Source organism: Rhinatrema bivittatum, chromosome 4 (genome assembly GCF_901001135.1).
Source record: "Rhinatrema bivittatum chromosome 4, aRhiBiv1.1, whole genome shotgun sequence".
Lineage (NCBI taxonomy): Eukaryota > Metazoa > Chordata > Amphibia > Gymnophiona > Rhinatrematidae > Rhinatrema > Rhinatrema bivittatum.
In genome coordinates, this window is record NC_042618.1 from 100,184,324 (window position 1) to 100,324,370 (window position 140,047).

The 140,047-nt window shown below is 45.6% G+C and overlaps 2 protein-coding genes across 4 annotated transcripts; one reads left to right on the plus strand and one right to left on the minus strand.

The window, feature by feature from the left end:
• The first annotated feature begins 2,864 nt into the window (after positions 1-2,864).
• Positions 2,865-106,531, plus strand: PAK6 (p21 (RAC1) activated kinase 6). 3 transcript variants are annotated; one of them, XM_029598513.1, is made up of 11 exons: positions 2,865-3,156; positions 10,240-10,329; positions 11,528-11,605; positions 62,905-63,120; positions 67,408-68,031; positions 85,888-86,361; positions 90,555-90,688; positions 90,864-90,990; positions 102,923-103,048; positions 103,696-103,830; positions 105,461-106,531. In XM_029598513.1, the coding sequence occupies exons 2-11, from the start codon at positions 10,324-10,326 to the stop codon at positions 105,626-105,628; spliced, it is 2,088 nt and encodes a 695-aa protein (XP_029454373.1). In that variant the 5' UTR covers positions 2,865-3,156; positions 10,240-10,323; the 3' UTR covers positions 105,629-106,531. The 3 variants fall into 3 exon arrangements, with proteins under 3 accessions (XP_029454373.1, XP_029454374.1, XP_029454372.1); XM_029598514.1 differs by lacking the exon at positions 2,865-3,156 and adding an exon at positions 4,478-4,692; XM_029598512.1 differs by lacking the exon at positions 2,865-3,156 and adding an exon at positions 7,642-7,775.
• Positions 106,532-107,957: 1,426 nt separating this feature from the next.
• ANKRD63 (ankyrin repeat domain 63) lies at positions 107,958-110,198 on the minus strand. Its single transcript, XM_029598515.1, has one exon. The coding sequence runs from the start codon at positions 110,179-110,181 to the stop codon at positions 108,976-108,978; it is 1,206 nt and encodes a 401-aa protein (XP_029454375.1). The 5' UTR covers positions 110,182-110,198; the 3' UTR covers positions 107,958-108,975.
• Between the last annotated feature and the right edge of the window lie 29,849 nt (positions 110,199-140,047).

The following is a 140,047-nucleotide window of genomic DNA, read 5'->3' on the forward strand; positions in this document are numbered from 1 at the left end:
GTTACCCCCTTATACTGTAAGGGGTTTAGCGAGTCTCAAATACGCAGCCAACCCCCCTGGAACCCAATAGCGCTCATCACATGCAAATGCATGTTGATGAGGCTATTAGTTAGGTACCTGTGATACTGAAAGTAAAAGGTGCAGCCAATCCGTCCATTTTACGGTCAGAAATTAAGGCCTGCCTGAGGGCAGGCGTTAATTTATGAGCAGCCCAAAAAAGTGTACAGAAAAGTAGAAAAGTTTTTCTGTACACCTTCCCCCTTAATATCCTACTGTTCTTAAGGCAGAGGAACCAAAAATGTTTAAAAAAAAAAAAGTGTCATCTGGTTTGGAGAATGGATGCTCAATTTTAACAGTGTCCATTTTCCTAACTGATGGCTGACAATGCATTTTGGAAAACCAAGGCTGGTAAAATTGAGTGTCGGTTGTCTGAACCCGCTGCCTGAGCCACCTCTCCTGGGCCAAGGAGATGCTAGGCCCGCATAATCATCCTAGCGCCTCCTTTTAGCGTGACCCCCTCACTTAAATACAGGATTGGGTGTCCAGGAGAGGTGGCTGGCTGCATGTTGGGAGAGTGGCCGCTCAACATGGAGTGCATGTTCTCCCACTCTTCTTACTGAATTGCCTGTCAGTGAGGAAGGGATACAGAGGGCATGGCTGCAGAGATCTGTGCACCCACTGGGCGCTGAGGGCTGTGCTGTGGCCCGCCTCCTCTCCTCTCCCCATCCCATCCCATCCCAACACAGGAAAGGAGGCAAGAGCGTGGGGGCCACAGCATAGCTCTGGCTCTGTCTTTCCCTGTAACCTGGAAGCAGTGGGAAAGAGGATCCTCCTGCAAAAAACGGATTTTCAGTGTCTGTCCGGTCAGCACTTCTGAAAACCTGGCTGTCTGCTCTAAAACTGGACCGTTGGCAATCCTATGTAGTAGCCTAATTCAACATTTGGCTTGGAATGAAATGAACAGCTCTATCCCATGCGTTGACCAGGCAGAACATAATGTATATCAACAATATATTGAAAGCAGGGTTGAATTTAAGAGTTTGATATCCAGAGGCAGGGTTGGATAGTGGGAGATAGGAGACCATTGAGACTGGAAAGAGGTGGATGTGTCCCCCCCCCTATCCCCCTCAAGTCCCAGAGTGCCACACCAGTGCATCTTTGAAGTGGACTATTGGAGCAGGCTCCTGCTTTTTGGGTTGGATATTTGTAGCCTTTAAAATTGGTGCCCCAGGCAATTGCCTATGTTGCCCAGGCATGCCTAAATCTGGGCATAATTGAAAGATACGCTTGGATTTATATCCTTGCTGGGCACAACAGTGATATCTGAACTCAGTTTTATGTGTGCACTCCACAACCTTCTCAGAGTGTGTAGCAGAGAACTATTATTGCCCCTCTGATTTACAGGCCCATGCAATATAGCGTGCTCAGCCTCGCGCACAGTTTGATGTGCAGTTGGGCGCTCGTTTTGGATGCGTCAGAATAACTCCCGATTCAACAATGGATTTAGCACATCCAAACCAGCGCTCATCACATGTAAATTCCATGTAGATGAGGCTATTAGCTAGTACCCCCAATGCAAAAAATTACCATGCATCCCACGTGCATGTTTTGACCCAAAAAATTAAGGCCAGCCCCACCACTGGCGTTAAGTCTGACTGCTCCCCAAGCCTCAACAAAACAGCAAACAATACTGCTTTTCTGTGTTTCCTCTAACTTAATATCGTTGTGATACTAAATAGGAGGAACTACAATAGTAGCATCATGAAAAAAAAAAGTCTTGACGGGGGTCACATTAGGGAAAAGGACACTCAAATTTGCCAGCATCTGCTTTCCTAACCTGTGGCTGTGTGTGGGTTAGGAAAATGGAGGCTTGGAAAGTGAGCATCTGTTTTCCTAACCCCCAAAGCCATGGCTCCTGGGAACCCATTTCCAAAGATGTGCTAGGGAGGCAAAATGTATGCGTAGAGCGTCCTTTTTAGCACAGCATCTCATTAATATATGGGGTGGTCAGGAGCGGTGCATGGGTGCGCATTAGGAAACGGGTGCTCAATGCGAGTACCTGTTTTCTACCTGCTTTTATTGCATCAGCCCCTTAGTGGGGCAGTGATAGAAGTTAACAACTGAAGGAAAGTCATTCAGGCTGAATCACAGTCACCTCGATTTTCAGGCTCGAAACAGACCCCCCCCCCCCCCTTTACTGAAATTGGGTGGAACCAGAGCATGCATTTTATAACAGGATGGATCAGTTCTGTTTCTATTTTAATATTTATTACTCTGCTGCAATAAGCACCATTTGTATGACACAAGTAAGATTTAAATTTGCATTATAATTGCAGTCCATACCAGTGGGGACCAACCCAGTTCCAGCTGAGGCTGGGAGTCTCCCCATGTTCGACGTTCACTGGCCTACTTTCTGGGTGCGACTAGTTAAAGAGACAGTACTACCTTTTACTAGGGAACACGTCAGGTGTCCCTCCCGGGGTGACCTGAATGACCCTTCCCTGGGCCACCTAGGCCCAGAGCTGGGGACAAGGAGGGGGCCGTGCACCCGATCCTCCCAGATCGTTCAGATCCCAGGAGGAGAATCACATCAGATCCAGGTGCGAGGAGCGGGCGGTTGCGTGGATCTCCGTTCTTCAGAGGAAGGAAAGAAAGAAAAAAAAAAAAAGACAAAAGAGCCAGCCAGCGCCAGCGGTTCAAATTTATGGAGCGTGGATGAGGAAACGCAAAATTTGGAATAAAAAAAAAAAGGGACAAGCGACGCTGCTATTCCTGTCCTGCCTTCCCTGCGAAGTGACAGCGCTTCTTCCCTGCTAATGACGTCATCGCGCTCCCCATGGCAACTCAGCACGATCCGAGCATTGCCAGGCAACATTTGAGTCAGTCGGCGCTAAAAAGGACAGCTTGGATCACTTTCATTTTAACGGGGCTTTCCCCCCCCCCCCCCTCCCTTCTGTCCTAAAATAATAAGAATAAATGAAAAGCAGGTGAGGGGAAGACTAAGAGTGAGCGGTAAGGCCGGGGTGGCCGCTGGAAGCGCTCCTCCGCCCGCCTCTGTCTGACTTCCCCCCCCCCCCCCTCGGGGGTCTGGGGGCGCCTCCCGTGCTCCGGATGGTCCCGGGGAGATGCGCCTGAGGTCAGAGGGGGCGCCCGCAGGTAAAAGCCAGCCCGAGCCTTCCGGCTCCTTCCTTCCTTCCCTCCCGCGGGACGGTGGACTGGGGAACGGGGGAGGGAGTCTGCGCCGCGGTAATGCTCTGTATGGACTGGAGGAGGGGTGACCGATACGGGTGTAATACTCTATATAGACTGGGGGTAAAACTCTATGTACTGGAGGAGGGGTGTCCGATACGGGTGAAATACGCTGTATAGACTGGGGGTAAAACTCTATGTACTGGAGGAGGGGTGTCCGATACGGGTGTAATACGCTGTATAGACTGGAGGAGGGGTTTCGATACGAGTGTAATACTCTGTATGGACTGGAGGAGGGGTGTCCGATATGGCTGTAATTCTCTGTAAGGACTGGAGGAGGGGTGTCCGATACGGGTGTAATACTCTACGAGTGTAATGCTCTGTATAGACTGGGGATAAAACTCTACGTACTGGAGGAGGGGTGTCCGATACGAGTGTAATGCTCTGTATAGACTGGGGGTAAAACTATATGTACTGGAGGAGGGGTGTCCGATACGAGTGTAATGTTCTGTATAGACTGGGGGTAAAACTCTATGTACTGGAGGAGGGGTGTCCGATACGGGTGTAATACTCTGTATAGACTGGGAGTAAAACTCTATGTACTGGAGGAGGGGTGTTCGATACGGGTGTAATACTCTGTATGGACTGGAGGAGGGGTGTCCGATACGGGTGTAATACTCTGTATAGACTGGAGGAGGGGTTTCGATACGAGTGTAATGCTCTGTATAGACTGGGGTAAAACTCTATGTACTGGAGGAGGGGTGTTCGATACGGTGTAATATTCTGTATGGACTGGAGGAGGAGTGTCCGATATGATTGTAATACTCTGTATGGACTGGAGGAGGGGTGTCCGATACGGGTGTATGGACTGGAGGAGGGGTGTCCGATACGGGCGTAAATACTCTGTATGGACTGGAGGAGGAGTGTCCGATACGGGTGTAATGCTCTGTATAGACTGTGGGTAAAACTCTATGTACTGGAGAAGGGGTGTCCGATACGGGTGTACTACTCTGTATAGACTGGAGGAGGGGTGTCGATACGAATGTAATGCTCTGTATGGACTAAAGGAGGGGTGTCCGATACGGGTGTAATACTATGTATGAGCTAAAGGAGGAGTGTCCGATACGGTTGTAATACTCTATGGACTGGAGGAGGGGTGGCAGATGGGTGTAATACGCTGTAGGGACTAAAGGAGGAGTAGCTGATACCATGTAATGATTTGTATGAATTAGAGGAGAGGTGGCTGATATGGGTGAAATACTCTGTATGGACTGGATGAGGGGGGTGTCTGATACGGGTGAAATACTCGGTCTGTATGGACTAAAGGAGGGGGAGCGGTTACCATGCAATGATTTGTATGTATTGGAGGTGGCTGATAAGGGTGTAATGCGCTGTATGTACTGGAGGAGGGGTGACTGATACCGTGTAATGATTTGTTTGTACTGGAGGAGGAGTGTCTGATACGGGTGTGAAGCTCGGTATGGCCTGGAGACGAGGTGGCAGGTACTGGTGCTTACTTACCGGGGTTTATGCTATGACCGGGGGCTGTTAATGGCAGTGGGGTTGGGAATGAGGCTTCACTGCGCCTCTTTTGCTGAATTTTGCCTGGTTTAGCTGTGGTCATAGAGTGAGCATTAAGGGAGACTGCAGGGCTAGGACTGGTGGAAGGAAACGTCTCTGTAGTACCCTCAGAAAAAACCAAAACCAAATACAACGCTTCTTAGGCTACGAACACCCCAGCTTGCCAGTGCTAACAGTACGATTTGTATTTTAGATATAGTCTCCTTCTTTGTTTGTTCATTGTTAGCAAGAGCATCTTTGTATGGAGAATATATTTCTACCTGTAAATTCCTTTGCTCCTGTTGCCTGCCTGTTTTTGCTTACCTGAAGCCGTCCGTAATCCTCTGCTTGTACAAGTCTGGAGACGCCACTTGGTTCATGTTAAGGACAGCAACAGCAGCAGATGAATTCAAATGATGGAAGATCTTGTTTTGGTATTCGTGGTATGAAATAATGAAAGCAGATGAGAACAAACACGTGAAATCTTAGTCCAGCTGTCTAAATAAATACTCGGTGCTTCTCGATTTCTCCTCGAGGTGTCAGCAGCTCTCATCAAGCGGTCATTTAGCGGCAGAGGCACAGGACTTCTGGTTTTCAGTACTGGAGCTTCGTCAAGGTTGAAGAAGAATCAATTCCTTAGCAGACTTACTCGGTTTAATGTGTTAAAAGTTTTCTGCGAAAAAGATCGTGGTATTTCGATCTCCTAAAAATAACAAGTCGTGCTTCCACCCCTCGGGAAAATATAGAAACAGCAGCTGAAACCTGCTGCCAGCAGCACTAGCTCTTTTTCAGGGTGCCCCATTCTTAGCGCCGTTGCTGCCTCTTGTGGTCTTCTTCTTAATTCTCCTTTCACCAGAATTATTTTATTTTGCATTTATTCATTTTTTTTAAATTGTAACCACCGTCTTTAGTTTTAAAAAATGCTTCTCCCCGAGTTCACTCTTTACTTGCTGAGGCTGTGTTCTTCTTTTGCTTTTTATCAGTGGTGTGCCTGTATTGAGGTGTCCTAAGGAGCTGCCTGGCAGATCCCCGCTATACTTCCCCGGTGTATAATGACGGGGACTGGAGGTTTTAAGAAGACTAAATAGTAATTACTTAGAAATTAAATAGAAGTTTTATAAATGAAGAGGATCGTAATGATTTTGTTTTATTTGCTAGCTGATCTTTCCGTAATATTTTTGGCTCATGCTGATCCAGTCTGATTGCATTCTAGGACGGCAAGGGATCATTTTATATAATTATTTCTTTATTCATTTTTCAAATTGTAAAAATCAAGACATCTTGTCCCCAGAACTCATATCAACATAGGAGACCATCCAAAAGAAAAATTACGAATGCAATAGCAATAGCCCATACATTGACCAATACTTAGTCCACTAATAGGTGCAGAGAGAACTAATACTAGAAAAATATATAGGAAAATCAGAGACCACATATATTTTAAGTCTTATCCAGAAGTGAAAGGGGTAGCACAACTGTATTTTGCAAAAAAAAGTCTCCAGTTGTACAGAATCATAGAAAATATTCTTAACTCCTTGAAGTTTAATAAGCCATTTGCAAAAAAATAAAATAAAATTATAACAGAAACGTAACCTTTAAGGCAAATACCCTTGGTTTACGAGGTGATTTTCTGGGAGAAACTACAGATCACCTTTGTCACCCATTAGCAATTTTAGCACTGACCCAAGGCTCAAGGAACCATATTCAGATGTCCTTATATTCTGACCTAAAACGTGAGTTCTGGTACAGTTTTGTTCTGTTTTATAAATTCAAAAGAGCCAGTGCCATTCAGGAGCCACAGGCGAGCTTGGCTACATTAAGCCAGCGCAGGAAGAAGTGAACATGTCCCTGTGTCCTGCCTATGAGAAGCCTCAAGGGTTAGAGAATCCTCATTCGCTGCTGTTAGTGCCAACAGCCGACCTGAAAAACTGGATAGGAAAAGGCGTATTTTCTAAAGGTATGGAATGGGTCCTGGCTTCTGACACTATGTCTTTTCAAAATAATCTCTGCATTTCAGACAGAGGCAGCAACCTTTCCTATTGCCTTTCATCAGGCAGTCATCACACACCAAGGTGACATTTCTCGAGCATGTGTCAGCAAGGCTTCCTGGGAGGAGACCAGCAGCATGCCGGAGGTGTGCATGTGTGCAGACAGACACCAAGGCAGAAGAGCGAGCCGCACAAAATGCACACCTTGATTGCGCTACTTTCCATATCATTTTTTTTTATGTCTTCTGATGTATAATTTATGTAATTGCACTGTCAACAAGTACTTTTCTTTTGCAGCTGTGGTTAAACAAGCAGGCTTCGGAGAGTGCTTGTGTGCAGGCTGTGCGCCCTAGATCTGCACCGTTATCTTCCACCCTCCCCCTGATGTGTTTAAAAGTCTATGGTAAACCGACCCGATGGGGAAAAAAAAATACCTCCCGCTGGGTCACCACTGACCCAGTAAAGGACCTCTGGCAGAAGCCATTTGTACCTTGTGTTTAAGATTGCCATAAAGGTGAAGGACTGTTTATTAGACACTTACAAGAGAGGCGCATTCCTAAAGCAATAAACATTTGTGTTTGGGGGGCTTTAATACGTAGGCCTTTAAAGCATATTTTCTGAACTGCAATTTACTAGAGATTACTAGCTCAAAATAAAGTAACAAGTTAGATATTACTCATTAACTCAGAAGTTTATTCAGTTAAAGGTAGCAAAAAAATAAGCTGTTTTTCATCATCTTAGGCAGGATGCCAAGGACATTTACCTTGGTGCACAATTAACATGTTAACTGAAGGAGCAAAATGCCAGCATGAAAGGAGGATGTTATTGGCATTAAGACCTGGAGAGGAGTATGTTTAAGGGAATACCTTCCAACATCTGAATAGTGCTCCATTCAACTTCAGGGGAGTAACAGAATTTTCCCTGAGGTAGGAAGCGTGGGACTTCCAAAACGTGGATCGCGTTGGTTTTGGTCTCTTCCCATCTGGTGAACAGATAATGATAACCAGAAGAGCGCTTGTTACAGCTATTTAAGATAAGGTTGGTTTTTTTCACTTTATTTTTTACTAAATTTCTCTAAAAACCACAAAAAAAAAAGGTGGGAAGGAGGCATAGACTGATGATTATATTTGATATTCAGGCAGTGCAAAGACATTGCAGTAAACAATGCAGCATTAAGCCTGGGGAATATGATGGTCTTGCCTTTTTTTTTTTTAAAGATACATTTATACATTCATAAATATTGCTTTTTGGGGGAAGGTTTTGTTTGGGTTGATTCATATAAATCACTGACGCTACTGGTGTATGTGCGCAGAGAGTGGCAAAAGGCAGGGGCTGTAGAAGGAAGAGTTTATGTGTGTAGAGAGTGGAGGGATGAGACAGCAGTAGAGGGGTGAGGTGGTGTGTGGAGAGAGTGGCAGGAAGGCGGCTGCAGTAGAAGGGAGAGGTAACGTATGCAGAGAGTGGAGGAATGAGGCAGCAGTAAAAGGGAGAGGAGATGTGTGCAGAGAGTGGCAGAGAGGAGGCAGTAGTAGAAGGGAAAGGTGGGGGTGCAGAGAGACAGGAAGGTGGCTGCAGTAGAAGGATGAGGTGGCACATGCAGAGAGTGGCAGGGATGAGGCAGCGGCAGTAGAAAGAAGAGGTGATGTGTGCAGAGAGTATCAGGGAAGAGGCAGCAGTAGTAGGAAGAGGTAGTGTTTGCAGAGTGGCAGGAGGTAGAAGAGAGAGATATTACCAAAATCGGTGCCTTCTTTCTAAACGCACTACCAGAATCCTTATCCTTTCTCTCATCACCTCTTGCTTAGCAGGCATGGCTTTGTCAATAGGCACACTAGCCTGTGCCTAGAGCAGCAGAAATGGGGGGAGGGGGAGGGGAATCTAGGGATGTGCATTCGTTTACGACGAAATAGGAAATATAGACGATATTTCCTATTTCATCGCATTTCGGGAGGCTGACAAAATGATAGGAAAACCCACTAAATTTTGTGCGGTTTTCTTAGTGTTTTTTGGGGGGGAGAAAGGGCAAATTAAAAAAACAAAACAAAACCCCACTCAACCCTTCAAATGTAATTAATTGCAACCCCCCAAGACTTGCCCGACACCCCCCCCCCCCCCCCCAAGACTTACAGAAAGTCTCTGGTGGTCCAGCGGGATCCCGGGAGTGATCTCCCCCTCTCGGGCCATCAGCTGCCACTAATCAAAATGGCACCGATGGCCCTTTGCCCTTACCATGTGACAGGGGCTATCGGTGCCATTGGTCAGCCCCTGTCACATGGTAGGAGCAATGGATGGCCCGCGCCATTTTTTAAGATGACACCGGCCATCCATTGCTCCTACCATGTGACAGAGGCCGGCCAATGGCACCGATAGCCCCTGTCACATGGTAAGGACAAAGGGACACCGGCACTATTTTGTTTACTGGCAGCCGTTGGCCTGAGAGCGTGAGATCGCTCCCGGGACCCCCGCTGGACCACCAGGGACTTTTGGTACATTTTGGGGGCGTCGGGAGGGTGGGGGTTGTAATTAATTAAATCTGAAGGGTTGGGGCAATTTGGGTTTTTCTTCGGTTCAGGACAGCCAAAAGAAAATTGGGCCAAACCGTGGGAAATGAAATTTCCTGTGGCGAACCGATAACGAAGGCCGAACCAAAAGATTCAGCCGAATCGCATCTCTAGGGGAATCAGGTTAGCTGAACATTTGTTGCCTTTCAGTTGTGCTGAATGTCACTCAGCAGAGAACACCCCTCTGTATCCTGATTCAATTCTTCCCTTCCAGGCAGCATGCAGGGAACAGGAAAGCCTGTAGCAGACAGAGCAAAGGGAGATCATTTTGGGGAGAGATGGAGAGGCTAAGTAGAGATCATTGGAGGGTGGCAAGAGAGACTGGGGGATGACAGGGGTAACAGCTGAGGGGGGTGTGTGTGTATGTCTCTGTGTGTGAGAGAATGGGGAACAAGGGTAAGGGGCAGTGTTTGTGTGTGTTTGAGAGAGAAGAGACTGGTGCCAAGTGTGTGTATGTGTGTCATATTGGGTAGGAATTCATATCCTTCCTCCCTTGATCTTGGATTCTATCCCTCAGATCCTGGAACCTCCCTTGCTTCCTATCTCTCTCCCTTCTCCCCAGATCCTGGAGTCCTCTACCAAACCCCTCCTACTTCATCACTCCCTTCTTCTCTTCCTCAATCCAAGAACCTCTCTCTCTCTCTCCCTCCTCTTCCTCATTCCAGATACTCTTCTTGAGAGTCCTCCTCATCCTTAGTCCTCTTTCCTTCTCACCCCCTTTCACGTTACCCCATTCCTGTTCCTCCTCCCTTTCTCTCCCCATCCCTGATGTCTCTTCCCTATACTGATACCTGAAATCACTTTTCTTCACTCAATAAAAATAAAATAAATTATACTAATGTTTATAGTGTAAAACGACTTCATTTTTATAATGTAATATGAAAGATAGAAATGTTTGCCAATTTGCTTCAGAGTTTTTTTTTTTACTTTTTTTTTTGCCACAGGATCTGCTTCTGAGTTGGCACAGGAAACTAGGGAACTGTGCCTTAGACCTTCTGCTCCCTGATGTCCAACCTCGGTGGAAGGGGATGGAGGTAGGGTGGTGGTGACAGGGGGGGACAACAGCACTAACAGTGCCTAGGGATGCCTAAATCTATCACTGCCATTTAGACTATTGCAACCTGCTCCTCACAGGTCTCCCAGAGAGCCATCTCTCTCCATTACAATCCATCCAGAATTCAGCTGCATGACTTACTCTATCTTACACCAAAGTTGCTGCACCCACATAACCCCTCTTCTCAAGTGACTTCATTGACTCCCTATCCATTTCCACATACAGGTCAAGCTTCTCTTACCTATAGGAGTCTTCACTCTGCAGCTCTTCATTACTTTTCATCTGTTATCTCTCTCTGCACCCCTCCTCATGCTCTCTGCTCATCAGGCAAGTCGCTTATATATATATCTCCTTCTCCTCTACTAATTCCTTACTCTGTGCTTTCCACCTGGCTGCATGGTGTGCTTGGAATAGACTTCCTGAACTGGTGCGTCACGCTCCCTTTCACCTTGTTTAAATCTCATTTATAAACCCACCTTTCTGAGGCTGCTTTTAAATCTTAACCCTTGATTGTCCCACTTACACCATTTAACCAAATTTCCAAAGTCCCTGTCGCCCTGCATGCTTGTCTTGATTAGATTGTGCACTCCAAGTGTGAACGGTCTCTTATATGTTTTTTTTTGTACAACGCTGCCTAGGACCAGTAGCGCTATAGAAGTGTTAATCAGTAGTAGTGATAGGGAAAAGGAAGCAATAGAAGGAGAAATGGTGTATGCAGACAATAGCAGTGAAGTGATGGTAGGGGGAGGATGCACATTTGTTTACACAGTGGAGGTGAGAAGGCGGCATGCTGAGGCCTTCCCAGGTTTTCAGGGAGCAGCAGCAGCAGCGCACAGCTGAGAAGTCTTTGTGCGGTGGGTGGAAGTGTTGACATGGTGGGAGGGTGCCAAGGAGGCAGTGATGATCCGAGGGAGTGCGAACATGATAGGGGTGCAAAAGGTTGCAGTGAAGAGGCAGAAGCCTGCAATGATAGCAGTGTGCATGTGGGATAGAGAAGTAACAGCCTCCAGGAGTGAGGCAGAGAAGGATGAGCATCCAGCAGCAGACTGTGTGCACATCTACAGTGTATCTTTGGGGAGGCAGAGATGGAGGGTCTGCCTTAAAAAGCTGTGTGTGGAAATTGCTGAGGTTTCTGCCTGAAGGCATGGACGTCACCTTGCATGTTTCCCTCTTCTTAGACAAGCAGCAGCCTGCGCACAGACACCGAGAAGCAGAAACCGCAGTCACCTGAGACTGGAAAGCAGCATCTTGTGAAGGTAAGGCAGCAGCAGGCAGAGCAGGGCGGCTTGGGAATATGGGGCCAAAGGGAACAATTGTTAAACCAGATCTTGCTTGGAGTAGTGCTTGCTCCTGACTCTCCTTGGGGAGGTTGGAAATTTAAAGCAGCCAATTACAGCTTTGAGTTTGAATGCCCAGGGAGGGAAAGGCGGGGAAAGGAAGGGGGATGCCTTTATTTTTATGTTCAACCTCACCACTTCACCTGAGAAAATGCTGCTGCTAAGATACTTGAATCACCAAGACCACTTAATTAAGATATTATAATTCAGAATGACAAGGGAGAAAGCGATTTCTGAAGAAGAGTTTCTGGGTATAAAATGCACAGAGCAGACAATGGACCTGCCCTGGCAGCTGGTGTTGCCTTAGTTTCCTTGATCAGATTTTTGCTACGAGTTGCTTTGCAGAGTTGAAGTTTCAGGGAACGCAATCAGTAAGCCTCAATAACTTTTCTGCCCGTATATATCACTTCCGCTACAACACAATTGTCCAGTAGTGCTCTGAATCCGTATAGAGCGTGGCTCTAAGCCCCACCTGAATGATACACTAGATAGGGCGTGCTCAGCTACACGCTTCCCTGTATGCAAGCACGGACACCAGTGGTGTATCATCACACTGACTTTGCATGAACGTCAATCCCTGTAAACCCGGCGGCAACCTAGTATTTACTCCCAGTCTTATGCTGTATAACATTTAATCAAGTATGGATGATCCACACATATAGGTCATGGCAGATGAGTAGTAGCCTAGTGGTTAGAGGCACAGGCTATAAACCAGGAGACTAGGGTTCAAGTCCTGCTGTTATTCCTTGTGACCTTGGGCAAGTCACTTTACTTTCCATTGCCTTAGATACAAACTTAGATTATAAACCCTCCAGGGAATTTGTTACCAGAGGATGTAGTTAGTATAGCTGTGTTTAAAAAAGGATTGGATAAGTTCTTGGAGGAGAAGTCCATTACCTGCTATTAATTAAGTTGACATAGAAAATAGCCACTGCTATTACTAGCAACGGTAACATGGAATAGACTTAATTTTTGGGTACTTGCCAGGTTCTTATGGCCTGGATTGGCCACTGTTGGAAACAGGATGCTGGGCTTGATGGACCCTTGGTCTGACCCAGTATGGCATGTTCTTATGGGATAGGGAAATACCTACAGTACCTGAATGTAATCCACTTTAAAGTGCAAAAAGCAGAATATTAAAATAAATAAATGTTCCATGTGGTGTCTATTGGAAAAGTACTTAGTATACCTGTCTTATGGTCTATGATCCTGCCTGAAGTAACATTGTATTGTGTGCCAAGATGAGCTTCTTTCCTATCACCTCACTGTGTTCCTGGTTGGCATCTGTTCTTTTGGAATCTAATTCTTTTTTAGATAACACGCCACTGCTTTTTTTTTTTTTTCTCATACTGCACTATAACAGGGCAAAATATCAACGCTACTGTGCTTCATCCAAGAACCCATTGTGGTCCAACATATATCCCGATGTTCGTGTAAACGTGCACTGCTCCAATTCCTACCAGTGTAACTGCAGACGTATGGACCTGTGTGCAAATGCTGGGGTCTGAATACAAAGCTTGGTTATGTAACCTTGCAATGCCTTCCGATCTGCTTTGCTTTGGTGCTCTGGCCCCTTGTACAGTTCAGGCCAATTTAATCTGACAGGATGTATCTGTTGCTGCAGCGAACCTTGGAGAAAGATGAAGAGATAAAAAATTTATTATAGTGATGTAACAGGCCCTTTATAGCAATGAAAGTTTCTCCTTTCAAAGTACTTCGTGTACCATATTTGCTACTTGTTCTAGCAGTCCAGTTTGCAATAGTGCCCATTATGACAGGTCTATAATTATTTGCTGTCAGCCAACCCCTTGCTATAAAAGAGAAGTCCCTCACTATTTGTAAACCGTCCAGACTGGGTTAAATCTTCCTCCTATGAATACCTTTAGGGGGATTTCTGTTTTGTTTTGTTTTTTTATTCCGCTGGTAGCCTAACTGACAAATATCTTTAGTAATAATTTATGGGAAACATGTGACTGTAACAAATAGTGCATTGTTTGATTTTTAATATCGTTCTCTCCCCTCGGGATGCGATCCTGCTATCTAACCACCCCTAGCCTCCTGTCAATCCACAGCTCCCGCCCGATCCGCAGTGCACTGAGGCACTTCTAGGAGTCAGTAGCCACCTTAGCCCTGCCTCTCTGGCTCATCGTTCATAGCAGCGAGCGCTTCCCCCTGCACTACAGTAAGTGAGGCACTTCCAATGAATTCAGCAGTCGCCCTACACCGGAGCAACCTGCAAATGTCAGCTGTCACCCCCCCCCCCCCCCCCGGAATAACGCCGCGTTAAGGAGAGGCTCCTGCAGCCCTGCACGTGTATCTGTGCCTTAGCAGCGGCGGCGGCCTCGGGGGCCTTGAGGCCGGGGAAGCGAGAAGGGAGGGGGAGAAAGCAGACGGATACTTCGTGCTGGGTCAGGGAGGCGGAAGGCTGGCGGCCACTTTGTTGCCATTCGCCTGCGATTCAGCAGATCTGCCGGCCTGAAGGCTGGCGAGCAGGCACTGGGCTCCCTGCAGCAGAGTTGTGTGTGTGTGTGTGTGTGTTTGTCATCCGCCACACCCTGAAATCAAACTCACAGCGAGGTGCAAACGGCATTGTACAAACATGTTAGCGCCCTCCCCTCCCCCCCGCCCCGACTCTCCTCTCCTCTCCTCTCCCGCCGTTTCCTCCTCGCTGCCTTTCCCACACGTTTCTCAGCCTCTCAGCCCAGCCCAGCCTCGCCTCCCGTTCCTGGAGCCAAGCAAGGAAGGCAGGGGGTAAGTTTTGAGTGGCCGGCTGGTGAATGTTTCTCTCCAGGCGGCCGGAAAAGGTTTGATCAGGTAGCTCAGTCCGGCTCGCAGGGAGTGAGGGGCGATCTATTGGGCAATGACAGCGATCAGCAGAAGTAACCTCTGCCCCCTCCCGCAGCGGAGGCAGCACTGCGGTCAGGAGATCAAGGGAGGGGCGCTGGGCAGTAAGGAAAGTTAAACTCAAGGGGGTACACATGTCACTTGCTTGTTGAAGCGGAGGGAAGGAAAATCATGGGTGGGAGATCAGCTGAAGAACGGAAAGGTCCCTGTGTCTGGATTGCCTTCTGAAGACTTATGTGTGTGTGTGTGTGTGTGTGGGGGGGGGTGTTAAGACAGCTCCCCCCGACCAATGGTTGTAGAGAGTTGAGTACCCAGCCCCCAGTGTCCTGCTGCTTGTGGGGCAAGAGCTGAACATTCTGTGACAAAGCTCCTGAGACTGCCTGACACTTCTGCAGCACGTTTGCAAAAACGCGCACCTTTTCGCATATTAAATAATGTCACTTTTGGTTCTCATTATAAAAAGAAAGCAGTCCTCCAATCTTGTTTACCTGTCTGCATAATTTAATTTATGTTTGAGGGTGAGGAAACGGAAACTCAGGTATTAGCGCACAGAGGATATCAGGGGGGAGGGCGAGAGGATGGAGAGAGGGTGAGAGGACCAAGGATGCAGAAAGAAGGAGAGGGTAAGAAGGCTGTGGACAGGGAACAAACAAGGAGATGGGAGAGGGCCAGGAATGGGGGGAGGAGAGTGAGAAAGAACTGGAGCTGGAGGGAGGAGAAGGATGGAGGATTTGAGATGCATGGGGAGAATCTGGGATCACAGGAGGAGGGAGTCGGATGTGCGGGAGGGAAATCCTCCCTTCCTGGCTTTAGCCATGCTCATCCTTGTATCCTCACTCCCTAACTTCCTCTTACGTCCTCCATTAAAAAGAAAAACCCTGCATGTTAAGCCTCACCTGCCAAGACCTGGTGCTAACAGGTATTTCTTCACTGTAGTATTAGTGGAAACTGTTTTCCTTCTGACTTCCTTTATCATAAGACAAAAAATTTCAGCTGCACCCTGCATTTTTTTCATATGTGTAGTTAATCTGGTCTGTGTACCTTTAGGCTAGATTTGCTCCCTGTTTGGATTCACACTACAGAGTTAACAGGGAGTGAATGTGTATTAACAGGTATTTGAAAATTCCTCCAAGATAGAAATGAACTACCATATGGCTTCCCTCCCTCCCCCCACCCCCACCCCCACCCCCTATTTACCTTCTTATGCCACATAAATCCATACAGATGTCTTAACTTCTCCTGATGCTGTTATTCTTTGTTGATTGTTGTCTCACATTCTACAGCCAAATGGCTCGTATGGCCCCTTTGAGTGGCACCCAGCAGGGTGGTTGCCATTGCAGCAGCCTTGATCTGCTACATCTTTCCTGCTGCTCTCCTCCGGTGGCAGGGAGTGGTTGTCATCACTGCTGTGCACTGTGTGTCTCCTGCCCTTCTTCAGGGGATGGGGTGTGTGTGGGGGGGAGGGGAGATGCTGCTATCTCTCCTGCTTGACACCTGTCTGGCTTCACCATATGTGTCTGGGATCAAAGGAGCATGTTCTGAGGCTCGCCAGCTGTCAAAATCAACTCACTTCAAGAAAGTGGCTCTTGGAAACTTTCTGTATTAACCGATCCTTTTCTGGGAGGTAGTTTTAGTCCAAGAGAACTACTAAATGTGTGTGAGTGGTGTTTTGTACTTAACACTGAAGCTAAGCTTGAACATAAACAGAAGCTGTTCCATATATATCCTGGAGTAGTTCCACATTGTGAAAACAACAGGAAGCCAAGTCAGACTAACTAATCCAGAACTAAATACTGTATTAACTAATCTAGGAGGTGAAAGCTTTGTGTGTAAAAAGAGCATTAGCGCCTTGCATACACCCACCCCATCACAGAAAAGCACAGGACAATTTTTCAAAGCCATTAACGCGATCAATTAATGATTAACGAGTGTAAATTGACAGTCTGAAATGTGCCTGCCCCTCCATTCATCTAAGAGGAGGCGTTTGAAGTCTTCTTTCCTTCCATCCTCTGAACTGCATGGCGTTATGCCTTGGTGGTGTTGGACCTTAAGTGTCTGGTGTACATTTCTTTACTCTGGGTGCTGGCTTGTTTATGATGCCTTATGTATAAAGAGAAAGAGCCTTCAGCTTGAAAATGCCATGGGTCCTTAGTAGATTTCCATGTGTTCGGCTATTGGGGTCTGGTGTTATCTAGAAGCAGGGGCCCTCTGGCGTGTTACTCTCGTGTGCATACTAGACAGCATTTTGACAACATGCTGCTTGGGGTGCAGTATAACAAGTGACTTGACTAGCTGCAGGAAGGGTTAAATTACTCTTATATTCCTGCACAGGCTCAGATTTAGGCATAGGCAACTGCCTAGAGCACCAGATTTTAAAGTTGCCAAATATCCAGGCCAACGAGTGCTGCTGTGGCACTTTGCTTTTGGCCACCAAAATCTGAAATGTATGCCCTGACCCTGTTGGCTTGTGGTTGTGAAGTGATTGCATAGCGATGGTTTACCCCAGGGAGTGCTTTGTTGTATAGCGCAGTGTCTAATTGCAAAGGTAATCCCTTGAAGCATCAGAGAAAAGTGCTAAGGAATGGGGAGTGAAAAGATGAGTGGTATGCACTACAGCAGAGGATTGCCTCCAACATCTCCCCCAGCCTTTCTTTCTAGTTCCAGCTCATTTTATGCCCTATTGCAATTTCAGTAAGAAACCAGACCTTAAAGTCTTATCGGTACTCTTCTTTCCAAAATAGAGTTTGGCCCAGCAGTTTCCTCCTGTTCCATTGGATTTCCAGCTCAGTTGGAGCTAGTCTCTACTGGGCTACAGCACCTTGAGTCTTTGCTTGCAACTACCCAGGGATTTTCCTCTCATTTCATAACTTCCAGCTAGCCCAGCCTTCACACTGATGGTCTTTGCCTGGGGTTACAGACCATGGCTCCTTCTGGAACTTGATACATGTGCACCTGAGTCTGCCCAATAGGTGTCGCTATTGATTGATGGTTGAGACTTCCACTCAGAGATTGTGAAGGCTGCCTTTGCAGAATCCCTGGCCTTAGCCAGCTTGCTAATTGAATTTGGCTCTTCACTCTGTTTCCAAAGTAATTAATTCACCATCATATTAATGGAAGCGACTCATTAGCTCAGACAGTGAAGTAAGTCCATCAAATGCATAATCTGTCTGATAACATATGGGAATGTGGAATCACGTGAGGTTTCAGAACAGAAATATTTCAGATAAGCTCTAGTTGTTGTCATAAATATTGGTACACATGTTAATCATTTTTTCATTTTTATCTCAATAGTTTCATTTGTTTAAGGTTGAAGCTTCTAGGATCTTGTTTTAATAAATGGAGTCAGATTTTCTTAGAGCCAGGATACAATTTCTGATAATCTTTGTGCTTGTATCTTGAATCCCTTGCTGTTAGTTACTTTGTGCAAATTACACTCGCGTCTATATGAGTGTCTGTTCTGTGAATTCCAGGTCACATCTGCTTGGTATACTAGCTACAAATCAATATTTTTGCACTCTGTGGATGCAATAGCTTCTTTATTCCTTGTTCATGACATCATCTCTCATATAAGTGAAGGGTCTCTGCTCAGACTTGGCCCTTTTTGCCTTAAATAGAAAAACTAAAGGAGGTCCCTACAGACAAATTCTGTATTTTAAAAAAATGTAAAGCCTTTTTTTTAAAATCAATAATTTTTATTAGCAAAGCACAACAATAAATACAATAACAGTAAAGTAAAACAGAGTACAACCGTACGGTAAACAGTTACAAACAAAAGAATCACTAAAGTGAGCGTAATAATAAAGATTGCTGGGCAATGCCATAATTTTTTCTTTCTGTCCCTTCCCACTCCCACCTTCTAATCTTCAGCGTTAAGTATTTAAAAGTTAACGATGTGTTCTTGAGATCTTTAGTGAGTCTTCAGTTGGGGAATCTTGATAACAAATAATAAAGAGAATAGAAAGTAAAGCATAGAAAAAATTAAGACACATCAGTGCAAAATAACAATTCAAAGGTCATAAAGCAATTGTTTTAGTTTGAAAAGAGAGAGAGTGCCCAAATTTCCATCATTTAATCAAATTTTTTGGAGATGACTTTGTAGCCGATAAATATTCTATAGTCAATAGTTTACAAAGTTGTTGCTTCCATTGTGCTAACAGGGATGTGGACTCAGTCCAATTAGATAGGATTACTTGCTTGGCTAATAAAGAAACCTTATCTAAAAAGGATTGCTAAGATTTTAGCAAACCAGGCAAGATCCCTTCATATAGACCAAACAGCCATAGTCTAGGTTGCATGGGGATATCTGATCCCCCAAAACAAAGAAAAAATTTCCTAAAATCTTCCCAAAATGGTTGGACAATCGTACAGGACCAAAAACAGTGCACAAAATCTGCTCTCTCTTTTGTACATTTAATGCAAGTCGGAGAAGAAAATATGCCCATCTGAAATGCCTTGGCTTGTGAGAGATAAGCCTGATGCAAAAACTTAAATTGTGTTTCAGAAATCTGATTTATGTGCTCAAAGCATTTCTGTAACTCAGGGTTAGTAATGAAGGGAATGTGGTTTCATCGTTCCAAAAGATCTTGACAATCTACCCCCTGTGGATATGTCTGGAGAGCTTTATAGTATTGTGCACATGAATATCACTTACTGTCCTCCCTGCACAAAAGCTCTTCTAAGAGTTGAAAGCCCCAAATTAATGTTATCAAGTGAAAGGTCTTGTACGTATTGTCGGATTTGCAAGTATCCATAGAAATCTTTAGAAGAGAGATGGAACATTTCTTGTAATTTTTGAAAACTATGAAGGGAGGATGTCCTAATAGAATATAATTGAGAAATGCGATGGAGACCCTGATTCCTCCATTGAAGAAAAAGAGCATTATACATTCCCGGGGAAAAGGAAAGGTTTCCCCAAATTGGCAGGCAAGTGGTTAAAGTACCCGTAAGGTGAAACAAGGAGTAGATAGACCTCCAAGCTTGTCTACCTGAGAGTACTATGAAATTGTGTTGTACATTAGCCGGAAGATCCTTATGCGCAACTTGTAAGACAGCACCCAGAAATAACAGATTTACTCACCCCTGTAGAAAATTTAATGGAGAAGTATAGGTTGTTTCAAAAGTCCAATCTCATATATGGTGTAATAAACATGCAGCATTATAAAGATGTAAAACTGGGCAATTCAAGTCTCCCGCCTTTTGAGATCTCATAAGTGTGTGCAGGGGTATCCTCGGCTTCTTCAGCCCGCACAGGAAAGATCTAATGCTGCTATTAATCTCCTGAATACCTTTTTTGGGCAACCACATGGATAGCATGTGAAACATATATATATCCATTTAGAGATTTCCATCATCTTCAGAAGGCAGACCCTGCCTGTCAAAGGCAAAGGCAGTCTTTGCCAAGACTTAAGATTTTTAAGTAGGTTCTTCTTCAGGGGGCCCACATTATAATTATATATCTTAGTTACATCAAAAGGAATATGAATGCCTAAATATTTCTGTTGTATCTGCACATCTGCTGAGATTAGACCATTAGCTAAAATGTTTGAAACTGGACATTGATAAAACAGAGAAATATATTCCACTATGGGACCTCAAAACACGAACCTTCCCAGGACAGAAAACATATAATCCCAAGACACTCTATCAAAAGCTTTTTCCGAGTCAAAACCTACTGCCAGGGCATGGACTTGGTTAGCTTTACATGCTTCCATTGCCAAAATTAACTTAATAATGTGAGATCCAGCAAACCTGTTTTTGACAAAACCCACTGGATGGCGGAAATTTTTCTGCAAGAATAACTTTTCTGCAAGAAAACTTTTCTGCAAGAATATGAGCATAAAGTTTCAGATCACAATTTAATAGTGATAAAGGTCTGTAGGAGGATGCCAGATTGGGGTCTTTTTCGGGTTTCACCAGAACCATTATAAAGGCTTTATTGAATCCTATTGGAAATTCCCTTTTCTGGTAAGCATCCATAAAGAAATCACTGAGAGTCCCTGCAATTTGAAGTCATAGTAACATAAAAATTCATTGTATACCCATCAGGGACTGGAGCTTTATGAGGCTTACTAACCTGTATCACGTTCATGACCTTAGAGCTAAAAATAGGGCTACTGATATAATCAAGCTATGAGTCCGTTAACTGGGGAAGAAGAAGACCCTGAAAAAATAGTATTCATCTTTTACACCTCCCTCTCTATCCTCTGTGTATAACAGCTCATAGAACTATTGCAAAACCTCAGTGATTTCCCTAACGCTGTAGCCATCTGACCAGTATCTCAATGGAGACCCTAGATAAAGGTTTTCCCCTTCCAAAGTTTTACCAATCTAGCCATTAATTTACCCAATTTATTGCCAAATCTAAAAAATGTCTGCTTAGAGCACCTCTAAGATTTTTGGGCTCTAAGATGCAAATAAGAGTTTAAACTATTGAGGGTTTTTGATATATGTCCTAATTGGATTGGGTGGGGTAATTAGCTAACTTTAGCTTTGCCTGCCAAAGTTGATTTTCCAAAGAAAGAATAGTGCCATTAAGTTGCCTATTTCTTTTAACCCCATAAGCAATGATTTCCCCACGTAGTACCACCTTAAACATTTCCCAAAATAGGGTAGGGTTTGCTGGTGTTCTAAATTATTTATCATGACCTATTTCAGTTTGTTTTTTTCTTCTAATTTTATTTCATTTTATTTTATTTAATTTTAATTGCTTGGATGTTCTCGACTTAGTTTTATTATATTATTGCTTTTATTTTTTTAATCTTATATTGTATTGTATTATATTAGAGCATTTTAATTTGCTGATGTAATTATTTATTTTACTTTATTGATTGTTTTCTTTTATGCATATTTTGGTTAATCATGTTTTATCTCTTTGTAAATTGTTATGAATTTATTTCACACTAATGGTTTATAAAGGCATCAAATAAATAAATAAATACATCTGAAACTCTTTCCATTTTTGAACCAAAAAAGATTTAAATTCCTTATCATCTACTAAGTGCCCTGGGAAACACCACGGTCTAAAAATATTTCTGTCAATAGAAAGCCAAAAATCTGGCCAGGTCAGGGTGTGATCAGCTACTGCAATAGGGCCTATTTCTGCCACATCTACCTTAGCAAATAGATCTTTAGATATTAAAATATAATCAATTCTGGATATCATCATGTAAGCATGAGAAACGTGAATATTCTCTGACTTCTGGGTTTAATACCCACCAAACGTCAAGCAATTGCAAACGGTGACATAAGAAAGCAATACCCTTGTCTGCATTCACCCTAAGACCTCGAGGTGAAATTGATTTATCCATATTAGCATTATGTACACAATTATAATTGCCCACTAGCAGTAGGGAACCCTGAATATGTGTCAGCACCTGGGTTATCAAATTAATAAAAAAACAAGTGATCATATCATTGGGCACATATACATTGCAGAGGATAATGAGTTGGCCTTACAGTTTACCAATAACAATAAGAAAACGACCATCCGGGTCTTGAGCTTCCTTCAGTATCTGGAATGTAGTATTTCTTTTTGCCTTTTGCTGGAGTGTAATAGCAAGCTGTCGCCCATTCCCTTTTACATTTTTGACTCTCCGTGCATTAAGGTGTGTTTCCTTTGGCCCTCTTTAAAGTTTGAAACACTTTATTTCTCTTAATAGGGGAGCCTAAGCCATCTACAATCCATGAAACTATGCTCAGCTTACCCCCCATTTGGAACAAGACAAGAAATTAAGCAGTCAAGATACTTCCTCGGAAATAGTGGAGGGCTCTCAGCTAACCCCACCACTAAAGAGAAAGCAACGTACTCCCTCCACCAGTATAGAAGGTGCTTGGGTAAAGCAGTAACAGGTAGTGGCCAAAATCTACCTAAACATCCAATATTTGAGATGTAATTCCACTTCATAAAACAGATTTCTGAGAATTGTAATAAGGAGTTTACCCCACACCCAGAATTAACATCCTGCAACACCAATTTCTTAGTGTCCTATTCCCCCTCTCCCAATCCCCCTCCCCATACCTGTATATACCCCATAATCTGTTATATACAGCAACAAACAGGATCACCATAGAATGTGAACAGGGGCCATGCCCCCCTAACCTCGCAGCTGCTAGGAATAGGATGAAAAAAGAAAAAAATAACAACAATGTTAGGAGCCGCGCTCGCGGCACGCCGCGCCCGAGGGGCGCCGCTTACCAGCACGGCAGACCGCCGCAGTTGCCCTGATGTGGTGCTGAGTCGTGGGTCCGGGGCCACGGACCGCAGCACAACATGGCCGCGGCGTTTCGGCTCCTCTTCCTGGTTGCTGGCTCCGCCCCCCTTCAGGGACTAACATCGTTGCCTCTGATTGGCTGCTGGATACCTCCTGCAGCGGGATTGGCTCTCCCCTGGTATGCCAGCTGGAAGGAGCTATTTAAAGGCAGGTCTTGCACCTCAGACCTTGCCTTGACTTCCTCTGGGCTCCTGGCTTGTTCCTGTTTGTGGTTCCTGTACTTGATTCGTGGTTTTGACTCCTGGACCGGCTTTGGTGATTTCTCTGGCTTCTGACTCCTGGACCGGATTTGGCGAATTCTCTGGCTTCTGACCCCTGGACTGGATTTGGCGAATTCTCTGGCTTCTGACCCTTGGACCGGCTTTGGTGAATTCTCTGGCTTTCGACCCCTGGACTGGCTTTGGGGTATCCTGTGGCTTTCGACCATCGGACTGACTGTGGAGTTTCCTTCAACTCCCTTAATCCGAACTGTTCCACCTTTGAGTCCACGACCTGCTGGAGGCGCCAGCTCAGTTTTACTTTCCACAACCTGCTGAGGACATCCACCTTTGAGTCCACGACCTGCTGGAGGCGCCAGCTCAGCCTTACTTTCCACGACCTGCTGAGGACATCCACCTTAGAGTCCACGACCTGCTGGAGGCGCCAGCTCAGCTTTACTTTCCACGACCTGCTGAGGACATCCACCTTTGAGTCCACGACCTACTGGAAGTACCTGCATCCAGATCTCTGTGAGAGTCCTGGTCTAGGCCTTGCCAATCAGCGATCGAACATTCACTCCTCGCTGAACCAAGGGTCCACATCCCGGAAGCACAACAGTAAGTCAAGGCCATGGACCCGGCAGAGGCCTCGGCACTACGAGCAATTCCCGGCCTGGCACAGAAAATAGTCGAACAACAGGGTATGTTAGAAGCCATGGCCGCCTCCATGGAACGACTTAATGCTCGATTAGACGCTGTAGTTGCTACGCAAGCTACTTCACCCGCAGTCAGTCCGCCAACTGCACCTACTACACATATGCTGCAAGGATTTCCTCGTCCGGTTGTACCTTTACCGGTTCCACCTCGGTATGCTGGAGATCCACGCTTATGTTTAGGATTTCTGGACCAATGCAATATGCATTTCCGGCTACAATCTTCTCTCTTCCCGGACGATGTAACCAGAACCACCTACATATTGTCATTGTTAGATGGCAAAGCTCTAGCATGGGGTTCGGCCCTATGGCAGAGCGCTGATCCAGTACTACAGGACTTCTCTCGCTTCATGGAATTGTTCCGGTTGGTGTTCGAAGAACCAGGGAAAAAAGCCGCAGCAGGATCTACCCTCCTACACCTTCGTCAAGGAGGGCAAGCCCTCATGGATTATAATATTGAATTCCGAACCTTGGCGACAGAGCTTCGGTGGGAAGAGGCCACCCTTCGAACAATTTATTTGGAGGGCTTATCTACGAAAATCAAAGATGAACTGGCGGCCAGGGAACTTCCTGCTTCTTTAAATTCACTTATTGAATTAGCCACCAGAATTGACCGACGAATTCAAGAAAGAGTCCGGGAGGGTCTGGGAGGTAGACGACGCCTGACCTATTCCTCCACTCAACCTCCACCTCTCACAAATACCCGAGAATTACATCCTAATGAAACCACTACTGAAGAGCCCATGCAACTCGGCAGAGGTCCCTTGTCACCCGCTGAACGTCAGAGGCGACGTAGAGAAGGACTTTGTCTTTATTGTGGAGGTTCCGGTCATAGGATTGCAGGCTGTCCCATCCGACCGGGAAACTCCAAAGCCTAGGGTCCATGGGGGGAGTAACCCTAGGTCTTACATCTCCAGCTCCCCCACTTACGCTACCTGTCACCCTCACAGTTAAAGGACATGCATTTACCACCTTGGCCCTAGTGGATTCCGGGGCCGGCGGAGAATTTATCTTACAAGAAATAGTCGAGCAACTACAGATTCCTACCCGACCCTGTCCCAAACCATTAGTCGTCTCCTCTATTCATGGGGATCCTTTACCAGGGACCATTACACATCAGACGGAACCTCTGGAGTGTCATATTGCACCAGATCATCGGGAACAAATTACGTTCTACGTACTCAAGAAAGCCATTCATCCAGTGGTTCTGGGTATTCCGTGGCTACAGCGCCATAATCCCCAATTTGATTGGACTACATTAAAACTAAAGCAGTGGGGATCCAATTGTCTGGGAGCATGTTTAAATAAAACTTCTTGCACACAGAGTTTTATTTGTACCTCTGGCCTAGGGAAATTACCCTCCCAATATGAACAATTTGCGGATGTATTCTCCAAAGAGGCCGCGGACATCTTACCTCCTCACCGGGAGTTCGACTGTGCTATTAATTTGACTCCGGGATCCACACCACCTCGAGGGAGAACGTATCCCTTATCCGTTTCAGAGACGCTAGCCATGTCCGAATATATCCAGGATAACCTGCAGAAAGGATTTATACGAAGATCTACCTCTCCGGCGGGAGCTGGATTTTTTTTTGTCAAGAAAAAAGATGGGACATTACGACCTTGCATTGATTTTAGGGGGCTCAATGCTATAACCATCAAGGACAGATACCCGCTACCTCTCATCACAGAGTTATTTGACCGGTTGCAGGGAGCTCGAATTTTTTCTAAGCTGGACTTACATGGCGCCTATAATCTAGTTCGGATTCGTGAGGGTGACGAGTGGAAGACGGCTTTTAACACCAGGGACGGACACTATGAATATTTAGTTATGCCGTTTGGCTTAACTAATGCTCCTGCCGTCTTCCAAAACTTCATCAACGAAATCTTCAGGGATCTACTTTACGTCTGTGTGGTGGTTTATTTAGATGATATCTTAATTTTTTCTAACGATTTACCAGCTCACCGTCAACATGTTCTACTGATTTTGCAACGTCTACGGGAGAATCATTTATATGCTAAATTAGAAAAATGTGTTTTCGAGACTGCATCTGTTCCCTTCTTAGGGTATATCATATCTCACCGTGGATTTCAGATGGATCCGGCCAAATTACGATGTATACAGCACTGGCCTCAACCAACTGGTCTCCGCGCTCTGCAGCGGTTCCTTGGATTCGCCAACTATTACCGCAGTTTCATCAAAGATTTTTCCAAGCTCGCGGCACCACTTACTGCACTCACCCGTACTGGGGCTAATGTTAAGTCCTGGCCTGTGGACGCTATTGCGGCATTCCAAACTCTTAAAGACTCCTTTTTACAACAGCCCTGCCTGCATCACCCGGATCCCAGACGTCCCTTCATTGTCGAAGTTGATGCGTCCACTGTAGGAGTAGGTGCGGTCTTGAGCCAAGTTTCTGTCTCTGGCAAGTCTCATCCCTGCTCTTACTTTTCGAAGAAGTTCTCACCCGCTGAGCGCAATTACTCGATAGGCGACCAAGAGTTGCTCGCCATTAAACTTGCTTTCGAGGAATGGCGCCAGTGGCTGGAGGGGTCTCCGCATACGATCACGGTTTTTACGGACCACAAAAACCTAATCTATTTACAGCAGGCTCAGCGGCTCAATCCACGTCAAGCCCGCTGGGCACTTTTTTTTACCCGTTTTGATTTTGAGATCCGATATCGACCCGCCAGCAAAAACATTAAAGCAGACGCGTTATCGCGCTCTTTTGTCAGCGAAGACATCTTGGAGCCCATTCAAAACATCATTGATCCTGCTCGCATCATTCTCTCTGCGTCTTTTACGGTTCCTGTTGGCAAGACAGTGGTACCTCGAAGACTCCGCACCAAGGTATTGAAATGGGGCCATGATTCCCAGGTAGCTGGGCATTCGGGGCAGAAACGTACGCTTGCCCTCCTGCAGAATCACTACTGGTGGCCTGGAATGCGTAAGGACATTCGCGCCTACGTAAAGTCTTGTCCTACGTGCGCTCAACATAAGGATCCTACTGGACGGTCTTGGGGGCTGTTACAACCTCTTCCGGTGCCTGCCACACCTTGGTCTCACATCTCCACGGACTTTATTGTTGATCTGCCGCCTTCTGAAGGTCATACGGTCATTTGGGTTGTGATAGACCGCTTCTCAAAGATGGCTCATTTTACACCTCTACCAGCTCTTCCATCTGCTCCACGTCTGGCTCAGCTCTTCATGTTACACATTTTTCGTCTCCATGGCATTCCACAGCACATTACCTCTGACCGTGGACCTCAGTTCACTGCAAAATACTGGCGGAGTCTTTGCACTAAATTCCACATTGCTCTGGATTTCACCACGGCGTTCCACCCCCAGGCCAACGGGCAGTCCGAACGGACCAACCGGTCCTTAAAGCAATTCCTACGAACTTATGTTAATTCTCAACAGGATGACTGGTCGGCCCTGCTGCCCTGGGCTGAGTTCTCTCACAATTTTCACACTTGCACGTCTACGGGGGCTTCTCCTTTTACGATCGTTTATGGCCAGCAACCCGCTCCACCCATACCCTTACCCTTGCCTGTTGCCTCTCCAGCGGCCCAGGTTACAGCTCTACAATTTCAACAACTATGGATCCATACGCAACAAATGTTAAGAAGGGCAGCCGCCACTTCCAAGAAATTTGCGGATCGGCACAGACGGCCAGCACCTCGATTCCTTCCCGGAGACAAAGTGTGGCTAAGTACCAGACACATTCGTTTACGGGTTCCCTCCATGAGATTGGCTCCCCGGTACATTGGGCCCTTTCCAGTGATTAGACAAGTGGGTCCTGTGACTTATCAATTACGACTGCCTTCCTCACTTCGTATTCATAATTCCTTTCATGTATCCCTTTTGAAGCCCGTACTTCTCACTTGGCCCTCTCGTAAGACACCTGTTTCTCCGTTGGTACGGACTGAGGAGGATACCATTTATCGAGTCCATGACGTCCTGGATGTGCGCAAACGAGGACGTACATGGGAGTACCTTCTTGCCTGGGAGGGCTTCGGCCCGGAAGAGAATTCCTGGGAACCTGCTACTAATATCTTGGATAAAGATCTTCTCAGGACCTTTCATGCTCTTCATCCCGAGAAGCCCAAGCCTTCTAGAGGGAGGCCTAAAGGAGGGGGTACTGTTAGGAGCCGCGCTCGCGGCACGCCGCGCCCGAGGGGCGCCGCTTACCAGCGCGGCAGACCGCCGCAGTTGCCCTGATGTGGTGCTGAGTCGTGGGTCCGGGGCCGCGGACCGCAGCACAACATGGCCGCGGCGTTTCGGCTCCTCTTCCTGGTTGCTGGCTCCGCCCCCCTTCAGGGACTAACATCGTTGCCTCTGATTGGCTGCTGGATACCTCCTGCAGCGGGATTGGCTCTCCCCTGGTATGCCAGCTGGAAGGAGCTATTTAAAGGCAGGTCTTGCACCTCAGACCTTGCCTTGACTTCCTCTGGGCTCCTGGCTTGTTCCTGTTTGTGGTTCCTGTACTTGATTCGTGGTTTTGACTCCTGGACCGGCTTTGGTGATTTCTCTGGCTTCTGACTCCTGGACCGGATTTGGCGAATTCTCTGGCTTCTGACCCCTGGACTGGATTTGGCGAATTCTCTGGCTTCTGACCCTTGGACCGGCTTTGGTGAATTCTCTGGCTTTCGACCCCTGGACTGGCTTTGGGGTATCCTGTGGCTTTCGACCATCGGACTGACTGTGGAGTTTCCTTCAACTCCCTTAATCCGAACTGTTCCACCTTTGAGTCCACGACCTGCTGGAGGCGCCAGCTCAGTTTTACTTTCCACAACCTGCTGAGGACATCCACCTTTGAGTCCACGACCTGCTGGAGGCGCCAGCTCAGCCTTACTTTCCACGACCTGCTGAGGACATCCACCTTAGAGTCCACGACCTGCTGGAGGCGCCAGCTCAGCTTTACTTTCCACGACCTGCTGAGGACATCCACCTTTGAGTCCACGACCTACTGGAAGTACCTGCATCCAGATCTCTGTGAGAGTCCTGGTCTAGGCCTCGCCAATCAGCGATCGAACATTCATTCCTCGCTGAACCAAGGGTCCACATCCCGGAAGCACAACAAACAAATTGTACCATAGGTTAAAGATTGGATCCGATTGATTCAGAAAAATAAACCATTGGTGCTAGCAATAGAAAATAATATATACATAAAAATAAAATTGTTGGGTTCAGAATTTCACCCAATAAATTTTGTTGAACAGAGTGTAAAATAGAGATATCAATACACTATCAGAATGGCATAGAACATAAATGCTTCTAGTGAAAGTCTATCTTAAAAGCCAAAAAGACTTCATACCACATCTACCGAGCCCATCATTGGTCAAAGACATCACAGCCAGCCGCATATAAGGAAAACAAACTCTTGCTGCAGTCTCGAACTCCCACTGGCAAGAACTAAGACAGTCATTTAGCCAGGTCTTCTGAGAACTTTTTTGCCGACTCTAGTGACTCATAGACCATAGATTTTCCTTCATGCCAAACTCGTAATTGAGACAGGAATTGCAGGCTAAAGTGTACATGATGCGCAGATCAGGGAAAATCCTCGTTGCATGGCTGATACACAGACAGAGTAGTCTTGAGCAATCTGTTTCTTCTTATCCTGGTACATAAGCTCCGGGTAACGTCAATAAGCCTGCAAAATACACTGGAACCACACCATGTCCCCGAAGGTCTCCTCTGTATTCCTCTCTGTCTGCCTCAGTTCATCCATGTCTTCCACTCTGGCCTCCAGAGATGGACTTATCCTCTAAGAGCTAGGAGCTTTTTGCACTGGGTGCACACATGCAACTTACCAGCAACAGATAGAGATAATAAATGAATCATACATGTGGCACTCAGTGCAAACGACTGGATAGCTCCCATCTTGCTGGTGGACAACCAGACCTCAAGGCCAACAAGCAAGGGTTTATTCCAGTGTCACTTGGACATGCTGTTTGGTGTGGGGCAGGGAGGCTCTAAAAATTGAAGGGAAAAAATTATTGGCTATTTTGGTGGACTTGAGGGAATCTGAAACAATATATACCATTGTTGACCTCACCAGTAAATAAAATGCCTGCCTTCTTGTTATCTCGACTGCATACTAGTGCTTCAAAAATCATTTTAATTACATTGCATAGTTAAGCTGCTTTTGCCTTCCACAACACAGGGATCTCTAGCCTTATAGAAAGGATAATATAGGATAGCTCAGGTTGATTTTCATGAAGAGCAGACAGGCCCCATTCAACATATGGGGCCTGTGCCCAAGTCTCCTCCTTTCAAGTCTCCTCCTTGGTGTCCCAAGTCTCCATCAGCTACTGTCGAGCCTTGAATAAAAAGAGAGGCCCAGTGGGGTTGCCATGGATTCCACCTTGCAGCAGCCGAAGAAAAGTCCCAACAGACCGCTGCAGCCCCATCCTAAAGTGGTCAAAGAGGAAGTTCGTCAAGCCACTGCAGACTCTATCCTGCAGCAGCCAAAGAAGAGGTCAAGAAGAGAAGAGTAGGCCTAGCATGAGAGCCTGTGTAAGTGTGTCTGTGTGAGTGAGAGAGAGCATGTGGGAATGAGCGTGTCTGTGTATGTGAGGGAGCCTGTGAGAATTAGAGCATGTATATAAGTGAGGAAGCTTGTGAGAGAGCGTGTGTGTGTGTATCAGCATATGGATGTGTAAGAGGAAGCCTGTGGGGTTGAGAGCATATGAGTATGTGAGAAAGTGAATGTGTATGTGAGAGTGGGAGCCCGTGGGATTGAGAGCATGTGTGTGAGTGAGAGAGAAAGAGGGAGTGAGAGCTGATGTGTGTGTTTGAGAGGGAGCCTGTGGTGTTCAACATGTGTGTGTGTGTGTGTGTGTGTGTGTGTGAGAGAGAGAGAGAGAGAGCATATGTGTGAGTGAGAGAGAAAGAGTGAGAGAGGGAAAGAAAGTGTGAATGAGAGAGGAAGTGTGTATGAGTATGTGTGTGTGAGAGAGAGGGTGTGTGTGTGTGTGTGTGTGTGAGAGTATATGTGTGAGAGGGAGAGTATGTGTGAGAGCATGTGCATGAGAGAGAGAGAAAGACAGTGTGTGTAGGAATGAACATGTATGTCTGAGATATCTCAGGATGATTGGAAATCAAAAGTTCCCAGGTATGGACAGCCAGGGATTTTTATCCTTATGAGTTTTAATTTTGGGGTTTTATTTGATGTGTCTGCTGTTTTGAAATATTTTATTGGAGTTTGGTAAATTTAAAAAAATTTGTATTAGTTTTTTAATTATTAGATGTTATTCTATTTGTCAGCTGTTTCGAAATATTTATTCTTTTAATTAGTATGGCTTTACTATTATGATTGATATTTTATATTTCTTGATTTTATTGTTTGATGTTTTATGAAAACTGGTTATGTTTTTGTTTTTCCTTGTTGCATTGCATACAGAGTATGGCTTCTTGTGGGTTCCAGTTCAGTTTTTGTCTGCATGTTTACATTTCTGCTTTATGGTCTCTTTATTCTCTATTTGGCAAGGGTCTATATATGTTCTGCAAACGTGACAGGTAAAGTATTCTGCTAGCTTGTAGTTTCTGTATATGGATCTATAGCAGCCTGATGTTTTGTTTTCCTAATAGGAAGCATATTGGTGTTTTAGGGCCTGGTGCAATATTTGCAGTGTTGCCTTTTCATTGATAGGGTTCTTACTGTTTAAGTCTGGTAGTTAGGGTGTTGTGGTATGGCAGGTTTCCTATAGGTTCTGAGTATATTTTTTGCAGAATTTTGGTTTTTCATACACTGTTCCTAGTAGAGGATGGAGTTTGTGTTGCTGTTACTGAGGTGACACCAGAATTTGAATATTATTTTCTGTGGTGAATGGTAAGGGGAAATGTCCTTTTTCTGCTCTGCACCCTTAGTTTCTGTGAACACACGGTTATTGTAGAAAAGGAGGTGCAGATTCTGTCCTATCCTGCATATACTCAGCCTTCACTCCCATATAGAAGAACATTTTATTGATGGATGCTCTCAGATAATTTTAGTGGTAGTTTAACTAGATGGTTGAAACTGGCCAGGAGTTTCTTTGTTACTTAGAAGGTTTTTCTGTCTAGTGACAGCTGTATGGGAACATAGCACAGAGATCCAATAATGTATTTTTATAGGATTGTTCTTCAGGAAGCTGCAGATTGTGACTGAGTTAATTATCACAATCTCAGGGGGAGGAAAAGGAAGGTTTACAGGTCCATGCTCTAGATCTTTTAGGTACCTAGCAATGCCTCTGTGAATGATTCCAAATTTCCTGAATCTTCCATTAATAATGAGACAGTTGTGAATAGGAAGAAAACAAAATTCATTTAGGTATCTATATGCAAATACCAGAAGTCTAAAAGTGAAAGTGGCACTAATTGAAGATATCGACAGAACAGGCAACTCAGAAATCTGATGGAAAAAGGATAACTAATGAGACACTGTGAAGCCAGGGTACAAATATATCAGGGCAATTGTCAAACGCATTTAGCCAGGAAAATGGTTCTCCTCAAATGCAGCTCAAAGTACCCCTGGCTTCCTTAGTATGCATATTACCTGTGGGAAAAAGAGGCAATCTTGTGAGCATGTTTAGGCCAGGGGAGGAAAACAGCCTGCATTCATTCCCCCAATAGCACAAAAAGGTAGCAAAAGATACAGACACATCACGTGCATGCGTTATACTTACTCATTTTCAAAGAAAATAAACCAACACGGGTAGTTTTCTTTTTTAATATGTTCCTAAAGTTGCAGCTATGAAATTTGAACATGTCCACCATTGAAATGACAGTGCAGATCAAAGATGGCATAGTGTCAAGCAGGATAAAAAGTTCTGCAGGACAACCAACACGGGCCCTGACTTTATGTTCTGGGGTACTGATACACAGACATAAGGGGAAAAGCACAGGACAGCTTTTACGGCCAAGTCCTTAAGCAAAGCACGTCAAGCAGCACAAGAAGGCTCATTACCCAGTAAAAAGAAACACGGGGGTAACCTGCACACAGGGCCGGCGCGCCCATTAGGCGAACTTCGGCGGTCACCTGGGCACCGAGCTGTAGGGGGCGCCGAAGAGCAGCCACGTGGTGCCGCAAGCGGGGCCTATCCCGCTCACGGCAAAGAGAAATAGAGACAGTGTTGTGCCCCCCCCACCCTACCTGTTTCGGCGCCGACTGTGTGATTCTCAGGGGGCTGCTCTCGGCCCTGAGAAGCATACAGTCTCTATTTCTCTTTGCCGAGAGCGGGATAGGCCCCGCTTGCGGCACCACGTGGCTGCTCTTCGGTGCCCCTATGGCTCGGCACCCTGAGAAGCACACAATTGGCGCCGAAACAGGTGGGGGGGGGCGCTACTGGGGGGGCAGCAGCACAAGGGTCGCCTAGGGCGCCCAATACACTTGCACCGGCCCTGCCTGCACAGCATGGCAGATACTACCATAAGAAGCATGCTGGGCAGGCTGGATGGACCATTGTGGTCCTTTTCTACCATCAGTACTGTGTTACTATGTATGTAAACTGCACTCTGGAATCTCTAAGGATAGAAATTTCATGTGTGATGGGGAAGAATGACTATTTTTTATTTTGTATAAATGTACTTTTATTTTATTATATGGAATAATTTTGTAAACCTCTATGATTATAATGCTATGGAATGGCAGTTTAACAAGTATAAAAAATAATAATAATAACAGAGTATAGAAGAGGGGATATACTACTATTCATCTGACTAGGACGACAAAACAGACTGTGAAATGCTAGAGATTAGACAAGGTGCTAACATTTGAAAATGCAATAATAATGGGAGACTTTAAGTACCTCAATATTGACTGGATGAATTTCTCATCAGGGCAAACTAGGGAGGCAAAGTTTCTAGATGCCAAATTTACATTTTATTTACATTTACATTTATTGGATTTTTGAATCGCCCAACACAAGATTGGCCTGAGCCAATGGAGCAGCTGGTCTGTCAACTGAAGAGAGAGGAAGCTACTTTAGATCTATTTTTAAGTGTAATGCAGGACCTAGTGCAATAGGTACCAGTGTTGGAGCTACTTGGCAATAATGATCATGACACAATCAAATCTGATATAATTATTGGAGGAAGAATACTAAATAAAATTACTGCAGTAGCATTTAACTTTAAAAATGGAGACTATGATGAAAAGAGGTAATTAGAAGGAAATGAAAAGAAATAGTTGCGAGGGTTAAAAGCATACATGAAGCATGGAGGCCATGTAAAAATACATTATCCAAGATGGTATTCTATGAGTTAAAAAAGATCTAATGAAGACCTATGATTGCCAGCTTGGTTAAATGTTGCTGTGAAAGAGGCGATTAAAGCAGATCCAAATGAAGAAAATAGGAAAGAGCTTAAGCACTGGCAAATTAATTGTAAAATGTTGATAAGGCAGGCCAACGAGAATATGAGGAGAAGCTTGCCAAAGATGCAAAACTAATAATACAATTTTCTTCAAGAACATAAAAAAGAAATCTGAGGGGGAATCATGTAGACAATTGGATGACCAATGGGTAAAAGGTTTGCTTAATGGAGGATAAGGCCATAGCAGAAAAATTAAGTGAATTCTTTGCTTCAGTCTTCATTGCAGAGGATGTTGGGGAGATACCCATACTGGAATCAGTCTTTGTAGGTGATGCTTCAGAGGAATTCAAGGAAATCGCTGTGAATCTGGAAGAGGTGCTAGAGAAAATAGTTTCGGTGGTACTATTCTCAAATAGTTTAATTCCTATTTGTCTGAAAGGAAACAACAGGTTTATTTTAATGAGAACTATTCAGAGTGCCTGAGTGCTTCAGGGTTCGATTTTATTGGCCGCACTTTTTAACATTTATTTGGCTCCTTTATGTTTTCTGATTGAACAACTAGGAGTTGAATTTAGAGCCTATGCAGATGATATACAATTATTGTTTTCCAGTAAGAGGTCCATTGGCTTCAGTAATAGAGCACATATCTAGTTGTTTAGCAACTATTTGTTAGGACTGCCGGCTGCGGCAGCCCGCATCCGGGGCCGGGTGTCATGGCTGCCAGCCGTGACGGGCCGCGACCAGGGTCGGGCCGGTGGCCGCGGCGATACTAAACTTACCCGAGGCGTTGGGCTTTGTCAGAGACTTCTGCTGTGGCAGGCAGCCTTCTCTTTTGCCTTCTTCGTGGCCGCTGCCGCTGCCAAGCCCGACCACATGGTTCCTCTCGGCTGGGCTGACTCCTCCCCCTCTGCCTCTGATAGGAGCCGCACACGGATGAAGAGAATATTTAAAGGAGCCATGACAGGAAATTGTCATGGCTCCCCCCTGGACTCCTCCCTCTAGTTCCTGTATTTAAGGCAAGGTCTGATACTCAGGTATTGAGTATCTGGGATTGAGGTATTGAGGCTCTGTGCTTGGTTACCTGTGTTCCGAGTTCCTGGATTTGCTCTGTTCTTCGTCCCGCTTCTGCTCCTCTACTCAGTTGTATTGATTCTTTGGCTTCTGACCTTCAGACCAGCTGTGGTGATTCTCTGGCAATGACTTCGAATTGTCTTTGGACCCTTCTCTTGTGTTGCTCCTGGACTGGCTTCGGACCATTCTCCTGTCTGTTCCTGGACCGGCTCTCAACCTCTCTTTGGACTTCGCCCCTGGGACCGGCTTAGGACTATCCTTTGACTTCTACTCCCGGACTGATTAAGACCTGCTGGAGGCGCCAGTCGTCTGGAACCTACGACCTGCAGGAGGCGCCTGCATCCAGACTATCTTCAGTCTTCAGAGAGTCTCCTAAGTCCCAGTGACTGGGTCCCTACGGGCTCCACCTGGGGGGATCACGAGCTTCCAGGGTGAAGCCTTCATTCAACATCTACATCATCAGGCCTTGCCATCCGACGGTAGAGACCGAAGAGGGTTGACTCCCTTTTTGTTAGCGCTGACTCTATCTCAGAACAGTGGTCCACTTTCTAATTCATAACAGAATACCAAGGCCATGGATCCGGCAGAGGCCTCAGCTCGCCAGGCCATTCCTGGACTAGCCCAGAAGGTCATGGATCAGCAACGCATACTAGAATCCATGGCGGCTTCCTTGGAATGACTTAACGCCCGTCTGGATTCTATAGCTACGGCTCAGGCAGCCCCTCCACCATTTCCATCGGTGATGCAGAGTAATACCCTGTCCATGATTCCATTACCTACTCCACCACGTTACGCTGGTGAACCTCGTTTGTGTCAAGGATTTCTCGACCAGTGCAGTATGCACTTTCACCATCAAGTCTCTCTCTTTCCAGATGATCTTACCAAAACTACATATATCATGTCTCTGTTAGAGGGTAAAGCCCTGGCCTGGGCTTCTCCCTTTTGGCGATGGTCAGATCCAGTTCTACAAAACCTTCCTAAGTTTCTGGAATTGTTTCAAGCAGTATTTGACGATCCAGGGAAACAAGTGGTCGCCAGTTCCAAGTTGCTACAACTTTGGCAAGGAGGTCGGTCACTGGCTGACTACACCATTGAATTTAGAACCCTTGCCTCTGAACTTCATTGGGAGGAGAACTGTCTCCGGTCCATATTCTTGGAAGGCCTGTCATCCAGAATTAAGGACGAAATGGCAGCTCTGGAGTTACCTCAATCGTTGGACTCTATCATGGACTTGGTCACCCGGATCGACCGCCGGCTACAGGAAAGAGCTCATGAGGGATCAAGTACAAGAAGGCACATGGCGGTTACTACTCCCTCTTGCTCGGTTGCTTCCATCTCTCGAACTGCATCCAATATAGTAGGGAGTGTCGAAAACCAATGCAATTGGGAAGAGGTCCTCTCTCACCAGAAGAACGTCAAAGATTCCGTAAGGCAGGCCTCTGCTTATTTTGTGGAGGGTCAGGTCATCGTATTGCAGGCTGTCCTATACGTCTGGGAAACTACAAAGCCTAGGTTCCATGGGAGGAGTAACCCTAAGCATCACTTCCCCAGCTCCCCACTCACCTTGCCTATTACCATTGTCATTGGAGGACATAAATTCACCACGCTGGCTTTAGTAGATTCTGGGGCTGGTGGAAACTTTATCTTACAAAAAATGGTGGAGCAACTTCATATTCGCACACGTCCTTGTCAGAGGCAATTGATCATCTCTTCCATCCACAGGGACCCCTTGCCAGGAAGAATAACACACCACACCGTACCTCTGGACTACCACATTGCACCCAACCATACAGAACAGATCACCCTCTATGTCCTCCAGAAAGCTATTCATCCAGTGGTCCTCGGTATTCCCTGGTTGCAACGTCACAATCCGCAGTTTGATTGGACATCTTTAAAACTAACTCATTGGGGTCCAGCATGCCACGAAACTTGCCTAAAAGGAAGTACTCCCACTTGTAGTTTCATCTGTACCTCTCTCCTGGAGAAACTACCCTTTCAGTACAAACAATTTGCGGATGTATTCTCCAAAGAGGCCGCAAATACCTTGCCTCCTCATCGAGAGTTTGAATGTGCGAGTAATTTGATTCCTGGATCCACACCACCTCGGGGTAGAGTCTATCCCTTGTCCGCTTCAGAGACTCGCACCATGTCCAAATATATCCAGGAAAATCTTCAGAAGGGGTTTATCCAAAGATCCAAATCCCCAGCCGGAGCCGGGTTTTTTTTTTGTCGAGAAAAAAGATGGAACTTTACGTCCGTGTATCGACTTCTGTGGACTGAATGCGTTTACAGTCAAGGATCGTTATCCGTTGCCTCTTATTGCTGAACTATTTGATCGCCTACAGGGAGCCCAGGTATTCTCCAAATTGGATCTCAGAGGAGCATATAACTTAGTCAGGATTCGTGAGGGCGATGAGTGGAAGACGGCTTTTAACACCAGAGACGGCCACTATGAATATCTTGTCATGCCGTTCGGACTAACCAATGCTCCTGCCGTCTTTCAACACTTTATTAATGAAATATTTAGAGACTTGCTCTATGTCTGCGTGGTAGTCTACCTAGATGACATTTTGGTTTTTTCCTGCTATTTACAGATGCATCATCAACACGTTATTCAAGTATTGCAATGTTTGAGAGAACATCGACTCTATGCCAAATTAGAAAAATGTATTTTTTAAAAAGAATCTTTACCTTTTTTGGTACTCCAGCGATTCCTTGGATTCGCAAACTACTATCGTAGTTTTATCCAGAACTTTTCCAAGCTGGCTGCGGCCCTTACTGCACTCACTCGTAAGGAGGCAAACATCAAGGCCTGGCCTTTAGAGGCTGTAGAGGCCTTTCAGGCTCTCAAAGAGTCCTTCCTACAATAACCTTGCCTCCGACATCCTGACCCCAGACGTCCATTTATAGTAGAGGTTGATGCTTCCGCTGAAGGAGTAGGAGCTGTCCTGAGTCAAAATAACGCATCTGGAACATCTCATCCATGCTCCTATTTCTCTAGAAAATTTTCTCCAGTGGAACGCAATTATTCCATTGCGACAAGGAACTTCTAGCTATCAAGCTCGCGTTCAAGGAGTGGCGACAGTGGTTGGAAGGGGCACAACACTGTATCACTGTTTTCACGGACCATAAGAACTAGGTATATCTCCAACAAGCTCAATGCTTGAACCCGCGTCAGGCTCGCTGGGCGCTTTTTTTCTCACGTTTCGATTTTGAACTGCGATATCGACCCGCTAACAAGAACATCAAGGCTGATGCATTGTCCCGATCTTTCTACAATGTTGACATTGAGGAGCCAATCCAAAATATTATTGACCCAGCTCGCATTATCCTCTCCACAACGTTCACGGTCCCACCTGGCAAGCCTGTGGTGCCTAAGAGGCTTCGTAATAAAGTATTAAAATGGGGACATGATTCTCAGTTAGCCGGGCATCCGGGAAGAGTTCGAACGCAAATGCTCCTAATACAATATTATTGGTGGCCCGACATGTACAAAGACATTCGAGCATATGTGGATTCTTGCCCAACTTGTGCACAAAACAAGATTCCTACTGGGAAGACTTGGGGACTTTTACAGACATTACCTATTCCCCAGAAGCCCTGGACATATATTTCCACAGATTTTATTGTGGATCTTCCATCATCTGAGGGCAATACGGTAATATGAATAGTAGTGGATCGATTCTCAAAAATGGCCCACTTTATCCCACTACCTTCCCTCCCATCTGCTCCTTACCTGGCCCAACTGTTTATGCTCCATATTTATTTATTTATTTATACAACTTTATATACCGACTTTCAAGTACATGTCAAGCCGGTTTACAATTGGCGAAATTGCAGTAGCAAAATCAAACTAATAATTGTAATAAAACTTATCTAATTTTACAGTCATTCAATAAAAAATTATACTTAAAATTTAAACGATAAATACTAACTCAGTCTCATTATAAACTAAATCTAAAATAAAATATAAAGCTCGCATACCACCAGAACATTAACCCCACCCTCTCAACTCCCTAAACCACCAGAGAAAAACAGAAAACCTCCTTCCTCACATAGCCTACTAAGTTAATTAATATGACTAAAAGCCTGCTGGAATAGCCAAGTCTTAATCTGCTTCTTGAAGTTAGAGAAGTTATCCTCTAGGCGAATGTCAGCTGGGAGAGAATTCCACAGCTTGGGGCCTGCCAGGGAGAGAGACCTCTCACTGACTGAACCCAGGCGCACCAGTTTGGGAGATGGAATTGATAATAATGCTTGTCCTGCTGATCTCAAATTCCTAGATGGTATATGCAGACGTAATGAGGCATTCAGCCAATCCGAATTGGAACTATAAATGGCTTTATGGATAAGTGTAAAACACTTATACTGAATACGATATTGTACCGGAAGCCAATGAAGCTTCATCAGCACAGGTCTCCCATAGCATATCACATCTGATCGTGTCCCTCAATTCACGGCCTGTTACTAGCTCAATCTTCGTAAGAAGTTTAGCATTTCTCTGGACTACACCACTGCGTTCCATCTGCAGGCAAACAGACAGGCGGAACGTACAAATCGTATGTTAAAACAATTTCTTCGGATGTACGTCAACTCCCGCCAGGACAACTGGGCATCGCTTCTCTCATGGGTTGAGTTCTCTCACAACTCGCATGTCTGCACCTCAACGGTGACCTCTCCATTCCAGATTATATTTGGACGACTCCCCAGGCTGCCTCTAACTTTGCCCTTACTGGTGCCATCACCGGCAGCTCAGCCGGTGATGGCACCGGTAAGGGCTCTGGATTCCCACCGGTAAGGGCTCTGGATTCCCACCCAGCACATGCTCCAGAAAGCTGCCCACACCACCAAGGCATTTGCTGACAAACATCGGCGACCGGCTCCATGGTTTCATCCAGGAGAAAAAGTGTGGCTTAGTATCCGGCACATCGGTTGAGAGTTCCTTCCATGCGATTGGCCCCATGTTATATTGGACCTTTTCCAGTACTGTGACAGATTGGTCCTGTGACTTACCAACTCCAGTTGCTGGCCACCTTGAGGATCCATAATGCCTTCCATGTGTCCCTTCTGAAGCCATTGGTCCTCACTTGGCTTTCCTGGAAAGCTCCCGAAGTTCCACTACATAGGGCTGAGGAAGAGACCATATACCGAGTGCAGGAGGTTCTGGATGTCCGGAAATGAGGCAACACCTGGGAATACCTTCTAGCGTGGGAGGGATTTGGACCTGAGGAGAATTCTTGGGAGGCTGCTAAGAATATACTGGATAAGTCACTTCTCACGAACTTTCATGCTGAACACCCTGGAAAACCCAAGCCTTCTAGGGGGAGGCCTAAAGGAGAGGATACTGTTAGGGGTGGCCCGCGTCCGGGGCCGGGTGTCATGGCCGCCGGCTGCGAAGGCCACAACCAGGGTCGGGCCGGCGGCTGCAGCGATACTAAACTTACTCGAGGCGTTGGGCTTTGTCAGAGGCTCCTGCTGTGGCAGGCAGCCTTCTCTTTTGCCTTCTTTGCGGCTGCTGCTGCTGCCAAGCACGGCCGCATGGTTTCTCTCGGCCGGGCTGACTCCTCCCCCTCTGCCTCTGCTAGGAGCCACGCGCGCGGCTGAAGAGAATATTTAAAGAAGTCATGACAGAAAATTGTCATGGCCCCCCCCTGGACTCCTCCCTGTAGTTCCTGTATTTAAGGCAAGGTCTGATACTCAGACCTTGCCTTGGTATTGAGGCTTTGTGCTTGGTTACCTGTGTTCCGTGTTCCTGGATTTGCTCTGTTCTTCATCCCGCTTCTGCTCCTCCACTCCGTTGGATTGATTCTTTGGCTTCTGACCTTCGGACCGGCTGTGGTGATTCTCTGGTGTTGACTTCGGATTGGCTTTGGACCCTTCTCCTGTGTTGCTCCTGGACTGGCTTCGGATCACTCTCCCGTCTGTTCCTGGGCCGGCTCTCAACCTCTCTTTGGACTTCGACCCTTGGACCGGCTTAGGACTATCCTTCGACTTCTACTCCCGGACTGATTATGACCTGCTGGAGGCGCCAGCCATCTGGAACCTACGACCTGCAGGAGGCACCTGCATCCAGACTATCTTCAGTCTCCAGGGAATCTCCTAAGTCCAGCGACCGGGTCCCTACGGGCTCCTCCTGGGGGGATGACGAGCTTCCAGGGTGAAGCTCGTGATCCCCCCCAGGTCTTGCCATCTGATGGTAGAGACCAAAGAGGGTTGACTCCCTTTTTGGTAGCGCTGACTCTACCTCGGAACAGGGGTCCACTTTCTAATTCATAACACTATTAATACTTGTATTCATCACCAGTCTATTCCTCCTCCAGACATGCTGAATTATGTGTTATCAGTGAATGACTCTATAATTCAGTTTCAAAGTGAGGTTCAGAGCCTTGGTCATATTTATTCTGTTTTAAAATCTGGATATTTGGATATTTTAAATTAAGAATGCTACGCCACATTTGGTACATCTTAAACTCAGTGATTTTAGGACTGTAGTCATTTGTGGTATCCACGATAGCTTATTGTAGCACTCTGTATATAGGTCGCCTTACTTCTCATTTACGAGTGTTACAAATCTTGCCAAATCCTGCAGCCCTCTTCATGTTACGTGGATCTCGATGGAAACACGTTGCCCCACTGTTGTATCACTTACACTGGCTTCCATTGCAACAACATACAAAATTCATAGTGTTAACTCTTATTTTTAAGTCTATAAAAATGAATGGCCCCTCATATCTTTGAAGGTTGTTAAAGGTCTATTCTCTAACTAGTTCTCAGGGAAAGATCTTTTTAGCAGTTCCTTCTCGAAAGGTTGCTTGTAGAATTCGTTGCACGAGGCATTGCAGTTTCAAGATAAACTGGGGATGTTCCATAAGCAATTAAAAACCTTTCTTTTTCATGAGGCCTTTGCCGATATTTCTAACTGAAGACTAAGTGTATAACTGTGCTTTTATTTTTATGTGTATTAATTAATTGTGGAGGAATAGCTTAGTGCAGAGCTTTCCAAATGGGGTCACAAACCTTCATCTGGGGTGAGAAGTGCCTCAAATGGCTATGCTCTTCAGGTGCCAGCAGTAGGTTTAGCAGTGGAAATCAGAGTTGGACCCGTGAGTTAGCACATGCTTACAAAGTCTGCAGTGGCATTGCCTTTGCATGAGTTTCTGGGGTATAAAGAACCCTGCATAATGAGAAATCAAGTCCATTGCAGGGCCTGTGAACCTGCACGGGCTCATAGGCCCATGGTGACTTTCATTAATAATGCTGTTACTCTTGAAGACCAGCCATGAGGGGAGGAAAGGGCTGAGTATGCATGAGCTGATGGCGATTGCTACTTCTCCTCTCTCCTATCCAAGAGAATAATGTTGCCCATTTCATCAGTCTGCCCTCTCTTTAAAAGTGTTCAACAGGCATGGACATTGTTTAAAAATACAATCCTAGAGGCGCAGTCCATATGTATTCTGCGCATTAAGAAAGGTGGAAGGAAGGCAAAACAATTACCGTCATGGTTAAAAGGTGAGGTGAAAGAGGCTATTTTAGCCAAAAAAACATCCTTCAAAAATTGGAAGAAGGATCCATCTGAAGAAAATAGGATAAAACATAAGCATTGTCAAGCTAAGTGTAAAACATTGATAAGAGAGGCGAAGAGAGAATTTGAAATGAAATTGGCCATAGAGGCAAAAACTCATAATAAAAACTTTTTTAAATATATCCAAAGCAAGAAACTTGTGAGGGAGTCGGTTGGTCCATTAGATGACAGAGGGGTTAAAGGGGCTCTTAGGGAAGATAAGGCCATTGCAGAAAGACTAAATGAATTCTTTGCCTCCGTGTTTACTAATGAGGATGTTGGGGAGATACCAGTTCCGGAGATGGTTTTCAGGGGTGATGAGTCAGATGAACTGAATGAAATCACTGTGAACCTGGAAGATGTAGTAGGCCAGATTGACAAACTAAAGAGTAGCAAATCACCTGGACCGGATGGTATGCATCCTAGGGTTCTGAAGGAACTAAAAAATGAAATTTCTGATCTATTAGTTAAAATTTGTAACCTATCATTAAAATCATCCATTGTACCTGAAGACTGGAGGGTGCCGAATGTAACCACAATATTTAAAAAAGGCTCCAGGGGCGATCCGGGTAACTATAGACTAGTGAGCCTGACTTCAGTGCCGGGAAAAATAGTGGAAACTATTCTCAAGATCAAAATCGTAGAGCATATAGAAAGACATGATTTAATGGAACATAGTCAACATGGATTTACCCAAGGGAAGTCTTGCCTAACAAATCTGCTTCATTTTTTTGAAGGGGTTAATAAACATGTGGATAAAGGTGAGCCAGTAGATGTAGTGTATTTGGATTTTCAGAAGGCGTTTGACAAAGTCCCTCATGAGAGGCTTCTACGAAAACTAAAAAGTCATGGGATAGGAGGCGATGTCCTTTCGTGGATTACAAGCTGGTTAAAAAATAGGAAACAGAGAGTAGGATTAAATGGTCAATTTTCTCAGTGGAAAAGGGTAAACAGTGGAGTGCCTCAGGGATGTGTACTTGGACTGGTGCTTTTCAATATATATATAAATGATCTGGAAAGGAATACGACGAGTGAGGTTATCAAATTTGCGGATGATACAAAATTATTCAGAGTAGTTAAATCACAAGCAGACTGTGATACATTACAGGAGGACCTTGCTAGACTTGAAGATTGGGCATCCATATGGCAGATGAACTTTAATGTGGACAAGTGCAAGGTGTTGCATATAGGGAAAAATAACCATTGCTGTAGTTACACGATGTTAGGTTCCATATTAGGAGCTACCACCCAGGAAAAAGATATAGGCATCATAGTGGATAATACTTTAAAATCGTCGGCTCAGTGTGCTGCAGCAGTCAAAAAAGCAAATAGAATGTTAGGAATTATTAGGAAGGGAATGGTTAATAGAACGGAAAATGTCATAATGCCTCTATATCGCTCCATGGTGAGACCACACCTTGAATACTGTGTACAATTCTGGTCGCCGCATCTCAAAAAAGATATAGTTGCGATGGAGAAGGTACAGAGAAGGGCAACCAAAATGATAAAGGGGATGGAACAGCTTCCCTATGAGGAAAGGCTGAAGAGGTTAAGGCTGTTCAGCTTGGAGAAGAGACGGCTGAGGGGGGATATGATAGAGGTCTGTAAGATCATGAGAGGTCTTGAACGAGTAGATGTGACTCGGTTATTTTCACTTTCGAAAAATAGAAGGACTAGGGGGCATTCCATGAAGTTAGCAAGTAGCACATTTAAGACTAATCGGAGAAAATTCTTTTTCACTCAACGCACAATAAAGCTCTGGAATCTGTTGCCAGAGGATGTGGTTAGTGCAGTTAGTGTAGCTGGGTTCAAAAAAGGTTTGGATAAGTTCTTGGAGGAGAAGTCCATTAATGGCTATTAATCAATTTTACTTAGGGAATAGCCACTGCTATTAATTGCATCAGTAGCATGGGATCTTCTTAGTGTTTGGGTAATTGCCAGGTTCTTGTGGCCTGGTTTTGGCCTCTGATGGAAACAGGATGCTGGGCTTGATGGACCCTTGGTCTGACCCAGCATGGCAATTTCTTATGTTCTTATGTTCTTCTCACCAGTTGTCATCAAATTTTGGCCAGAGGCCCCAAAAAATGTTGCCACTGACCCTTGCTACCGGGATAGTTGGAGGATAGACTATTTGAAAGGGGGGATCAGATGCAGGAGGGTTTAAGGGTTGGATCAGGTGGACAGGAATTGGCTGCGGAGGGTGAGAGAAGGAAAATGACAGAAAGTTTACTGAGGGTCGGATGCAAGAGAGGAACTGGAGATGAGAGGGTATCTCCAAGGGTGTGTGAAAGAAGGGTTAGAGGGGAAAGGTTAGAGAGCGGATGGGGATGAGTATGAGAAGGAAATGGAGTGAGAAGGAGGGAATGACAAAGGATCAGTTGAGGTTATAAGAAGGGCTTTGGAGTGAGAGAGGATGCAAAAAGGGCTGAAGGGGGAGAGAGAGAAGGAGAATGAGCTGGGGAGATGAGAGGAGCTGTGGGATATAAGAAGGGATCAGCTGGAAGGGTAGAGGTTGAGAGAGGGGGTCCACTGTAGGGGAGGAGGTTAAGAGATGAGGATCTCTGGAAGGGGTGGAGATTGAAAGAAAGGATTGACTGTAGAGGTTGGAGGTTGAGAGAGGAAAATAGCTGGATTCCAGGGAAAGTGAGAGTTAAATAATTTAACATAGTAATGATGGCAGATAAACACCAGATGCTCCATCCAGTCTGCCCAGCAATTTGCTTATGGTAGTACCTGCCACTCTGTGGAGATTATCCTCATGCTTTCTGTCAAGGGTAGTAACTGCCACTCCATGCGGGTTACCCCTGTGTGTTCTGTTAAGGGGGACTGCACCCCTGGTAATTTGTTTCAGTTGACTTGTGGGGTCATGTGAATTTTCAAGTGCTGAAAGGAGGTGATATTGCCTAAAAGTTTGGGAAGCCCTGGCCTAGTGGTTATAGCAATAGACCATGACCCAGGGAAACCAGGGTTCAAATCCTGCTAGTGCTGCTTGTGCCCTTGGGCAAGTCACTTCATCCTCTATTTCCTCAGGTACAAATTTGTAAGCTTGCTGCAAAATAGGGAAATACCTACAGTACCCAAGTATAATCTGCTTTGAAGTGCCTGAAAAAGTGGAATAAAAATAGTTTATACTGTTTTTGTTTGCTTTATATTGAGAAATGTATATGATTTGGTATTGTACACCACTTAGCTCATATTGTTTCACTCTAAGCAGTCAATAATGTTATTGTTCGGTGTGGTTGTGGACCCCTGGGTCATAGTGAGTTGGCTCCACCCACAGGGAGGAGCCCTGTGGGGACTCACTACGACAGGCTCTAGCCTCAATAGACAGACAACAGTAATAGATTTTATTAAGCAGGAACGTAGGTATCCCACTAGGTGGGTATATACTCAGTTTGGAGTAAAGTGGTGCAAAGCTGGTCCTCCTGGTAATAGTTCGCAGAGCGGGGTACGCCAGGGCAGCTCCTCTGGAGTGGAGATGCTTCTTAGATGTGATCCGGTAGTGGGTTATGTCATGAATCAGGTGGAGATGAGAGAGAAGCACTCGTAGCAGAGGAGCAGAGAAGACGAGGGCATTCACTTAGTATAGATGAGGCAGGTAACAGAGAGTGCTCGGTAGTGGCCCAAGGTACGGGGTACACCAGAGGTCTTGTCACCAAGGTGGTAGATGATGGTACAGACAGAAGTAGTAGATTCCTGCAGACAAGATGGCCCTCCGAGGAGTGGATAGCCAGAGCACAATAGGCCCCCGAGGAGCGGGTACCTTAAGTCCAATATCAGTAGTCAGGAACGAGTACTGCGAAGTGAAGAGAAGATCTCCGTAGGAGTGGAATCAGGCAAGACGGAAGTCCTTGCTAACTCGCTGGATGTCAGGAAGCGTAGGGTTTGAATACCTCTTGGTGGGTGACATCACAGGTGGGAACGCCCCAGAGGTTCCCACCTTGATGGGAACAAGAGGGAGGCTGATGCGCATGCACGCACTCTAGGTAACTCCATCATCAAGATGGCATCCGGGATCACCCACACCGTCCCGGAGATGCCGGGGAGAGCGGCGTTTGCAGGCTAAGGCCGAAAGACTCCTTGAAATTACTGGAGCAGGCAAAAGAGAGGTGAGCAACAGAGGTCGCAGCTGTCTGCGAATGTTTTTAAATCACTCACTCAACAGGATCTGATTTAAGTTCCTTCAGAACTTCAACCTGACACTTTTAAATTGGGTAGGGCAGCCCATGAGTGTCAAAACAGAATGTTAGGAAGTATTAGGAAGAGAAGGGTTAATAAAACGGAAAATGTCATAATGCCTCTATATCGCTCCCTGGTGAGACCGCAACTTGAATACTGTGTACAATTCTGGTCGCCGCATCTCAAAAAAGATAGTTGCGATGGAGAAGGTACAGAGAAGGGCAACCAAAATGATAAAGGGGATGGAACAGCTCCCCTATGAGGAAAGGCTGAAGAGGTTAGGGCTGTTCAGCTTGGAGAAGAGACGGCTGAGGGGGGATATGATAGAGGTCTTTAAGATCATGAGAGGTCTAGAACAGGTAGATGTGAATCGGTTATTTACACTTTTGAATAATAGAAGGACTAGGGGGCATTCCATGAAGTTAGCAAGTAGCACATTTAAGACTAATCGGAGAAAATTCTTTTTCACTCAACGCACAATAAAGCTCTGGAATTTGTTGCCAGAGGATGTGGTTAGTGCAGTTAGTGTAGCTGGGTTCAAAAAAGGTTTGGATAAGTTCTTGGAGGAGACGTCCATTAACGGCTATTAATCAATTTTACTTAGGGAATAGCCACTGCTATTAATTGCATCAGTAGCATGGGATCTTCTTGGTGTTTGGGTAATTGCCAGGTTCCTGTGGCCTGGTTTTGGCCTCTGATGGAAACAGGATGCTGGGCTTGATGGACCCTTGATCTGACCCAGCATGGCAATTTCTTATGTTCTTATGTAAAACCGCAGCCAGCAGGTGCAGAAGCACAAGTTGGTGGACATCCTGAGACAGCATCATCAACCCCTCCTCCATAGCTGTGCGGCTCGGGCAGGCTTCCTTTTCACATAGGAAGCCCATTGCCATGCGGTTTGCCACAGTCCCCAGAGGAGGAGATAACAAGAGAGAGAGAGGAAGCGAGGCAGACGTGCACAGCATCAGCACACACTGTGCACCCGCCATGGCCTGTGCTGCCCTGCGAGGATCCAAGGTCCACCGGGGGCACAGGGAGTTGGACAGGCTGGCACTCTCTCCTACCCTGCCTTCTGCAACCGCCTCCCAACCCACAACCAAGCCGAGAGTGGCTGCTGGTGCCATGAAGCTAAGTATGGCCTAAAATGGATCCTATGCCTGGGGGACTCTAGATATATGGTGGGAGGAGGGCCCTCTCTGGAGGATGGATCCTGTGTTTGGAAGGCTTTAGGGATTTGTATGGGGTCTCATCTCTGGAGGATGGATCATTTGTATGGGAGCCCTGAGATGTGTATGGGGTTTTTTTGGGGGTTTTTTTTTTGGGGGGGGGGGTAGGATCTCTGGAGGATGGATTATATGTTTAGGGGGTTCTGGAGCACGTGTATTTATTTAAAATCTCTTGGGGGGGGGGGGTTTGTGGATGCATCATGTATGGGTGGGCTTATGTTTATTAGCTTCTCCTTCTCCCATTTCCGGTCTTTTCTCACCTCCTCTCCCTCTCCCCGTTTGCTCACCTTCTCCTTTTCCTCACTCTCTGTCCCTGAGATTACTGTATGCAGTGTGGCTTCTTGAGGACTACATTTCAGTTTTTGCCCATTTTGTACAATGTGGTCACTTATTCTGCATTTGGTGAGAGCCTGTCCCTTGTGGAGTGCATCCCTTTTGGGTGCCTTGGGGGGTGGGAGGCAGCACCATCTCATCCCTCGCCTCAGGCAGCAGATTGCCTTGAATCACCCGACTGAGAACTGGAGGGAGGCCAATATAAGGCCAAGTTTTAAAAAGATCTTTGTGGTGATCCAGAAAACTACAGCCCAGTGAGCCTGACGTTGGTGTTGGGTAAAATGATGGACGCCGTTGTTGAGAACAGAATTACTGGGCATAAGGATAAACCTGGCTTAATGGGAAGGAGCCAGCATGGATTTAGCAAAGGAAAGTCATGCTTGACTAAGCTACTCCAATTCTTTGAAGGTGTCCCTGGATTTGATAAAGCCTCTGAAAGACTCCTGAGGAAATTAAAAAGTCATGGGATAGGAGGCAATGCCCTATTGTGAAGATGGGAAATAAAACGTAGATCTAAATGGTCAGTGGAGAGAGGTAAATAGTGCGCCAGGGGTCTGTACTTGGACTAGTGTTTAGCTTATTTATTAATGATCAGGAAAGGGTGCAATGAAAGAGGTGATGACATTTGCAGATGATGACAAATTGCGGTACTTTGTGTTTAAACTATACTCCATCTTAGGCAAGTGTGAAGAGACGGGTAAACAATCTAAGTAATTAAATATTCAAAGTAATTAAAACAGGAGCAAACTGCAAGGAATTGCAGAAGAACCTGGGGGACCATGAGAGATGGAATTTAATATGGGCATGTGATGAGCATGGGGAAAAATAATCCTAGCTACATGTCCACAAAGCTGGGCTTCAAGAAAAGGACTGGGAGGCCCTTGTGGACAAGACATTGAAATCTTCCGCTTAGTGTGCAGCAGCAGCAATTGAAAGAGTAAACAGAGAGTGTTAGGAATTATTCAGCAATGAACAGGAAACAACATTTGTAATATCATAATACCTCTGTATTGATTAATGGTGCGGCCGCACCTTGAGTATTGTGTGCAGCTCTGGTCGCTCCATCTCATAAAGATATTGCAAAACTAGAAAAGGTACAGAGAAAAGCCACAAAGATGATGAAGGGATTGATCATCTCCCTTGTGAAGAAAGTTAGACAGGTTAGGACTCTTCAGCTTGGAGAAGAGAAGACTTAGAAGGGATATGATAGAAATCCTGGGTGCTATGGAACAAGTTCATACAGAACAGTTACTTACCTTTCAAATAGGACCAGGGGACACTCCAGGAAACTAATTCGTAACAGATTTAAAAGAAATTTAAGAAAGCATTCCTTCCTTCAGTCAGTGCACGATTAAGCCTTGGAATTTGTTGCCGGTGTATGTAGTCAAGCTAGTAGTATAGGTGGTTTAAAAATATTTGGGGCAGCTTTCTGGAGAACAGGTCCATTGGCAACTATTAGCCACATAGTCACGAGGACTGGCGCTTCAGGAAATGAGCAACAGGAATCAGCTGGTTTCTTCCAAGTGACCCAGATTTGCCTCTGTCAGAGACAGAGTGCATTGATCTGACCCAGCAGGGCACCTCTGATGATACTATAGCCAAAGTCAGCTGCAGCTTTATTTTAAATTGTCCCAGGATGCCATGGGGCCAAATGCTCTGCCATTGCTTCTCTTTTTGGAAATGGATACACAAACCATTGGCAAGAACAGGGAGTCGCAGTCAGTCTTGTACAATTGATTTAAGTTTTCAGATTCCCTGATCTGGGCTTTCTGAACTCCAATCCTGTTCTTTTAAGAGCAAGGAAGGCTGAATTTAAAGCAAGGGGATACATTACGAGACTGATGTAACTTTACAGGCTGTAACACAGAGATGCCAAGGGTGGTCCATCCCGAACACTGAAATCTAGCACACAACACATAGCCCCCCCCCCCCCCCTCCACACACACACACACACACACACACACACAAGGAGTGAGAGTTTTCAGGATTTCTGTCTGGGAACATTTGAGTGTTGCATTGCTTTGCATAAAAAAGGAGCAACATAACACATTTGGATTTATTTGGTTTTATTTAAATTGTAATTCTTTAGTCCCATATGAAAAATGAGTCATTTCTGGTTTTCCCTCAAAGTTTTCAGGGAGATACAGTCCTGCTTTTCTTAGGGAACTTAACAGGGAAAACAGGACCATGGCCATGCAAGCAGTGTGATAAAACCAGGTCTTCCTTAGCTCGTCCTCCTGGTCACCCTGGTTCTTTCTGTACTTCTCTTTAATGCTACCAGTACCATTAGCATCAGGACTTCATATCTTTGAATCATGTTGCTCTCAGAATATGTAGTTCCTTAAACTGAGGCAAGAACTAAAAAAACTGTGACAGAAAATGTGTTTTTTGGTAAATAGAGGTGTCCTTTTTCTCAAGAAGTTCATGGCTTCTGATATAGATTATATATATTTCTATATATTTTGCAATTACTTCAATATATTATCAGTTTTCACTAGTGAGAAGCGGCAAGCTAGATCTGCAAACCTCACAACCCTAGAAAATGGCAGCCATTCCTGGTGCAGTACCATGCAGCCTCCCCTCTCTCCAGCTATAGCCTCACTTCCTCTGTGCTTATCCCATGGCTTCGTCAGTTCTGTTCCTGTTAAGGCTTTCACCACGCAGCCTCCCAGAGACTTCACTCTTCAAAGACATTTCTGTCAGTCACGCTCCAAAAAACATATGGACATCTACTTATTGATTTTGTTTCCTTTGGGCCTGCTCTTAGTATCCCACTAATAATTGTCCCTTAACAGTCTTAATTGAACATAAAATACAATAAACATAATTTTCTCCTGGGGGGTCACATAGCAATTTTCTATGCATTTAGCACAGACAAAAACGTATTTTATGCTTGCAAAACAGCCCTCTGCACATTGCCGAGCCTCTGTGCAAGTAACCGTGTGCATGTGGACCTCCTGCTGCTCAGAAAAGCAGCATTCCCAGGGAAGGGAGAGTGAATCTGGGTCCATTAATGCCTTTTCTTCCTCATCACTTTTGACAGGCTTTTACTCTGGTGCTAAAATAAAAACACTAGCATCCAGGAATAGTGCCAAAACATTTCGTACATCAGTTTTGGTTTGTTAGCAACAGTTAGTGGCCCAAAATTGTAATGCTGGGGCGAACCACTCCACCCTAATGAATGGGAAATACTGCGCCACACATCTTCTGATCCAGTCCTGACTCCCCAGTTTCCTAATTCTTTAGGTATTTAGGGCAGCTGTTCCTGGGCTTCTCCTTTCTGCGGTCCAACTAAAGTCTAGTCTACAGCTATTAAATACAAAATAGAAAAGAAAACATCAGCAAAGGTGTTTGCATGAAATGTCCAAGTGGTATAAAAGCTAAGGATGCATTTGCTGCAGTTCCCTTTAAAGATACCTTGCATGCAGCTCGATACAAGCACTAAGACCTCAATGCACATTACACAGATACCTACACTTTCCTAGACATTTTAAAAGAGAGCCATTTTATTTTTAAGAAAACATATCCAGCTACCTTCACAAGAACAAGACACAGCATGTAGCACCCAAACACATTCCAAGACTGTCATAGAACTGCATGTGCCTGAATTCTTTCTTACCCTAAATCTCACCCCAGATCCCAGCAGCACTTCGTGCACCTTCGCACTGGTCCGGCTTCACTGCTGTTTTCTGTGCAATACTCTCTGCCACATGCGCTCCTCTGCTACCCACTCCTCAGTTGCATTCACCACCTCAGTGTGGACATTTTTTTGACTATCCTTATGAGGGCAGGGAGACAGAAGGGACGCAAGGTGGAAAAGGCGGGTCTTGTGAGAAAATGCTGGCTGTATTTATACACACAAGTGCAAGGAGGCACAGTCAGGCTCCCTTAGGCCCCAAGAGGCAGAGCAGGAGTAGAGACGGGGCAGTGAAGGAGATCAAACCAGAATCTCACAGCAGTGACATTCAGATTTAGGAAACTTTATTGGCATGCCAATTTGTACATGTATTGTTGGAAGAAAATACATACGGTGGTTCACGTAAAAGGAGAGAAAATACATGATATTGATAATAACAATACACAATAACTTACCCTAATTTTTAGCCTGTTAGTTTTGTGATGCTATCCATATTGTTTGTTTGTACTTTGAAGATATCATTTGTACCTTGAAGATATTGTTTAAGTTTGTACCTTGTTTTAATCTTTTTTTTTTTTTTTTTTTTTTACTGTATTTATGTTTTAAAATTGTATCCTTATGTCTTTGTTCCATGTTTTATTGTGTATGTTTACTTGTAAACCACTGTGGGCCTCACTATTAGTGGCCTATAAATGTAATAAATAAATAATTGAATACAATTACAGGACACAGAAAGGACAACAACAAAGACAATTCTCACGTGCTGGTGAGGTTCATATTGTCTCTGGTCAAATCACATTTTGGCCTAGTGGCAGGATGCAACATATTTTGCTGCTATAGTGGTTCTTCTGTTTTCCCCTTGATGGTACCGAGTTTTTCCCTGCTCTCTCTTTTCTCTGTTAGTTTTGGGAAAGTGTATCTCTGCTACCTTTGTAGTTTGCACAATACCGGAAAAAATGCATTTCTGTTTAGTTCTATGCTGTTGCATACAATTTAGCTTATATCTGCATAATTCTCTTTGTAGTTTGTGGACATTTACTCCTTATTTGGTGAGGATCTGTCTGTGTTCTGTGTGTGTGACCAATGAAAAGGTTCTGAGAAAGGATTAATAGCAGCCCGGTTTGTTCTGTTTTCGAATCTTCGTCTCCCAGCAGGAGGCATATTAGTGTTCTAGGGCATGTTGTGATATTTGAATTGCTATCTTTACATAGGTAGGGATGTACCTGCTTGAGTTCTGGGAGATAGTGCTGTTTTGGTATGGCAGGTTTGCTTCATATGTGCTGAGTTTTTTTAACAGGGTTTGTGTTATTTCACAGAGTACCTTGTATTGGAGGGAGTTTGGTGTATGGTGAGCAGTAAGGGGAAGCATCCTGGTTCTATTACAGATCCCACTGTGACCTAGCCATCTGTTAAAGGATGACGGGATGAAGGTGAAGAAGAAGAGAGTGTAACCCCTGGGCTAGTGCACCATCACATGACTCCAAAGACCACACCTCAGTTTATGGGCTTAGCCTGTTAACTTTCCTTTCATGATATTAAGTCTATGATTCCCTGTCTGGGATGGGGGGCGAGGGTGCACGTGGAAGGGGCACTGAGATGATCTTCTTGGCCCTGAGCATTGTTCAAAAATTATTTGAGCATCCCCATCAAGTCCACATTAATGCCCCTTGTATGCAGCAGTAATAATCAAGCTAGAAGCTGAGTTGCTTCCCAACTTAACTTTTACTGATTAAAGATGGAAATTTGAATAGAATAATAGATTACCAGTTCTTGATATTTACAATTCATTTTACAGCTTCAGATCTTCTAATAAATTTGTGATTTTCATCCTTCGTTTACTGACGTCAAATTGTTTTCTTACCTCTAATCCATTCCAATTAATAGAGTAGATTTTGAGCTTCCTCCTACACTTTGATGGATAGGATAGTATTCCAATTTAGATAACTAGTTTACAGTCCCAAGTCTCATACCTTTACTCCAGTTGCTCATCACAAAGCTCTTACACCTTCTCCTTTCCACCCTGTTGATACCTGGATGGTACCTCATCAACATCTCAATGATGTAAGAACATAAGAACAAAAGAACATGCCATACTGGGTCAGACCAAGAATCTATCAAGCCCAGCATCCTGTCTCCAACAGTGGCCAATCCAGGCTATAAGAACCTGGCAAATACCCAAAAACTAAGTCTATTCCATGTTACCGTTGCTAGTAATAGCAGTGGCTATTTTCTAAGTCAACTTAATTAATAGCAGGTAATGAACTTCTCCTCCAAGAACTTATCCAATCCTTTTTTAAACACAGCTATACTAACTGCACTAACCATATCCTCTGGCAACAAATTCCAGAGTTTAATTGTGTGTTGAGTGAAAAAGAACTTTCTCCGATTAGTTTTAAATGTGCCACACACTAATTTCATGGAGTGCCCCCTAGTCTTTCTATTATCCGAAAGAGTAAATAACCGATTCACATCTACCGATTCTAGACCTCCATGATTTTAAACACCTCTATCATATCCCCCCTCAGCCGTCTCTTCTCCAAGCTGAAAAGTCCTAACCTCTTTAGTCTTTCCTCATAGGGGAGCTGTTCCATTCCCCTTATCATTTTGGTAGCCCTTCTCTGTACCTTCTCCATCGCAATTATATCTTTTTTGAGATGCGGTGACCAGAATTGTACACAGTATTCAAGTTGCGGTCTCACCATGGAGCGATACAGAGGCATTATGACATTTTCCGTTTTATTCACCATTCCCTTTCTAATAATTCCCAACATTCTGTTTGCTTTTTTGACTGCCACAGCACACTGAACCGACGATTTCAATGTGTTATCCACTATGACGCCTAGATCTCTTTCTTGGGTTGTAGCACCTAATATGGAACCTAACATTGTGTAACTATAGCATGGGTTATTTTTCCCTATATGCATCACTTTGCACTTATCCACATTAAATTTCATCTGCCATTTTGATGCCCAATTTTCCAGTCTCACAAGGTCTTCCTGCAATTTATCAAATCTGCTTGTGATTTAACTACTCTGAACAATTTTGTATCATCTGCAAATTTGATTATCTCACTCGTCGTATTTCTTTCCAGATCATTTATAAATATATTGAAAAGTAAGGGTCCCAATACAGATCCCTGAGGCACTCCACTGCCCACTCCCTTCCACTGAGAAAATTGTCCATTTAATCCTACCGTAGACATGCTTAACAGTGGATGGGTGCCACAGATCTTCTCCATAATCTCCTTCACCCTAGGAATGAATGCAGATTCATTTCTCTGCAGGACTAATAGGCTAAAGAGGCTAGGGCTGTCAGCTTGGAGAAGAGATGGCCGAGGAGAATAAGATAGAGGTCTGTAAAATCATGAGAGGCCTAGAAGGGGTAAATGTGAATCGGTTATTTACTCTTTTAGATAATACAAGGACTAGGGGGCACTCCATGAAATTAGCAAGTAGCACATTTAAAAGAAATCAGAGAAAATTATTTCTTACTCCATGCACAATTAAGCTCTGCAATTCATTGCCAGAGGATGTGGTTAGTGCAGTTAGTGTAGCTGGGTTTAAAAAAGGTTTGGATACGTTTCTGGAGGAGAAGTCCATTACCTGCTATTAATTAAGTTGACTTAAGGAATGGCCTCTGCTATTACTGGCATTAGTAGCATGGGATGTTTGGGTACTTGTAACCTGGATTGGCTATTGTTGGAAACAGGATGCTGAGCTTGACGGTTCCTTGGTCTGACCCAGTATGGCAATGTCTTATGTTCTTATTTTCTTAATCCACTGGATGAGAGACACCACTACTTTCAGATGGAGCACAATGAGTTCCTGGGCCCTAGGGTACTCAGGTAGATACAAGAACATAAAACCTTAGAAAAGTTAACTCAAGAATAGAGAGAGGAAGGGTGGAATAACTTCTTTCTATAAACCAAAAGGATTCCAACAAGGTATCTTAAAGACAGGCAAATGCACCCTTTCTTCTTTTCTTTATCTGGGCCTCATTCTTTGGGATCCAAGGTCCTTCTCTAGAAAACCAAACAAAACAGAAGCCAGCATATGGATATGCTGCCTCTGCAAGGGATAAAGAAATAGTCCACACCCTAAAATGGTGGTATGGGTTTAGATACTCTGGGCACTCTAGCATATAGTCTTCCACATGGGGGGAGCTAAACCCAAAACTCTGCTACTCATGTTCCCCCTTATGCCCATGAGACATTCGTCTTAATAGGAACCCATAGGGTTCTCTACAAGAGAAAAAATGCTGCCACCCCAACTACACGCTAGCTATAGGAGCCATGTTTACATGCAACTCACCTCAACTAGCAGAAATGGCCCTATTGGCATTCCCTTTCTGGACCCAGGCCCAGACTCACTCTTCTGACTGTTCTGTCCCTTAGACTTTAGAAGGCAAAGATCCCTGATCTACTAAAGCTCCACAGAGCAGAGACACTCCTTTCTGTGTCTGTGTAGTGCTATATGAATGTTAGGTAGTAATAGTTCTGCTCTGCACCCATTATTAGTGGTGTGTCTGTGGTCATGGATTGTCTACAGAGCTGTTGGCACAGGATGTCTATTGGGATTATGGTCCATATTGTATAGTTTGGGGTTAGTGATTATTTCAGATTTGTATATACCATTCACCCCGTACCAGACTGACTGGAACAGTCATTACTCCCTTATAAGAAGATTGGTTGAATGATGCTATCAAATAGTTGTAATAGTAGTAGGGATGTGAATCGGATCCGATATTGGATCCGATTCACATCCGATATCGGATCCGATTCACATCTATAGAGATGTGAATCGGAACCAGAATCGGATCCGATATCGGATCCGATTCACATCCCTAAATAGTAGTTTAACTGGGGGGGGGGGGGGGCAGTAACTGGTTAGGGGTTTCTTTATTGCATATAGGCTCGTCAAGCTTTTTTGTAGCCTTTTTATTGCCAGTTTAAAATTCTCAGGTACTCTTGTTGTTAGGTCAAGATGTATATATACACTGGGGTGCCTTCAGACTTGATCACGTGTGCCACAGAAAAGTCACCACCGCCTGATGCTCAGATCTAAAACAGCACCTGGGCTCTGCTGTCAGCACCTTGCAGTAACAAGAGACTCCATGCGTTCCTCTTCTTCCCTGGAAGGTTGTCATTAATGGGCATCCTGCAGGCCACGGATAGCCGGGCCCCACTTTTGCGGCACCCAACACCTCCATATTGCTTGTTTTTGAGTTCCTTCCCGCTCGTGTCTCATCCCTAGGCTGACTGAGATGAGAGGAGTACACACCCTGAGCACTGGATGTGGCTCAGGCACTAGCAGCATGCCACGATGACTTCTCCCATTCCCCGCACTTGCATAGAGAGGGAGCTGGGTCCATTGCGATGGGCTCGTTTGTGTCTCCGTCCCTCCCTCTATTTGTTTTAAAATTTGGAAGAGATCCCTCGCTCTTCTTTTGGTCATATGAAGCCACTGCCTGTCCCATGGAGGCTGGCGTGCCACACAACATTTTGGTTAATATAGGTATGCCTTGGGCTTGAGAAGGATGGAAAATACCAATATGCAGTATTTTAGGCTATGCTTAATCTATTGGTTATTTAGGGGAAAATGAATTTGTGTTGGAGATGTTTTTACTATTTTTTCTGGAAAATCTTAATTTTGGGCTTTTGTAGGTTTACCTGTAGGGCCCAAGATTTGCAGTCGGTCTCTAGCAGGTTTGGATTGTCTTGCAGATTTACTGAAGTAAGGGATAAAATGAGCAGATCGACTACAGAGAGCTTTGAGTTGTTTAGTTTCAGACCTGGGACTGAGGATCTCTCTAGTAGAGTGGGGAGATCATTGAAGATGTTAAAGAGGGCTGGAGCTCAGGCTGCATCCTCCATCTTACCCCTTGCTCCTACCTGAAGTTGTCTGGCTGCAGGTTGTCTGCCTTACAGCTGATGGATGACTACATGGATTTAATTATAATTGTAGGTTCTTCCTCCAATTCCAGTTTCCACTACTTGAAGACCCTATGATTTACAGAAGCGTTTGGTATAGAGGGAGATATGTTAAAATGGCAGGGGACTTTGAATTGTGTTAAGCTTTTCTGTTTTGATTGACTTTGTGATATGAGTTAGTTGTGGGGGCTGAGGCGAATTAGCCCGTTTTAGATAAGTACGTTTTAGTGAGTCAATGGATTGTGTGTCTAGATATTGTACAATGTATGTAACAAGCAGGAGATACATTTTACTTACTAAATACATAAATAAGTAAATAAACAAGGCTGAGGGCAGGATGCCAGAGAGAATCAAAAAAGGTTTTGTAAAGTCAATAAAGCATTCAGATATCCTCCCTGAGAAGCTGTTTTGTATGTGCTTGTTAATCAGTACCTGTGAGGTGCAGAAGGGGTCTGCTAATCTGACGTCTATGCAGATTTTTTCTGTCATTAGGATTTATAGTACTTATTTGTTGAAGGCACTGCAGAACAGTTTACTAATCTTACTGTTGACACAGATCCCTCTATAATTCTGTGGGTTAATGCTATCTCCATGTTTAGAGTGGTGTAATTGACCATGTCTCTGGGAACAGACCAGGAAGTGGAATCAGAGTACATAATTTTACCATAAGAACATGACATACTGGGTCAGACCAAGGGTCCATCAAGCCCAGCATCCTGTTTCCAACAGAGGCCAATCCAGGCCATAAGAACCTGGCAAGTACCCAAAAACTAAGTCTATTCCATGTAACCATTGCTAATGGCAGTGGCTGTTCTCTAAGTGAACTTAATAGCAGGTAATGGACTTCTCCTCCAAGAACTTATTCAATCCTTTTTTAAACACAGCTATACTAATTGCACTAACCACATCCTCTGGCAACAAATTCCAGAGTTTAATTGTACGTTGAGTAAAAAAGAACCATGTGGTTCAGATCTTCAGAGGGATAAGCCATGTTAGTCTGGTGTAGCAAAAATACGAGAGTCGGGTGGCACCTTATAGACTGACCAATTTATCGAGGAATGAACTGTCGAGGACAGGGTCCACTTCGTCTGTCCATGAAAGTTGATACGTCAATAAATTGATTAGTCTATAAGATGTCACCTGCCTATTGTCATTTTGTTAAAATAATTTTACTAATGTTTCCTGGACCTGTGCACTGCTGCATTTCAGCATTTCATTTCATATCCTATTGGGGCCACAGGCTGTTCTGGGCACGAGTGTCTGGAGGCATTCCTTGACCCACCGGATTGATGTAGGGGTGTCCACTGGTGTTTGAAGATCTTTGATTACCCTTTCCTGCAGCATTAGTTTCTCTTGGATGTGTTTCTTATCATGTGTAAGATCTTTGAATTTGATCTCTTTATAGAGATGATAAACATCTTCATTCCAGATTTTACCATTCCGAACTGCTAAATCAGGTTTGATTTTGGGGTCCGCACATCCCAGAAGGAATTGTTATTTATGATCTGGTCAATTTCGGAATGCTTCTCCTTTATGTATTCAGATTTTTTCCCATTTCGAGGTTGCCTTGTAGTTTCAATAATTATGAAAATACGTGCTGTGTAAATCTTCCTCAACAGCCTGTCTGGGCTTCAGATTAGAGAATTTTCTCACCATTTGTCCTAGGTTTTTACATTCCTTATCAAGCCAGGCTGCTTCAGATGTGTTCTGTTTAATTTGGTAGTTAGTAATTCCCTTACTACTCTATGGATAGGAACCTTCATTTTCAATTTTTGTTTTATTTTTCCTGGGAATTTTTCAGTCTTTATTACAACAAGAATAAAAACAGGTGAAAGGCATTTTTCCAGGTAAATCTCATTTTTGCTCTTGTTATAATAAACACTGATAAACTCCTGGGAAAAAGAAAATGAAAAACTGCAAACAAAGCTTTCTCTCTAGGCAAGACCGCTTGGTTGGGTGTCCCTCGGGATCTGACTGTAGCCAGGGAGGGATGAGGCATGTGCTGCAGTGAAAGGGCTTACGGTACCTCCTCCCTCCTTAAAAGAGCAGGGGCAGGCTGGCACAGATGGCAAAGTGCAGCCCTGCACATTTAAGGGAGAAGTTGATCTGTGCAAAGGAGGAGGCAGCCTCTTCATCCCAACACTCCTAGGCAAATGCCTACAGTCCTGAGAGGGAAATCCCAAACTGACTGCAATTATTAATCAGGAAAGTGCTAATCTGGTATTTTACCGCTGAGTTTTCTAAAGCTTTTTGATATTTTACATTACCTTGTTGTGCCTATCTGTACTTTGAGGCAGTTTTGTGGAGATTTTGGGGTAGGGCCATGGGTGCTGGCATTTGCTTTGATCTATTGATGTACAGGGACCATTTGGCTGTGGTCTGATGGGTAAGATTGGGTCTGACAGTCAAGGCGTTAATCTCTTTGATGTCTAAATCTGTTATGACATATCCATTGACACCGTGGCCTTGTGCGAAGTTGAAAGTAAACCTGTCCAAGGAATCTTGCCTTGCTCTGCTGTTGAGGAGACTTAAGTCCTAAGGAGTTACATAGATTTAGGAGTTACTTCCTGTTTTTCAGGCCGATGCAATAAAGGGTTAACGAGCAGCTGGACACGTGTTTTGGACGCGCGTCCATAACCCCCCTCCCCCGATGCAATACGGGGATCAGCGCCTCCAAAACATGAGTCCAAACAAAGGCAAAGCTAATAGTGCTCATCACATGTAAATGTCATATAAATGAGGCTATTAGCTAGTACCTGCCCCTCAGCAGGCATTAACATTTGCCGTGTGTCAAGGAGGTCTACTTTAAAAACAAAAAAATACTGCTTTTCCATGGTTTCTCCTACCTAGGATTATTGTGATACAAGTAGAAGGAACCAAAGAAAGCAGCATCCTGAAAAAAAACCAAGGCTTGACGGGAAAAAAAAATATTTCTGGGCGCACAATATACACACTCCAGGCCATGTATATTGTGCTGGTAAATTCTCTGCCGCGGGATAAAACGGATGCTTGTAAATTGAGCATCAGTTTTGGTAACCCGAACACGGCCATGTCTCCTGGGCGCCCGATGCCAAGGACGTGCTAGGGACGCTCAATTTATCCCTAGTGTGTCCGTTGTAGCGTGGCAGCTCATTTACATATCGCATCGGGTGCCCAGGAGAGGTGGGTGTGCGCTTGTTAAGAAACGGGCGACCAGTTTGGATGTACATTTTTTATGCATACTTTATTGCATCGGCCTGTGTGCTAGTTACCACAACCATAACTACTCCTTTGTTTTTCCAAGGAAGATGTCTTATCCTCGGATAATTGCTTGTTCCCCTGGTTGAAAATGAAATCCAGTTCCTTTCCCCAGATAGAATGAATGTTGCCTTTTGTTTGGAGGGAAGCAGTTTCAGATTGGATGATTGTAAAACATCCAGGGTCAAAATAGGGGGAATCTGAAGGGAGTATATAGAGGGCACCTAGATAGTAATTTTGTGGCAACTGAAGTAAATCTTGTGGCAGGAATTAACTGTTTGAAGCCTTCAGAACAATGTGTAGATGAGTCTTTGCCTATCTTCCCAGGTTTTCTATAATATGACCAGTTCATGGTTTATCACATTATCAATTACATCAGATTCTTTGCTTTTATGGCCCAAGGCTGTCAGACCTTACATGTTCCAGCTAGTGACTGAGAAAGATTTCATGTTCTGGTGCTAATCGTATTCTATGCAATTTAATGAAGGACTGGCAGGGTAACATACACCACAGTTTACCGTGATTTAGGCGGTGAAACAAACATCTCATTTACATGTATTGGTAATAGTAACAAGATGTATAGATGTTTATGAATAAATTTGCTAGATTTAAATTTAGAGCCCTTTCTAGTTCTGTTTTTTATGATACTTTCTCACATAGAATATCTGGCATTGCTTTTATGTTTAGTTCATTTTGTCTGTGCCCACTCTCTATGCTGATCCTGCATTGACAGAGGTTGCGCTGTAATTCCGGTCGCCTGGTAACCTCGGTGTGCAGTGTTTCGGGGTCCTGGGTGTGGGTTCTGCACTGTTGCAGCGCCTCCCAGAGGCTCTGATGTGTAAGGGAAGAGGCTCACTGTGTGAAAGCTAGAAACACCCTCCAATTGCGTGAGACTCACACTTCATATATGAAACTTGGCAGGTCTGGTAATGCAGACTGTAAAAAATGTTTTGGTTTTTTATTTTTTTGAAATGATGGCAAATCATTTGGAAAGCATCATGTGACTATATACACCCAAGCCTTTCATTTTCAAACCTGTGAAAACATCCACATTATATGTTGCTCGCTCAGTCCACCAGTTTTTGTGTAAGATCTCTAGGACCCAGGACAAGGAACTGGCTTTGTCTCTGTGTTTATTTATTTATGTATTTATTTGTTGAGTTTTATATACTGTCATTGGGTGCAGCTATCACAAAGGTTTACAAGATTCAAACAGAATACAGGTAGTTAAACATTTGCTAATCATTGAAAAACAATGGGATGGATTACGGGAGGGAGGAAGAACAAGGGAAGAATTGAAATTTAAGGGAAGGAGGATGGTATCGGCAGTGAACTTTATTAATCTTAGAGGCAGTCTCTTTGTATTGTTTCTTATAAGTTCATGTGTGTATGTAGACCTGAGCTGTTGCTATCCCCAGTAATTTCAGGTGCATCCAGCTGCTGTTACGGTTCTCAGATCTGCAGGATCTCTTCTCCGATCCTGGCTGAAAGTTTTGGTAGCGCTTCCTTTTGGGTGCATTTCGACTGCTGACACAGCGGAGTTCCCTTCGCATTTCATAACCGCATTCCTCCCCCAGCCTTTCCCTGCCTTAGACCTTAAACAAACAGTGACAGATTCCGGAGCTTTCTGTCCCAGGGTAGAAGGTCCCTAGACCTTACCCTCTGTCCTCTCTCTTCAGACAGAGAGAGTCTGTGCAAGCTAACGAGCTCAGCTCTTTATCCTTTTCCAGCTCGTCATCATGTTTCGGAAGAAAAAGAAGAAGAAACGCCCGGAGATTTCAGCGCCGCAGAACTTCCAGCATCGGGTCCATACCTCTTTTGACAAGAAGGAAGGAAAGTTTGTGGGCCTGCCTCCCCAATGGCAAAATATCTTTGACACCCTGAAGCGCCCCAAGCCAGTTGTGGACCCATCTAGAATTACCCCGATGCAGCTCAAACCTATGAAGGTAGGAGAGCAATCTTATCTCTGGTGTGTGGGGGTGCGCAATTATGCCTCAGTGTCGAAAGGAGCATTTATCCTGGGTTTTATACATTAGGCAACCTTGGGGAATCCATGCATGCACATACAGCACATGGAGAATTTAATGAATGAAGCCCATGCACTCACATATCAATTAGGAAAGTATATACAGCAGGCAAAGTAGAAAACCTTTTGATTACCTATTAGAAATATTCATGAGGCAAGCATGGTGGTGCAGATAAACAGAGGGACATTAATATGCTATAGCATTTTCATCTGTTTTCAGGGATATTTAGAGAAATGCGAGCCTGTGCAAATAATCGATAATGTTAACATGGAATTTGTCTCCATGAAGGGTTTGTATCGAGGAGAGAGAGGCCTTGTTAGTCTAGGGCCCTATTGGATGGGTTTTCATGACTGTGCAGGTGAGAAAAATATTAATCTTGAGATCTCGGCTTTCAAATATATTTGAACATTGCATACCTGTACAGGTAAGAAAGGTGAGTTGGAATCCCTCCTGTGCTGTATTTGTGAGAATATCATAATGCCTCTGTATTATTCCATGGTGCAACTGCACCTTAAGTATTTTGTGCAGTTCTGGTCACTACAAAAAAAAATATAGCAGAATTAGCAAAGGTACAAAGAAGGGCAACCAAAATGATAAAGGGGATGGAATGAGTCCCCTATGAGGAAAGGCTGAAGAGGTTAGGGCTGTTCAGCTTGGAGAAGAGACAGCTGTGGGGGGATATGACAGAGGTGTATAAAACAACAAGTGTGGAATGGGTAAACGCGAATCAATTGTTTACTCTTTCAAAAAAGTGCAAAGACTAGGGGGCAAGCAATAAAATTACTAAGTAGTACATTTAAAACAAATAGGAGAAAATATTTTTTTACTCAGTGCACAAGTAAACTCTCAAATTTGTTGCTGGAGGATGTGGCTTTTAGTGTAGCTGGGTTTAAAAGAAGTTTAGACAAGTTCCTGAAAGAAAGGTCCATAAACCATTATTAAGGAGGCCTTGGGGAAATCCACTATCGATCCCTGGAATAAACAGCATGGAATCTATTGACCTTTTGGTATCCTGTCAGGTACTTGTGACCTGGATCGATCACTCTTGGAAACAGGATACTGGACTTGATGGACCTTTGGTCTGATCCAGTATGGCAAAGCTTGAGAACTGTGGATTCTTGAACCTATTCCGTGAGATATGCACAAGGAATACAGTTGTACAATAAATAATTGAGAAATGCTAATGTACAATATTAGTGAGAGACTTCCTTACATGGATGCTGCACCAGAACCTGCCCGTCAACTTCATTTTTTCCGCCCACCTGCCTCTTGCTTGTTCTTCATTATGTCTAGCCTGGCAATGCTAAAAGGCAGCATCATTAGCAAAGACCTGACATTGCACGCATTAGCATGTTACTTCAGGCTCTTCTGATGATTTTAACATTGGTGGCAACTTGGGCAGTGGCAAGGAGGAGGGCACCGTGGTGGGAGCAGAGGCTGCAGAGCTGGGCCATTGTTGGCCCCAGGAATTGCATTCTCGGTGACACGAATGCTCCAGCGGGTCCCCCTGGTGCATGATGCCCTGAGATCACTGGGCTCTCCCTGATGCGGGCTGCCCTGGGGTTACAGGAGATTCCCTGATATGCTGTGACCAGAGGGCTAGTGTAGCATGCATGTAGCATGTAGCACCCGAGTGAAATGGTAAGCCGAAGAGCTAGTGACACATAAAAAGAGCACCAGAGGGAAACGTGGGAAGAGTTAGTGTAACATAAAAAGAGCACCAGAGGGAAACGTGGGAAGAGTTAGTGTAACATAAAAAGAACTCCGGAAGGAAACAAAAGAGGATCAGGTGTGGAGCCAGTGCAAGGAGAGTCTCCCGCTGCAATGGCAGCTGAGAAGACATAAATCAGTGACAGGAGACTGGAGAAGCAGTTAGAGCTGACCCCCCCACCACCTCCCAAGCTGCAAGATGAAGGATTGGTGGCTTTGAGAGAGGAAATGGTGCGGTGTCAGAATTCAGTAAATAAAGAAAATCCCAGCTATTAAAAAAGAATTAGGAGAGAGCAGGGAGGAGGGGTGGCTTCATAAAAAAGTGCAATCATGTAGGTGCCGGCTGGTTGGTTCAGTCTGGATCCTAACGTCCAATCACTGACCCAGAGCAAAGTGAAAGCAAACACGGGCCTTCCTTGAGGCTTTTTTTTGTCCTGGTAAAGAATGCTTTGGGTTTTTTTATTTATGCAATTTCAAATACAACTCAAGGCAATACACCTGATTAGAAAATAAGTGGCGATTTTTACAATACCCATACATTATAAAGAGGTAAAAAAACAACCCATCAGGAATAATAAGATGCGAGAGTAAATCACCACATTCCAAGTCCTCAAATAGGGGGATAAGAAAATCACAATTTCAAGGTAATTTAGTTATAAACTAACTATAGGAAAAGCTGGCTATATCAAGGGCCTAAACAAAGAACGAACTGCATTCTGTCATAGACGATTAGTTAGGCAAAGGAGTCGAGGTTATCTTACTGGACAAAAAGGCAGACAATTTAAAAGGTTGGAAGAAAATATAAGAAGCATTTTGATATTTTATAACGCATTTACATGGGAACTTTAGTATAAAAAAGCTCCCAGCTCCAAAACCCTTGGTTTAAGTAGCAAAAACTGCTTTCTCCTTTTTTGAGTCTGCTTTGAAAAATCTGGAAACACCTGGAAGTACAGAATGTGTTGCTTCAAGTTTAGCTGTGTATTTATGTATTGAGTTGCTCCAAGGAAGACGTCCCCCACCCCTCCTCAGAGAGCTTCAAGAGTGACCCCAGCACCCTGCTGCAGACAAAAACGTGTAATGTGGCCCTGCTGCAGAAAATGTGGCCACCCTCTGCCTTAACACCTTGAAAACAGTGCACTTTGGGGCAGATTTTCAAAGGGGTACGTGAGTAAGATACACGCGTACCCCCCCCAAAAACCTGCCCCAAACTCCCCGTGTACGCCGAGCCTATGTTGAATAGGCTCAGCGGCGCGAGCAAGCCCCGGGACGCGCGCAAGTCTCGGGACTTTCCTGGGGGGCGTATCGGGGGCGTGTTGTGGCGGCGTGTCATCCGGGGGTGGGGCCGGGGGCGTGGTTCTGGCCCGGGGGTGTTTCAGGGGTGTGGCCGAGCCTCCGAAACTGCTCCCGGGCCGGGGACTCGCGCCGGCGCATGCAAGTTAGGCAGGCGTAACTTTTATAATAAAGGTAGGGGGGGTTAGATGGGGGTGGGTTAGGTAGGGGAAGGGAGGGGAAGGTGGGGGGAGGCGGAGGGAACGGGCAGCACGCGCAGGGCTCGGCGAGCGCAAGGTGCACAAATGTTCGCCCCCTTGCGCGCGCCGACCCCGGATTTTAAAAGATACGCGCGGCTACGTGCGTGTCTATTAAAATCCGGCATACTCTGGTTTGCGCCGGGTACGCGAACAAAAGTACGCGCTCGCGTATTTTTTTTTAAATCTGCCCCTTTCTCTTCCACTGTAGCGGGGAACCAGTGTCATTTTCTCCATCTATTTCTCTTCTCACAGTTTGTACTAGAAATAAACCACAGACGGTAAAACCTGTTTGCCATAGTTTAAGGAATGAAACTGAAGATGGAAATAACCTTCACACCCTATTTAACAGGCTCCTAGGGCTGGCTCTCTCTGCACTTTCCTCCTGGAGTCTGCTTCTCCACATCGTTTTAGAAAGTGGTGGAACCAGTTTTCAGTCAATGCCTTGAGCTAGTTGGCAACCGACAGTGGTCCTGATTTTAGGTGGAGAAGAGATGAACACATAATTTTGCAAAAAGGCAGACAAGCGCATACATATATACAAATGGCATGGATTCCTGGTGCCTTAGAGTCTATCTGTCTGGTGGAGGTCAGTGTAATACAGAGACAAGTCTGATCGTCTCAGCTGAGCAGATCCACAGCCAAGCATCGCTCCCCCTTGCCCAGAACAGAATTTTCTGGTGCAGGATGGGGGATTACACAGAAGAGATCTTCTTCTTGTGTGCTGGGGCCCAATCAGAGGGAAAAACATTCTCTCGAAAGATTGCTTGATGAGTCAGAACAGCTGGGATTGCCTCTTATTTCAAGACGTTTCCCTGGGAAAGCTCTTAATTATGTTTAGATGGTTTCATTATCTTAAACACACTTCTCTTGAGGAATAAAAGCTATAACCTGGTTTTGAGTAGGCAGGGGCAAGGAAGGGAAGGTTGAAAGTTATATTGACTATGCTTTTCCTTTGTATGTTTGACAGACTGTAGTGCGGGGCAGCACTATTGAGGTGGAAGGATACATTTCTGGGATACTGCAGGACATTCAGAAGCTGTCTGTTATCAGTTCCAACACTCTCAGGGGTAAAAGCCCCCTCAGCCGAAGGCGAGCCCAGTCCCTTGGCCTTCTTGGAGACGAAAAACTCTGTGACCTCCACTTTCAGACTCCTGAGCTAGCCAAGGCAGACAAGTATGGAAACTACCTCCACAGCAATGGTGAAATCAAAGCAACCAGAAGGCAGACTATGTGGCCTGATTATAAACCAGTGGTGGATGGCCAGTCATACTCGAATGGGATGGTGGTTAAAGCTCTCTCCCTTGACCCTTCAGATTTCCAAGCTCCAGAAAACCGCACTAATCACCAGAGTCAGCAACCCACGCCTCCATGTATCACTGTACAGAGAGACAAAGTTGGTGGAAGCGGTTCCCAGGAGCAGAGCTCTTTATCCTGTCAAGCTGCGCAGACAAATCACAAGCCAACCCGAGAAGGCAGAGAAGGGTTGAAGCCCAAGGAGAGCAGCCTGACACGCAGACTGCTACGAAGTGTGTTTGTCTCCTCCAGCAGTGGGAATGACTGGGCGAAGTCACTCCCTGCCCAAGAGATGAAGGTAGGTTTGTTTGTTGTTAAATCCAGCTGATTTTGAGTTACTGGTGTTACACAGTTCCTACCACTTGCAGCAGAACAAACTACATAGATCCAGCTGCCACTGGACTTGGCAGTGAGTGTCTAAGAAATACTTATAATACTCAAAGGCAAATGTTAGTTTGGTACATTTGGAGAGTTTTACAATCTTGGCATTTGTCAGTGGAAGGAAAGAAAGGAACGGAGCCATAGCGACCCCATGTCAAACACGGCTTGAGCCATTGGTGCCACTGCTGGAAGGGTGCACTGCCAGTCGGGTCAAGAGGTAATGATGGCTCAGGAGTGCTGGCAAAGGATGTGGGTTTTGTGTGGTTATGTGGCCAAGACCAGAGCACACAGGTTGACAGGCAGAAATGGGGAGGGTTGGGTGAGAAGCGGGAGAGGGCTGGCGACTGTCCTGCAGAGGGTGCTGGACAGGGCCGCAGCCAGACAGGTTGATACCTATAGCCCTCACCCTGTACACATCGCATAGGAGGACCCTAATGTTTTAAAAAAATAAAACAAATCCTGTCATTCAACAGAAGCAAAAAAGGCCTGCTCGTGGAAGCCCTGATAATGGCTTCCAAGAGCACTTGGCTTACAATTTAATTATCGCTTGGCAAAGTGATGAAGAATTTAATAAACTGGATAAATAAGCTTAAGAAATTGCCATATTGCAAAAAGGCTATCATGAAAAATCAGCACTGTAATGTTAATGTCCTAGAGGAAGCCTAGTTTGGCAATACCGTGATCCAGATCGGAGTGGAGTTAATTTCTAAAAGAGCTGGTGATTTCCCTCCAGCTGTTATAAAGTTTGGGGAAATGGATAAATCCTGTGATGTTTACAGTTATCAAAATTATCATCAACTATTTTGAATAAGTAATTTTTGAAAGCGATAAATATTTGATTTTAAAGGCCATTATTAGAAATATAAAAAGATTGTAAAAGTTAGCCATTTCATAATTCAGTTAAATAAGTGCTTGTGGCAAATGACAATTAAATTGTAAGCCAAGTTCTTCTATTAGTCTTTATCAGTGAAAGTACTGGCCTCAATAAGCATGCCTTTTTCACAACTATTTAATATAATCAAAAATCCTATAATGCAACTGATTAGGTTCTAGATGTCATTAACAGCAAAGCAAACTCCACCAGCTCATTGTGATACACCATGAAACCCTGCCAAAACACTCAGAGCCTTTATAGCAAACTTGTCATAGCATTATAACACTAACAGACAGAAAACACTCAGCAACAACCCCTTCTATGAAAAGGCAGCACTGCAAGTATTACACGGGGTCCTAGAATATCATATGTTACCTACTGGGAAAGCAGCACAAGCTGGACTGTTACAGGTCCCTACAGAAAAGCTAAACACTAGCAAAATCCTTCATCTCTGTCTCGCACACAGAACACAGAAAGACCCTCACCAAATACAGACTAAGGGATCACAAATTAGAAACAGAAACATGCAGACAAAAAACTGAACTGGAAATCCTGCTCACCCGCCCCTCCCCAGAACAGATCCCAGCATCCTCCCCAGGATGGATCCCAGCACCAGAGCCGTAGTGCCCCCTATGGCGGACGTGGCATGGCCCTTAGGGTGCCACTACTGGGAGGCGCGCTGCCAGTCGGGGGCGTGAGGTAACGATGGCTCAGGTGCGCTGGAGAAAGGAGGCAGGTTTCGTGTTGGCCGCACATCCCAAAATGGGCCTTAAAAATACATGCTAGAAAAATGAAAAATAAAGAACATCCTTAATAGGGGCTACAAGAGAAATGTGTTGTACTATGGATGAATATTATCACGTACTGAGGAGCAAACCTCAGCCAACATGAGATTGTTTCCTACAGCACTACAGATATTGCAAGCAGCATCTGAAAACTTACAAAGTATACATTTCACACAATATCTTTTAGTTAAATTAGGGACTCTAAAGCTGAATAGGAGATGTGACTGGGCTGTGTGGTCTTCACCTACCATCTCTGTTTCTAAAAGTAAAGAACAGATAAGCAAATTTGCTGATGCATGAGAACTCTTAGAGGGCAATTTTCAAAGCCATTTAACCAAAGAAGACAACGAATTATCTGGACAAACTGACAGGCCTTGCACACCTGGCTCCATCGCATGAGCAGAATCATTGATTTCCATAGGGATGTGTACAAATGGGTTTTTTTTTTCTTTTATTGTTAGTTTAATTTATTTTTGTTTCTTTAAATGCAAAAACAAGCAACAATCACAATTTAAAAAAATAACAAAGGAAAAAAAATAAAAAATAAAAAAAAATTGTCGGGTCCCCTCCACCACTGGAGAAAAAATATTTGAAAGCACCTGCCCCTGCCCCCCCCTCCCCCTCCCCCCTGATTCTCCCTGATCCCTTTTACCCTCTTTGCTGCTTGAAATATCCTTCACAGGAAAAGAACAATCCCCAGATGCTCCTGCCCCGCCAGTGAGTCAATCACAAATAGCACCAGAAGACTGAGGCTGGTGCTGTCAGTATTACACAAAATAATCATTGTTACAAGCACAAAATAACACCAGTCTGACCATGGATACAAAGTACCCACAGATTTTGCACGTGCTTTTAGTGCAGGTTAAATTTCAGCGGAAACTAGGGATGTGCATTAATTTGAAACAAAACGGTAAATTTTAATGACATCTCCCATTTGAATGCTGAAAGAATTCAGAAATGAAATTACAGATCTATTACTAGTACTTTATAACCTGTCCTTAAAATCATCTATTGGCCAATGTAATGCCAATCTTTAAAAAATGGCTCCAGGGATGATCTGGGAAACTATCGACTGGTGAACCTGATAGTGGTGCCGGGAAAGATCATAGAAACTATTCTAAAGAACAAAATTATAGAACATAAGGATAGACATAGATAATTGGACACAGCCAACGTGGTTTTATCCAAGGGAAGTCTTGCCTCACCAATCTGCTACATTTTTTTAAGGGGTTGATAAACATTTGAAAATGGTGAGCTGGTGGATGCTGGGGTGGATTGGTCTATTGGGGGATCGGGCATCCCCTGGTGGGCCAGTTGCTCCGATCACATGGTTTTTCCTGCCCTGAAGAGAAACTTGTGGAGCCACAGCAGAGCCCATCCTGCCACGGCCTGACAAGAGGTTCTGCATGGCCAAGGCAGAGCCCATCCTGCCGCAGCCCGAAGAGAGGTCTGCATGCCCATTATTCTGCGGCCCAAAGAGAGGCCTACACAGACACAGCTGAGGCTCCCCCCCCCTTTCAGGCTCCGCCCCCTTGCAGGAGCCACTGGTAGCAGTGGTCTTCTTTCACCTCCCTTCCAGCATTGAGGAGCAGCGCTGCCTGAAAACTATATGTGTGTATGCTTGTGTGTATGAGAGAGAGCCTGCATGGATGTGTATGAGAGAGAGAAAGCCTGGGTGTGTGTATGAGAGAGAGCCTGCATGTATGTATGAGACAACCTACTAAAATCTGGCCCTGTGTGAGCCTATGAGCAGCAGCAGCAGCAGCAGCACTCACAATGACAGAATGTGTGTTTCAGAGAGAGAGAGTGAGTCTGTGTGGATGTCTTTCTCCCTGACACAGATAGACACCCATACATACACTTTCTCTATGACATACCCATACATTGTCAGCAAGAGTGTGTGTGTGAGCATCTTTGTGTCTGAGACGCTATGTATGTGTCTGACACTGGTAGGCAGTGTGGTTGTAACATTACTTGGCATTTGATTCAAGAGCTGATTGGTTGGCAAGAGACTGTAGTACCAGATCAGGTTTCCAGGATATAATTATGAGAGATGTAATCAGACTTGTGGGCGGATGGCGACCAATTGCCATGGATGGAAGAGGGCACGTAGCTCCATTTGCTCACCTCTGGTCTAGGGTGTGTTCTACTACTTAGTCATTTAGGAAAAATGTGACATTTATGTTGGAGATTTTTTGGCTCAGTTCTGCCAGGCTCCAGGTCACATGATATACCTATGAAGGGTCAGTTTGACGTGCTTTGGGGACCTGTTGAAGCACATTCTGCAGGGAAAATGCACAAGGGAGTCAGACGGATAACTTGTGGGCCGGTTTTGAAAAAAATCCCCTGGGCTGATATTTTCCTGACCTGCAATCCACCCCTGGGTGGATGTAGTATATTTGGATTTTCAGAAGGTGTTTGACAAAGTCCTTCATGAGAGATTCCTCAGGAAATTAAAAAGTCAATGCCCTGTTGTGGATTTCAAATCAATTAAAAGATAGGAAACAGAGAGGAGGACTGAATGATCAGTTTTCTCAGTGGAGGAAGGTAAATAAGTGAAATGTCCCAGGAATCTATATTGGGACCAGTGCCTTAGTAACATATTTATAAATGATCTGGAAAAGGGAATAATAAGTGAGGTGATCAAATTTGCAGACAGCACAAAATTATTCTAAGCTGTTAAATCACACGTGGTTTGTGAGAAATTGCAGGCTTATGAGACTGCGAGAGTAGGCATCCAAATGATTTTTAATGTGGACAAGTGCAAAATGATGCAGATAGGGAAAAATAATCCAAACTGTAGTTAAAGATATTACGTTCCATATTAGGAATCACTACCCAAGAAAGGGGTCTGGGCATCATTGTGGCCAATACGTTGAAATCCTCAGCTAAGTGTGTGGCGGCGGTCAAAGACACAAATAGAATGTTAGAAATCATTAGGAAAGGAATGGAAAATAAAAGGAGAATGTCATAATACCTTTGTATTGTCCCATAGTGCGACCGCATCTAGAATACGCTGTGCATTTTTGGTCTCCATATCTCAAAAAACAGAATTGGAAAAGGTTCCGAGAAGGGTGACCAAAATGTTAAAGGGGATGGAACGAATCCCCTAGGAGGAAAGGATAAAGAGGTTAGGCCTCTTTAGCTTGGAGAAGAGACGGCTGAGGGGAAATATGATAGGGGGGGGGTCTATAAAATAATGAGTGGAGTGGAATGGAATGGGTCAGTGCTAATTGGTTGTTTCCTCTTTCAAAAAATAAAAAGGCTAGGGGGACACTCCAAGCCACAAAGAGAGTAAAAGGGTTCGGGGGAAGGTCGGGATTAATTTAAAAAAAAGTTTTTCCAGTGGTTGCTGACTTGTTTTTAAAATATGAAACAAATGGAAATGAGCAAAATTTTCTTAGTTTTTTTGTTTATTTTGTTTTAAAAATCAATTGAAACAAAAATGGGAAATTTAATTAAAATTTACAGTTTCGCGTCAAATAAATGCACATCCCTATTTTCCAATGAAATTTCACCCACACAAAAGGCAGGTGCAAAATCTGTGGCCAGTTTCCTAAGGATCCTCGTCATTTGAATATTAGTGCAAGTAGCTGCAGATTCTGCACATTGCCTCCTCAGGGAGGGAAGGACCGATACCTGCACCCCACCTTCTCACCTGTACCCTGATTTCAGATGCAGATTATACCCCAAGCCATACCACTCTGCCTGCCCACATTTTCCTGTCTTAGGCCTGGATTCATCATTCTGTGAAAACGGGGGGGGGGGGGGGGGGTGGGCCTGCGAAAGCCCGCAGCCTTCACACCACGGCGGTGCGATTTTGGTGGCCGCGGTGTGCCGGCTGCCGGCTTTTGCACCGAATAGCACCACCGTGAAAGGTGGTGCTATTCCCGCATGCTGTAATCTTTCTCCTCCCTCATTGGTCCTTTTAATATGCAGAGCAGTGTTTTATGTTCTGACGTTGGCAAGTGGAGAAAACAAGTGCACATCCCCTGCTAGTTGCTTAGAAGAGAGATTTGGCTCAACCCTGGGACATCCCTTATACCAGTGGTTCCCAACCCTGTCCTGGGGACCCCCCAGCCAATCAGGTTTTCAGGATATCCACAATGAATATGCATGAGAGAAAATTTGCATGTTAAACTGAATAACAGTGGAAAGAAAGGGGTGTAGGCCAGTGAATCTGAACCAAGTCATTTGGATGCACCTATCCAGTCTGGTTTTGGGGATATCTAGAATGAATATGCATGAGATAAATTTGCATACACATCTATCTCATGCATATTCATTGTGGACTTCGAAAACCAGACTGGCTGTGTGTCAGAGAACTTGGTTGGAAACCACTGGTGTAGACAACACGTTCAGAAGATGATATAATTCCGGGACAGGAGAACCATTTAGTCCTATCCTCCATTTCCTGTCTTTTATTCAGTTACCAATCCATAACAGGGCACTGTCTCCAATCCCGTGACCTCCCAATTTCCTGAGGAGCCTCTCATGAGGGACTTTGTCAAATGTCTTCTGAAAATCCAAATACCCTATAATCAACTGGCTCACCTTTATTCACACGTCTATTACAAACTCAAAACATTTAGTAGATTGGTACAAGACTTCCCTTTGCAAAAACCAGCTTGACCCCTATTAAACCAGATCATTTATGTGGTCAGTTATTTTGTTTTTAAGAATAGCTTTGACCATTTTGCCTGGCACAGACATCAGGCTCACCAGTCTATAGTTTCCCAGATCACTCCTGGAGTCCTTTTTAAAAATTGGCATCATATTGATCACCCTCCAGTCTTCTGGTATCATGACTGTTAAAAAAAAAAGCAAAATAAAACCAATCATGCTAAGCGGATAACAATATAAACATAAATGATAGGTTGCAAATCACTAGAAACAGGAAATATTATTTCATGGAAAGGGTGATGGATGCCTGGAATGCCCTCCTGAAGGAGGTTGTGAAGACGAAAATGGTGGCAGAATTCAAAAGGGTGTGGGATAAGCACAGAGGATCCCTAGTGGCAAGAGGAAGGAAATGAAGCAGTGAGGTAACCTGTGGTAAGATAGTAACACAGTGTTCTGGGCTCAGACCGTGCACACTGGCGTTCTGCCCAGAGGCTCTGACCTGGGGCTAATCTCACTGGGAGGTACACGAGGGGCTTGTCACCTGCATGCTCACAGGACTGCCTCGGGGGCTCACCCAAAGTAAACACCCACACGATGACTGGGATTATACCTGGGGGCTTGAACCCAGGAACATTTTCCCCACACAGATATTCACATGCAAACTCTGACTCGATGCATCACTGTTCCAGGTATTTTTGGTAGGTTTATTTTAGCAATAAGAGGATAGATAGGGACCTTTGTTTTCAGTTTTTATTTTATTTTGCCTGGGAATTTCAATGTTATAACAAAAAAGTTGATGGAAAAATGACTTTGATATAATGCCCAGGATAAAATCAGTAGAAAAGTCAATTTTCCACTGATTTATATTTTGTTCTAACATTGAAATTCCCAGGCAAAATAAAATGAAAGCTGAAAATGAAGGTCCCTAAGGATAGAACAAAGAATATATAAAATCAGACAATACAGAAATTAGTTGCAGATAATAAGAATTACTATATATGTATATATATATATATATATATATATATATAAAGCTTACATTTTCCAAGGGAGCAGTCTCTGCTATCACATCCAGGAAGCACTCTCTCTCCCTTCTAGCTATTCAGCTCAGTTCTTAGATACTAAAACTGGCTGTTTGTTTGGGATAGAAGCAAAGTCTCCTTCCTTGCTGCGTTCTCTTTATCAATTCCAAGCACTGCTTGGAATTGATAAAGAGAATTGAGAATTGGAATTGGAATTGGAATTGAGAGAGTGTGACCACTCTCTCAGTCTTTAGTTAATTACTTACTTTCCCATCTGGGAACTTCTTGCCTGTTCATAAGCATTTTTTAGCATTTTACAGTGCAAAACAGTAAATATGAGTTCACTTAGAGGTTGGCCTGTGGCCTTCAAACTAGTTTGTGTCTGGGTGAGAACTCGGAATCCACTACGGCCTAACTTCTGAGTGCATTCTCCAGAAGTAATTCCTTTATATTCCACTCCCTAGATTCAGAGGACTCACACTGACAAAGACTAGTTTGAAGGCAACAGGTCAGTTACTACCCTTGTCAAGCAACCAAAAACAATCAATCAGATTTATCTGACAGATCCTTCCTTTGGTGAATCCATGCTGCCTTGGGTCCAGCAATCCACTGGACTGGAAAGTCTCCATTAAATTTCCCAATACCAAGGTGAGGTTGACTGGCCTATAGTTTCCAGTCTCCTCTCTGCTACTGCTCTTATGAAGAGGGACCACAATCACTCTTCTCCAGTCCTGCGGCACCACTCCCGTTTCTAGGGATCTATTGAACAAGTCTTTCAACAGAGCTGCCAGAATTTCTCTGGCAGGATCCCTTAGTATCCTGGGATGAACCTCCTGTGGCCCCATGGCCTTGTCCATTTTCAGTTTTCCTAGCTCTTCCCATACATTATTTTCTGTAAATGGGGTTGCATATACCCCACTTCTATCCATGGTCTTGACAACCAGCAACGGTCCATCTCCAGGGTTTTCCTTAGTGAACACCAGACTGAAGTATTTGTTTAATATTTCTGCCATTTCCTTGTTTGTCTCCACACATTGCTCCTCGTCACCTTTCAACTTCACTATACCACTTTGGACCTTCCTTCTTTCTCTGATATATCTGAAAAATGTTTTGTCACCTCACCTTATCTCTTGGGCAATCCTTTCTTCTGCTTGACCTTTTGCTTTTCTGATTTCTTTCTTCGTCTTCCGTAGTTTCACCAGGTATTCTTCCCTGTGTTCCTTTTTTTGGGATCCTTTATACTTCTTGAATGCTGTTCATTTTACCTGTATTTTTTCAGCCACCTCCTTTGAGAACCAGATTGGTTTCTTTTTTCTCTTACGTTTGTTTACTTTTCTAACATATAGATTTGTTGCCTTTGTAATAGCTCTTTTTAATTTGGCCCACTGTTGTTCACCCTCACCCATTTTCTCCCTGTCTTCTAGTTCTTCCTCCAGGTACGTCTCCATTTTGACAACTCCTGTATTCAAAACTTGGATCTTCATGTGACTTCTCTGTATCCTATTTGCGATATCAAACCATACCGTCTAATGGTCACTGGTGCTCAGATGGACACCTGCTCAGACATTTGTGGGCACCAGGTCAAGTATCGCACCCTTCCTCATAGGTTCCATTACCATTTTTTGAGCAGACTCCCTTGAAGGGTATCCACCATCTCTCTACTTCTTGTAGATTCCACAGAAGGGATGCTCCAATCCACATCTGGCAGATTAAAATCTCCAGTGAGCAGCACTTCTCCCTTTGTTCCCACCTTTTGAAGTTTTCAATCACATCTCTGTCTAGTTCTTCTGTTTGAATCAGAGGCCTGTAGATCACAGCAGTGTAAATGGTAAATTTTCTGCCTGGGGTTAACCAGTCTGGAGCAGCAGTTACAAACCTAACAAGAATGTGAGGGAGTAACCTGCTCAAAGGGTAAGTTACAACTCTAAACATCTTGCTAGGCAGACTGAATGGGCCTTTTTGATCTTGATCTTCTATTATTCACTATGTTGCTATCCCCCGATTCCTGGCACAGAGACACATACCCATACCCATGGGAACACCCAAATACACATACATGCCCATTGCAGAGCCAGGGAAGGGAGTGCGATGATGTAGCCACCAGTGTCCCCTTCTGATAACATGGCCACAAACTAGTGACTGTATAAGAACAGCAATGGCAGCATGAAGTGCTGGTGCCATACTCCTGATGAGGCGCGCTGTCACCCTGGGGGTCACCGATCTCATCGGCCCCTTCCAATGACCCCAAACCCTCAAACAAAGAAATACACTCACACATACACTAACACACAACAGACAAACATAGACACAACACGAAGAAATATTCAAATACAACACACTCACACCCCTCTTCCAATACACAATACACAAACATAAACACATACAAACACACATTGTAGCTTTATATGACCTGTGCCAGAGCTGGAAGTCCAAATTTTCTGTGCATACTCTCACTGAGTGGAAAAACAACTAATATCGCATATCAGGAAACTTTATTACATTTAGATTTTTAAAAACTTGTATGTAACAGATCAAAAAGAGGTTGAATTAGCACAAGTTTGAAGCTTGGGAGCAGTCGCCAGGGTTGAAGCCTCAACGATTGGTACTACCTACCGCTCACAACCTTCAAACTTGTGCTAATTCAAACCCTTTTTGTCTTTTCTGAAGAAAAAATGTTCACCCTTGCAAAGAACGGATAATTCTGCTAAATAGTTTTAAAGAAAGACTTCAGATCCTGTGGCACTATTATAGTGCTATGCATCACTGAAAGATGAAAGCATCTTTTAATTAAAAGTTAATTATTCCAGTAATTTGTGATTCGCATATATAGAGGACAATTTTGTAAAGCAATTTATGTGGGTAAAAAGCATTTTACATGCGTTAATGGGTATCCAAAAATTGCCTTCTCTCAATGCAGGGAGAAGTCTGCACGTTCTTCCATGACACACTCACTTGCAGCTAAATCGACAGGAGGTATTGTCGGGGGACGTGGGGGAGGAAAAATCTGCATGTAGATTTTATTTACAACTCCACGCAAAATTCTACCCAAAGGAGAAGCAGGCACAAGTGACCAACAAGCACTTTGTGTGCATGACTAGTTTCAACGTGAGAGAACACGCATATTTTCACTTTGATGCATGTGGTCACTGTCCCAGTGCGGACAGGGTAAAAATTGCCCCCATAAAAAACGATCAGCTTTGTCTCCAGTGCTTGTTGGTGATTGCACTAAGCAACATCCTCCTTGACAGGGCTTCGTGGAGTCAGTGCACACACACACACACACACACACCCCCTTATGGATTAAAAGAGTTTATTCTGCTCAGCTCCTGCACTCAGCATTAAATTGAGTAGTTTGTTTCAGAAACGTCACTTTGCGGGCAGGGCATGGTAGTTTGCAATTTTTCTGTTATGCCAAGATTAAATGGCAGCCTCTAGTAATGTTGTGTATGTGTGTGTAATATATAATTATTATTTTTGTAACTTTTACTACTGTGCACATATTTGCACCATTTGAAATGGAGGAATTTGAGGGATGAATTGGTGGCTTAGCACAGGGTAGCACTTTAAATTGCGCTGACTGAGAAATCTTTAAGACCCTAAATCTGCAGTGCTGTGAATGATACAGCAGGCTGTTTGGAACATAAACCTCATAAACCTCAACCCCAACAGGTATACGCCAAAGCATCACGTGGCACAAAGACTGCATGTCCACGCCACCCGTGGGATTTGTACCGATTCTCCCGCCGAAAGCTTTCACACTTGCCGTGGATGCAGTGTACACGCCCCTGCTTCTTTCTGCAGGTAGATCTTTGCTGGAAAGGTCCACGTGTGGAGTTGAAATGCCATCTGTGTGTGTACACTTTTTCCCTGCCCTAAATACATCCCCTTGGGAACCCCTTCCATTCAATGCAAGCAAACAAACTCCCACTGCGGAACCCCACACAGACTTTTAGTTGCATCGAAAGCAGGTGCTTTTCCGACAGCAGATTACAGGGGTAAACCTGCTTTTGAAAAGGATCCTCTCTGCAAGCAGCATTAAGTCTGAACTGTGTAAAAAGAAAAAAACCGCTGAATTATCGGAACGGCAGTAAAAGGATCAGCTTGAAACTGCACACTCAAATAATTTCTTTCAAAATGTGTTATCCTTGGGAAGGGTCCAAAGAGCAATTTTGGCATTAGAAGTACAGTTAGGCTATTTAACCTTTTAATTTCTCCAAATAAAACACAATCCTAAACCTAGAAACAAATTACTTTCATAGATTGGGGTAAAATGCATTTTAACCTGTATAGAAGCTACGGAAATCAGTGGGTGAGTGTCTGACATACAATTCAAGGTTGAAGTCATATTAGTGAGAATCTGAACCTTAGTAAAATATTATTTCTGCTTTCTTCAGTACAATTTATTGTGCATTGTTCGCTCACTGAAAAAAAAATCACTGGTGCAAACAGAATGACTGTTCTAACTCTTTGTCCTCCCTCACCACATCCCTATTAGAGGGTCACTCGAAAGCATATTATAATATATGCAGTGAATGGTCCTAGTCCTGCCAACTCCACAGTTGAGGTATGGTATGGCATGGTATGGTATGATGTACGTGTGTGTGTATAGATAAATAGATATAGATATACAATATATAAGATCAGTGCTTCTCAACCCAGTTCTCAGGGCACATCTAGCCAGTCAGGTTTTCAGGATATCCACAATGAATATGCATGGCTTAGATTTGCATGCACTACTTCCACTGTATGCAAATCTATGTCATGTATTTTCATTGCGGATATCCTGAAAACCTGACTGGCTAAGTGTGCTTTGAGGCCTGGGTTGAGAAACAATGATATAGATAGACATAGATATATATTACATGCATGGATTGGAAAGGATATTCTGTACATATTGAAGAAAAAGTAGAAAGGCCCATAGAAACATTACAGAATTCAAGAAAGCAAGGTATGAGCACAGAGGAACCATAATGGTGGGAGAAGCAGGAGAGTAAGTAAGGTCTATGACAGGAATGGCCAACTCCAGTTCTCAAGAGCCACAAACAGGCATGGTTTTCAGGACATGCACAATGAATATCCATGAGATAGATTTGCATTCATGCTTCCATTGTAATCAGATATATCTCATGCATATTCATTGCGGATGTCCTGAAAGCCAGACCTGTTTGTAGCACTCCAGGACTAGAGTTGCCCACCTCTGGTCTATGATATTGCAGTAGAGTAGGAAAAATGGACAGACTAGCCCATGCTAGTAGTTTGCCATCATCCTTCCTTGAGTTTCTGTCAGTTTAGGGCAGTAGTATTGGTTTCCAGTCCTCGAGGGCCTCAAATGGATCAAGTTTTCAGGATATCTCTAATGAATATGCATGAGAGAGATTTTCCTACAATGCATATTCATGAAATGTATCCCACAAGTCCAACCTGTTGGTGCCCCTCACGGACTGGAAGAGAATGCTACTGAATTAAGGCATCCTTTTGTTTCATTTTTAAACTACTGAATCCTGACTGCTGTGACTGTACAAATATCTGTTGTCATGTCAGAAGTGACTGTGGCAAATTTTGTTAGTTTTATCTGTTGCCAAAAGGAGGAACCTACTATTGAATCCAATCCATTCATGAAATCTTGGGCCTGATGTCATAAGGTGCTCTCAGCAGAGCTCACAGTCTTACCCGCGGTTCTGGGCACATTTTTTGTGCACGAATTGTAATCCTGACACAGCAAGGAGTTTTGTGCACACAACTACTAAGTGCCCTCACATGGAAAATCCATGCTAATGAACGCATTAGCTATGACACCCTGATGCAGAGAAGTGCATGCTTTCTTAGCGCTCATAAGTTTACATACCCCTGGTAGAAACTGTAAGATGTGTATCATTTTAAGAAAACACGAGTGATCAGACAAAATACATGCCTGTTATTTTTAATGTGTTTCAAATTAAACTATTATGCATCAGAGAATAGCACAATCCTTAAACAAACCAGAGCAATAAAGGAAATAATAAAATGGTCCTGTTCAAAAGTTTGCAAATCCATTGGGGTAGATTTTGCACTGTGCGCGCCAATTTTCTACCAAATCTGTGGCCCTTATAAGATCCACATGCATATGTGCAGGCATGGCATGCAGCGGGTGGGGACTTCTGCAATTTCCGTGCGGCGATGCATTCCCCAGTTCCCTCCCAGTCTGTCCCAATTAAGCGGACTGGAAGGGAACTTCCCTACCCGCCCCTACCAACACTTCCTACCCTTTCCCCTCTCCTCTCCTCTCCTCCCCACCCCCTAAACCCTACCTATTCCTTTTTTTGTTTTGTTTTGTTTTCCTACTTCAGGGCCCGACCTGAAGTAAGTTGCGCGCACCGGTAGCCGAGTCTTCGGGAAAGCGATGAATGGCGCTGTCCTGGCCTGCCCCGCCCCCTGGCTGGCCCCTTCAAAGAGGCTTGGCATTTATTTGCGTACCGATGTTTACTCGCGTGGCCGGGCCTCTTAAAAAATTTGCCCGGCACGCACAAGGCCCAGCCACATGTGTAAACACCAGAATTTGCACAAGTAGGGCTTTTAAAATCCGCCCTTTAGTTCTTAATATCATGTATTGCCCCCTTGTGCATCAATGATGGCTTGCAGTCTTTTGTGATAGTTATGGATGAGGCCCTTTAATTTCTCATGTGGTAAAGCTGCCCAGTCCTCTTGGCAAAAAGCTTCCAGATTCTATAAATTCTTTGGTTGTCTGGCATGAACTGCATGTTTGAGTTCTCCCGAAAGTGGCTCAGTGAGACAGGAGACTGTGATGGCCACTCCAGAACTTTTACTTTCTTCTGCTGCAACCACGGCCTTATGTTTTGGATCATCGTCAATTAGGAAATCCAAGTGCTCCTCATACTCCGCTTCCTGGCTGCTGAATGCAAATTCTCCTCCAATATTTTCTGATAAGATGCTGTATTCATCCTGCCATCAATTTTGACTAAATTCCCTGTGTTGCTGTAGTTCACCCCCCTCCCCCTCCAGAACAGCAGAGATCCACCTCCATACTTCACGGTAGGGATGCTGTGCTTCTCTTCATAGGCCTTGTTGACTCCTCTCCAAACATAGCATTTATGGTTATGACCATAAAGTTCAATTTTGGTCTCATCACTCCAAATTATTTTGTTCCAGAAGTTTTGAGGCTTCTCTAGGTACTGTTTGGTGTTTTGTGAGCGGGCTGTTTTGTGGTGTTGGTGCAGCAATGACTTTTTTCTGGCAACTCTACTATGCAGCACATTTTTGTTCAAGTATCTCCTTATTGTGCATGCTGAAACACCCATACCACTTTGTTTCAGTAGAAATTGCTTGTAGATTTTTCTTTGCATCCCCACAAATTTTCCTGGCAGTTGTGTCTGAAATCTTTCTTGGTCTACTGACCATGGCTTGTTATTAACAGAACCTATAATTTTCTACTTCTTGGCATTTTCAAATCTTTGGATATCTTTTTATATTCTTTATAAAGTTGAACTACTTTTGCTCACAGATCCTTTGACAGTTCTTTTGTTTTCCACATGCTTCAATAACCACCAAAGTCAGTGCAGCAAGAGCTAAGAAACTTATTGACTATTTATACATAGATACCTACCTTTCATTGCCATCTCAACCTGTGTGTATCAACTTGAGTGTATATTATCAGTCCAAACATTAAAGGGTATGCAAACTTTTTTTAACAGGACCATATTATTATTTCCTTTATTGCTATGGTTTGTTTAATGATTGTGCTATTCAATGATGCATAATAGTTTAATTTGAAACACATTAAAAATAACAGGCATGTATTTTGTCTGATCACTCGTTTTTTCTTAAAATGATACACATCCTACAGTTTCTACCAGGGGTATGTAAACTTATGAGCACAACTGTAACTCCTGGTCAGAGATGGAATAAAGTTCCCAGCACTACTGGTAGTCTACAGGCGGAAACTGGAGTTTGGGTACTGGGACCTGAAGTTGAGATTTCATGCACAGAAAACATGATATGTGCACATAAACCATGATTTCCGCACATAAATCACAGTTTTCTATATGCTAAGCATTTTCTTTGCACACATTTTCTAGTCTGTGTGCATTTTTTAACTCTCAATGCATTAGTCTACCATTAGCTTACTGCATTGGAAGTTTAAAAAAAAATAGCTTGTGCATTAAGAAACTCTGCACTGGTTTCAGCACACAGTTCTAACACTCAGCTTATCATATAAGCCCCCTTGATTTTCAGCCCAAGACAGTTATAGTGTAGGCAAGTGTAATGGAAGAGTGTTGGAAGACAGGGCTTGGCCCTTGTGCCTGAATTATGACTTCTCCTAGTTCTCATGAACAGTGAAGGTAAAAGCCATGTCTGCAGCAGCTACGTTATCAAAAAACCAGGTGTGATCATCAGGGTCAGCAAAAGCACTAGGTACACTAGGTGGCCACCTAAAGTGCCACAGCGATGGGGTTGGCAATTGCAAGACTGCACCTGACCAGAACTGATTGGGGCCTGAGGCTTGCTGTAATGGCAGGAGCTTGCCAACGTGCTGCTTTTTCTACCTCCCTTTTTCTGCCAGTTCTCTGCTGTGGAATATCCACGTATTTTGCAATTAAAAATTACACTCATAACTGCAGAACACAAAAAGCTGCAGAGTCAAACAATATCTTGATATGAGTACAAAGCGCAAATGAACAGGCAGAACACCAAGTACAGCACCTGAAAAACAACTGCTTTACAATATCCTGTTATTACTAAACTAAGAAATAACTAAACTAAGACTAAAAAGTAAAATCATATTATGAAATACATGCAAAACATAAACATTCACATTAAATAAAACAGCAATTATACAGTAATCCTATTACTGCTAAACTAAAAAGATAAAAGCTGAAAGACCTCCATAAAATACACAGAGAAAGGGATATCCCCAGGGAATTCTGCTAACTTCAGTATAAAGGACATTATTTCCAAATAATAATCTCCTTCATACTGAAGTTAGCAAAGTACGCTGGGGGATATCCCTTTTTTGTGTATTTTATGGGGCCTAGGTTGACCAGCCAGGACGTCATATGTTTTCTAAATTTCAGATAATTCAGTACATAGATCTAAGGGGTACCCGATAACCAAAAGACGTGTAGTATGTTAGCGGGAGAGGGAATCACCAGTAATTCCTTCCGAGCAGACTGCAAGGCTCTGCCTGGATGATATGGGCTTGTAGCAGTGCTGAATCCACTGGTCACATTCTCAGAACATCATTTGTGATGGGAGGAGCTAGCAAAAACGCTCCCCGCCACTTCCTCGGCCCACCCTGAGTCCTGGGACTGGTGAGAGACAAGCGAAGGAACGCTCCTGGTCTGGGACTGCATGGCTAAAGATTCACCTAGGGCATCTGCAACCCTTGCACTGGCCCCGGTGATCGTACACTTTACTGAATCTAGGAATAACATGGCAGTAAAACTAGGCTGAGGCTTGGGCAGAAAGCAAAGGATGTATTTAACTTGGGATCCATGAGTCACTTCTTGTTTCCAACAAGGTATGCAGAAGGATGTTCTGAAATCAGCATCCTTAACTGAACTTTCCCAGTGTGCATTGTCAAATCTCAGCTTAGAAGCTGTGTTTTGGCCTAGCTTGATAAATAGATTTCTGCATTCCTTACAGACTTTGAATGAACACACTGGGCTTGATTTATGACAGATTTTCTCCCATTCTGAACCTTTCACGTTGCTCCATCACAGATTTACGCTCCTTTATAGGAACCCACACAGACCTGCAGCAATCTTCATTCTTTCAGGTGATCGTGTGCACAGCATTCAAACCTACTCACACATGCAGCTGTAGGCATGTACCCATCCACTCTTCCACATACATGTACATGTATAGCTAAGCCTTCTCTCTCACTGCCATCACATGCCACTACATGCACAAGCTTACCAGCATTTACATGCCCACATATGTCTGCTAATCGCCCTACCAGAGCTTCCAACAAAGGAACCGTCCACGTGCCATCACTCAAGAAGGCTCACCTCACCTCTACGAGGGACAGAGCCCTCGCCATTGCTGGCCCCACCCGCTGGAACTGGCTACCCCCGTACTTACGTCTGGAGCCATGTGCCATTAAATTCAGAACCAAATTAAAAACCTGGCTCTTCAAACAGGCTTACCCTGATTAGATGCCTGCACTCCTTATCCCTTTGCTGCAACACTACTCTACCTATACCCCTGTACAAACAATGTTACTCTTATTACAGTTGTTACACTGTTTCTTCTGTTGACTTGTTATTTTTCACAGTCCTTCCCACTTGATGGCTAGCCCTTGCTACCTTTGTTTGTTCTACTTTTAGTCCCATCCCCGTGACCTGTTTAATGTAATTTCCAACTTCAGTTCAGATGTAAACCGGCTTGATGTACCTGTATAGAAAAAGTTTAAATAAATAAATAATGTCAAATTACTGTGAGCCTGACATAGTATTTTTTCTGCTTCCTTTAAGTCAGAGACTTCTAATCAGCCCCAAGCAAGTTATTCCCCCCAAAGTGGACTCCTGGGCAAAGCTCATTCCCTGCCACCGGAGCAGCCAACATCAGATTTTACCAGAGTGATCTCGGGTGCGCCAGCAGACCAGACCATTCCCGTCTGGCAGAGCAGGCCTTCTCCAGCCGGGTCTCCACGGAACAGGTCAATGCAAGCCAGCTCTTCCAGCTCGCACCTGCTGCAGGAGACTTTTGCCAAAGGTCAGCTGGTGAATCAGGATCCTCTGGTTGTGACCCACGAACAGTTCAAGGCAGCCCTGAGGATGGTGGTGGACCAGGGTGACCCCCGGATGCTCCTGGAAAACTACGTGAAGATTGGGGAAGGGTCAACTGGTGTTGTTTGTATTGCTCGAGAAAAACACTCGGGGCGTCAGGTGGCAGTGAAGATGATGGACCTTCGGAAGCAGCAGCGAAGGGAGCTTCTCTTTAACGAGGTAAAGCTCTACCTGGTGGGGAAGGCGGGGCAGCTTCCGTGAAGTAAATAAAGAACGGGGGTGTGGTAGTGTGAAGAATCTCCTCATACAATATATCAAGGTTCATACCAAATTATACTTTGACATGGAGTATGAGTTTAAATTAGGTCTGCACAGTGGATGTATGTAAACTAATGATTGTGGACCAAAGTTTATTTTCCTCTGATGGTTTAACTTATGCATATAAAAAAATGTGAGATATTGGTGTTCTGGGACAGGAGAGAGAGGTTAATTGGGGGACTTTGTGGGGCAGGTATATTAGGATGAGGCCTACATGCTTCTGATGATAAAGAGACTCACCTTGATTTACTTGTGAATTTGTAACAGTGAACTGACAAGCATGGCAAAGATCATAGCAGGACAGGTAACAAACTTTACATATTTCTACTCTCTGGAATGAAATAAAACCTAGAAAAAAAAAACTAAGAAAATGCAAGGCTCAAACTGTGGCAGATCCCAGGCGTTTGTGTTCGAAAGATAGGGATCTTAAGAAACCCTCTCCATTTATCCGCTCAGTGAAGTAAGGAATGACTGACTAGCAGATCCTTCTACTTTCATATGTAGGGGAATGGAGGGCGCGTGTTTTAAGGCCTGGTTCTGAAAAGGCTTGTGCTTTGTGTTGTACAGGGCTTTGTCTCTGTGAATATGCAGACGAGTACTGTGCTTGAGCATATGTCTCTGCGAGAGTCCTCTGGGTCTGTCCCTTTCCATACAGGGAGGGTAACCTTCACACAGCTGGGTGCGCCCCCATATACACGTGTATGTAGGTGGACGAAAATCTATCCCTGTATTTTATAACCTGACGCATATGACATATGCAGGCTATAAAAAAAACCACACACAAATGTACCCTGCAACATGTGCCTGCATGTAGAAAAAAACAGCGAATATGTATTGCAGTTATCTGGATAAGATCCAGTTTATCCTGCTAAGCAAAGCCAATAAGTAGCAATAGCCGGATAAGTAGTGCTTTTTAGAGTTATCCAGCTATCTGACTTAGCCGGATAAGTAGCGTTTTAAGGCTTATCCGGTGATGCTTTGCCACTACTGAACCGGATAAATCATAACTTGTACAGATGAGTGCTGCTACATAGCCGGATAACTCGGACCTTGCCTGAATAAGTGCTGCTTTCAAAGTTTAGCTGGATAAATATGAATTTATCGGAATAAGTAGGGCACAGCTGCTATACCTGTTTATTTTACATTTTCCCCGCATAAGTTGGGTTTTACACTTGCAAATCAGGAGATTTTCTAACATGTGGGCAGCAGTGAAATTACCAGTTTTGCCAATTAGTCTACCAGTTTGCCCAGTCCATCTGCAGGTCATCGAGACCCTCCTGGTTCGTCATGCTCAACTTCCCTCAAGTCACCCAAACCCCCCCCCCATCACTATTTCATTTTTAAGACGTTTAAAATGACTTAGTCTGGATATTGAGCAGGAGAACATCTACGTGAGTAAAGTGCCGTGTCTGCATGCGCAAATTGTTTATAAAATAGCACCTTGCTTGTATAAATGTTGGCCCTGTCCCAGAATGCCCCTGTCCCGCCCATTTTCACATGCACAGATTTACTTAGGTGGGAATTTTGAGGTTTATAATTTTGCATATACACAAGTATATGCTACTTATATGCGTACATGGTGATTTTTATGCGCACAACTTTTAGAAATTCACCTTTAAGTGTACAAGATTAGGTCAGTATGTATAAACAGCTTAAGCAAGTTGTGCCCACAAGTGGAGATGATGTATGTTAGAATTTGTAGTTATGACACTGGGATTAACAGATTAGCATCCCCATGCTTGGGGAAATATGCCATAGGATCCTTAAAATAAACAGGATTTTAGTTTAGTGTGTCATCTGAAAGATGGCACTCAGTAGCACAGTACTTCCTTAAACTGTGCTGACCTATTTGTTGTGTCATAGCTTAGAAAGGAGTGCCTCTAATTTAACCATCAACACCATTTACAGCACTGCCTATTCCCTAGAGCAGTGGTTCTCAACAGGTGTGTCAGGTCACACTGGTGTGTTGTGAGGTCCTGGGAGGTGGGATGGGACACATTGGTGTGTTGTGAGGTCCTGGGAGGTGTGTCGGGTCACACTGGTGTGTTGTGAGGTCCTGGAAGGTGTGTCGGGTCACACTGGTTTGTCGCAGGGCCAGCAGTTGGCTGTCTCCTTATCAGCCCGGGTGGGAGTTGGTTGACTTCTCTTACATTGGGCCTGATGGGAGGTTACTCTCACTTCCTTCTCTTCTTTCTGGCCCAGTGGGAGGCTGTTTCCTCCTTCACCCAGATCAGAGCGAGACATTGCCAGCTCCTGCTGTTCTGGGCCTGATGAGACACAAACTTTCTAACCCTGCTGAGTCTGGGAGTGAAGCTGCTGCTGATCTCTTCACCCTGTGGAGGGTGGGGAAAGGAGGTTGGGGGTGCTAGGAAGATGAAGGTAGAACGGAGAGGGAGTGTGGGGGCTGCTGAGCAGGAAGGGGTGGGAAACAGGGGGTGGGGTAGCTGGGCAGGCAGGGAGATGGGATGAAGGGGGTAGGGAGAGTCAAGCAGAGGAGAGAAGGCGCACTGGGAAGAGGATGCGGGGGGTCAGGAATGCGAGGCAGGGATGTGAGTGTGAGCGGATGATTGAAAGAGGGTAATTGGGAAAAGAGAAGGATGATAGAGCCATGGAAGGGGAGTGACGGGGTGCAAGAGCCATAATATGTCAGTTTTGGGAATGTGCATCTCTTCTCTCTTTGTACTTTGCTTAGTGAAGGAGGTATTTTATTGGTCGGGATTTGTATCAATCTGCTTTGTTGCGTTTTCTCATTCTCAGTAGGACATGCATTGGTGCTGCACTGCTGCCTTTTCATAGGAAGGGCTATTGCTGTTTCAGTTCTTGGAATTAGTGTTGCTGTGGTGTGGAAGATTTGCTACACATGTGCTGAGTGTTTTATTTTACAATGCACCTTGTAGTAAGGGAGTTTCTGTTTCTGTTACTGAGATAGCACCAGGATCAGAATATATTTTTTATATAGCGAGTTGTATTTGAAATATCCTAGTTCTGCTCTGTATTCATTGTTTGGGGGAGGGGGGTGCAGGTTCCTGTGGATGCAGAGTGTATGTTTACATTTAGTCCCGTGATGGTCAAGTGTTCAGTGAGCCACGCCTGTAAGCATTATCTGCCAGGTGTATCCCAATAGAAAAAAGGTTGTGAACCACTGCCCTAGAGGTCTCCCATCTGAGCACTAGCCAGACTCAATCCTTCTAAGGTCTTCAGGCCCAATGTAACAAGGTGTGCCTTAAAACTGTGCGCCGAAATTCAACGCACAGTTTTTTAACCTCTACAGTAAAAAAAAAGATATAACTACCCATGCAAGGGCTATGCTAATGCAATGGGAGTTAAAAATAGCGTAGAAACAGAGAATGTCAGAATTAAAATATGTGCCGTAGGCTGGAAAGCTCTAGGCACACAAATAAATGCAGCATCAACTCTTGCTCACCACCGTCCCTGACACCGATAGCGGAGGCAGTAAGGTATCTTGTGTCTCTCTTACCTCCCCCCACCCCACCTTTCCCAGCAGTCTCAGCTCACAGTCTCTCAGCACGCGGGGTCTGACAGCTTTCAGGCTTACCCCCAGAAGCTGAGGGGCAGCAGAGGGCAGAGGATCCTGGTCCAGCTTTCTGTCCAAGAGTGGGGGGAGCTGAACACCAAACCAATGCTGCTGACCTTCAGCTCTATGGGCAGGCTAGCTGAAGGTCGTAAAGGGAAGAAAATCTGTGTTCTCTTCTAGATCGCCTCTTGTTATTCTTCCTTCAGGAAGGGAAGATTTATGCACACAAAAGCCTTTCGTGCACATAAATCCAGACTGCAGGTCCCCAGCACCACAAACTCCTGATCAGCCCCACAGACTAACCCTTGTGCCGGCAACTTTACTGCACCACTGAAATTTCCAGTGTAAAGGAAGCACGAGTTATACCTACACAGCTCTCTGCATGCCATTAACCTGTAGCCTCATTGTGCGCAGTTCACGCACAAAACTGTACGCACAGCTGCAGGTAAAAATGTGCACGCTGCCTTGCACACCTTATTACATTGGCCTCTAAGGAGCCTAGCGGTGCAGCTGTAGTGATTGGTCGCCTTGCTGACGTGCGCACTCCGTCCGCTTCCAGGTGGTGATCATGAGAGACTATCAGCACGTCAACGTGGTGGAAATGTACAAGAGCTACATGGTGGGAGAGGAGCTGTGGGTGCTGATGGAATTCCTAGAAGGCGGAGCTCTCACAGATATCGTGTCTCAAACCAGGTATGGCCCGAACAAAATTTAGCAGAGCCTTAAGTGATCCAGGCAAATATTATTGTGCCTGTTTTTCAGAAGCATATATGTAAAAAAAAATATATATATATATGGGCAGCATTGGCGAGAAACCGGAAACTGTTGGCAGAATCTCTGGCATTAATATCTGATGTGCTCATTGCAGACTGAATGAAGAGCAAATTGCTACGGTGTGCGAGTCGGTGCTGCAGGCGCTCTCCTACCTGCATTCCCAGGGAGTGATTCACAGAGACATTAAAAGTGACTCCATTCTTCTCACCCTGGATGGCAGGGTAGGTGTCTCCTCCTCCTCTCACGCCTCCTGCTTTTCCTCTTTCTAAGATCTCTCTCTGCATTCCCCTCTGTTTTTCATCAGGTTGTACTTGGAAATGAAGGTTAACAAACCAAAAAAAAAAAAAAAGCAATAATAATAATAGAAGGTGAAACCTTTGATTGGATTAACTTAATGCATTTCTCTTTTATTACTTTATTTTACAATTGCAAAAGAAATAAACAGTCTCAATTACAAAACCAAAATGGGGGGGAAAAAAACCCTCTACAAAATAGAAAGCGCAAAGCAATGAAAGGGTAATTTTGTAATGGCTTACAGAACTTTGAAATGAAGTATTTCAAATTTGGAAAATGATCCCACCCAGATTACCCACACACAATTACACCTGCTGATTTGGGCGCAGACATTTTTTCAAGGAAATGTATGTGCATATATTTGAAAAGGCAGAAATAAGCAGGTAAGTGCAAACGCCTTCCCAAATCCGTCCCAGGAATGCCGCTGCATGTGCAGGCTATCTCCCCACCAGCTTGCCAGCAGATGTAGGAGGCCAGCTCTGCTGTATCTGGGGAAGTGCCTGTGAAGGCTGCCCTCTTATTATTTATGGGCCACGTTAAGCCCTAACAATAAATCGGAAAGAGAAGGAGGCAGCAGAGTTGTATCAGAGTAGATAGGGCGAGCACATCAAATAGTTCAAATAAATAATTTAACTAAAGTAGGAGTAGGCAAGGGAAAAGAAGTCAGTCTTTAAGTCCTGATCATGAAGCAACAGATAAGGGAAAACTGTTGTAAGTGATCCAGATCACTGCCAGGACTGATCTTTTTCCTGTGGATAGCAGGGCTGAATTAGCCTTGCTGTCCGGGAGCTCGTCGGGACCGGTCAGTAGGCGGAGTTTTCTCAGTTAGTACAGAGTTTTGAACTCTATATGGCTGCGCGTTGAGCTTCCCGCACGATTGCCTTGTTCCCTCAGTCTTTTTTTCCGCGAGTAGGACTGCACGTGGGGATTTTTCTCCTCCTCATCTCTGAAGAGAATTTTTCGATTTTTTTCATTTTTTTTCCTTGGCAGTGATGGCTCCCAAGCCATCTGGTTTTAAGTACTGCCAATGCGGTACAATGATGTCCATAATAGATGGACATCATTACTGCTATTTTTGCCTGGGCCAAGAGACCATAGAAGAAACCAGCTAAAAGGTCAGCATCGCTGGAGGGTGCGGCCAGGTCGGTAATGCCACCAGGGCTGGTGAAGGGTGTTGAGGCCTCGATTCCTTTCACGCAGAAGGCCCCTCAGGCGCCGTTCGGGTCACAGGGCCCTGTACCCATTCGCTCCCGCTCCTCGATGCCGAAGCACTCGGAGCATGGGAAGTCTAAAAGACCGAAGCATTCGATGAATGTGGCATTGGCGCACGGCACATCAAGACATGGACCCTCGGTCTGACCCAGTATGGCATGTTCTTATGTTCTAAAGGGTACACACATTTTTTATTGCCCTCTTGGTGCTAGATTTACTCAGGCTTTTCTCCCATTCTGTGTCTATGTGGAAAATGTTTTTCTAAATCAGGCCTTTGATTGTTGTTTTTATTGTCTCTTGGCACTATGCCAGAAATGAGATAAAATTCCTAGGGACTAAGATCCCTAAGCTGTGTTGGGAAAAGATCAGTCCCGGCAGTAAAAAGCTGATCACGGTTTCTTCACGCACACCCTAAAAAGAATTTTAACTACTGATGCAGTAAGCTAATGCATTAGGAGATTTAAAAAAAAAAAAAAAAAAAAAGTGCTCTAACCCAAAAATGTGTGTAAAAAAAGTTTAGTGCACATAAAACCTGAGTTAAACCTGTTCACCTCTCTGCATTGGGGGGTAATAGTTAATGCCTTTATTACCACTAGATTTGCATGGGAGGGTGCTAACCAATATGCATACTGTTGTGTGCAAATCTGCTTACTGAATCGGAAGAGAGAGCGGTGATGAGCGGAGTGCCGCAAGGGTTGGTATTGGGACCAGTCCTGTTCAGTATCTTCGTGAGCGACAACGCAGACAGGATAGAAGGTAAGATTTGTCTATTTGCAGAAGATACTAAGACCTGCAACAGAGTGGACACGCCGGAAGAAGTGGAGAGAATGAGGCGGGATTTAAGGAAGCTGGAAGACTGGTCGAAGATATGGCAGTTGGGATTCAATGCCAAGACGTGCAGAGTCAAGCATATGGGATGTGGAAATCCGAAAGAAATGTATTCGATGGGGGGTGAAGGACTGATGTGCACGGAGCAGGAGAGAGACCTTGGGGTGATAGTGTCTGACAATCTGAAGTCGGCGAAACAATGTGACAAGGTGATAGCTAAAGCCAGAAGAATGCTGGGCTGCATAGAGGAATATCGAGTAAGAAATGGGAAGTGATTATCCCCTTGTACAGGTCCTTGATGAGGCCTCACCTGGAGTACTGTGCTCAGTTCTGGAGACCGTATCTCCGAAGGGACAGAGACAGGATAGAGGTGATCCAGAGAAGGGCGACCAAAAAGGTGTATGGTCTTCATCGAATGCCTTATGAGGAGAAATTGAAGAATCTAAATATGTATACCCTGGAGGAAAGGAGGAGCAGGGGTGATATGATGCAGACCTTCAGATACTTGAAAGGTTTTAAAGATCCAAAGTCAACAACAAACCTTTTCCATTGCAAAAAAATCAGCAGAACCAGGTGTCATGATTTAAAACTTCAGGGAGGAAGACTCAGAACCAATGTCAGGAAGTATTTCTTCACAGAGAGGGTGGTGGATACCTGGAATGCCCTTCCGGAGGAAGTGGTGAAGACTAAAACTGTGAAGGATTTCAAAGGGGCGTGGGATAAACACTGTGGATCCATAAAGTCTTGAGGATGTGAATGAAGAGAAGAGGCATGGGGGTGGCTTGCGGGAATGACGGCTACTACCTGGTGATTAATTCCCTTATTCAATAAACATACACATGGTTAATACAACTCCAACATTGCTCTATGCTTCAACGGCAAGAGGAAATGTGGGACAAAGGATTTGCATTCACAAATAAGCGTGGGAGTAGCTTGCTTGTTGTGACAGTTACTACCCCGAACCAAATAAGCCTGATACTTCACTTTGAATACATATATGGCACAGCTCACTGCTTCAACGGCAGGGGGGAATGAAGATAAGAGGATTTACATTCAGACAACTACCAACAAGGACTGAATTGCATAGTCTGGGTAAACAAATAAGCATGGGAGTAGCTTGATTGTTGCGGTGGTTACTACCCCGAACCAATTAAGCCTGATACTTCACTTTGAATACATATACAGTGCAGCTCACTGCTTCAACGGCAGGGGGAATGAAGAAAAGAGGATTTATATTAAGACAACCAACAAGGACTAAATTGCACAGGCTGGGAAAACAAATAAGCGTGGGAGTAGCTTGCTTATTGCGGCGGTTACTACCCTTAACCAATTAGGCTTGATTCTTCACTTTTATGCAGCTCCAGCACTGCTCTCTACATCAATGGCAGGGGTGGAAGGAAATTAGAACCAAAACGTTACCAATAAGGGCCCTGACCTCAGCGGTCAGAGTAGCAGATAAGTATGAGAAACATAACTGTGAAAGCTTGCTGGGCAGACTGGATGGGCCATTTGGTCTTCTTCTGCCGTCATTTCTGTGTTTCTATGGAAGTAAAGTTTGTGCACAACAAACTTGCACACAACTGCAAGTAAAACTGTGCGCCCTGCAGAGCGCGTCTTACTTAAGTTGTATATGGCAAGTCATTTGCTTATCTACCCAAGTGTAAGAATTTCAACTGAGCAAACTGAACAGGCCAATTTGGTCTTTTTTTCTGCAAACATTTAATATGTACTATGTACTTATGACCACAATCTTAACTAAGCATTTACATAGATACCATAGGGAAACAAAACAGTCCAAAGAGCTAAACTTTCTTGACACATTGAAAAACTTATTTTTCTCTTGCTCTGTGTCACTTTATAAAAAGGAGAAAACACCCAAACTTTGTGGTCCCAAAACATATCATTCTTGTGTCAGAAGAAAAGCCGGGTTACTATTTAGCACTGATCTCACTCCAAGACAAAGGAAACTGATGTTTAATAGATGTGTCAGGTTCATAGTAAGATTTAATTGAGCAAGGGATACATTATGACTCTGGACCATTTGCAGCAAAAGCTTTGATACACTGCCAAATCTTAAATAGCATGCCAAGAGAAGGAATCGCAGACCATATAGCTTTGAATGGGATTATCTCTGGCTTTCTGAAGAAAAGCTCCATATTCAGCATAGTCACAGAAAAAGTGAAGCGAGAGAGCATCACTTCCTCCCCCAGGAAGTCCAAATCAGCAGTGACTGATCCACTCCTGGTCTCAAGCCCTGGACTTATGCTGTTGCTCTATTCCTCGATTTGCTCCTTGGCTTGACAGGAGGCCTTATAGCACATTTTGCCTTCCCAGTGGGAGAAGCTGCTAAATTCATCCCCTGCAAGAGGCACACTGACAAATGTTACTTCTTCTGGCATAGCTGGCAGGTTCAGGAGGTATCACGGTACAAAAGAGGGTACGGTCAAGCCTCAAGGATCAATGAAACATTCAAGCCTGATGAGTTATAGCATAATAAAAAAACATTGAGCCTTATGTCATGACCCACTGTGACTCCTTTAGCTAGGTTCAGACAGGTTGTAAAATCAAAGGAGGTTCCATTTGGTACAGTCCCTCTCTTTGAGAAGGACTAGGGGGCACTCCATGAAGTTAGCATGTGGCACATTTAAACTAATCGGAGAAAGTTATTTTTCACTCAACGCACAATTAATCTCTGGAATTTGTTGCCAGGGGATGTGGTTAGTGCAGTTAGTGTAGCTGGGTTTAAAAAAGGATTGGATAAGTTCTTGGAGGAGAAGTCCATTACCTGCTATTAATTAAGTTGACTTAGAAAATAGCCACTGCTATTTTCACGTAGATAAGCAGCTGAATTAGCCATGCTGTCTGGGTATATCTTCCGTACCACTAGGTGGCGGAGTTCTCTAAGTCTAGTAAAGTATTTCAGCTAGGTGCTCCCTCCTGCATCCTGTGAGGAAAAAAGTTTACAGAAGTTTAAAAAACAAAACAAAACAGGATTAAAACATCTACCAGGGTCTGGGTCAGTATGCCTCATCCAGGATTCAAATTTTGCTCCTGTGGCAAAATTATGTTGGCCATAGATGGCCACATTTCTTGTTATTTATGACTCGGACCCCAGCATGACCAAAGAAATTGCGTGGACTGCGGACACCTGTCCCCACGAGCCCAGAGACAAAGGGCTGCAAAGATTCAGGAGCTGCAATCCAGGGCTTCGGGCTCTTATGCCCCTTCAGAAGCCTCTGTTCGCTCTTCTCTAGGTCCAAAACAGAGAAAGAAGGCTCCTTCGTCGAGGTGGGCCTTCTCTGTCGACCCCCTAGGTCCGAACACCGACCGTTGAGCGCCAGCCGGGATTCGGCGCGGGGGATGCGTCAGTGACATCACAGCTGCATATTTCACCGATGCACTCAACTAAATCGACGCATCAACGCTCCGAAGACAGACGCTCCGGAGCTGTTGTGAAGCGTCGGAGTACCGACGCATCGACGCAGAGATGGTACTGCGTCGAAGAGTCATCAACCTGGCGCACCATCGACGCATCCGATGCCGACGCATCGAGGCAGGGAACACACTGTGACGCAGCCTGCTTCGGACGATGCTCCTGTGACGCAACTGGCCTGTCTCGATGCAGCCGACACAGAAGCAACCAAAAAAGCACCACATCTCAAAAAAGATATAATTGCGATGGAGAAGGTACAGAGAAGGGCTACCAAAATGATAAGGGGAATGGAACAGCTCCCCTATGAGGAAAGACTAAAGAAGTTAGGACTTTTCAGCTTGGAGAAGAGACGGCTGAGGGGGGATATGATAGAGATGTTTAAAATCATGAGAGGTCTAGAACGGGTAGATGTGAATCGGTTATTTACTCTTTCGGATAATAGAAAGACTAGGGGGCACTCCATGAAATTAGCATGTGGCACATGTAAAACTAATCAGAGAAAGTTCTTTTTTACTCAACGCACAATTAAACTCTGGAATTTGTTGCCAGAGGATGTGGTTAGTGCAGTTAGTATAGCTGTCTTTAAAAAAGGATTGGATAAGTCCTTGGAGGAGAAGTCCATTACCTGCTATTAATTAAGTTTGCTTAGAAAATAGCCACTGCTATTACTAGCAACGGTAACATGGAATAGACTTAGTTTTTGGGTACTTGCCAGGTTCTTATGGCCTGGATTGGCCACTGTTGGAAACAGGAAGCTGGGCTTGATGGACCCTTGGTCTGACCCAGTATGGCATGTTCTTATGTTCTTACCTGGTCCCAACACCTAAGGACCTCCCGGCTTCACCTTCACATCCCATAGAGGAAATTTCTGATTCCGAATCTTCCTCCAATTCCTCAACTGGTTACCTGTCTGATCTGCTGGAAGTGCCTCCAGAGCCTTCTTCACCTCCTGAAGACCTATCATACTCGCAATTTATAGAGAAGGTCGGGCAAATGCTGAATGTGGAAACCAGGAGGATTCAGGACCCCCGACAAGAAATGTTGGGCATACTAAAAGTTTTTGATGCGCCCAATGAACCGGTAGCCCTACCTCAACACCCGGTATTGACAACATTAATGGAAAAGTCGTGGGACACTCCTTTGTCCATCCCTCTAACGTCTCAGAAAGGGGATCTCAAATACAGAATGAAGGATTCGTCTTTTCATTCTGCAGTTCAGCTTCCGCATCAGTCAATCGTAGTTGAGTCGGCGACGCAAAAAGCTCGCAAGTCGAGAATTCACTCTAACACACCGCCGACTAAGGATAACAAGTCACTTGATGACTTCGCGAAAAAGTCCTTCCAGTCAGCAATGCTCAATGCCTGAATTCAAAATCACCAATTCTACATAGCTCAATATTTGTTTGAGAATTTACAGGCATTAAAACCACAACTCCAACAGGGATCTCCAGACGTTGCTTTACCTCCTCAGAACCATAACCTAGAGGCAGGTTTGAGACACCTCTTAAGATCAATCTATGAGGGCTTCGATGTCTCTTCTAAATCCTCAGCAAATGCCTTAGTGGCCAGACGTCTCACATGGTTGCGCTCCAGCGCCATAAGAGATGATGTCCACAACAAACTTGCAAACTTACCTTGTTGGCCAGACAATTTGTTCGGGGATCAGTTTACTAACACCGTAACAAAACTTAAAAAAGAAAAACAGCAGTTCTTTCCTTAACAACACCCTCTCAGCATTCATCCACATCACAGCGTCACTACTCCACTTCTGCCCCATACAGAAGGTCAGCCTTTAAATCCTTCAAGCCTTACTCCTATTACAAGCCTCAAACATATTACCCATCGAGGCAACAGCCGTATCAACAGCAAGCACCACGCCAGCATGCAAGGACCCCCCGTCAGCCACAACAACAAGCTGACCCTCAACCACCAAAGCCCCAATCAGGTTTTTAAAGATTGTTATGCTACTGTCACTTCCCGTGGGAGGAAGATTGTCCAGCTATCTCCCAGCCTGGAGTCAAATTACATCGGATCAATGGGTTTTGTCAATAATAAAATAGGGTTACTCCCTCCATTTTTCATCCCTTCCCACCCTTCCACACTTGGTTCCTCAAAAAACTTTCACATCTAACAAAACACATCTTCTGCAAGAAATCAAACTTCTCTTACAGAACAAATATATTCAGAAGATACCTTGCCCGGAGCTACATCAAGAGTTTTACTCCCAATACTTCCTAATTCCCAAGAAATCAGGAGGACTACGACCAATCTTAGACCTCCGTTCACTCAACAAACACCTCCTGAGAGAGAAATTCAAAATGACTTCTCTCAAATCCATTCTTTCATTTCTCCAGCCCAAGGATTAGATGTGTTCACTGGACTTGAAGGATGCATAAGTGCACATTCCAATGCATCCCAATTCCTGGTATTACCTTTGTTTCCAGACGGACAACCAACACTTCCAATACAGAATTCTTCCATTTGGCCTTTCCTCTGCCCCAAGAGTATTCACCAAATGCCTGGCAGTGGCGGTGGCGCACCTTCGGCATCAGGGGTTGCAAATATTTCCCTATCTGGATGACTGGCTCATAGTAGTATCCAACCAAACACTGCTATGAGACAATCTTCTTCAAACAATTTCTTGCCTAGACCATCTGGGTCTTCTCATCAATTAAGAAAAGTGAAATCTTGAACCCACTCAAACCTTATAATTCATAGGAGCCTACATTGACACGGTTCAAGACAAGGCATTCCTTCCTCACCCGAGAGCATTAGCCCTCTCCACACTATCTACAACTCTCCTTCACAGTACGACAGTACCAGCTCGCCAAGTACTCACTGTTCTAGGGCACATGGCAGCATCCATTTACGTAGTTCCACATACGAACTTACATATTCACCACCTACAATAGGGTCTGAAACATCAATGGACCCAGTTTCTCCACCTGTTGTCCACTCCCATTTCCTTGACCAGCAGCATGAAAAAGGACCTAAAGTGGTGGCTACTTCCATTGACACTACTGACGGGCTCGCCCCTACGCCCCTTGAGGCATCACATCATACTAACCACAGATGCATCTTCCAAGGGATGGGGAGCACACCTGGACCACTTACAGACACAGGGTCAGTGGACCTCATAGGTGCGAGCGCTGCACATCAACCTCCTGGAACTAAAAGCAGTACGATACGCTCTTCGAGGACTCCCTACGGGGGAAAATAGTAATGATTCACACGGACAATCAAGTTACAATGTTTTACATAAACAAAGAAGGAGGGTCCGGTTCATGGAACCTTTGCAAAGAAGAAGTTCAGATTCTGGAATGGGCCCATCACAGATCCATCTCTCTCCAAGCGACTTACCTACCCGGGATTCACAATTCCAGAGCAGACAAACTCAGCAGAATTTTTCATCCCCACGAATGGGAACTGAAATCGGAAGTGACTCAGCACATATTCTCCGTTTGGGGTCTCCTTTCAATCGACCTCTTTGCAACAGAGAACAACAAGAAACTAAAAACCTTTTGTTCGGTGTACCCAAGCCCACACAGACTTGCTCCAGACGCCTTTTTAATAAATTGGATGCACGATCTACTGTATGCGTTCCCTCCAATACCACTCATCTCTCGCACGATACAGAGGTGCATCAAAGACCAAGCAGATCTAATACTAATTGCGCCAGCATGGCCAAAACAACCATGGTACAGCTACTTCCTACGCCTATCAATTCGCAACCCAATGTCCCTGAGAGACAGCGCTCACCTTCTTACCCAGGACAACGGAACACTATTACATCCCCTTCACTCTTCTCTACACCTCACGGCATGGAGATTGAAAGGCTCACATACCAGCACTTAAACATTTCTCCTACTCTTCAGGACATAATACTGTCCTCGAGAAAACTATCCACCAGACTAAATTACCAAAGAAAATGGACCCGCTACACTTCCTGGTGTTCATCCACAGGTAAAGACCCATTAACTTGCTCACCAGAACAACTTCTCTCCTACCTTCATCTGCTTTACAGTGACGGCCTCGCCACGTCCTCCCTCTGAGTTCATTTAAGCGCTATAGCAGCTTACCACATTCCTCTTACTAGAGAACCTATTTCATGTCATTCCTTAGTATCCAAATTCATGAAGGGAGTGTTACGCTTACGTCCACCTTTACAGAAACCGCTGGTGCCATGGGACATTAATATAGTCATCGAACAACTAATACTTCCACCATTTGAACCTTTAGACACTTGTCACCTTTGCTACCTCTCGTGGAAGGTGCTTTTCCTGGTAGCATTAACTTCAGCAAGAAGAGTTAGTGAACTACAAGCCCTGGTTCACTACCCTCTTTATCTTCAATTATGATAAAGTAACCTTACGGACTCACCCGAAATTTCTACCAAAGGTGATTTCCAGTTTCCACATTAACCAGACTATCACCTTACCCACATTCCATCCAAGACCTCATCACACTGATAATGATAGGAAACTGCAAACTCTAGACTGCAAACGTGCGCTAGCCTACTACAAACAGCGCATACATTCCCCCAATAGACCCTCATAACTATTTCTTTCATTCAATCCAAATGCACAAGGATGGCCAGTAACGAAGAGAACTTTATCCACATGGATATCCAACTGTATCCAGTTTTGCTATGAACAAAGATCGCTAATACTATCTATGACACCAAAAGCGCATCAGGTACGCACAATGGCAGCATCAATGGCCAGTCTCCATGAAGTACCTATTATAGACATCTGTAAAGTGGCAACGTGGTCCTCGCTACACACTTTCACATCCCACTACTGTTTGGACAGACAAACAGTAGATGATGCACTAATGGGATGGACTATCCTACAGAAGAGCACAAGTTCCAAGCAAACAAAGCCTTCATAGGAACTTTCCGCCATTACCTCTCGTATTGAGCAAGACAAACAAACTTTGCATAACACAACTGTTCAATACATCAGCTGGGGACTCCCAGTCAGCATGGCTAATTCAGCTGCTTATCTACGTGAAAAGAGCAAGTTTGCTTACCGTAAACGGTGTTTTCCGTAGATAGCAGATGAATTAGCTATGCTGGCCCACCCACCTCCCCGGACAGTTCTAACCTAACCTACTACCTGCTTTGATACTGATTGAGGAGCCCGAGGCAATCCTGACAGGAGGGAGCACATAGCCGGAAGACTTTACTGGACTTAGAGAGCTCCGCCACCTAGTGGCACAGAAGAAGTACCCAGACAGCATGGCTAATTCATCTGCTATCTACGGAAAACACCGTTTACGGTAAGCAAACTTGCTCTTACTAGCAACAGTAACACGGGATATACTTAGTTTTTGGGAACTTGCCAGGTTCTTATGGCCTGGATTGGCCACTGTTGGAAACAGGATGCTGGGCTTGATGGATCCTTGGTCTGACCCAGTATGGCATGCTATTATGTTCTTACTACATCAGCCTCATTGGCACTTAGCTGTTTGGAAAGTTGGACTGGAGGAAGTAGGGGGCTCTCCTCTTTCTGCTGAATATCTTTCCAATCTTTCCTCTTTCTCTTCTGCATCTGCGTTTCTCCCTTTTCCAGCCTCAGTACTACTGTCATTGTGTGCCTCTTGTTCCTAAAATCTGCATGGATCGCTGGTCAACCTGGCTAGTCAATCTTCCAGTTTTGGTAACTTGACTCAAAATTTGGTGGCCCTAAGCCAGTGTTCCACTGCTAAATTCAATCCCTGAAAGGGTGTTTTATTTTATTTATTTATTTATTTAGATGTTTATATTCCGCTTTTCGGCAAACAGATACAGCCATGTTCTATGGACTAAGGATTTTTTTTTCCTGATAGAACAAACTTTCTCCAGTGACTGTCGCAGAGACAGGAGAGTAACCTGAAGTCTCTTTATCTCCTCCCCCTTCTATCTCCTTCAACCCTCTAATCACCTATCACTTTCCTTTCCTGTTTTTAAACGTTTCCTAGTTACTGATTCGTTCACAAATTAAAATTTGAATTGAATTAGCATATTTTACAGACCATCACTTTTTACCTCCTAATTATTATTATGCATAGAGACGCTTATCAGTTTTACAAGCACATTATGTGCAGGTGTTACCATGTCACTGGGTGGCGTGCATAATAAGGCAAGCAGCCTGGGAGCGAGGTGGCTAGCACAGGACAGAGTCTGGGTGAGCTCGCAGCTGTTATTTTGTGATACCTGGCCTCCTGCTGTCCCTTCCTTTTTTTCTTCTCTGCTCTACTTTATTGGATCCACTAGTGCAAACCAATTGGAGCTGGCCAGCTTTGTCCCTGGACCTGCCTCCTCTTGCCACTGTCCCCTCTGCCTGTTATTTGTATTCTCTAAGGGTGTGAAGCTTTCTTTACTCATCTCTTTGTTCTCCCTTTCAGGTGAAGTTGTCAGATTTTGGATTTTGTGCCCAAATCAGTAAAGATGTCCCAAAAAGGAAATCCCTGGTGGGAACTCCCTATTGGATGGCACCAGAAGTGATCATGAGGTCACCGTACAGTACAGAAGTAATCTGCCTCTCTTTCTGAAAAAGTCTTTGGGGTATTTTCTGGCACCGTGGCAGCCTCTGTGTGTGTGGGGGGGGGGGGGGGGGGCTCGACTTAGTGAAATGATTACTGATTGTGCACAATAGTAAACCGGGCATTACATTCACTGGCATTCCTTGCCTGAATGCCTACATTTCTACAGATGTCATGGAAATGTTATATTTGGTGCAGGGCTCGTTTCAGTCCCCATCAGAGCAACTTCTTGCTGAGGCTGTCTTCTTCTCCATAGACAGTCAACAGAAAGCGGTCGTGGACCTTTCAGGTGGTTAACAGGGAGTTACTCACTTGATGACGACTTTCTGTTAGTTTCACCTCAAACTGGACTTTCTGAGGAGCATCAGTCAGAAAGCTGCCTGGAGTGATGGAGGGGTGTAACAGAATAATGCGTTCTTTCCCAGTCAGCAAAGGAGAGGGCATGCTGGGCTGTTACCAAACCTTGCTGTGTAAATCACAGATCCAGCCATGGAGAGGCAGTCAGCATAGGGCAGCTTTGGACCCTACTTCTGATGAGACAGAGCCCTCTTTAGGCCGTGACTAGAAATCAAGTTGACCTCTTTAGGAAGTCTTTGGTTGCTTGTAGACATGTAAGGATATGCTTTTCCCTGCAGGTGGACATTTGGTCTCTGGGGATAATGCTGATCGAGATGGTGGATGGGGAACCCCCGTATTTCAGTGACTCCCCTGTGCAGGCAATGAAGAGACTCCGAGACAACCCTCCTCCCAAACTGAAAAATTCTCATAAGGTGAGCAAGGCTTTAGTTGATGGCTAATTGGGAGAATTTCTAAAATTGAATGCCTTGAATTTTGATTTTTTAAGTCAATATGAGTGCCCAATTTTAGGTATAAAATATATATTTTCTGGGGTGATATACTGTACTTCCACTCTCTATTCTGGAATACATTTTTGTAAGTAAAGTGTCTACGATAGGAGGTTACCTAAGACCCTGAAAGTGAATGACTTTTGAGAAGGAATTCTAGTAGAAACCCTTTTGCATGTTAGAACTGATGTGTATTTTTATATTCTGCTGAAACTTAGTAAAATATTTCTAGTAATGAATGGATGTCAGCGAGTCTCTGGCTTTCCAGCCCAGATTTGACCGGCACATCCTCTCCATTTCTGGTGTCTCTTAGATTTCACTCCAGGTAAAACTGCAGTGAACATTGGGTCTCTTTTCTTTAAATGTATATACTCTGTGAAACCCAGTGTGCCTGGAGCTTCCTTTGGATGTACGTTTCTGCAGCCGGTAATAGTTTGTTTATTTCAAATTACTTTTAGACCGCATACTCAAAAAATGTCATAGTGGTTTACAAATATAAAATCACATACCTAAATTAAAATACAACATATTTCATTTCTAAACTGAACTCTGTCTACACCAATATGCCCGGTATCCCTTGTTCAGCATTAACAGCTGGCTGCATGCTTTAACGTTGAGTTTTTAACACTCATTTCTGAATTTGCACTGGAACATTTGTGTTTGTGCTGGGACCAGGCAGTCAGGCAGTAAGAAATGCCAGAGAAATACCTGAAGCCTGTACAGATCTGCTGCATCCTGTCCGCCTGTGCTGAGCTCCATATATACGGAGGACCCCCAGTGCCTCGCCGGTCAATGCTGCGCCTACAGTCTGCTAGAGAGGGCTCCCAGGAGCTCCTTGTTAAAATGTTTCATGAAAACGATTATTTTAGGACTGAAGTGGAGCTGGTGAGAGGCTCTGGATAAGAAATTGGTAGCCCAGAGCTGATTTTCTTTCTACTGCTGTACTGACAGCCTGCATTCAGTTCCATCTGCATGTTGTGCCTGCGCGTAACAAGATGGTACTGCTGGGAATTCAGGCAGTTGGGCTTGAGTGAGTGGGAGAAGGTCGCAGAGCATTTTCAAGTCTGTCTCTGAACAGAAAACATTAGAATGATACTTGAGTTATGCATTTGTCTGTGTATGTGTGGTATAGAGAAGCATTCTTTACTGGAGTTTTAGTTACAGATATAATTATTACAGAGAACGTTGAGTGGTTGGAGATTGAAAATGGTAAGTGAAAAATCCAGTGGATATGCTTCACTTTACCCAGATGTCCACATCTGTATCTGATAGCTCCCATGAGCCAGTCAAGAAATGCATTGTTAGTCCAATAACAATGTATCGTCTTGTTTATTTTTTTTGCTTTTTGTTAATCTTTTCTTTCCATGCATTCAAGGACAGGAGTTCATTTCTTGGGCTCTGTTGTTGTGTTAGCTGTCCTGCTAAAGCTCTGACTCTTACTTTTTTTTTTTTTTTTTTTAAGAAGGAGGGAGTTATCTCGGTGAATAGTCAGACCTATGTTGCCTTATGGATCAGGGAGCTCAGATTTAACCACTCTGGTCCTGCCTCTTCCCAGACCTCACCTGTACTGAGAGACTTCTTGGAGAGGATGTTGACACGGGATGCTATGGAACGAGCCACGGCCCAGGAGCTTCTGGACCACCCTTTCCTGCTTCAATCAGGGCTCCCGGAGTGCCTTGTGCCCCTGATCCAACAGTACCACAAACGGATCTCCTCCTCCTGATCCAGAGGAAGAAGCTACGTGGGAGTTGGCGGCTGCAGTGATGGTAAAACCAAGTTCTGTCAGACAAAAGCATGAGTCTGTGTTGTCCTGGGAACACAGCCCTTCTAAGCAGTATTCTCTTTTCAGGGCTCAATGTGAAAACTGCTCTAGGTGTTTTGCTATGTCACGTTTGCTGCATGTGGACGAAGTGGCACACTGGGTGCATAGCATTTTGCAGCCAGGCATGGAGTGACTTTTGGACTGTTCAGTTTTATCCTATTGAGCCGACGTTTGATAGACTATGAACTTTTTACATCAAGGCTTTTCATTGTTATTGGTGTTTTGTCTTGGCTATTAGCCATCCAGAAATGTGATTGTTTACAGTAAGTAGTTTTTATACTGGAATCAAGGAGAATCCTCAAAAGCTCTAATGACTGCTGCACCTTTAACTTTCAAACCCTTGGATGAGATTGCGTTAATGGAAGCTCTGCAAATCTTCCATTATGCACTTCCTGTTGGCCCAGGTTGCAGGGTCCACTCTTTACTGGAACTGCTTTATTCTAGTCCAGGATTTTTCCAGCTGCGATAAGCACTTCACGGGAGGGCTTTCCCTGGTCCAGATTTCAATCTCAAATTTCAACGGTACTCTTCTTTACACCAACTGTAACCATACGACCTCTAACTGCACAACTGGCTTCAAGAATTAACCAGAACTGGAAAACAAGGAGGGGTGAGGTTTGACCTGGAAAATGTTTTGTAAAGGGAGTACCAGGCAGCATGCAGGTGCAAGGGGGCTCTGGGGTCAGGACATCCTGCTCCATGATTGCTGTTTTGAGGGGTTATTTCAACACAGTTGTAATGTAATATACAAAATATTGAGCACTTTGAGTGGTAAACTTTTAATAAAAATGAGCACAGGCTGTTTGCTACACTTTGGCGAGTTTCTAGTCTTCTTTTATTTTCCATTCACTCATGTCCTCTGCCTGTCTAACTACCAGTTAGCTGGTGTTAGATTGAATATGGGAATTTATATTGTTATCTACTCTAAGTGGAAGAATCGTAACTGAGCAGACTAGATGGGCCAATTTGGTCTTTTTCTGCCTCCCTTACTATGTTACCCTGTCACTGATCCATCCTGGCATGATTTGTGCTCAGAAACTTCCTTCTCTTCAGTGCATGATTTTGGGCTATGCTTCACAAGCTTCCCATTGAATGAAAAAGCTTTAAGTGCATTGGCTGTAAACCTCACAATTACTCAGCAGTCATATTTATGTTCTACTGATGTTTGCAGTGATTGTACTTGGGATATACTTTATTTTGAAATGAAGAAGCTGGTGCTATCTTGTAGGCTACCACATTTATTGAGGCAAGCACTGAGGCATAAGATTTCAAGCACGTGAGTCCACTTTGTCAGATGCATCACCTTCTTGCCCTTGAAATCTTATGCCTCAGTGCTTGCCTCAATAAATGTGGTAGTCTTCAAGGTAGCACCAGCTTCTTTGTCATTATCATAATTTATATGTGGCACCCTGGTTATCATTGCTCTGCCAGTTCTGCTGCTAAAGACTAACAGGGTTACTCTTTCATAAGATGAAGAAAAATTGATTAGGGTAAGAATGATGAACTGATCAGAGGATGAGTGGACAAGGGTGCCACTTAATGCCAGGAAGGATGTATGATTTTCTTATGTGGGCAAAAATATGAGGGCTTTTTAATTAAATAGAAAACTGAACCTTACTGGGACCTTCTGATTTTTTTTGTTCTTCCTTTTTGCAAGCAATACAAGATATGTTTCTCCAGCTTCCCTTTATGTTACACGGCAAGTAACAAAGAGAAGAAGAGAAACTTGGCCACTCTTCTCCAAAATGGTTTCCCTGTAACACAAAATAAGGAGATCCTGTGTGAATAGAGAACCCTTGTGGGGTCAACCACCCACATTTTAGAAGACTGCCAATCTTATGCAGTATTTGGGCATATTTTTCCCATCTGACATCCTGTTTACTTTTTGCTTAAAAGCGTTTGCCAATTTCTCTGTTTGAAACTGCAACACAATCCTTAAAGGCATGTATTTTGAGAATTATTTACACATTTATATTTTAAATTCATAGGCAGGTATATTTAATCCCCTAAAAAGTAAATCTGCATTTTGATTAACTCAGTTTGTGGCTCAAGATCTTTTATATTCCTCCTTTACTATTGAGAGAAACGTATGGCTATGAAGGGTGCTGAATTTTGTCAATTCGGTGGATACTCACAGCCACAAAAAATATCAATAGATAAAAGGGTAACTACAAGGCATTCAGTATCTGAACAGAAAGAAACAAATACATATTTAAATAATACTGCCTTTATTAACTATTTTCTTAGTAGTTCTGTCAACAGAATAGGTTTTTCATGTCTAAAGAAGCAATATATATTATCTTTCCTGTTTATGTGCATTTATTATGCATGAATAGGGGCACTTCCCCGCCCTCCTCCCTTAACCTGAACAGTCCCGGGAGTGAAAAAAAACCTGCCATACAATGACGGGATGACTCGGGCAATTCTGATTATGGTTGAGAAGTGTTTAAAAAAGTATACAAGAAAGGCAAATAAAACCGAAAGCACAGTAACTTTCACAGAAAGAACAATTTAATATACAAAAATATAATATAGATTAACGTCTCGTGTCGATCGGTAGTTTAACGTTCACATTTGTATTACTGTAATAAATATGGTTTATAAGAAGTTTCAACTATCGATTAAACTTACACGATAAATTCTAAGCCAGGCTAGGTATTCACTATGAAAATTGACAATCTGCTTGATTTACTTGTCCATACAAGAGCAAGCTGTGAACTTTGCGGCTGCAACCACCATTTGGCCTTGCTGAGTATTGCGGAATCTTGAAAATATTTACTTTTCTATTGCAATTGCTTGACTGAAAGTTGCAAGGATATTCCCTTTTTATCATTTTAAGTATTCCAGAATCAGATGCGGGCGCACATAAATCCCTCATTCTCGGAGGCGGCGCAGGTTTACTTCTCTCCTTGTTTTCATTTTGCTTGCCTGAAATGTCTCAGTAAAGGGCGTTATTTCATATTTTTTTTTTTCTACGTCGTGCAAGGTGGCACCGTTGCAGCCGATGGGTCGGAACCTCGCCTTCACAGGCCTCAGGAAATGCCACCCAGAGTTTGAGATCAGGTCGGGGGAGGGGCGGCCGCCCCGGACGGGAGGAGAGCGGGGTCAGTCTTAGTCGCTCCGCGTGTTTGAAGGGAGGGCTCCCGGCTGCAAGTGACGGCGCTTAGAGACGGACCCGGAGCTCTGCCGCTCGATCGGTGCAGGAATAAGGCGGAGCCGTCAGGAGAGGGGGGGGGAGCCGCGCCGTCCTAGAGGATGAGGGGCTGCCCCCGGCCCCGGGAGAGGAGATGCTGGCTCCGCGTGGCTTCCTCCCGGGGCAGCCCCTGGAACTCCGGCGAGGTGACGCTCCGCAGCAGGCGGCTGCCGCCCGGGGAGCGCGGCTGGGCGCGGGCCGGGGCGCCGCCGCTCTCTGTCCGCGGGAGGATCTCGTAGGACTTGGACAGCGCCCGGCTCCGGCTCTCCAGGGCGCGGCCGGGCGGACTCGGCTCCTCGCACGGCGCCGCCCTGCCGCTCAGGGGCTCCTGCAGGGAGCGCTGCTGCCAGGCGCGGGCCGGGAGAAGGCGGCTCCTCCGTCCCGCCTCGGACTCGGCGGCCGCGCCGTCCGCTCCCCTCCCGGGGGAGCAGCTGGAGGAGCGCGTGAAGATCCAGGCGTTGAGGCTCCGGTGCGGCTGCTGCTGCTGCTTCTGCTTGCCGGCGTCGCTCCACTGCTCGGGCTCCCCGCTCTCCCGGCTCAGCAGCCGCGCCCGCCGGCGGATGTTCTCGCCGGGGCCCCGCGCCTTCGGGGCCCCGCGCTCGCTCTTCCGCTGCGGCTGGAACTGGCGGGCGAAGCGCTCCAGCACCTGGCGGGGCAGCGGCTTGGGGCTGTGGCCGGATGGCGCGGCCTCGGGGGCCGCCTCGCCTCCGCGCTGGGAGCGGCGCAGCACCCCCTGGCTGCTCAGCGCCCGCACGCACTCGCTGTGCCCGCGGACGGAGGCCACCTGCAGCGCGGACTGGCCGGCGTGGTTGGTGCGCTCCACCCGCAGCCCGAGCCGCTTGAAGGCCTTGAGCAGGAACTCGAGCACGGCGCTGTGGCCGCCCGACGCCGCGTACATCAGGGCGCTGTTGCCCCCGCGGTCGGGGATCTCCGGGTCGGCGTTGAACTGCACCAGCAGCTTGACGAGCTCCAGGTGGCCCAGCTCGCAGGCCAGGCTGAGCGCCGTGCGGCCCCGCTCGTCCTCCTCGTTCACCCCGGCGCCCTTCTCCAGCAGCAGCCGCGCGAACTTCAGGCTGAGCGCGGGGTCCGGCAGGCAGGCGGCGAACATGAGCGGCGTGCGCCCCTCCTCGGCCCGCGAGTTCACGATCTTGCTGTCCAGCGCGTCCAGCACGAAGCGGGCCAGGTGCACCTTGCCCCCGTGCATGGCCTCCAGGAAGGTGCGGGTGCCCGAGCTCTGGCACAGGTCGCGGGGTCTCAGCATGGTTGCGCTGCGGTGCCAGCCGCCGGCTGCCGCCGGCCCCGCTGCTGCCGCCGCTCTTATAGCTTCGGGTGGCCGTCCCCATGGTGACAGCTCCCCCCCCGCTCCGCCCGCCTGCAGCTGGGCACGCAGCCACCAGCCGAGGGATGCCCCGTGGCATTGATTTCACCACCCCGGGCAGACTTGCACCGGCTTTCATCTGCTCTGGTGCAAGAGGGCAGATCTTTTTATTTGTTTTTGTTTTGTTTTGTTTTTTGTCCTTGTTTTGTGTGCGCCATCCAAGCAGAGAAGCTGCTGGATGCGCACATCTCACTCTTCTGTATAGGAAATAGTAATTGAAACTTCAGTGTGAACTTCCAGTTTTGAGAAGAAGCTACTCTCGATGCCCAGGGCAAGGTATATATCTCTTTTTTTTTTTTTTGGTACCTGGAGAGTGCCACTGTGGGCACGATAGCAGGACGTTTTTCGGTAAGGTGTGCCAAGCAAGGGGCAGAATCCATTGCTAGGGAGTAGTGTCCGGGATTTTCAACTCTGCCCTTAGGGAGTTTGTTCAATCTCGGGCGCTGATAACTTCCACAGACAAATCTCGGACATCAGATCATAGGGCAAACCCTGCCCGGCTCATTAAGCGCCTTTTATTGTGGCAGTCCTGAAAGGAAGCCCTTCTTGGACTTTTTTTTTTTTGGTCTCGTGTGTGAATGCTTTTGGTGCCAGCTGGAGAGAGACTTATGTTGTTTAAAGCACATGTAAGTCACCCTCTTATGCTTCATGAGATTTACTCCATCCCGAGTGAAATCTCTCCATATTAATCTTATTCACTCACTCTAGGCTAGGGCTGCTCTTGAGAAATCACTCCAGAGGGAACAAGCCTAACGTTACAGGTGCACGTTTCGCATCCATCTCCGCTCGTTCAAAGGGTGGCGGTGCTCTGCCAGTGCTGAACTGACCTGGACTGAATGCCTGGATGCCACGTCTCCAGCTCAGACTGGAAGCCCGAGGGCTGTCTCTAACGGGTTAATGATGTACTCGAGTCCCATTGGCTAGAGCATAAAAATATCTCACTTGGATTTTGTGTATTATCGTGCTGCTCGACTTTATGTGAATTATTGTGTTAACTTCTGTTCATATTCTGAACGTCTTAAATAAAACAAATAGTTAAAAGAAAAATATGTTGGTTTATGCAGGGAGAGGAGTCTGGAGCACTTCGTGCCGGTTCTTGGCACTGTCTGCTCCATAGTGTTTCACACAGCTCAGGTGACTCTTGTTGTCAGGTTAAAATCAGAATCCAGCGGGAGGTTTCTGACAGCCTCCAACATGGAACTTGATCAGCCAGGAATGTATGTTAAGTTTCTTATGCCTATAACACGACTCAGATAAAACATCTTCTGAACTTCTTGATCAGCACTGGACAGCTCTAGGAACTGCAGCCATAGAAACAGAAATGAGAAGGACCAAACGGTCCATCCAGGCTGCCCAGCAGGCTTCTTAAGGTAGTAACTGCAACTCTGTGCAGGTTACTCCCATGTTTCTCCCAAAGGTAGCAACTGCTGCTTCCTGCAAGCCTTACCATAACCCATACAACTTGCAGCTAACAACATTTTTTACTGGGTGATGAGCTTTCTTGAAAATTCAGACAGTGCTGCTTGACTGCTTTGCTTAGGGACTTGGCTGTAAAAACAGTTAGAGATGTGAATCGGAACCAGAATCGGTTCCGGTTTTGGATTCGTGGACTATCAGGAAATTATTTTTCCCGCTGTCCGATTGTTTTTTTTTATCGGCTGTGCCGAGCCAATAACCCAAAATCTTTAAAAATGGCGTGGGCCATCCAGTGCTCCTACCATGTGACAGGGGCCGGCCAATGGCGCGGATACCCTGTCACATGCTAAGGGCAAAGGGCCATTGGCGCCATTTTGTTTACTGGCAGCCGATGGCCCGAGAGCGGGAGAACGCTCCCGGGACCCCCACTGGACCACCAGGTACTTAAACATTTTTGGGGGGGGTTGGAGGGGTCCAGAGGGTGGGGGATACTAAAGAACTAATTTGAAAGGGTTGGGCTGTGTTTTGTAAGTGCCCTTTCTTCCCACCCCCTCCCCCATAACGATAAGAGAACCCACAAAATTAATCATGGGGTTTCCTATCGCTATCAGGGCCCCCCCCCCCCCCCCCCGATATCTGACAAAATTGAAAATACTTTCAATCGTCAGATAAACGATTCACATCCCTAGAAACAGTCCAGTGTTTGTTTTTTTTGATGACGTGGAGGCTGTCTTGGAAAGACCATGCTTCAATAAATTGGTTAGTCTATAAGGTATCAGGGGACTCCTGTCACTTTTAGTACAGTAGAACAGCACAGCTGTCCTTATGAATATGTTACATTTATTTATTTATTTAGAAACTTTTATATACCGGTATTAGTGGGGACATCATACCGGTTCACATATTAACAAAAGGTTTAGAAGTACATTTCAACAAGGTAGGCGAACTGGGCAGGGGGTTAACCTAGGGCAGTAGGGAAAATAGATTAAACAACAAGAAATCAACAAGAGGTCATAACAAGAAGACAACAATGTACAATGTGATTAAATTCCTTAATATAAGGAAAAGGAAAACATGTATGAAGTCTTATTATAGGCAGCTGACAACATGGGCTCTGTCCCCAAAGCTGGTGTGTCAGTAAATTGGTCAGTCCATTAAAGTGCCACGGGACTCCTCATTTTTGCTACACCAAACTAACAGCAATGTCCTTCTGAAGATTTTACACATGTGAAGTTTTATTATGGGCATTTGACCAAGTGGACTCTGACCTCAAAAAGCTTTGATAAATTGGTTAGTCTATAAGATGCCACCCCACTCCTGTTCAAGTGAGCTTTTGAAAATTGCCACAATATATTCCATTGAATTGTGCATAGGTTTTGCACACCTAAGTGCACCTTATTTTAGGCACCTAACTCCTTTGAAAATTACCTCCAGGGCAAAGGCTGAGCCTTGTTCACCGTGAGGAGATGAGTATGTGCTTTGCCTTGGAGTAGAACAGTTATTTCTTCATGTTAGGTATTGTTAATATGAAGGCTTGGGGTGAGGAACTCCGAGTGAGAATAGTCAAAGGAGTACATCACGTTTATAGCCACATTGATTTATTTTGTTAAATGGTGGTTGATCACTGTTTATGAATCCCATAAGTTATATTACTTAAAGGAACCTCATGCTAAGGATCATTGCCTGTTGTAGGCTTATAAGGAACAGATAGACAGATCCTGGGTTTGAACTCTCTTTCATGCTTTTCATATGGAGAAACTCCCATGAATAAAAATCTACCACCGTTTCATATGTTCCATCCATGTGATTTTGAAGCCAGGTGGTCAGTGGTCACCCTGCCTGCATATAACCTGAAGAACAAATCGAGCTTGCTACGTTTCAAAGACTTTGCTCCTGGTATCTTTTGTTTTTGGACGGTGTTGCCGTCCTCATGGCTATAGCCCCTGCTGTTGTCACTTGCTTCCCCCAAGACAGCGGCTCCTCTCTGCTGTGTGGCTGTTAACATTGGTTTATTGAATCTGCGCGGAGAGTTTGACGGGAATATACTTGGTTCTTTCTCTGGGGAGAAAGAACGAAATATTGAGAAACTGCTTTTTCGACCTATTGTCTAAGAGCGCGTAATACATGCTTAATGAGGCTTCTTCTCCTTGGAGGTCTTGCATTTAGCTTTACAGAGTAAGGTCTTGATTATTGGTGTTAAATATCGCTGGATTTACAGCCAGCGGACGCCCTCCGCAGCTGGGCGAGGGAGTGAGGGGGGCGGAGGTGGCCCTGCCTGGGTAATCCGGGGGCATCCTCCGCTCCCCTGGCGTCAGACGCTGGGCGGTGCCGGTAGTGAGAGCGAGGTGCAGAGGCCCCGGGGTGTCGGGAGGGGCTCTGGGAGGGCCGATCGCCGCTCTCTGCTCAGGCGCCTGACATTCAAGGCTATTCCAGAGCAAGTCCTTGTAATCATGGATTGCTTCGATCGCCCTTATTGATTAATTTGTGAGAAACATGTGGACAAAATGGGTTGCCTGACTGTACGTTTGATTGAATCTAAGTTTTTAGCATTCACATTGTGGCATTCCAGGTGTCGATTACTAGTATGCCCCGGTCCTTGCCCTAATATCGTTCCTGGTTCTAAGTCTCATTCACTGCTGCCCTTTTAGCATTCTCTGAAAGCTTTTAACTCTCCGAGAGGATCAAATATCACGGCTATAGATTCATTTCCCGAAGGCCACAAGATGCAAGTTGGAAGCCATAAAAAGCTTCTCCAGCCTTGAGCGTTCACAGGACAAGGAAATAATGTTTTGGCTATTTCATGTCAGGATCCAGTCTACTTGAGGATGTAGCCTCTGCATGCCTTGGAAATTCTCCAGCAGTGGAGGAAGAGAGGGCCGTGTTCTTGCCCAATTTTTTAAGAAACGGGAAAAGACAGGCTCCCCTCCTCCAGGAAAAAGAAAAAAAAAAGACACAGTAGGAAGCAGAACAGTCACAAAGCAAACCTATCATTCTCCATACTTTCTGCTTCCTGCAGCAAAACAAAAATCAATCCGCTATCCTTATATTAAGCTGTCAAAAACTTCCGCAACCAACTTGCAGATGGCAAATTGAAGCCAGCGCCGAGCGGAGGAGGAGGACACTGATGGGCAGCGCACATGTTCCTAGCACGAGGCATTAAATGCTGGGGACCTGGAGCCTTAAAATAAAATACAGGCTTACTCCCTGCCACTTCCATAGCAGGCGCAGGGTAGGACTCTCGGGAGAGGGCTTGCACTGTGCCCTCGAGTCGGGGTCACCGGGATCCAGCCAGTCCTTGGAAGGGGCTGAGCTAGCTTGATGGATCGGGAGGGAGAGGGCGAAGGCCAGCTGGGAGTGTCTGCCCTTTAGGACGATGAGGGCTGGAGCTCAATGTTCCGTCCTAGACTTTGCAGTCAGGAATACAAACAAGGGGGGAGCAAATGTATAAACAACGTGGGATCAGCCCACTCACGCTTCCCAAGCTGTTTCAAAAAACTTTGACTCCAAGGACTTTATTGCAAAAACGATTGTGATAAAATAATAATAATAATTCCCCCTCCTCTCTTTTTGTCCTCTTTGATTTGTCCTTCTTTGTAGTTAATGGGGCGACGTATAGCTGATCCTCTAGACTTTCACAGCACCCCTCTGCCATGCTAGGAACAAAAACGAGACTAGGGACTTACAGGAATGGAGCAGCTTTCTGCATGTAAAGCTCTGCTTTTGTGAGAGGACAGAGGATGTGTGAGAAAGTTCCACTTCCTAGCTTCTTGCAGCCTGGTTATAACACACCTCGGACATGCAATGGAAACAAAACAACTCTTTTCCCAGAATTTCACTGCCACGTTTTTCACCTTTGTATCTTGTGGCCCACCTCCGTTTTTGTTCGGTTTTGTTAAAGAGATTTTTTTTTACGCTTTGCTGTGTGCGCAGCAAAAAACCCCCTAGGATAACTCGAGCCCTCAGTGGTTTTATTTGAGATGAGATGCAATCACAGCACCGGATGCTGAATAAGAAAACAGAAGCATTTGGACTTTATCGTTTGAGCTGCTACGATGGAAATTAAAGTGATAGGAATATATAAAAAAAAAAAATCAAGTATTTCTATTTTAAAATATCAAATTCAATGTGAACAATATTAAGTTGTGAAGAGAAAATCATGCCCCCCCCCCCCCCCTTGAGTTTTCTTTACTTTTTAGTGGAACAGAGGAAAACCATCCTTTATTTTGAAAGAGGAGCAGAGTAGGTAGGCAGCCCCATGACACTGCGCTTTCAGTCAATTCCTAATTTGGCCCAGGATTAGCCTTTATTATTATTATTATTATTATTATTATTATTATTATTACTTGTATAGCGTGCACCCAGCGCTTTACGGACACATCACAGTCCCTGCTGCTTGAAGCTTACATTCGAGACATGAGGGGTAAACGGAGGCAGCCTGGTTTTACTGTGGTCCTGCTTCTGCTCCAGCCGCCCGAGCGTGTGACTGCACCACTGGGCCCTGGCTCTGCACAAGGTCCCCTGGACAGCCAGAGACTGCACCACTGGGCCCTGGCTCTGCACAAGGTCCCCTGGACAGTCAGAGACTGCACCACTGGGCCCTGGCTCTGCACAAGGTCCCCTGGACAGCCAGAGACTGCACCACTGGGCCCTGCCTCTGCACAAGGTCCCCTGGACAGCAGAGACTGCACCACTGGGCCCTGGCTCTGCACAAGGTCCCCTGGACAGTCAGAGACTGCACCACTGGGCCCTGGCTCTGCACAGGTCCCCTGGACAGCCAGAGACTGCACCACTGGGCCCTGCCTCTGCACAAGGTCCCCTGGACAGCCAGAGACTGCACCACTGGGCCCTGGCTCTGCACAAGGTCCCCTGGACAGTCAGAGACTGCACCACTGGGCCCTGGCTCTGCACAAGGTCCCCTGGACAGTCAGAGACTGCACCACTGGGCCCTGGCTCTGCACAAGGTCCCCTGGACAGTCAGAGACTGCACGACTGGGCCCTGGCTCTGCACAAGGTCCCTGGACAGCCAGAGACTGCACCACTGGGCCCTGGCTCTGCACAAGGTCCCCTGGACAGCCAGAGACTGCCCCACTGGGCCCTGCCTCTGCACAAGGTCCCCCTGGGACAGCCAGAGACTGCACCACTGGGCCCTGGCCTCTGCACAAGTCCCCTGGACAGCTCAGAGGACTGCACGACTGGGCCCTGCCTCTGCACAAGGGTCCCTCTGGACAGCCAGAGATGCACGACTGGGCCCTGCCTCTGCACAAGGTCCCCTGCGACGCCAGAGACTGCCCACCACTGGGCCCTGCCTCTGCACCAAGTTCCACTGGACAGCCAGAGACTGCACCGACTGGGCCCTGCCTCTGCACAAGGTCCCCTGCGACAGCCCCAGAGACTGCCACGGACTGGGCCTGCCTCTGCACACGGTCCCTGGACAGCCAGAGACGTCACCACGCGGGGGGGGGGGGGGGGGGCCCTGGCCTTGCACAAGGTCCCCTGGACAGCCAGAGACTGCACCACTGGGCCTGCCTCTGCACAAGGTCCCCTGGACAGCCAGAGACTGCACACTGGGCCCTGGCCTCTGCACAAGGTCCCCTGGACAGCCAGAGACTGCACCACTGGGCCCTGGCTCTGCACAAGGTCCCCTGGACAGCCAGAGACTGCACCACTGGGCCCTGGCCTCTGCACAAGGTCCCCTGGACAGTCCAGAGACTGCACCACTGGGCCCTGGCTCTGCACAAGGTCCCCTGGACAGCAGAGACTGCACGACTGGGCCCTGGCCTCTGCACAAGGTCCCCTGGACAGCCAGAGGACTGCACCGACTGGGCCCTGCCTCTGCACAAGGTCCCCTGGACAGCCAGAGACTGCACCACTGGGCCCTGGCCTCTGCACAAGGTCCCCTGGACAGCCAGAGGACTGCACCACTGGGCCCTGGCCTCTGCACAAGGTCCCCTGGACAGCCAGAGACTGCACCACTGGGCCCTGGCTCTGCACAAGGTCCCCTGGACAGCCAGAGACTGCACCACTGGGCCCTGGCTCTGCACAAGGTCCCTGGACAGCCAGAGACTGCACCACTGGGCCCTGCCTCTGCACAAGGTCCCCTGGACAGCCAGAGACTGCACCACTGGGCCCTGGCTCTGCACAAGGGTCCCCTGGACAGTCAGAGACTGCACGACTGGGCCCTGCCTCTGCACAAGGTCCCCTGGACAGCCAGAGACTGCACGACTGGGCCCTGCCTTGCACAAGGTCCCCTGGACAGCCAGAGACTGCACGACTGGGCCCTGCCTCTGCACAAGGTCCCCTGGACAGTCAGAGACGCACGACTGGGCCCTGCCTCTGCACAAGGTCCCCTGGACAGCCAGAGACTGCACGACTGGGCCCTGCCTCTGCACAAGGTCCCCTGGACAGCCAGAGACTGCACGACTGGGCCCTGCCTCTGCACAAGGTCCCTGGACAGCCAGAGGCTGCACCACTGGGCCCTGCCTCTGCACAAGGTCCCCTGGACAGCCAGAGGACTGCACCACTGGGCCCTGGCTCTGCACAAGGTCCCCTGGACAGCCAGAGACTGCACGACTGGGCCCTGGCCTCTGCACAAGGTCCCCTGGACAGCCAGAGACTGCACCACTGGGCCCTGCCTCTGCACAAGGTCCCCTGGACAGCCAGAGACTGCACCACTGGGCCCTGGCTCTGCACAAGGTCCCCTGGACAGCCAGAGACTGCACCACTGGGCCCTGGCTCTGCACAAGGTCCCCTGGACAGCCAGAGACTGCACCACTGGGCCCTGGCCTCTGCACAAGGTCCCCTGGACAGCCAGAGACTGCACCGACTGGGCCCTGCCTCTGCACAAGGTCCCCTGGACAGCCAGAGACTGCACGACTGGGCCCTGCCTCTGCACAAGGTCCCCTGGACAGCCAGAGACTGCACCACTGGGCCCTGCCTCTGCACAAGGTCCCCTGGACAGCAGAGGACTGCACCACTGGGCCCTGGCTCTGCACAAGGTCCCCTGGACAGCCAGAGACTGCACCACTGGGCCCTGGCCTCTGCACAAGGTCCCCTGGACAGCCAGAGGCTGCACGCACTGGGCCCTGGCTCTGCACAAGGTCCCCTGGACAGCCAGAGACTGCACCACTGGGCCCTGGCTCTGCACAAGGTCCCCCTGGACAGCCAGAGGCTGCACGACTGGGCCCTGGCTCTGCACAAGGTCCCCTGGACAGCCAGAGACTGCCACCACTGGGCCCTGCCTCTGCACAAGGTCCCCTGGACAGCCAGAGGACTGCACGACTGGGCCCTGCCTCTGCACAAGGTCCCCTGGACAGCCAGAGACTGCACCACTGGGCCCTGCCTCTGCACAAGGTCCCCTGGACAGCCAGAGGCTGCACCACTGGGCCCTGGCTCTGCACAAGGTCCCCTGGACAGCCAGAGACTGCACCACTGGGCCCTGGCTCTGCACAAGGTCCCCTGGACAGCCAGAGGCTGCACGACTGGGCCCTGGCTCTGCACAAGGTCCCCTGGACAGCCAGAGACTGCACGACTGGGCCCTGGCTCTGCACAAGGTCCCCTGGACAGCCAGAGACTGCACCACTGGGCCCTGCCTCTGCACAAGGTCCCCTGGACAGCCAGAGACTGCACCACTGGGCCCTGGCTCTGCACAAGGTCCCCTGGACAGCCAGAGGACTGCACCACTGGGCCCTGCCTCTGCACAAGGTCCCCTGGACAGCCAGAGACTGCACCACTGGGCCCTGCCTCTGCACAAGGTCCCCTGGACAGCCAGAGGCTGCACCACTGGGCCCTGGCTCTGCACAAGGTCCCCTGGACAGCCAGAGACTGCACCACTGGGCCCTGCCTCTGCACAAGGTCCCCTGGACAGCCAGAGACTGCACCACTGGGCCCTGGCTCTGCACAAGGTCCCCTGGACAGCCAGAGGCTGCACCACTGGGCCCTGGCTCTGCACAAGGTCCCCTGGACAGCCAGAGACTGCACCACTGGGCCCTGGCTCTGCACAAGGTCCCCTGGACAGCCAGAGACTGCACGACTGGGCCCTGGCTCTGCACAAGGTCCCCTGGACAGCCAGAGACTGCACCACTGGGCCCTGGCTCTGCACAAGGTCCCTGGACAGCCAGAGACTGCACGACTGGGCCCTGGCTCTGCACAAGGTCCCCTGGACAGCCAGAGACTGCACCACTGGGCCCTGCCTCTGCACAAGGTCCCCTGGACAGCCAGAGACTGCACCACTGGGCCCTGCCTCTGCACAAGGTCCCCTGGACAGCCAGAGACTGCACCACTGGGCCCTGGCTCTGCACAAGGTCCCCTGGACAGTCAGAGACTGCACCACTTGGCCCTGGCTCTGCACAAGGTCCCCTGGACAGTCAGAGACTGCACGACTGGGCCCTGCCTCTGCACAAGGTCCCCTGGACAGCCAGAGACAGCACCACTGGGCCCTGGCTCTGCACAAGGTCCCCTGGACAGTCAGAGACTGCACGACTGGGCCCTGCCTCTGCACAAGGTCCCCTGGATAGCCAGAGACTGCACGACTGGGCCCTGGCTCTGCACAAGGTCCCCTGGACAGTCAGAGACTGCACCACTGGGCCCTGCCTCTGCACAAGGTCCCCTGCACAGCCAGAGACAGCACCACTGGGCCCTGCCTCTGCACAAGGTCCCCTGGATAGCCAGAGACTGCACGACTGGGCCCTGGCTCTGCACAAGGTCCCCTGGACAGCCAGAGACTGCACCACTGGGCCCTGCCTCTGCACAAGGTCCCCTGGATAGCCAGAGACTGCACCACTGGGCCCTGCCTCTGCACAAGGTCCCCTGGACAGCCAGAGACTGCACCACTGGGCCCTGGCTCTGCACAAGGTCCCCTGGACAGTCAGAGACTGCACGACTGGGCCCTGGCTCTGCACAAGGTCCCCTGGACAGTCAGAGACTGCACCACTGGGCCCTGCCTCTGCACAAGGTCCCCTGGACAGCCAGAGACAGCACCACTGGGCCCTGCCTCTGCACAAGGTCCCCTGGATAGCCAGAGGACTGCACGACTGGGCCCTGGCTCTGCACAAGGTCCCCTGGACAGCCAGAGACTGCACCACTGGGCCCTGCCTCTGCACAAGGTCCCCTGGATAGCCAGAGACTGCACCACTGGGCCCTGCCTCTGCACAAGGTCCCCTGGACAGCCAGAGACTGCACCACTGGGCCCTGGCTCTGCACAAGGTCCCCTGGACAGCCAGAGACTGCACGACTGGGCCCTGCCTCTGCACAAGGTCCCCTGGACAGGCAGAGACTGCACCACTGGGCCCTGCCTCTGCACAAGGTCCCCTGGACAGCCAGAGACTGCACCACTGGGCCCTGCCTCTGCACAAGGTCCCCTGGATAGCCAGAGACTGCACCACTGGGCCCTGCCTCTGCACAAGGTCCCCTGGACAGCCAGAGACTGCACCACTGGGCCCTGGCTCTGCACAAGGTCCCCTGGACAGCCAGAGACTGCACCACTGGGCCCTGCCTCTGCACAAGGTCCCCTGGACAGCCAGAGACTGCACCACTGGGCCCTGGCTCTGCACAAGGTCCCCTGGACAGCCAGAGACTGCACCACTGGGCCCTGCCTCTGCACAAGGTCCCCTGGATAGCCAGAGACTGCACCACTGGGCCCTGGCTCTGCACAAGGTCCCCTGGACAGCCAGAGACTGCACGACTGGGCCCTGCCTCTGCACAAGGTCCCCTGGACAGCCAGAGACTGCACGACTGGGCCCTGGCTCTGCACAAGGTCCCCTGGACAGCCAGAGACTGCACCACTGGGCCCTGCCTCTGCACAAGGTCCCCTGGACAGCCAGAGACTGCACCACTGGGCCCTGCCTCTGCACAAGGTCCCCTGGATAGCCAGAGACTGCACCACTGGGCCCTGGGTCTGCACAAGGTCCCCTGGACAGCCAGAGACTGCACGACTGGGCCCTGGCTCTGCACAAGGTCCCCTGGATAGCCAGAGACTGCACCACTGGGCCCTGCCTCTGCACAAGGTCCCCTGGACAGTCAGAGACTGCACCACTGGGCCCTGGCTCTGCACAAGGTCCCCTGGACAGCCAGAGACTGCACGACTGGGCCCTGGCTCTGCACAAGGTCCCCTGGATAGCCAGAGACTGCACCACTGGGCCCTGCCTCTGCACAAGGTCCCCTGGACAGTCAGAGACTGCACCACTGGGCCCTGGCTCTGCACAAGGTCCCCTGGACAGCCAGAGACTGCACCACTGGGCCCTGGCTCTGCACAAGGTCCCCTGGACAGCCAGAGACTGCACCACTGGGCCCTGGCTCTGCACAAGGTCCCCTGGACAGTCAGAGACTGCACCACTGGGCCCTGGCTCTGCACAAGGTCCCCTGGACAGCCAGAGACTGCATGACTGGGCCCTGCCTCTGCACAAGGTCCCCTGGACAGCCAGAGACTAGGGGCCGGTGTCACTTAAGCTTCCTCCTATAGTCACAACGGGCAGGACCGGATCACCACCTCTTCTCTAGGTGCGGTCCTGCGTCGCCAGCAGCAGAGCACAACCGGCTGCTAAACGGAGGTTTCCATGTGCTCCTGTGTGAATTGTGGTTATTATGTTGCCAGTGGTGGCTCAGGGTGAGTCACAGAAGCCGTTTCATAATGTTTACTAGGCTTGCCGTGATTCCGGCACCAGGTGTAGATGCCTAATTAAGGCAGGTTTCATTCCAAAACAGGCTCTTCTCAGCAGGCGAGCTGGTTTCTTTCTACTGCAGGTCTTGCTGCGGCTTTTCTTGGAATTTATTTATTTAAGGTTTTGTACATACCGCGCTCTCCAAAATATTGCTCGGGGCGGTTTACCAAGGTTACGTTCATGACAGCGCTTCCACGGGATATGGGAAAAGAAAGCCCAGGTCGCTCAGCAAAGTTGTCCTAAAGTAGGGGAAGGTTGGATTTTACGGTAAAGGCAATAGAGGAAGCCCCAGTGGCTGATGCACTCCATCCTCCAGTTGAGGAAGACGCATGCTTTGCTTCATGCTGGCAGTGCTGGGTTAGTTTTGGGCTGAAGGATGGGAATATGTTGTATACCCTGGAGGAGAGGAGGTGCAGGGGAGATATGACACAGACCTTCTGATACCTGAAAGGTTTTACTGATGCACAAGTTTATTTGTTCCCCAAACTGTAAAAGTCGGGGCCCTCATCGGATGCAGTCTGAATCCAATTCCCCTTTGTCCACTGCCATTGAAGCAGAGAGCAATGTTGGAGTTGCATTAACTGTATCCAGGCTTATCTGCTAAGGGTAGTAACTGCCACACCAGCAGTTTTCCGTTGGAAAGAAATCAATAGAACTAGGGGCCATGAAATGAAACTCCAGGGAGGACGATTCAGAACCAATGTCAGGAAATATTTCTTCACGGAGAGGGTGGAGGATGCCTGGAATGCCCTTCTGGAGGAGGTGGTGAAGACGAAAACAGTCAAGGAATTCAAAGGGACAAGGGATAAACACTGTGGATCCCTAAAGGCTAGAGGTTGGAAATAAAGAGAAGAGTGCATGGGGGTAACTGGGGGTAACTTGCTGGTGTGGCAGTTACTACCCTTAGCAGATAAGCCTGGATACAGTTAATGCAACTCCAACATTGCTCTCTGCTTCAATGGCAGTGGACAAAGGGGAATTGGATTCAGACTGCATCCGATGAGGGCCCCGACTTTTACAGTTTGGGGAACAAATAAACTTGGGGATAACTTGCTGATGCGGCTTTTATTGGCCTTAATCACAAAGCCTGATACTTTTGATGCAGCTCCATCATTGTGCTCTGCTTCCACAGCAAGGGTTAAGGGAAATTGGATTCAAACAGCATCCGAGGGCCCTGACTTTTATGGTCTGGGAAACTGATAAGCATGAGGGTAACCTGCACAGTGCAGCAGATACTGGCATAAGCATAAGCATGCTGGGCAGCACCCTTGATATCTGTCCCAACTATTTCCAATTTTATTGGCGTGCTGGCCTCTGCTCATGGGCTATTTCAGGTCTTGTCATCTTCTTTGTTTCTTAAAAGACCTAATTCTTAATCCAGCACCCGGGCCTTCGTCCATGCTCCACTACCAAACTCTGCGACAATCCACACCCCTATCAAAACTTGTCAGGCTGTTGTCCAACATCTTCCGGACTTCTCATGCTTGCTGATGTTTGGTTTTAACTAGGGTCATTCTGTGCAGATTATCAAAGCTTTCTTGTAAACTAGGTCTGCTGGCCACCCTCCATGTGAGTTACCCCAGATTATTTGTCACCATTCAACCTATCCCAACCTCCCTGAAAGCTGGATGCAGTCCTTCTGATACTGTTAGGATTGTAAATGCCATTTTGTGCAGGTTACCCCTGTGCTGTTAGGTTTGTTACCAAAATGCTATTAGGTTTGTAACCAAAATGATAAAGGGGATGGAACAGCTCCCCTATGAGGGAAGGCTGAAGAGATTAGGGCTGTTCACAGCTTGGAGAAGAGACAGCTGAGGAGGGGATATGATAGAGGTCTTTAAAATAATGAGAGGTCTTGAATGAGTAGATGTGAATCGGTTATTTACACTTTTGGGATAATAGAAGGATTAGGGGGCACTCCCTGAAGTTAGCAAGTAGCACATTTAAGACTAATCTGACAAAATTCTTTTTCACTCAATGCACAATTAAGCTCTGGAATTTGTTGCCAGAGGATGTAGTTAGTGTAGCTGGGTTTAAAAAAGGTTTGGATAAGTTCTTGGAGAAGTCCATTATTATTGATTAAGTGCTATTAATCAAGTTGACTTAGGGAATGGCCTCTGCTATTGCTGGCATCAGTAGCATGGTGTTTGGGTACTTGCCGGGTTCTTATAGCCTGGATTGGCCACTGTTGGAAACAGGATGCTGGGCTTCATGGACCCTTGGTCTGACCCAGCTTGGCAATTTCTTATGATCTTATGGCAGCCCAATGCTGCTGTACCACTGCTCCTAGGGCTGTAACCTAGCTTGATGCACTTGTACCTCCACTCTGACCTTTGGATTGTGTTTCCACTTCTTTGCTCCTCTAAAGTTTCATATGACTGGGCAAAAGCTTAAGTCCCTGTCTTCATTTCTTCTATCTGTTACCTCCCCCCCCCCCCCCACTTGTTCTTACCATAGCATTCTGAATTTGTCCCAATCATGTCTCAGTTTTGGTTGCCACTACCTCTGCGAGTCGTCTACTCCAGGCATCCACAACCCTCTCGGTAAAGAAGTAGTTTTTGCATTTCCTTTGTACTTCCTTTCTCCTTGCAGCTTCAACTCATGCTCGACTCTTTCTCCTTGAATTCATTTTCTGTGGAGAATATCACCTTCCCGTACTTTATTGAAGCCTGCCAAATATGTGAAAGTTTCTGTCACGTCTCCATTTCCTTTTTTTTCTCCAGTGCGAGCATTTTGAGTATCTTATGCCTCTTTCAGCTCGTGTTGCAGGGCTGGTTGTCATTTTAGTAGTATCATGTCCTTTCCAAGGCACAAGTGGGGGTCTCACACGTGACATAAACAAAGGAAACATGACCTTTTTTTGCTGCTGCTGCTGATACCCATAGGTGCCAGCTCTGTGGGTGCTTGGGCACTCCTAATATTAAGCAAACTCCTTTACTGTGTCCAGAAAGGGTTAATTTCTGTTGAGTTTAGTACCCCCCCCCCTCTCCTAATCATTTTTAAAAGTTGGCGCCCATGTTGATACCTCTATTTGCAACTTAGCCTACTGTTAGCGTTCCCAATTGCTTTATTACATTGACCAGCTCCTTTCAGGTCATCTCAGATGATTACTCCTAGGTCTCATTGTTATTTGAAAGTTTCTAGTTCTTGACTTTCTAACTGATGTTTGGCTAGTGTATATTTCTGTCCCAAATATACCATTTTACACTTTTTCACACTGATGTTCGTTTTCCAAACCTTTGACCATTCTTCTCATTTTTTTAAGTCCTCTTCTTTTTCTTCCACCTTTTTTGGTATGTCTATGGTGTATTTACCGTGCTACGGATTTTAGTATCATCTGCAGATGAACATATTTTTCCCTCAAGGTCCACAGCAGTGTCGCTGGATAAGAAGCAGTCTCAGTTCGAAGCCCTGGGGAACCCTGAAAGTAATCACTTTGCCTGTACCAGAGTGGCTTCCGTTTACCACCGTTTCATCGTGCCACTAAACTAGCTCCTAATCCAGTTTACGCCTTCTGAGCTTACTCCCAATAATGTTCCACTTGCTTGCTAGTTTTCTGTGTGGACAGTGTCGAAACCAGTGGTGATTAGGGATGTGAATCGGGCTTCGGACGATTGAAAATATCGGACGATATTTTCAAAATTGTCAGAAATTGGGGGTTCCCCAAAAACGATAGGAAAACCTCACGATATTGATCGTGGGGGTTCTCTTATCGTTTTGGGGGAGGGTGGGAAAAACGGCACACAAAAATAACCCCTAAACCCACCCAACCCTTTAAAACTAATCCCTTAGCTTCCCCCACCCTCCCGACCCCCCCAAAAAACATTTTACAGGTACCTGGTGGTCCAGTGGGGGTTCCTGGAGCAATCTCCCGCTCCTGGGCCATCGGCTGCCACTAATCAAAATGGCGCCGATGGCCCTTTCCCCTTACCATGTGACAGGGTATCCGTGCCATTGGCCGGACCCTGTCACATGGTAGGAGCACTGGATGTCCGGCGCCATCTTGTGCTCCTACCATGTGACAGGGGCTGACCAATGGCACCGGTAGCCCCTGTGACATAGTAAGGGCAAAGGCTATCGGCGCCATTTTGAATACTGGCAGCCGACGGTCCGAGTGCAGGAGGTCGCTCCTGGACCCCCGCTGGACTTTTGGCAAGTCTTGTGGGGGTCAGGAGGGTCCCCCAAGACTTGCCAAAAGCCCCTGGTGGTCCAGCGGGGGTCCAGGAGCGATCTCCTGCACTCGGGTCATCAGCTGCCAGTAATCAAAATGGCGCCGATACCCTGTCACATGGTAAGGGCAAAGGGTCATCGGCACCATTTTGATTAGTGGCAGCCGACGGCCCGGGAGCGGGAGATCACTCCAGGGACCCCCACTGGACCACCAGATACCTGTAAAAAGTTTTTGGGGGGGTTGGGAGAGTGGGGGAAGCTGAGGTATTAGTTTTAAAGGGTCGGGGTGTGTTTTTTGTTTATTGGCTCGGGCCCAATGAAAAATAACCCACATGTGAATCGGAACCGGAATCCGAACAGATTCCGGTTCCGATTCACATCTCTAGCTGGTGATTTGCTGCCAAGTCACCAACCTGGACACTCTCTGAACCTGCTTCCTTTTCCCCATTGGGAAAAAAGTGAAAGGTGGAGGCAACCAGTGGCTCTGATCCAGCACCTTTATTTATTTATTTATTCATTTTTAGGAAATTACCAGTGATCATAGCCTTATTGAAATCTACTACACCTCCATGCCCCATCACTTTTGTTACCCCATTAACAAACTCAATCTGGTTTGTCTGGCAGGATCCTCTCTTTGTGAAACCAGGTTGTCCAGTGTCCCCTACCTGTTCAAAGGGGTCCCATTATCTTTTTCTTAATTAGCGTTTCCATAAACTGCCCACTACTGATGTTGGACTGAAAGCTCTGCAGTTGCTTGCCTCTTCCCACTCCCTATTTTTGTGTGGTGGGGCTCACATACCTTGGAACCTCCCCCGTCCTCAAGGATAAATTGTGAACAGATTCCTGAGTCCATTTAGTAGCCTGAGGTGTCACCATCAGGTTCCAGGGCCTTACTGACTCTTACTTAAGTATTAAGGTCTTCAGGTACCTCCTTCTCTGTGATGTGGCTCATAATCATTTCACATTTATTGATCGGTTTCCCAGTTTGAACATCCTTGGGATTTCCCAGCTTAGATCCTGCACCTTCCTCTTTTTCTGTAAATACCAATTTCTGCCTAGTGCTGGCCCTTCTCATCACAAATCCCGGTTTCTCCTTTGACCTATGACTCTTTTTGTTTTTCCAACTCTCTCTCACACAACTAAAGATATAATACACAGGGAGGATAACTTTCAAAACCACTCGCGTGCACCCGTTTACGACTTTATTTTATAACCGGCGCCCACATGATATGCCCAGGTTATAAAATATGAGTACATCTGTGCGCACACGCACACATGCTTGTGTATGTAAAAACCGCACAAGTTCGGACTTATCTGGATAAATTCCAGTTTATGCAACTAAGTAGTGGCACTTAGCCAGATAAGTCTGAAAAGCACTACTTGTCCATCTAAGTAGCACTTTTTGAATTTATGTGAGTATGTAAGACAGCTGGATAAGTCTAAAATAAAAGTGCTATTTATCCAGATATGTTAAAATTTGTCCATATAAGTAGCAGCAAAGGTGCTACTTAGCCAGATAAGTCGGAATTTAGCTGGTTAAGTGTGTGCAAATGATATGCCCGCAGATTTGGACTTCAAATTTTAAAGGTATACACAAATGGATTTTACTTACATTATTTAGATGCTTTTACATGTGTAAGTCAGGGATTTTATAACATGCACGTGGCAATGAAATTACCAGTTATACTGATTAGTCTACCAGTTTGTGAAGGCTCTCTTGGCTGTCCAGCTTGAAGTTCCCCACTGCCTCAGACCCTCTACCCAGTAATTTTTTCACTTTTCAGATGTTTATGATTACTTACACCAGATACTGAGCAGGAGTAAATATATGCAAATAAAATACCTATGCACGTCACTTTGGCAGATTGTAAAATAGCAACTGATGCATGTAATTGTTGGTCCTCCCCCCAGAATGCTCCAGTCTGTCCCTATTTCACATGTGCAAGTTTGCTTTCAAGCCTCAATATATACATGCATATGTTGTAGTTTTTAAAATAGCATATACTCGCGTACATGGTATTTTACACACGCACGTGTTATTTTTTTTTTTACGCGCACACATTTTGAAAATTCACCCCAAGGCGTAATTTTCAGAACAATTTACTTACTTAAAAATGGGTTTTACACATGTAAATGCACTTTTGGCATGTAAGTGAGCGTTTGAAATTTGCTACAATATGTGCCATTGAATTGCCTATAGGCTTTACACTTATAAGTGCTCTTTGAGCACATAAATGGGCTTTTGAAAATTGCTATGACAGTATGTTATATTTATTACATGCATAACTCATTTGAAAATTACCTTCCCTGTATCCTGTTATCATAATGCACCAGTACATTTCATAAAAATCTGCTGTTGGGAAAGGACGCACTGAAGCCTGCCAGGGAACTGGCTTTGTACTGGAAAAAGTGGCAGAAGGTGTGTTAGGCAATATGGTGATTTGATTGGCTGAATCCTCCTGGTATTTATAATTTTAGTCCTTGAAGTCCATGGGGGCATCCCTGTTGCATTTCCCTTGGTTGCCTGTAACGTGGGTGGGGGAAGGCTTTGCCGCTGATTTACAGTAATGTGCCTCCAGCACAGGGGTGCATGGGCAGTGCGTGCAGAAGACCGGGAACAGCTTCTGCCTTCCCTTTCCTTGCCGGAGGACAGCACCACAATCTGTAGCTGACTCTTTTACCCACAGCTTTTTTTTTTTTTTTTTTAAATGATAAAAGTAGCTCCTGGAAACTAATCCTGTCCCAGCTCACTGCTTATGTTATGCACCTCCTGGTTCTCTGAAAGGCTTTAAGCAGCTAAACTTTGTAGTCTAAAGCTGTCCCACAATGTTCTCCTACACTGTGAGGCTTTGTCCATATAGGATGGGTTGCATAAGCGGGGGCAGATAGAGAAGACCAATATTTCTTTCAAGATGATAGCTTTTTACCACTATTTCACTGTAACGAACTGGTTTCAAATAAGGGAAGCTTGATCTTAGGTTGCAAGCAGGGTTGGACTGACCACTTGCAAAAGAGTAGGGATCTGAATCGTTTTTTGACGATTTAAAAAATCGTCCGATATATTTTAAATCGTCAAAAATCGTTAGAGGCACGATACAATAGTGGGAGGGGAAGGGGGAGGGCGGGAAAACCGGCACACTAAAACATCTCTAAAACCCACCCCGACCCTTTAAAATAAATCCCCCACCCTCCCGAACCCCCCCAAAATGTTTTAAATTACCTGGGGTCCAGTGGGGGGGTCCCGGTGTGATCTTCCACTCTCGGGCCACGGCTGCGTTAATAGAAATGGCGTCGGTACTACCTTTGCCCTGTCATATGACAGGGCAAAGGAAGCGCCGGCGCCATTTTGGTTCCTGTCCCCTGACGTCACGAGCGCAGAAGATCGCTCCCAGACCCCCGCTGGACCCCAGGGACTTTTGGCCAGCTTGGGGGGGGCCTCCTGACCCCCACAAGACTTGCCAAAAGTCCAGCGGGGGTCCGGGAGTGACCTCCTGCACTCGGGTCGTATTGCCGTATTGCAAAATGGCGCCGGCCATACGACCGTATTGCCGTATTGCAAAATGGCGCCGGCCGGTGGTGACCTGGATTACAAACTGGTTGATGGTAAATGGAACTTATTCTGAAGAGAGAGCAGTGTTAAGCGGAGTGCCACAAGAATTGGTGTTGGGATCGGTCCTGTTCAATATCTTTGTGAGCAACCTTGCGGAAGAGATAGAAGGCAAAGTTTGTTTTTTTGTGGATGATACTAAGATCTGCAACAAGTGCCTAGTGATCTGAAGACGGTGAAGCAATGTGACAAGGTGATAGCTATAGCCAGAAGGTTGCTGGGCTGCATAGAGAGAGGAATAACTAGTAAGAAAAAGGAAGTTATAGTCCACTTATACAGGTCCTTGGTGAGGCCTCACCTGGAGTATTGTGTTCAGTTCTAGAGACCATATCTCAACGGGACAGAGGCAGGATGGAAGCGATCCATCGAAGGGCAACAAAAATGGTGGGGAGTCTCCATCAAATGACTTATGAGGAGAGGACCTAAATATGTATACCATGGAGGAAAGGAGGTGCAGGGGAGATTTGATACAGACCTTCAGATGCCTGAAAGCTTTTAATGATGCACAATTGACAAACCTTTTCTGTTGGAAAGAAATCAGTAGAACTAGGAGTTAAGTAATGAAACTCCAGGGAGGACAACTCAGAACCAATATCAGGAAATATTTCTTCATGGAGATGGTGGTGGATGCCTGAAATGCCCTTCCGGAGGAGGTGGTGAAGACAAAAATGGTGAAAGATTTCAAAGGGGCATGGGATAAACCTTGTGGATCCCTAAAGACTAGAAGACGGAAATGAAGAAATGAAGCATGAGTTAGCCAGTTAAATGCTTTTGAATATGGACCTCATTGTTAGTAACTGGGTAAGTGAGGTACAGAATCAAAGAGAGTCCGCTATGTTGGAGATTTTCCCTTGTACCCCAAGGCTTCTCTAGATGTATTTATGGTTTTATTGAATCATTCAATTTATGGTTCACCCCACTCTTAGTGAGACCTGGGGTGACCTATGCAACAATTTTGGACATTGTTTATTAATCCAAAATCAATATCTACTAAATCAGATATAAATTTAAAAAAAATCACACAAAGGAACTATAACTTCACCAAGGAAAACAACCCTTAAACCAATAAGTAGAAAAATCCCTAACAAATGAATATCTGAGTAGCAACAAAAATTCTCCCTGACCAGAATCAGTCATTTCGTGTACTCTAGGAGCAACTGAAGTCCATCAGGTTGTCCCAAATTCCCTACACAGTTTGTGTTTCACTCAGGGGATTGCTGAGGTCCAGAACACTACCAGATTGCAGGTCAATTTAATCAGAAATCATAAAGTAAAAAATGAGTAAAGAAACTAGCTAAAGAAACAAAAAAGTGTTTCCACATAACAGAATCAAGAAAGGCTAATTATATAAAAACATATTTCTGCAAAAATCCTATTTATACAATTAAAATTGGTAAAACTTCATAATATGTTAAATAATTATGACTTATTTATATGTTAAAGTTATGTTAATTTCACTGAATATATGTAAACAGGGCGGGGATTTGGGCTATCTGATAGATTTCAGCTTTTTTTGAGTAGAACACAGACTGTGTAGAGAATTTGGGGCTACTTGTGATCATTATATAGATTGACAGTATATAAAATGTCCAAATAAATAAATAAATAAATAAATACTGTATGGTTCTTGCCTCTCTATGCCAGACAGGAGACTCAGAGATAATTTAGAAATTTAGTAAAAATGAGAGTCCATAAAGCTAGGTTGAGAGAACATTGTACAAATCTCATCTTTGTGTGAGTTTCCTCACTCCGAAGGACATAAAAAATCTTCACCAGAGTGTACTGTTCTGTTTGTACATCTCACTCTGCATGTCAAAGTGGCCTCTAACCCTTACACACTCCCTCTCCCCCCCTCTTCCCCCCCCCCCCCCCAATGGTTGTGGGTAGGAATTGTAACAATTGTGGTATTACCGCAAAGTGTGAAAAAGTTATTGCACTCTGCGGTAATACCTATGTGAAGTGCTAAGATAGCGCATGTTGTAATAAATAGGCTATTACCATAAAACACACCCCTCTTCCTAGTCAGATATCTGGGTCTATCACTGTCCTGCAACTGTGGTGTTAACCTTTCGTTTGCCAGCTGGCAGTCTGGCTGATTATCTGTGCTCTGTCGAGACCTTTGAGAGAGATGACCCTATTGCAGCGGGGAGCGGGAGAGCCTGGAACTGTTGTTATGCCCTCCTGATCAGTGTCAGATAACCTGGCTAAGTTACTATTTACTGTTTGAGATGTGCAAGTTAACTTTGAGCTAGACACAATTTTAGAACCTTTGTAACAAGAGTTATTTACTCTGTTAAACCGAACGTAAAACAATATCTACTGTATATAAATCCATTGTATATTTTGTGCTGCTATAATAAACATTTTCTACCTCAAAAAAAGGTGTAGACATTCAGTGCTCTTTACATGAACTTGGATCTTATTTTATCTGATTTAAATGTCAAATAAACCATCTTAGACTAATTATTCTTTACAAGCTCAAAATACAGACCATCCTTATCACTATACAATAGTTATAACACTACTTGATACTGTTAAGAACTATAAGCACACTCACCAGATATAATAAGTACCTATTACATAAAAATAATGCTGACAGTTTAAAACCCAAACAGGCCCGACCAGCAGGCCAAAATGCATCAACATCCCCGTAAACAACCTCCTTCTCAGCCCCAAGTGCCAATGCTTAGTTCAATGTTACATTATTAGATTGTGTACTTTAGGGATAAGCTTAGTGTGCATGCTTAGAATGTTTTAGTTTGCATGCTACATAGTGCTGGGCACTAAGGCCCAGGCTAAACTGAATATGTTGGCAAGTGCATGCTAAAAACAGTGCGTACCTTCAGTTAAATGAATGATATCAGATGCAAATTAAGCTTTAGTGGGTTGTGGGAAATAATGTGGAATGCACTTCTCCAAGTGCTCGCTAAAGCCTAAACTTTAACAACTGTTTCAGAATGACCGCACACCTGCAGGGCCAGTACTCTAATATAAAGTACTGAGGGAAGGCCTTGAGGGCACACAATCCCCCTCATGCTCCTGACATCAAGAATAAAGGCCAAAGTGTACAATCAGCAGGTACAATTTTGGAAATTGGAATCAGTGAGGATGGAGAGGATCATGCTGTGACCTGCTGCCATCTACCTTGCATGCATGTTAATTTTATTTGCTGCCTGTAGTAACAGCATTTTAGAGGGCATACAAAATTATTAGCTGCTTCAATCATTAACAGCTGTTTCAGCATGTACGTTAAAATGTTTAGCACATGAACACATGTTTTTAGCACAGGTTATAGTGCACTGGCCCCTTAATCTTCATGTTGCATGTGTCAGATTTTGGCAGATCACTGCTCCTGATAATGTTACTTCTAGGGATTCTACTGCATGGCTTCAAGGGTCAATGGCAAACATGTCAGAGGAGTGAGAACAGTAGCCACATGGTACTGTATGCAATTGTATTTATTCATCTGGATTCATTTATTACTCACCTTTTTGAGTAAGAAATTCATCCAATGTAATGCCTTGATCAATTTTCCTCTCTTGCTTCCCAAAAAAAGAATTATGATAGAGCCATACTGTATTTTTATAAAATGTAATGTTTTATTTTCTATAAAATTATACAATAAATAGTCATATATGTACAACACACAAACCCCACTCCCATGGAAAACATTTACAGCAATACACTTCCCATTGAAATGAAATAAAGATCCCTCCCCTGCCTATGCTAAGCCGTCTACATCTAGAAAGAACTACAATCCAAATGTAAATTGTTAATAATAAAAAATGCCCCAGGGGACTGTTGGTGTACATTTATTTGGGGGAGGGGAGGAGAAGTAAAGTCCAGTTTCTCTTAACTGAAGCTATTTTACAGAAATGTTCAAAGTTTGAAATGGTCTGAGACTTTGTATAAATAATAGACCAACTTACATAGGCATGCAGATAACCCTATAGAGAGGACCAGTCATATGCTCCCACAGAGACAGTCTGTATGTACCCACAAAGACAACCTGCCTACTAGCCATGTACACAAAACAGGCAGCCTGTAAACATTCATGTGCAGCCTGAGGCAGCTTGCAAACCATTTTTGTATACCCATCACATGGAGACAGCCTGCAAACCAGTCAATACACATGCATAGACAGCCAGCAGACCTGGCACACAAAGCCGGCCCTCCATTAGGAAGACTTAGGCCATTGCCTAGAGTGCAGCAATTTTGGAGGTGACATCAGGGGCTTCTCTGTGCATGAGCACTCAAGGTTCTGCCCTGATGACTATTGGGGAGTGTCCCCAATCTCAGTCCCCCCTGATGACTATTGGGGAGTGTCCCCAATCTCAGGTCTGCTCCAACCCCCTCCCCTCCCAGGCAGTGTGCAGGGAACAAGAAGGGCAGGGTGAGCCTGGAGCAGACAGAGCACACAGCACAGCAAGGAAGAGTCACTCTGCTCCCTAATCCAACCCCTTGCCTCCTGTTCCTCCTGCCCCACAAATCCAATGCTGTTCATCCCATTTAACTCACCATGATTTTTTAATTTGACTCCTTTTCCCCTGGAGGACTACACAGGGAAACAGAATGGTCAGCATTTTTTGACATAAAATTTTCCTTCTTAGCTTTTTCTCTGCGTTTTTTGAGATCTCACCCTCCCCTCCCCTTCTGGCTCGCGTCTGTTTTTTTGGCACATAACTCTCTCTTTAAAAACAACCACTGTTCGATGTCCATTTTGCTTTACAGCTGCTAACGATTATAGCAAGCAAATCCGTCTTAACATACGGTATGTGCTCGGGTCGTTTGATCCTTTTGCTATTCTTAATCATCATTGTTAGTCACTGTTGTTAGCTCTGTTTACTGTTCTGCCTCTTATTGTAATGTATTATTTCTAGATACAAGAAAAACGTCTACTGGTTATTCCTGTCTCTCTCGATGCAGCCCTTGGTAAAACCCGGCAAGTGTCAGGGGACTGAACTGATATTATCCATGTAACCTGCATTAATAACTTATTAAAATAAAAACTAGACTTTTCTCAAATCATGGTTATAGGCCCTTGAATTGAGTCAGATCTTCCCTTTGGTGCAACACCCTCTTCCCTTTGGATTATTATTGGCGTGATTTTTGCGTGCCTCCATTTCCTGCTTGGTGAGTAATAAGGGGGGAAACATCTTAGCTCAGCTGAGCCAGAGAGGCCAGCCAATCATTTCAGAGGCTACTTTCAGCCACGCGGTATGGATTGCTTTTAATTTATACATTTTGGACCCGAATTTTAAAAGCATTGCTCAGGCTAAAAAGCCCATACATGAAAACCAGCAATTACATGAATATATATGCGTATGCGCGAGTAAGAAAAGAAAGGGGTGAAAAGGGGCAGAGTTGGGGTGGGAGGGGGGGGGCCTGGGCATTCCGGGGCGGGGCCAACAGTGACACACACAACTCCGGATTTTAAAACCAGAAGCTGCAGCATGCGGCGGCCTGTTAGCCACACGTTGGGTACTGCTGCTCCTGCTGAGGTGTAGGCCTGCAGATCTCAGGTTTTAGAGCTTACACAACAGGGGCAACTGGGGTCGTGCAGAATGAAGAACCAGGGGGTTCTGGAGGACCTCGAGACAGACTGGGCAAACGGGTGGACTAATTGGGAAAACTGGCTACGTCCACGCGAGAATGTTTTCAAATCCGCTTACATATGCGCGTTAAAGCTGACAATTTCTTAAGAAAGATAGGCAAAAGTACGTTTGTTCAAGTAACGGCTTAAAATGAGGAGCACACGTGTGTGTACTTTGCATATTTTAAATCTTACATGCATAAATGCGTGCATGATTTAAAATTCCATCACATGTTCGCTCATGCACCCACAGGTGTGGGATTGCAGATGATACATTTATCAGACACCGTGACACGAGTTCTGGACCGTATTTCTATTACATATCTACACACACAAAGTTTAATATTTAGAAGCATGGAGGTAATTTTCAAAACTGTAAGTTTTGGTGGAAAGTCAGCAGGTACTTTCACCCACAAGCTTTGCACAAACTCTCAAGGGGAAAGTATGAGCACACGTTCCCTTTGAACCAGGTGCTTTTAGGGTGCTCAGTTTTCCAAAAGCCCTTTTACCCGGGTAAACTGTCTTCCCTGTGTCGAATTCTGTGTCTTTACAGGCTTGTTCTGGGAGGGGTGCTGGCGAGTTTATCACGATTGCCGAGTTTCATTATGAAAATCACCGGGTTGTGGGGGATGCAGCCGTGGGCCTGACTGGAGTAGGAGAAAGCCTGACACCCTTGTTCTGGCCCTGCAGCCACAATCTGCAGATCAGCTGGCACGCGTACAGCGACAGCCTGCAGGTCAGCCTTTGTGCCTGATAACAAGGCAAGAAGCATTAACTGGCACAAGAAGTTTCCAAACGTCAGCTGTTTTTAAGACCTGAATTGGCTGTTCTGGTAAACATGAAGTGTTCCTTCCCTCCCTGCTCTCATCGCAGACGCACTGACAGGCAGCCCCGCACTAAGTGCTAATTCCACAGTAACTGGTGTGACATCCAGTGTCACTCCTATTAAATGTGAGGTTTGCTTACCAATGGGATTGCCAACAACTTTCTAAGTTATGCAGACTTTTTGGTTAAAGTAAGTGCGCCTTATACAGTACTTAATGCCGGAAGTAGCAATGAGCAGGAGAGATGAGAGTACGAGGTCCTGGAAGCATTTGGTGACTGGAAGCAAAATTTGTCCAAGAGGAAACGAGCTGCTGATGACTAATTCCCTTTATTAATTGTTACAAATGCAACTTGTATCCCTTTATCCAAATCACACAGGATAATATGGGTCTGGTGGTTCTTTTTTATTCGCTATGGTCTCATTAAGCTTATATTCACTAGAAGTGTAAATTTTGCAGCGATAATTATTTGGATTTATCTGGTGCCCTTCATCCAAGCAAATCCCCAACTCTCATTCCAATTTATTATTTTAGAAAAATGCAATGTCACCACTTCTGACTTGTTAGCAGAGTTTTGGTGCCCCAATTGCATAAAATCTTCAAAAAGTGGGTTAAGAGAAAAGGAACAATGTCCTTCTTACTAGAGATAGCCTGCTGACCTGTCATATTAAATCCAAGCCATATTCTGTGGGACTGATTAAATCCCGGTCATAGATTACATAGTAACATAGTAAATGATAGCAGATAAAGAGACCAAAATGGTCCATCTTCGTGCAGGTTACCCCCATGCGTTCTGCTTAGAGTTATAACTGCCACTCTGCGCAGGTTACCCCATGGAGAAATGTTACAACAAAATTACCACAGCTTACCCTAGATCTTCATTTCCTTAAGAACATAAGAAATTGCCATGCTGGGTCAGACCAAGGGTCCATCAAGCCCAGCATCCTGTTTCCAACAGAGGCCAAAACCAGGCCACAAGAACCTGGCAATTACCCAAACACTAAGAAGATCCCGTGCTACTGATGCAATTAATAGCAGTGGCTATTCCCTAAGTAAACTTGATTAATAGCAGTTAATGGACCTCTCCTCCAATAACTTATCCAAACCTTTTTTGAACCCAGCTACACTAACTGCACTAACCACCTCCTCTGGCAACAAATTCCAGAGCTTTATTGTGCGTTGAGTAAAAAATAATTTTCTCCAATTAGTCTTCTATGCAATAGGAATCTTCTGTGTTTATCTCATGTCCTTTTGAAATTCGATACTGTTCTTTTCCACACCACTTCTTCTGGGAGGGCATTCCAGGCATCCACCATCCTTGCTGTGAAAAAGAATTTCCTGACATTCCTGAGTCTACTCTCTTGGAGCTTCATACCATGACCCCTAGCTCTACAGCTTCTTTTCCACTGGAAAAGGTTTGAAACTTGTGCATTATTAATACCTTTTAGGTATTTAAAAGTTTGTAGCATGTCCCCTCGTCTTTCCTCTCCTCTCCGCTTCAAATCTCATCTCATATGTCTTCGGTGCAGACCTGAACCATTTGTCTGAACTGCTTCTAACCTGTTTGAGACAAGGCCTCCAGAACTGAACACAGTACTCCAGGCGAGACCTTAGCATTGACCTGTACAGGGGTATTATCACCTCCTTTTTTTTTCCCTACTGGTTAGGCCTCTCTCTATGCATCCCAGCATCCCTCTGGCCTTAATCACTGCCTTGTCAATTTGTTTTGCCACTTTCAGATCACCAGACACTATCACCTTGAAGTCGCTCCCAGTCCATGAACATCAGTCTCTTGTCCCCCACCCCCCATCACACACAGTTCCTTTGACCCAAATGCATGACCCTGCACTTCTTGGCATTGAATCCCAATTGCTAAGCCTTCAACCACTCTTCAAGCCTTCTAAGATCACTCCTCATTATCTCTATTCCTTCAGAGGGATCCACTCTGTTGCAGATCTTAATGTCATCTGCAAAAAGACAACCTTTTCCTTCTAACCCCTCCACAATATCGCTCACAAAGATATTGAACAGAATTGGCCCCAGAGCTAGTTCCTGAGGCCCTCCACTAATCACTCTTCTCTCCTCAGAGCGAGTTCCATCTCCCACTTCCTGCTGTTGTCTGTCAGTCAACCAATTTCTAATCCATCCACCTTTTGACCAACTACCAGGTCACCTGTTTTATTCACAAGCCTCCTATGTGAAATTATATCAAAAGCTTTGCTGAAATCTAAGTAAACCATACCAAGTACTTGCCCTTGATCTAATTCTCTAGTCATCCAGTCAATCAAATCAATCAGATTCATTTGACAGAATCTTTCTCTGGTTTGTAGATAGTTCACTATCCTTTCCTTTATCAGTGTCTCCATTACACCACCGAGGAGCTAAGGCTAACTGGCCAGTAGTTTCCAACTTCCTCTCTGTTAGCAAATTTGTGAAGTTGGGCCACAACCACCTTTCTCCAATCTTGAGGCACCACTCTTGTATCAAAAGATCTGTTGAACGGGTCCTTCAGTGGACCTGCCAGGAGTTCCCTGAGCTCCCGTGGTATCCTGGGAGGCAAGTCTTCTGACCCTATGGTCTTACCCACTTTCAGTTTTGCTAAATCCACCCAAACACTCTCCTTTGTAAATGAGGTGGTAGTTACTCCACATCCATTTTCGCTCTTGTCAGCCAGCAGTGGTCCTTATTGGTCTCCTTCAGTGAACGTTGAACTGAAATACTTTTCCTCATCTCTCTTCCCACAAATTGTTCCTTGTCACCTTTCAGTCTTACATTTCCACTTCTGGTCTTCCTCCTTTCTCTGATATATCGGAAAAATGTTTTGTCTCCATATTTTACCCTTTAGCAATCCTTTCTTTCACTTGAGCTTTTTCCATCCTTTCTTCTCTCATCTCTTTCAACTTCACCAGGTATTCTTCCCCTTATTCTTCTTTTTGAGCTCCTTTGTACTATTTGAATGCTGATCTTTTGTTGCGCGCCCCGTCCACGCCCGGGCCTGCTCACCTCGCTAACTCCTCTGCAGGTCACGGGTCGGCCTCCCCAGCGGCAGCTGTGAGCTCCTCCAGGCCTCGGCGTCCTGTGGTGGCGGTTGCTGGGCCTTCCACTGCGCACCAGGCCTCACGCTGGAGTTTGGCGTCCTCGGTTGCGTTGGCCACGCCCCGACATGCGCGCGGCCTACCTGGCCTCTTGTAGGGCCAGGCTCCGCGGCGCATCCTGATTGAACGTACGATATAAGGAAGTTGCTGCCTGCACTTCCTGGCAATCAGGTCGGCTCTGCAAGTGTACTAGTTTGCCTTCGTGTTCAGGCTTGTTCCAGCGTCCTACTGTTCCAATCCTGTTCCAGCGTCCTCCTGTTCCAGCGTCTTTCTGTTCCAGTGTCTGTCTGTCTCCCCATGTAGTATCTCCCGACTGACTCTCTGGTACTGACCTCTGCCTGTTCATTGACCATTCTGCTCTCTGGTACTGACCTCTGCCTGTTCATTGA

What these genes read in the sequence shown, in the direction of transcription:
- PAK6 (XM_029598513.1), top strand. An exon ending in GATATCGTGTCTCAAACCAG is followed by an intron (nt 90,689 to 90,863) that starts GTATGGCCCGAA and finishes TGCTCATTGCAG; the next exon opens with ACTGAATGAAGAGCAAATTG. An exon ending in TTCTCACCCTGGATGGCAGG is followed by an intron (nt 90,991 to 102,922) that starts GTAGGTGTCTCC and finishes TCTCCCTTTCAG; the next exon opens with GTGAAGTTGTCAGATTTTGG.
- ANKRD63 (XM_029598515.1), bottom strand. Translation starts at nt 110,181, where the DNA reads ATGCTGAGACCCCGCGACCTGTGCCAGAGCTCGGGCACCCGCACCTTC.